The sequence below is a fragment of the Eucyclogobius newberryi genome, unplaced genomic scaffold (genome assembly GCF_026437365.1).
Source record: "Eucyclogobius newberryi isolate DKJ021-1_F unplaced genomic scaffold, fEucNew1.0.hap1 SCAF_15, whole genome shotgun sequence".
NCBI lineage: Eukaryota > Metazoa > Chordata > Actinopteri > Gobiiformes > Gobiidae > Eucyclogobius > Eucyclogobius newberryi.
In genome coordinates, this window is record NW_027315779.1 from 1,218,105 (window position 1) to 1,362,283 (window position 144,179).

Sequence of the window (144,179 nt, forward strand, 5' to 3'; positions counted from 1 at the left end):
CAGAGTAAACTTTAATGAGCTTTTAACCTTGTTACACCAGTGTTTCGTCATTTGATTAGTGACCACTCTGCAGTGCTGCTGCTGGGCCCCGAAAGAATTCTCCCATAGAGACTACGCATTCTCTGTGAAATCAAGCTGTTAGTGTTGGATGACATGTTGGATGTGGTGTGCAGTCAAGGCAATCAAGACAAGCAGTGACCAATAAGATAAAAAATGATCATGTCTCAACTTTATTTCAATTGTTCAGAAACATATAGAAAGTTTTCCCCTCAGTTCTGCTGCTGAAGCGTGGCTGGAAGTCACAGTGTATTTTAGTGGCCACTACAGGCCACTGTGCAGTACTGCAAGAATCTTGCTTCCTCAAATTCCGCCCATACGCTCTCTTACCTTGTTCAGAGGCCCGTTCATGTTCCACTCTCTAACATGTGCTTTTGTAACCGGGTTTGTGCAGGCGCTCTGAGTACCACGGCAGGCTAATACAGGGCAGAATCAAACCATGGAAAAACCACATGGAACCAAAGACATACGTGCAATAGGACAACATCAAACAACAATGCCAAACTTTCAGCAAGTGCCTTAGAAATACCTAGCTTTAAATGACAGGTTATTGTTTGTAGCTGAGGCTAGGGTCATAATAAATACAGGCAGCCATTTAAGCAAATAATGAGTTAATTGTGTGTAATGGAGTAGGATCCAGACAAAGACCATGTGGCGTTCGCAGAGGAGCGTCCGTCTGCGTCCGGAAGATTTCTGAAGCTACAACTTTTACTGACGAATGAGTGAATCTGTGGCTGTTTTGGACCAACTCCACTTCAGGAAAATACAGGACGTTCCTTCGGGAAACACATGGCTTTGGATCATCTGGGAGTTACAGGTGAGTTTCATCATGGCTGCTCTGAGGCTGTTTCTACTGTGACGTTTGTGGCACACGAAGCTTTATCATAAGTGCATCTGTTGTTGTCTCTCTTCATACGCGTGGTGTGCAGTTCGAGCATTACACACCCGTCGTGGAGCTGTCATAGGATGTGTCACTCAAATGGTTTCTGACACATAAATAATCAAATAAATGACAACAGTAGCCTTCTGAAAAACATTGTCGTCTCGTTGATGTCTGCTTGTGGTCTTGCTTTGATTTTTGCTCTTTGATGGTATTCTGTATTTTTCTAAGTTTCATGTTTGTCCTTTAAAAAAAAAAAAAGAATATGACAATAATTAGAGATTTTTTAAAGATATTTTTGAGAGAGAAAAAAAAGTTGCATATCAACATCAACTGCGATACCATGAGTCAAAATATCGCTATAGATATTGTTTAATTAATACCGTGATAATACAGTTTTAGCTTTGTTTTACTCATGGAAATCAGAGCAATGCTGAATAGTGACACACAACAAAATACAATCATTTGTAAGGCTTGGTTTATGGTTTATTCACAATTTCAGTTATTTTTGAAGTTTTTTATGACCAAACAGTATTTTCTTTCAAAGTAAGAACAACAACAACAATAACAACAAACAGCAGCAGAAAAACTCATAAATAACTCAAGTTTAACTAGACCCAATTCGATCAGTCAGGTCCCAGGTTCCATATGACTGTATGTGAAAATGTGTTCATGCAAAAATCATTACCGTATAGGCACCCCGCTCCGACTTGCCAGGAACTCTCCAGAGATTATACACACATAGATGGCGCTCATTTGGGATTCGACTGTGAAACGCCAACACAAGCTGAAATCTCTACCTGCTCCATCAATCTGAGCGTTTCTTTCCCGTGAAGGTCGCCGAGTTTTTGGGACGGAAATTTTGCCTTGTCTTGATAATCTGCCAGCGCCGCTCCAATCTCCGCCGAAAAAAAACAAAACGAAACGCGTTACGGGAGAATCAAAAGACACACACATATCATGCAGCGTTTAATTAAGTCCTGTTTTGTCGAATAATGAAGTAATTAACAAATCCCTACAACAGCGTTTTCCCTCTTCATCCAAACACTGCGGATCGCGATGTAGGACTTCTTATCTTATTCGTGGTAATTGTGTTTCCTAAATTGGCATAATTGAATTGCTGGACCGAACGAGCTGCATTGTTCAGAAAGACTGGAGAACAGCAAATAAGAGATCCATCGCTATCAGTCTTTTCAGCTCAGTGCAAGCAAGTCAGGATTTTAGAGCGATATTACATTTGGCAGAATTATCCAATGACCAGAGGATAGTTTGAATTGTGAACATGACAAGGACCTAATTTCAGACCTCTCACCTAAACAACCGTCCGGAGTAGCCACAGCGGATTTCCCATGGTTTTCATCCAATTAGTTTGGATAGTTGGCCCGGGCACAGATTTCCCCAGTCCGTTGTCGGTTGGGACCGGTTTTCGAGTCCGTTACACAAAGCTGCGCCGCAACGCAAAATGTTTACCTCCCAAGTACGTGAATAGGCCAAATACTGTACGTGAGGAAAGGGTAGAATATGAGTGATGATGCACGGAGGGGAAAAGGAAGAGAAGAAGAGACACTGATGCGATTCGCCCAATAAAAATCGGCACGTAATGTAACCCCGGTTCTATGAGTCGGGGTCGTGGTCGGGCCTCCAATCTAAAGCCTTTGCAGCTGGACAAATGCCCTTCTTTCAGCCCTTTATGCTCTTTATAATCTCTTTTCATAATGTGTATTGTAAAAGCAGAACATTGTGAAAAAAATCTGACCTAAACATGATCTTGTCTTATTATTAAACATTTTCAAACTTGTAAGAAAGAGTCATACGAGTCACTCTACGATGTTTTAGACACTTTGGGATGAGAGCTGATTGGCAGTTTAGGGATAATCACCCTGCTTCACTTTTGCGTTTGAAAAAGTTGTTCTAAAGCTGTGCCAAAAAAAACAATGCATGGTTTAAAATTCCCACTTCCTTATTTCAGTGTTTGAAAATGAGGTACCCCGGCTTTAAATAGCTGCTTTATATCACACCGCATTGAGTGAAGGGCTTTTTCTTTTCCTAAAATAGAAGAAAAGGAAGACATTAAAGTTAGGTTTCAGCACCTTTAAAGTGAAAATGAGGAAGTAAAGGATCAATGTACTTTTTGTACTGTACTGTACTGTACTGTAATTAGATGCTAGCACAGTCATATTAATTGCAGTTGGTAAGGTTAGCTCTAATCTAGCTTCATTTATTAACACTAAGCCAGTCAAAAGCACCTGTATAATGTTTAATGATATGAATTAGCATATAGCACCATAGCTTAAGTGAAGCAATTCAAGCAATCATGGTGTTGTCCTGAATGATGGATGGACTGTAGCGGATGGATTTTAATGGATGTAATTTAGTCACATAGTCAAAAAGTTATGTAAAATGCATAATGAATTCCTCAGGGGCATATTTTTGAGCCGTTTAGGTCATTAAGGCGCCGTACCGTCCTGACGTCTGCTCAGAGGGAGAACATGTGTTGATTTATTGGACACAAATGTATGCATGTTATTAAGCAACGCAAATGAACGCAACAAAATACAATAAAAATGATAAAAATGGTTTGAGACATATTACTCAAACTGATCAAATGAAAAGCCAAAATTCTAGGTATCAATTTCCCAGCAATTCATATTTGTGAGTGCTTGATGTGGTTTGCTTGCTTTTAATTTATATTTGTATGTGAAAGACAAGCTTTTTTTTCCATGTGGTTTTGCGTATTTACCAATTCTTGCACCAAGAGCTTTCTGCCAGTGCCTCAAGCCTCGAGAAAAAAACTTTTTACACCAGATCCTAAGAATTGTTGATATGGATAAAAAATGATTTACATGCAGCAAACTTGTTGCACCAGCTCGAAAGCTCAGCAGCGTATTTTAAGAATTACAGCACATATTATTCATGTTTAGTCTCTGCAGATTGTACTGATGGGCCTGAAACAAAGTTGACATATGAACTGTGCAATAGAATATCAGAAACTTATCAGAAAGAGATGTTTTGGCCTTTATTACTACTACTACTAGTAGTAGTAGTAGTAGTAGTAGTAGTAGTAGTAGTAGTAGTAGTAGTTTCAAGATATTTCAAATCATTATACCATTATAATAAAGTATCAAATACAGCTCATATATTTACTATTTATATTATTTTCATAAATCATTCTACAAAAAAATAATAATCAAACTAAAAGACAGAGAAGAGAAATGTGCCATGTTTTCGGTCTGTTCCTGTAGTATATTTCGAACTATCAACTGTATGGAGAACATTTTCTAAACCAACATTTTTATATTTTTTCATACTTTCTTTAAGTTAATTCTAAGTCAAGTTCAGAGTTACACAACATCAAGTCCTGGTCGAGTGCAAATTACATTTTCTTGTCATTAAAATATTGACTCAAGATTGACTCATGTCTAAGTCACGACACCTCTGGGCAAACAAAACAGAATTTAGATATATTCAACATGACTGGGGCGGGACGTCACCGCAGCATTTTGTTGACGGATTGATTTTATCTCATATTTTCCACTATAAATGGAATTTGTTATCACATATCACTGCGTTTATTCATGTATTCTCTATATGTTCCTCCCACTAATGACAAGGTGCAAATCCACGTCAAGATTAAAACACTTGTGCATTTGATTTCCCTCATTGCATACATTCGTTCAATACAATCCTCTATATATATATGGTATGTCATAAAAGCACAGATTAACCCCGTCCCTCTTTCTGCATAATACTTCCAGCTGCCTGCTATAGTCTGGATTAAGCCATGTGGTGCTTGTTGCCATGTGTACGCTGTGAGTGCAGGGACGCTTATCCCCATTGACTTGTATGGAGATAAGAGCTGTGCGTGCCAAGCTAAACCTGCTTGTAGGAGGAGTCTCTTACTGCGTCGAGTCTCATCAATGGTCCTGTGTGTAAATGAGGTCAACGGTCTTCCACAGGGAGCATAACGGCATCCACGTCCCTGTGTCCATGGCAGCGTCAATGTCAGACATGTACATTTGAATGGAAGGATATATAAAACCAGCTGTCAGCAACTGTTTACCTTGAAGCCCGCTCAAGTCCTGGTAGTACATTTCCCATTGATAAAAAAAAATATTTAATAGATATACAGGTAGATTTTGTGAAACTTAAAAAAAAAAAAAAATCTGAATCTAAAACTGTTTAACTCTATTCTCTTTGTTCCTATAGCCTCCCAAGCTTTCTCAGCAGATCATGGTCAGCTGTCTCAACAATAAGAGCTATTTTAATAAATGCCCTCGGTCTCCCCTTCCTCTTCAATCAATCAATCAATCAATCGACCACAGTGCTTCCTAGGGAAAAATCAAGGCAAAACAAAAGCATAAAACTATGCAAAACAAAGTGTACAAAATCAAGTGTCACTGCATTACTGAGCGTTAAAATCCAGTATGGACATGTCTGGGGGCACTCTGGGACCAGTATATGAGTCTGGCTCTGGCGCTGATTTGTCGACCCTAAAGCCCTGCTTGGGTTTCGAGCAGACAGAGGCTGGTCAGATAAGGAGGTAAAAGGCCATTGAGAGCTTTAAAAACAAAAAGCTCTCTTTAAACTCTTTTATTCAGGTGCTGTATGTGCTACAACCCTCATCAAATGCATTGTCAACGCAGTGGCTCCTCCATCCTCTCCATCCTCTTCATCCTCTCCATCCTCCCCTCTTCACCACCAGGCTTCTGTCTCATTTTCACCATTGGTCAGGAGATTTATTTCTAATACTTTTTTTTTTTTTCATTGCATTGCACATGTGTCAAGCACCATAAGAACCCAATGACAATATGCCCTGGATTAGGTCTGAATTATTGTGGCAGTTGGTGGAGTTTGGAATCCCATATAATGAATCATATGTGGTGGACCAGCCCCAAAGTCTGGAGTGAGTTGCTTGGGGGACATCTGGTGTAGGAATCTCCAACGCAAATGAAACACTGTGTTAATCGGGCATTTGATTCCGGCTCCGGACTGTATATTGAGTCTTTTATCGAGACACTTCTATCATTGCCTGTGAGTGAATGTAGCATGAGGCTGGTCGGAAAGGCCGTTTGTACAGTCAGTCAGCCCCGTGGCAGCTGTGGCCATCACTAAGTGGAAGGGAAAATTCATAAACGACCTTCTGCAGTGATTTAAGATGATCGAACTTGTAAACAAAGTACCGTATTTTCCGCACTATAAGACGCACTTAAAAGCCGCACTTTAAAGCCTTTAATTTCCTCCAAGAACGACAATGCGCCTTATAATCCAGTGTGATTTATATATGGATTCATTCTGGTTGTTTGAAGCGATTTTGTGTGGTACACGGTTTGTTTCGCTTAATGCGCCTTATAGTCCTCATATATGACAAATTATCAAAAATAGACCATTCATTGACAGTGCGCCTTATAATCCAGTGTGCCTTATAGTGCGGAAAATACGGTAGAAAAAGTTGCAAATGTCGTCATCTAGAAAGAGTTTTGGAAATCAAAGCGTTTTGACCGCCAGAAGTCCGGATGTAATTTTCACTCTGAAAGTACTGGTTTGAGAAGCTATAATTGTATCGTGCCCTGATCTACATTAGTCCTTCCCCAAAGGAAGAGTAATTGTCTGAAACTGCCATGTCTTTGTTACATGATGGCCCAGTTTTGAGTCGTTCGGTTGTGACTCCCCCTGAGTGCCGGCCAATCTAGCTCACGCCGGGCTCAGACAGCTAATTTGGGAGTTCCCGCTATAACTAACGATGTATCTAGTAAGTACTGGTAAACAAAGCCCTGTTTCCTCGAGGTTTTGGATTGTGTTCACTTCAGTTCTTTTCCTACTTGATTTGTCTTCAAACAATGGGTAAGCACAGAAGTATTATTTAAATGTACACCTTGCCGTCCATGGTCTTGACCGCCGGAGCATCAAAGAGCCGGAGCACAGGAGCGCCGGCGTCAGGGCCACAATTTCGTCTAATTTGCTCTCTGCCAAAAATAATGGCAATATTGGATGATGCAGGAACACGCCGTCCATTCTCAACAGGCAGAACCCAGCGCCGCGGCTCGTCTCAGCAGCGAATGGTCCTCGAGTTCCGCGGCTTTCGCATACATTTACGCTACTTCCTCTTGATTCTGTTACAACTGACTAATGCTGCCACTACTGCTACTCCCACGGTTCTTTCCTCTGTAAGTTGTGAGGAATATTAATGCAGTTTTCAGTGGACGTATTGAAATAACTGTCCTAAATCTCTCTGCACTCAAACCAAAGTTACGCTGGTCCGTTACTGCGTGTATGTCAACGAAGACCCCATGATGCTGAGAGCTACTGACTATAATGTATACTGGCTACTTAAATAATTTATGTTTGGAATGGAAAATACTTGCACCACAGTGTTCAACCTTCTATAACCCAACTCTGCACAACATGTTTAAAAGTAAAAAGAACAATGGTTTTGTTTTTGTTTTTTTAAAGGAAGGACAGTGTTAATTTCATTGATCAAGTTTGAAAAGTTGTGTTATTTTTAGAAATTATATTAATCAGTTCGTATGACTGGAATGTCCAAACTATGTCCATGTTTCATAGTACAGATGACATAGCTCTTTTAGTCATTTACAATCTAAACGTTAAATAAGATGAAAATATGCAAATGGCAGTGATTGACAGGCTGATTAATAAGATAAATATATCCATCCGAATCAAATGCATGTCAAAAATAGAACACAGAAGACTGAAAACATCAGGAACTTTTTGCAAAATCAATTGTAGTTTTCGCTGAATGTTGGTCATTTGATGGGAGATGAGACATGAAGGAAGGAGCCGATTGTAAAGCCTAATCATGGGTTTCAGAGTGAGGTAAAATTTCAATTAATTTGTGTATCAATTCACAATTCAAAACTAAATATTATACTTGAATAGTAAAAAAGTACTCAAAACGGTTCCTAAATGAACACACAAGATTTCAGTCTGCGTATAGGGTTTTTGTCACAATCCTAAAAAACTGTGAATTTTGCTTGATTTTCTTGATTTTTCCCCAGTCTTTCCATTTTTTTTTTAATTCCAAAACCTAGAGCACAGACTCTGGAACACAACATGCGTAAAAGCAAAACACACACACAAAAATCAAGCAACACAAAACATCCAAAGAGATGAAGAAAATAAATTAAAGCACATTTAGTCCAAAGTCTACTTTCAAATCAAGTCTAAATATAACATTTTTTTCTTTTCTGATTGTCATAATTTTGGTCCAGTCCTTGATTGTTGGTGCAGTTTGGCTCGTCCTTCTTTCTGCTGTAAGAAGTATATTTCTAACAGACTGTCCTCACATCAAAAACATTTGTTTGATCACAAAATATGTCAAATAAAGTTGTGTCTCTAAAAGGTCTAAAAAGCATTTATTATAAGTCAATGGAGAGGTCAAAAACAGGACTTACCACAGATTTCACGATCCAACAGCTTTTCTGAAGAGCCACTCGAGTTGTTAAATCCACACATAAAGAGCTAGTGTTAAACTTCTCAGGTTTGTTTATGTCCTGACAGGAAATGACATCACAGACCCAATTAATGAAATCTGTATTTGGTTTTGTCAGATGTTATTCATTTTTAAAAAAAATTAAATATCTATTATTTAATCATATGATCTTTCATTTGTCAAGGAGTGTTCCATCATAGAAAAGGATTCAGTTGTGGTCAACAAGTCTGAGGACATGATGGTCAAGGACTTTCAAAGTTTTTCCACTTTCTTCAGTAAGATCATATGTAATTCTATATTAATATAAATATACATATAAATTTAAATATATAATGTAAAGACCCAAATCACCATTTTTAGACAATTTATATATAACTCACACACAAGTAATGCCATTATGAAGAATGACATGATCATGTATTTATTGCCTGAGTAAACAGAATACAGGAGTCGAGTGATGTACTCGGCAGAGGGTGGGCCTCTTGGAATATACATGTTAAATGTAATTACAGTTTTCTATCATTTAAATCAGTGGATATTATATGTATGAAGCGGAGGGCCACAGAATACATGACAATGAAGGGAATGTGACTGAGCCGCCACAGCTTTAAGGCTTGGAACAATGATGTTATCACATCAGAATGCTTCTTATTTAAGCTCCAAATCCACAGTAAACAGAAGTTTTGGTCATTTGGCTCAATTTAGCAAGAAGAGGGCCCCTTTTGGCCCCTGGCCCATAGTTTGGACACCTCTGATTTAAATATGAATTATCCAATATAGCATGCTTAGCCTGCGAAACTCCTCCCTGGTTCTTCCCTGCACCTGTGCCTCCTCTTCCTCTGCTCTACATGCCTTCAGCCTCCTCTTCCTCTGCTCTACATGCCTTCAGCCTCCTCTTCCTCTGCTCTACATGCCTTCAGCCTCCTCTTCCTCTGCTCTACATGCCTTCAGCCTCCTCTTCCTCTGCTCTACATGCCTTCAGCCTCCTCTTCCTCTGCTCTACATGCCTTCAGCCTCCTCTTCCTCTGCTCTACATGCCTTCAGCCTCCTCTTCCTCTGCTCTACATGCCTTCAGCCTCCTCTTCCTCTGCTCTACATGCCTTCAGCCTCCTCTTCCTCTGCTCTACATACCTTCAGCCTCCTCTTCCTCTGCTCTACGTGCCTTCAGCCTCCTCTTCCTCTGCTCTACATGTCTTCAGCCTCCTCTTCCTCTGCTCTACATGCCTTCAACCTCCTCTTCCTCTGCTCTACATGTCTTCAGCCTCCTCTTCCTCTGCTCTACATGCCTTCAGCCTCCTCTTCCTCTGCTCTACATACCTTCAGCCTCCTCTTCCTCTGCTCTACGTGCCTTCAGCCTCCTCTTCCTCTGCTCTACGTGCTTTCAGCCTCCTCTTCCTCTGCTTTACGTGCCTTCAGCCTCCTCTTCCTCTGCTCTACATACCTTCAGCCTCCTCTTCCTCTGCTCTACATGCCTTCAGCCTCCTCTTCCTCTGCTCTACGTGTCTCTTCACTTGTTGCTCACCTCTCGTCCAGCTCCACACACATAACACACTTTTACTTGACACCAACATGTTTCTAGGAATAATTTGATCAGAGCCAATGCAACGTCACATTATACTATGTCTACAATCTGCTGATACACAATGAAAAGATGTTGCAGCAATATTTATTGCTGACAGGCAATAAATATTTATACTTCAGACAAGAGTCAGGACCAGAGACTCCCACATTAAGTGTTTCTGAATCCTTTTCACTTACAATTCTGATAGAAAAGTGCCTTTTCAGTTTGTAGCCCTGACCTGGTCAGGCAGGTGCTGTTGGGGCGGAGGTGTTATCCGCAAGTATTATTTACAGAATATAATATAATGGCCCTGGCTGTAAGCAGAAGGTGTTTGCCATGAACTACTCCCACTCTGGACAATAAAGAGGCAGAGGAGCTCATTCTCCACAGGCTTCATACAGGACGACCTGCACATTCTACCTCAACTCACACAATGTCAGATAACATCTGTGAAACATATTTCCATACTGGCTTGTAATATGGTATGATATGCTTTCAACTGGACTGGGACACAGCACAACAATACATCGACTAAGAGCCGGGTGCTGAGGCTCTATGTTATTGCATTAATCAAATTTACACCTGAATGAGCAGGTTGATACTTCAGGATGATGATTAGATGTCTGTGTGGATATGGATCATATCCAGTTATGTCCTATAGAATACACTAAAAGTCTTACACGCACAATGCAGCCCCAACATGTCCATCTGCTGTTCAAGTCCATCTCTGGACCGAATAAAAGCTTCTTCCAAAACCATTGGACTCCCTGTAAGAGCTCTGGCAAAAAGACCCTCCAGGACCTGATCACACAGAATTCATCTGACCCTCGTTTGCCATGTCTGTGATGTCCAGGACACCTTTGTCTCAAGGACTTTTACCCTTCTCAACAAAAAAACTGCCCTGAGGTGAAAGTGTCTGACCAGTTCTTCTGTTATCTTCAATTGTCTTATTAATGCAATATTCTTTATGCCTTTGAAAAGTGTCGCCTCCCAAGAATGAGATCATGGGTTATATTCCCGATCGACATCACCTGATCTCTGTGGGTGGAGTCAGCATGTCCCTCTCTCCTCCCATCTGATCTCTGTGGGTGGAGTCAGCATGTCCCTCTCTCCTCCCATCTGATCTCTGTGGGTGGAGTCTGCATGTCCCTCTCTCCTCCCATCTGATCTCTGTGGGTGGAGTCTGCATGTCCCTCTCTCCTCCCATCTGATCTCTGTGGGTGGAGTCTGCATGTCCCTCTCTCCTCCCATCTGATCTCTGTGGGTGGAGTCTGCATGTCCCTCTCTCCTCCCATCTGATCTCTGTGGGTGGAGTCTGCATGTCCCTCTCTCCTCCCATCTGATCTCTGTGGGTGGAGTCTGCATGTCCCTCTCTCCTCCCACCGTCACAACACGTGTTGGGTAAATCGGCAACTGTAAGTTGTCCCTGGAGAGTGAATGTCAGTGTGTCTAAAGTATGTCTCTGTGTTAACCCGTGACGAGCTGGCCCCCGTCCAGGGTGTGCCCCACCTAAAGCCCAAAGTCACTGGGATAGGCTCCAGTCACCCGTGACCCCTAACGAGTCAAAGCAGTTTGCTGTGCTTTGTTCGTCTCAGTCCAATATTTATGACCAATAACATATGATAATGGTGGGCCAGTTGGCCGCCACAGTTTCTCTCGCACCTAGTATTTTCCTATGATCAGTGGGCACTTTGACATGGTTTTATAAAATACCATTAAGCATTTTTCCAACAGAATTCTTTCCATGCATGTGCTTTTGTGGTCTTCCATTGAGATGTATATATATATTTTCCCATTCTTAATCCGACACAACAAAATAACTCTACCCCACTTATTTTCAATATACTTAGTCAATATGGGTAATTACATGAAGCACACTTGTAGCCTTTATTAATATGCTTTGTAATTTCCTATTAATTGTTCAGCCAACAACTTTCCTCATGCAAAACCCTTTCATTTTAAAGATTTATTGAGAGCAAAAAAATAAAACTATATTTCCTCGACCAATAAACGAAAGAGACACGCGAACTCCTGCCTCAGCCAAAAAATAAAAGCGTGATCCAGTGTTGTTTGCACTTGAATTGAATCATATTTGAAGAGCATCATTACATAACTGTGTTTTGAGCACAAAGGATTGCCTTGCATAATTCACTTTAAATGCTGTCTGAAGAATCTTCTATATCTATTTCCTCTCTCAGGATCAATAATTCATACAGTGACTATGATACCACTTGCAATGAAAAAGTAATACGGCCATGTAATAAAACATTCTGCTATCACTGATCATTGGAGACATAACATATTTCAACTGGAGCAGACAAAAAAATCATCATGACTTTTTGTCGAGGAGTCGAGTCTCGGAGTTCTCTCAGTTTTGAGCTGATCAACCACAACATTGTAAGTGCTCGCATGCAAAGTGAAAAGCACAGATTGTCTGCGTTGCGCTGTTAGATATGTTAATGCCGCACTATGTAACCTTTCTGGAGGAGGGTCCGCTCTCTATCTGACATTTATGCATTTACAGGGGGGGAAAAAATTACCTTTAAAACCATCGCTTCTTCACAGTTCTGACACATCGAGCTGGTGGCACCACTTGCTTGTCTCCATGGAAATAGATGAGTTGAATGCCATACTGTGGAACATTTCAGCCAAAGCAATAACATTATAACCTGTTTGCTGGTTTATAGTGCACCTTTCAAGACACTAAAAGCTCTTTCCGTCAAATTTCTCACTCACTTTTTGTCTGATCTTGATGTTTTATTTACTTTGATTTAAGAGCGCATATTAATCAATACCTCAGTAGCAGCTTCAACATGAATATGCCGGAGTCAGCACAGTAGCTAAAGTTCATCATCTTAAGTCAGGTAAAAACACTAACATTCCATTAGAGATTAAAGACATCTACATGAAATACTTTTAACATTAAACATAATAGATCACAGACACATGCGTCAACACGTCTGAGGCGACACAGAGAAAACTGAGATTATTAACAGTAAAAGGAACAATCAGAATGTGAACTTTTTATGTCCTTTGCTGCCGAACAAGAAGCAGCTGAAATGCAGCTTTTAGAATCAGAATCAGAAACGAGCTTGTTGCCATTGGGAGCGAACGATCTCAGAAATGTGAAGTGATGCAACAAAAAACCTGAATCGCTTCACAGAGACACATGCAATGGTAATGATAAAACCGTTTTTCTGATTTAGATCAAATGTTTAAATATGAATGTTTTATGTCTTATGCTTCTTTTTTTATGAATCCTTTCCCGCATAAAAATAAAATAAACAACAACTGCCGTAGCCGCCCAAGGGCTGACTATCAGAGACTCGGCTCCAACAACCAATCAAAAAGTCATAAAAACACAAGGTGCATATCAGAGATTCGAATACGTGTAGAATATGAATCAAATTAAGAGTAAAACAAATTGGAATATGTTTTTGTTCCAACGATCTAAGTTAAAGTAGTAATTGTATGCCAGTGCTGTATAGTATGCTGTTGTCTTTATAAATAGCAAAGGTCAAAAATGTTAGCAAAGAGAAAATTATTCCCACGCTTAGCAAGAGTGTGAGTTTAGCCAAGCCTTATGGCACAGTTGTCTTTATTGAATGTTTTTCATGCCTTAAACATTATTCTACTGCCTTTTATTTGTGTACATAGCTCAATGTTCCACCGCTGGGGGAGAAAGAAATTATGCAATTTTTAGTTTATGAAACAGGAGTCCAAGTCTTGTGAGATTTTCAACAAGTGAAATTGAATCTACTTAACAGCAGAGTCCGAGAGCTTTGTGTGGACGTTATTTCTGGCATCATTAATGTAATGGGTTGCCATTAGGCTTCTGACTTGCAATATCTATCGAATCAACAACAACATGGCTGCAGGGATAGCTCCAAAGCCCTGAAAGCTAACCTTGTGTTTTCTGATGGGCTTCATGGACCGAGCAAACATCAAATTCCCAAAATGTTAAATATTAAACTTTGGTTTCAGCATGTAATCATTTCAATAGTGCCAGTGCAATGTTTGGTTGAGTTCCAAACGCAGACTGTACAGATGCATGTCAAGAGGCAAGGGAATTAACATTAAGTATGCTGTATATGTTCATAAACCACCAGATAAAAGAAATAATAAAAAAAACATGGGAAGAAATACAACACGATAACTTGCATGTGTATGTATATAGAGCATGTTCTTATTGCCTCAGCGATTGTTCTGCCAGAGATGACCTTTTAAGATACAAACAAGACAAAGGAGTGTTTATCTTAACACGATTACACAAAGATAGAATCAAACATTCAGATTTTAAACGGTTAAGTGCTTTATCCGTCTTTGTACATGCTGTTGTTTTCAGTCAAATGTGTGCTTTAATCCTGGGTAAAAAAAAGGAATAGCCTTACTATTACAGTGTATTTAATTAGCACTTTCCCAACTTCAAAGCACACGGAGCGGTTCATAGGCAATGTGGGTGAAGTATCTTGCCAAAGGACACAACAACAATTCCTCTAGCGTCCCACGGTGGCACCTGGTGTTCCAGTGGTCTCCCATCCAAGGAGTAACCAGGTCCTGCCCTGCTGAGCTTCCGAGCGCTGACAAGATTGGACAATTAGCAAGCACGTATGGCCATTTTCAGTAAAATAAAAATAAAAAAAACCTCAAGATCTGGAGATGGGACTTTAGGCACTGCTGATGGCAAGTTGCCCCGTGCATCATTGAAGCATGGGTCAAATGCAGAAGACTCATAACTCGTCTACTTACTATACTGCGATTGGTTAATGTTTGGAAACTTTCTGAATTCGTATTGCATTGAACAGAACATGCGGATAATTCAGGCTCACGTGCGTAATTTAACCTCACGTAAATGTCCCTTATTGCCACTCTTGTAAACTGTGGTGATGGACACATAAATAGTACTTAATTAAAATAACTGCTAGCTGCCACTGAGCTGTTGTTATGGTGATCCCCCTTTGTTTTCCCTCCTTCCTCTGGCTCCTGCACGGATGGTGTTGTAAAGTGTAGTGAATGTATCCACCACCCACTTCATCACTACCACCACACCACGGCCATATGATTCATAGTTCACCATGCTTTTATCCCAGAGAAACCCTTTTCTTCTCTTTCCCATCCAATGGCCACATAGCTACAATGTGCAACAAAATAACTGCTGTAAAATTGCCGCACACAGCCACTGACACCACGTACAGTACAACACATTTTTCCCTTTGAGCTATTTCACACATGAGCAAAAATAGACGAAAAACGTGTTTGAATCGAATTTAGTCGTAAATGCCCAAAGTGCAGCGGTGGAAAAGACCCTCATCCCTCCTTTCCACTCTCTTCAAAAACTCTTTAGGTGTTTTTCTTGTTCTTTTTTTTATTTATTTTTTTACCCCCCCTCGCGATCCACAGACTCAGGCGCAACCGCACTGGAGAGAGGAGTCAAGACGTGCCGGACTGCGCGCTAAAGCCTCGCGCCGCGCACTCAACTGGAGAGGACAAGTGACGCCGCGCGCTCGGGCAAAGCTCTGGGAAAAACGCACAACAAACAAACCAACAAACGATGGAAGATGCTGATTTTAAAAGTTGACCAGGGATTCCTTGTTGTGGGCTGTCTGCGCGGCATGGCTTTCCTTCTAACTTGCCTGATCCTGTCTTGGTGAGTGACACGGAGACGCGCTTTTTACGCACGGGGCTTGCACTCGGCGCGCGTTCAATTAGCGGACGGTTTTTCAGGGGCAACTTTTGAGTGTTGGAAAACTGCTTTGCAATGTGTTCACAAGCGAGTGTTGAAATGCTGCGTTTCTTTGTGTGTGCTGAAGTTGCAGCGCGCGTGGCGTTTGGGGGAATCAGCAGCACGGCGATGCCAGTATCTATTTGGATAACATCACGCGCATATTGGACAGATTACTGGATGGATATGACAACAGGCTACGACCCGGATTTGGAGGTAAATTCGCTGGACTTTGAGTGCCTAAAATGCCTCACAAAGCTGTTGGAAATGCTGCTGTTTCCGTGCGTAAAACGGTTGAAAAGTTTCTCTCCAGTTGTTACGCGTTAATCTTAGACATTTCTGGTGATGTAATAGTTAAATCCAGAGTTGAAATAGATGACAAATGACTGTAAACCACGTGGGAGCCGTTTGCAGTAAACACTAGAATAATCTCTTGCCAGCAATATTTTGTCATAATTGCAATGTTGTATGCTTTGTTTAACGCTATATGGTGTGTTTATGTGTTTTGAATGCATATGTGTTTCATTCCCAATAACCGATGACTGCTTTTGCTATAGGTCCGGTTACAGAAGTCAAAACAGACATCTTCGTCACCAGCTTTGGACCTGTTTCTGATGTTGAGATGGTTTGTAGACTCTACATGGCCCTTTCAACCCTGCCCCTTGCTCTTTCCTGCATGTGCCATCGCTTATTATCACTTCACTATTGCTATAACTCATATTACACTAAGAAATTTAGTTTCCCCCCTGCACATTTACAGTGTGTAGACCCAAGTCATGCTTCTCCCAGCCTTCATTATTCCAGCATTTGGGCAGGATGTCATTAGTGCAGCTTAGGATTTTAATCTGTTCGTCAATCCGTGGTTACAGAGACAGAGCAGTAGATGCGCAGGATGCTGGATGTTGAGATGGGACAGGCGCTCCTGGGCTGGGATAGGCTGAACGGGCGGGCGTGTGGGGCTGGACAATGTTTAGGCTTTAGGCTTTAGAGTGTGTTGAGTGGAGTGTAAAGCCTCCTCCAAGGGTCACATGACTGGCTGCACGGTGCCTGGTTCATGGAGAGACGTGGAAAGAGCTCTTCGGGGCATGAGCATGTTACCAAGAGAAGTAAAGGGAGTCCCAGGGTAGTGTTCGAGATACTCAGAGTTGGGAGATACAGTATATCGAAAAATAGATAATATCGAAGTTGTTGTTGTTGTTGTTGTTGTGGAGATCTGCAAAACTAGAATGTCAATTGTATTGTCCATAATTAAAACGGACACGGAGTGAAAATACACAGAGCAGAAATGTCAAGTGCAATATTCAAATCAAGGGTATAAAGGTATTTTTCTTCATTTTATGGTCCATTATTGCTTTGTGCATTACTTGAAACTCAACCAAGACATTTACAGTCACATTTGACCACATTCTTGATGTAAATATCTGAATAATTATTGCGATACTAAAAAATATAATATTGAGTTTTGTATCTTTGTCCATATCACACGTTCTAAGTCGATACGTTTTGATAATTATGGATGGCATTAAAGGCTATATCTTATGATTATTTTACTTTTTTAGTTTTTTTATTTCTATTGCATATGGACATATTTTATACACATTTATAAACAAATAAAATATGAAATATATTGACTGAAGGCTTCTAGATAGAGCATATGTTGGAATAACGTGTATTACTGAAATATTCCATTCTATTTTCCCATTTTTATTTGACAATGAAACTGTTTTTGTGATAAAACACATTTTTGTTTTAGAATCTGTATTGTTCATGTTGATAATATTACAATTATTTAACACTTATTTAACATCCTAAAACATCCTAAAAATGACCACAAAATATGAAATATGAAAGTATGTTGTAGTAACCAAAAGCAAACTGGTGAATAATAAAATATGTTCTAACTTTTGAAATAACGTGTTACTCGAATGTCAAGGGGTCAAGGGACTTTGCAGGTCTAAGCTATATCAAATATCAAAAAGGTTTAAAGCTCTACAACCTGAAACGTGACAAATGCCAATAAGTTTGAAGTGGCAAAATATGATCTGTGCAACTGTCAATCTGAACGTTGTGTCTTCTTTTTTCAAACAAAAGAACATGTTGACTATGCCCAATGTTCTTTCCCAGAAATGCAAAAATAGTTTTCACTTAATATTGCACAGCTGTTGTTGAATTTAGCTGAAAACAGAGAAACAAATCCCACTGCCAGTGCGCTCTTCAGCAGGTTCCAAAGACACCACAGACCCATCTGCCACGCTCTCGGGGGGCAGAGCTTGAAAATGCATTAGCTGTAGTAGTAAGAGTAGTAGTAAAAAGTGTCAAAGTGCATAGTACCATCTTACGTTCAACATTTGTTAAAGAGTGTGATGAGTTAAAAACAGAGCGGTTTGGAATTGCGCTATGCCAGATGTCATTTATTTTTTGCATTTCTGGTTCACTGCATTGTTTGCTCTTTGGAACGTTCGTAAATGATTGTCAGTTTTGAATTAGATGCAATCGTTACGTGGGCACATTTTGCACCAATAATATATGAATTAGTTTGAAGTAACTGTACTCTAATAGATGTGTATTCAGAACAGTACGAAAACAATTACTTCTGCGAGGTTTGTTAAAGGTATCGAAAATCTCATTTGAGCAAGTATTTTACGCTTTCTGAACAGTTTTAGAATGATCTTGAGCTTTATCACAACTGGTATAAGACCACAAAGTTAAATAAAGAAAGAACTATTGTTTATTATTGTATTTTGTGTAAAACCTTGACTTTTTGGTGCCAAATCAAGTATATTCCTCTGTTATTCAAATTTGAAATGTTAGCATGGTGACAACACCGAACTTCTACTACTCTTACTACTACAGCCATTTATGCTGCATATCTCTTCTTCCTTTTACTACAAGTGTATTTCATTGTTTGAAGCAAAAGTACCCTCAAAGTATATATTAATACAAAAACTACCTTTAGCTTACTACTATTATTCAACCTATACTGTTACTGTTATTTGTCTACCTTTTGTTGGTAGTATGTACATTCATTTTGAGTCCTCTTGTAGTACAAAAACTACTGCAACTTCTACAGGGACAGCTCCTAATACGACTACGACAATTTGTGTATAATATCTACCTTTTAAAGATAATATATTTTTAATTAGTTTAAAGTAACAGCGCTCACAATAGGTACAGTACAACAACTACTACAAGAACAGTTAGGCCTGTCGGAATAACACTTAGAGAAGATAATGATTAACAATAATATCAAAACAATTTGCAAATCAACTGTAACACAGGATAAGTTCAGTAAACTTTTTCAAATAAAATTATAAAACAAGTACATTGCAGCTTGAAATATTGCAGTGGTTAGTAGTATTTATAATGAGCCACTGAGGTTACTTATTTGACTATTTAAATGTCCAAAAAATTACAAAAGTGTATAAATACTGAGCCCCAAAACATATTGGTACATGTCTCATTTATTGACCAAGAAGTAATTGTTGTCAAGGCCTAGTCACAGCACTAATATTTGTCTCAAAAATACCAAAACTACTACTACCCATACTACATTTATGACGTTTAATCAATGCCCCAATCGTCCCATTACAGGAATACACCATGGACGTCTTCTTTCGGCAAACATGGATTGACGAGCGGCTAAAATTTGAGGGTCCCATCGAAATCCTGCGCCTCAACAACCTGATGGTCAGCAAGATCTGGACCCCGGATACGTTTTTCCGAAATGGCAAGAGGTCGATCTCTCACAACATGACCACCCCCAACAAGCTGTTCCGAATCATGCAGAACGGAACCATCCTCTACACCATGAGGTAACCACAAACGGCACGCCTTTCCGTTTTACCCCCCCGAACATCCCGACTGCAGCCAAGATGAGAATAGCCCTGGACCGCCATTCAATGAAAACTCCCTCCAAAAACAAGACCATCTGAGGAGGGAAAGAGAACGCAGACTTGGAAAGGTTTTCAAACAAACACGCTGCTTTGTTTCCGAAGATCCTTGTCATCAAATAAGTCCCCAGAGTTACAAATGGCCCAGAATGAAGCTTTTCCAAATGAAGTCGATGAAGTTTACTTTGCAAATATGTAAAGGGTGAATTTGGGAGGATTTAGTGATTAGGATATATGAATTGGAAAAGTCAGCTGAGCGTGATTTAACATTCAGTTTACTTCACAGCACAATGATTTAATTGGTATTGCAGCGGCATTGGAGACAGGGCTGGGATATGTGCGGCTGTATGAAATATTTTCTCATTTCCAGCATGAAATTATTTGAGCACGAGTCCTAGTCTGGGAAAGTGCACATGCTCACGTTCATGAAAAAAAAAAAGTTATGATGACCCCACTTTACTCATTCAAAGTGAAAGCGAGCTGTGTGGAAGCAACGTGTTCATGGGATAACGGTGGACGCTGGTTAGAGTGGCAGATGGCGCAGATAGACCGCCTTGTTTCCATCCGTCTACCTCAGGGCAGCTCTGGCTACAGATTACAAGCACGAGAATAGAGCGAATTAATAATGCATTGTACATATTATCATACGACCTACTGTATTTTCCGGATTATAAGTCGCAAAAGCTAAAAATGCATAATACAGAAGAAAATTATATAATATATATATATATATATATATATATATATATATATATATATATATATATGAAGTCACATTATTGGGGGAAATGTATTTGATAAAATAGATAAAAACCCAAGAACAGACATTTCATCTTGAAATGCAATTTAAAACAATAACAGATGAGAGAACATGGTGAATAGCTGTACGTATGCTAACGCTAACACCTTCAGCTACATGACGTATGCTAACACCTTCAGCTACATGAGGCACAGACAGAACTGTGGTAAGTGTCTGGTATGTTAACGTAACATATGAACAGTTATTCAGATAACTATAGCATAAAGAACATGCTAACAAGTTTACCAAAGCATCAGTTTTACCCCAAATCACTAAATCCATTGAATTCTTCTTCCTCTGTGTCACTTCTAAACAACTCCACAAACTCCAGAGGAAGAGGAAGTGCAGATTCTTCTTCTGCGTCGCTTAGAGCCTAGAGCGCCCTCTTGAGGTTGCCAGTGTGAAAATAACGAATAATATCACATATAAGTCGCTCCGGAGTACAAGTCACACTCCGGCCAATCTATGAAAAAGGTGCGACTTATTGTCCAGAAAATACGGTAATATTCTTCTCTTTTAAGCTGAAAAAACAAAACACACTGTTCTATAGTAATAATGCAAAGACGACCAACACAAAGCATCACATTTAAGAGTTTAAAATGTCTGGTTTTGTTTGGTGGCTGTGACTACCCTCTTGTCCGATGCACAGACTAAACACTGTGTCCATCTCTCTCACTGGTGTTGTCAGGCTGACCATAAACGCCGAGTGCCCCATGCGGCTGATGAACTTCCCCATGGACGGCCACGCCTGTCCCCTCAAGTTTGGCAGCTGTGAGTTTCTCTTTGTTTCTGATGTGACAGATGTCTTCCACAAATGATTATTGTGTCACGGAGTAAACAGGAGTCTGACAGTGATTTGTAATGTCACAGATTGTATATGTTACGGGTGGAAGGTTTAATCTGATTGGCAGTGCTGAGATATGTTGGTTTAGGCTAGTTAGTTTAGTCTAGTCAGAGACATGACGCTCATAGAAAACAGAGATTATTATCAGATATTATTATTATCACTAGATTATTGCCAGATAGCTACTTTCCATCTGCAGTATGTACAATCCAGTTTTGCACTCAAAAGACAGTCAGAAGGTAGACAATTTAAGACAATTTAAATCCCTTTACAGAACACGATTAGTCTTGCAAAACGTGATTGCATTGGCAGAAAGTGTAGGCAAAAGTTATGTGTTAATTTTTTTATTTTTTTTTACGCTGTATCTGTGTTCACATCTTTCATTTCATTGTTTTACACATTTTCAAGACTAGATGAAAACAATGTTAATATATGTTAAGAAATGAATACAACATTAGAAAGCTACTATCTGATGAGTGCAGGCCAACTTGTCAAAATTTCCAATCATAAAAATTTCCAATAGTAAAAAATTCCAATAGTAAAAAATTTCAATAGTAAAAAATTCCAATAGTAAAAATTTCCAATAGTAAAAAATACGACCATAATTATGCCTATTCATGGTTTCAAGTCATACCAACTGTCTTCTGTCACAGGCATGATGTAAAACCCATGTACATTTTATTTGTCACATTTTTAATAGAAGTCAAAAGGAATTGTTGGCATTGTATTGTCCCTGTGCAGATGCCTATCCCATGAGTGAGATTGTGTACACATGGAAGAAGGGCCCTCTGTCTTCTGTGGAGGTCCCGCAGGAATCGTCCAGTCTGCTGCAGTACGACCTGATCGGGCAGACCGTCTCCAGCGAGAGACTCAAATCCAACACCGGTAAACAAAATGCTTGTTAACATTTTAAAATAATTCTAACACCTCGGGATGAATATAACTTCCTAATTTGCAGCTCTGATTTCCTTCTGTTAAGTGTTGCATTGTTTCACGCACTGAAGCATTCATGTGCGCAGGTGACAACAGGCACTTGTCAAAGGTGCTACATTATGCTTCAGGTTTTAACCATGTTGTAAAGTTATTCCCTCTTTGGAAACTTTCCCTGGAGTTGTGTTTCGTTAATACGGTATCTTAAGGTCTCAAAACACAGGTGGCTGTCCAGGAAGTGCTTAGCTGCTTTTTCCATACATATTCACCAGACATTTCAGAGCTCAAATTGCCTTTCTATGCAGCTAACCAACTCCAATGCTTGCAGCTAGTATTGTTAGCCTGATTTTTGCTGCCCCTTCAGATCAATATAGATTCAACTGAATGGTCACATGTGCAAGTACAGTCCAACAAAATGTAGTTTAGCAGCTAACCAGAAGTGCAGGAAAGTATTGACATGTGGCAGGAATATATACTTTTTGTAACTGTGGTGGGTCTCTGTGATAAAATGTGAATATATGAGTATATTTCTGTGATGTATTTTATCTGCATAATAGTGATATTTTATCTGCATCATTAGTCTAAGAGAAGAACGGGTGTGTGACAAACTGCATTTGTTTGTGAAGGTATCATAAAGATGGGCCAAAGAATGTTGCCCCAGGGGGGGAGTTGCACCCCCCCTTGCAGGCTTTATCTCTACGGAAAAATACCAAGTGCCTTGATGTGAGGCTGACCAATGAGAAATGTGACCCGCCTATTCCAGAATATCTAATAAAACCAACCAGCATGGGAAAAAACGGTGTGAGACGCGGGGGTGAGACGCAGGAGGGTCAGCCAGGCTCCTTACAACGGCCTGGCTGACACAGTCCCCGCGTTTTCTCCCATGCATGCCACACAAATGTCTGATGTTTCTGTGTCGTTTCATATTCGAGGTTGAATTGTGTTCTCGATGTGTTACGGAATAGCATCGGGTGTATGTCTAATTCCAGGACAGTCTCAAGTGGCAAGCTTCTTCTGGTGGGCCATCCATATCTATATTTAATCTATATCAAAGTTTGAGTTGAAATCAGAGACACGGGAGTTCTTCTAGTCAGTCGGCAGCCTATTTGCGCCGGTGGCCTCAAGAGTGACAGGCAGCCCCGACCGAATAAACTTGGCTCTGCTGCGGCTGTTTGAGGATCTGTCAGCGGCCGGTCATTCCCGCGCATCACTTCTTTCTGCTTTGTTTCATAACGAGCCGTATAGAACCGTCATGTCGTGTCTTTATTCACAATTAGCCTCAGAAAGGTTTGAGCAGCAGAAACAGCCTTATTGTGAAAAGGTTTGAATGTTATCGTACACTTACTCTGTGCAACTGACAAAAGACTCAACGATGGGTTCAGTTTATGTTATAGAAGTCAAATATGCATTGAATTTAAATATTTTACAATAACCCATAAAATGACATTAAACAAATAGACTACAGGTATATGGTTTGATGTATGGTTTTGAGGATAGGCCAAGCTGACAGATGAGGTCTCACAGATTTATTATAATAGGCTCATTATTAATGGGAAACAGAATGTAACTGAAATGCAGCAAAATATTCAATCATTCCCAATATAGGCAAAAAAAATCCTGGTAGAGCACCCCAGAACCACTACATGTCTGTTGACAATGTTACGGCATAAAAGAAATACTCTGATGCAAAGACCCATATGTCTTTTTTTTAAATGTCTTTCATGATACAACATGTGTGTTTTATGGGTTCTATCATGTGTTTGTGTTTGTTTTTTGCAGGTGAATATGTGATTATGACAGTGCACTTCCACCTCCAGAGAAAGATGGGATTTTTCCTCATTCAAACCTACATCCCCTGCATCATGACTGTCATACTGGCACAAGTCTCATTTTGGATTAACAAAGAGTCGGTGCCAGCCAGGACTGTCTTTGGTAAGTGAACCTCTGCTCTGCCCTTCAGGTGTTCAGCTTCAGGATGAAAATATGAACGACTTGAAAATGGCTCTGTAAAGTTATCTAGTGTGCAGACGAATAAGGTAAAAGAAGCTCAGAGACTCGTTAAATTAGAATAAAACAGTGTTGTGTTTGTGTTAATCCTAAACTACCTTGGAGAAGAGAGTCTGGATGATTGGTTTGGGAAGCTGAAGAGGCTGCGATATTTTTAGTTTTAGGTTGCGTTTTATTTGACAGAGATTTCATGTGAATGTAGTGGACTGTATAAGTTTTAGGTAAACAGAACATGTATAAATCGTCTGGTCTGGTATAAATCGTCTCGTTCATCTCCATTTATATAATTCACGTGGGTTTTGTTTGGATTATTTGAAGAAGATAAAGATACGATGAAAAAACCTTTATTTGTCCCTCAATGGGGAAATTCCAGTGTTGTCTCAATGAAGAAGATACATAAAAAAAAAGTGGGTGTTTTACCATATTTCAGAAGAGATGCATTTTTAAGAAAAAAACAAACAAAATTACAAACTTTTCAAATCTTTAAGGGGATTGGATTTTCAGATGGTATTTTCTTTTCATCATTGCAATTTTTGTGATAATTTATACAGTTTACAAAGGAGTTTATGCCAAGTTATTTTTTATTTGCTTCTAAAACTTTAATGGAGTGGGTTTCTTGACTCTCCACCCACCAGTTGACCCTGTGTTTCTGTCTTGTTGAGCAAACGTGAAGCATTAACACATGTTTTCCCCATTTCAATACTTGTTTTGAATCACAAAGAGTTCCTCCAAACACTAGCTATTTCTACATGCAAATAATTTCATGTAATCTTGCTTTCTCTATCATTATGAAATGGAATTAATCGCAAATTAATGTCCTTTTTGGAGACTTGCTGAGGAGTATGTTCAGTTGGATAGTGGTTGAGTTCTTGCAGGTTATGCTCGATCACATTACGCTACGCTACGCTACAGCCACTAGAGATTTAGCCTCGGGAGCAGAGAGGAAGAGGAAGGGACAGAGAGAGAGAGAGAGAGAGAGAGAGATTGAGGAGATTTTTACATGTCAAGTTGAGCATCGAATTTGGGTCGTTCAGTATGTGGTTTTCAGGGGATGAACATGGAAACGATACATACAATTCTAGTAAAATTACAATTATTTTCGATTCCCGCAGACTAACCTTCTGCAACGAAACAATTAAAACAAGATCGAGCACTTGAAAAATACGGACATAAGAAGTGTTTTAAAACAGATTTTAAATAATGAATTGCCCCATAGTTCTTTTGCCTTAATCGACTTGGTCTTTCTTCAAATAATATGTGAAATACATGAAGGTGAACCGAACAGGGCTTTAAAGCATTTCTTTTTAGTTTATTAGTAATATTGTAATGCATAACCAAAGATGTGTTCCAACTTTGCCCTTCCAAAATATTCACTGCATAAAAGATGTGTTATTGAACAGAGAAAACTATTGCTAATGCTATTCGTTGCTGTTGAACCTCTCGGCATCTCAAGTGCTCGATAAAAAAAAGCCTTCCATTTCTAAGATTCCCTTAGAATTGCGCCGTATCAAAGCAAAAATGTAGTTTCCCAGCATTCCACAGCCCGGGTTCTTTCTGTGGGATGTAACTGGAGAAATGTAGCTTAAGCAGAGGCTGCGTCGGTACATTAAGGCTGCCGGTCGTTCTTGTATGCTGCATTGTCAACAGCGACTCTAAAAGCTCACTGTCCCTGGAGCACGGCTCTCTCTCCGACTTAATTGAGTGTGGCCTAATTTGTACCTTGCGTTTTTTTGCTGTAAAAGGACATAAACGCCGCAAGCCCTTCTTCTTTTCAACATCAACATCTTCCTCCCTCCTTTCCCTCTTCCTCCTCTTGTGTGGGTCTTCCTTGGCCTTCTTTTATCCTGACCATGAAGCCCCTCCTCCTTATGCACCACATGTAAAACTCAAGCTTGGTTAAGAAACTGTACAGCCAGTTCTGGCTGAAATTTTAAATGCAACTGTAGCACATTGCTTAATTTTTGACATGGTTAGCTAGTCAACTAAGCCATAATCTAGTATTTTTCTTTTCTAATGATGAGTGGGTAGAACTAAGTTACATTTAGCAATAATCGGTACAGTTCTTTGAGATATGGTTTTCAAAACTTGAGTTTTGAATAAATTGTACTTCTCAGAGTAGACTTATGACACTGTGACTATACTATAATTTTACTTCCACTTGAGTAATATTTAGTTTCAAGTAAAGATTTTTGTAACGACACCTTGGATAAGTCAGAAAAACGTTACATAACTCAAGCATTTATGTTTCTTACACCTACAGAAATTACATCAAAAAGTATTCATGAAGTTACAAAAATGTAACTCACACAGTCTCACACTAAAATATTACAGGCTGAACATAGATGAACATTAGGTTCATTAGGAGTCCCCATGAACCAGTTGGGAAAGGAAAGCACCATCAGAGGAGCTTGTACCGGTTGCAGTCGCCTGCATTGTCTGACACCTAAACAACATAATAAACATGTTAAAAACAATACACAATTGACATTATGGTGGCATTCTGGGCAAATTTTCTTTTGTAGATTTTAAAACTACCATGCAAATGATCAGTCTAAACAGGCAGTTGTTGAGTGTTGACTTATTTTAGCGGGCTGATTGCTGTTTTTCCGAGGCGATGAGGTGGTTCAGATCTATCTTGTCGACTAGAGTCACTAAATCTATGAAAATCATACACTAAACGTTTTATAGACACTGCGCGGCATGTTCCATTCTCTATAAGCTTCTCGCTGCTAATGAAATTAGCATAATTACAGCCTACATTTGCTAAAACCAGTGTTCAATGGTCCCGTTTTCCCTGCTTGCTTTAGCTTGATGAAAGTGAATGAGATATCTAGTTTGTTAATGGGGCATTAAGAGCGATGTTCATTGTCAGCGGCTTTATTTGACTTAATAAGGTTGAGGAGCACATGCGCACTCGTTTTTGCTGAGTGATGCTGAGGTTCCACTGTTGAGAATCATTTTCAGATTTAATCTTGAGATAAAAAATAAAATGTGAAGAGAATTTCACCAGCCCAACAGAGAGCTCTGCTCAGTAACGCCACGATGTACTGTTAAATAAATGAACGTTCGAACAATATTTTTAGTCTCCATATGGACTGTATATTCATTTAAATATTTTTTTTGTAATTAATTTAGAGCCGTCAATTATTCCCATCTTCAACTCATTCATGATAAAAGCTACTTGTGTTTCATTCTAATATTTATGTTACAGCTCATGCATTTTAATGTTCATTATCGTGCTTAAAGATGATTGTGTCAGTGTCTAATAGTTCACATTTTAGTGTTTTATCGTGGTATTTTCAGTGACGATAATTCACATTTCAAAATGTGTTATTGTGACACCACCGCAGCTGCTGGAGGTCCCATGGTTGTGGTGCAGCTGTCGAGTCTTTGCAGAGGCAGTTCTAGACCTCTTTACCCCCTGGACTGTGCTTTATCACAAACTTGCCCCTGTTAAAAGCTACATTTAAGACTTAAGACCTATATATGGTGTTAAACAAATTATACATTAATACTTGGCTTGCATTTCCTTTCTTTTTTGCAGTGCAGCACTATAGTCATTTGGTTGGTTGACTGACAATTAGAGATAAATATTGTCTCTTTGTTAGTTTATCTTCTTGAATGCCCAGGTTTGCTCCTTGAATACAATGTAGTAAATGCGTGGCAGGGCTGTGGTTGACTAAATACATTTTTAGCTGACTAAAAGGGTGTGTGGCATTTTAGAACACTCTTAAAACTCATGTATTTGATTGCATTTAACACAAAGTGTACAACAAGACGAGAAAATTTGTAAATTGCATATTTGTATATAAAAGGCAGAATAAATTCACACTTCATCCCCAAATCTCCATCTGATTCAAGCCCTTAAGCCTTACTTTCATTGTATTGTATAGATGTACCATCACATGCAACCAAATGTCCCTTTGTTACAATAAAGATAAGTTAGTCGGCTAATATAAAATTTGGCCGACTATGGCGCTATTGATGATTAATTGACTAAATAACTAAAAGACTACACAGCCCTAATATGTGTTTTTAAAACTGGATGATAATTCTGTGTGCAAGCTCTTTGCCAGTCCAGTTGTCCATTCTTTATTCTTACAGATCATCTCTTTGACAGTGGAGTATTGGCCCGCATCCTTGGTATTTTCTTAGTCTCTAGTTGCAATCTTTGACATTTCATATTTTATGTCATCTTATTCTCGACCCAGAGTCACCCACAATATTTTGGCCTTATTCGTGAAACTAACAGGTATCCAAGTACAGTAGTCTTACCCTGCTGGTTCTCACTCATTGATTTAACTGCTTTACTCTGGCACAAACCATCTTTACCATTTGTCATGCGTATTAGATTCATTTAGAGTTAGAGTTCAAATTCATTTAGAGTTTAGTAGTTCCATTGATGTTGGAACTGTTAGATTTGCAGTGGAGAATCCGGAGTCTTCTTCCTCATGTTAGCATATTGTATTCTGAAGATAGAGGATGATGAGGGTTTGTCGTGATATTGGTGCCTCGTTTCACCAGAGCCCTCATAAATCGTCTGCAGTGGTTCATAATCTTACCTTCATTGCGCAGTCATGAATCTGTGTAAGTTCGTTTCGTATCCAAACAGTCAGAGAGCTGCCACGCCAAACCTGATGACGCTCTCGACCATGGCCCTGTAACACATCACCATGACCGCTTTGGCCACAACGAACAGTTTTAACCGTCTTTAAAAAATGCAATCCATGTACTTTTATATGAGTTACAGCTTTGTTCTTAAAAAGGATCGTGGTCGGTCATCTGCCTCAGGTCAATTACCATCTCCTGGGTCCTGCTTACATTTAGGATCAGGGAGTTTGTGTCACACCAATCAATGAAAGCATTTATCTCCTTATAATAAATAGATGGATCACTGTCTTTGTGCAGCAGACTGAAGATTACAGTGTCATCTGCATTTTTCAACACACGATTGGGTTGGTGTTTATTCTTACAATCATTTGTGTAGAGTGTAAATAGAACTGGAGACAACACGCTTCCCTGTGGAACTCCCGTGTGGTTAACCTTGACGTGAGAAGAAACATCACAAGTTAACGATTATTCACAATTACTGACACCATGACCAAAACAATAGTATAAATATTTAATCTTTCTCTAGTGACCAACTTTGTGAAAAAAAATGTTGAATGATGAATTGAAGTTAAAGTGACATAAAGAGCCAGATATACACACTTTTTACATTCAGCTTTACTTTGAAGTAAAGTGCAGTATACATTTAACTGCAATTTGATTACACATTTTTTATGATTATATTGTGTACTGAATAATCATGATAATCAATTAAATTTTTAACCATAAACCGTGATTGATGTGATGTTTTAAAATCTACATTTGAACATGTTCTGTCTTAAATCATTTTGTAGTCTGCGTAACGGTGATATTTAAATAGTTGTGATATGAATAAAGTGCGCTACATTCTGTAATTTTTTCACTTCCAATACTGTCCCTTATTACTCCTCTGTTGTACATGGTCAGAGCATAAATCCACGTGTAATCTTTGCCCTGCAGTAACCCTGACGAGAAGCTTCCTGTTTATCAAAACTCCATGAACCTTTATGTTGAATTCAACTATTTCACTTGACCAATCCTTTCCCTTAAATCCCTTATTTGCTTCTTCAGCTTGTTTTGAAAGATAAGAAAATATTAGCTTGTCCAGTTGGTCCCTGTGTTTTGTTCACGCCGGTGCCAGCGCGGGGCACGGGTTAGGCCGCTTAGTCTCAGATTAGCCAAGCCTGGAGTGACTTTTGGGCACAACTGCGAGCTCAAATGCCACATGTTCCTGCCACGGAGATGTGTGTCGTAAAAACAGAGGCGGCTTCTGCGTGTTAAGATTTACATATGGGCTTTTAGAAAATTACAATTCAGTAAACCAGAGATGGAAAATACTCTCGGTTGATAAACGTTGCAGTCGGTGCTTTTGATTGAGGTACATGCAGAGAATACATTGGGGTCAATTAAAATGCTGCGCAAAGAGTAAGTTGCAAGCCATACTCTTTTTTCATTTTTTATTTGTATGGCACGACGAGATGCTGTGAATAATTCAAACATCTTACATTTAGAGATACACCTTTGAAACTTCTCCTGTAGGATACTACTTCATAAAAGAACACAAGATTCTCAGCATGTAATGTTTTCATCTAAAAGGGCATTTCAAGTGTAAAAAAAAAAATCTAAAATTGCATGTTTAAATGTCTTGCTTCATTTTATTTTTTTCATTTTATATTTATTGAAATTTGGGAATGACTTTTTTTTAGTACTTGTGGAAAATAGATGCATTTTAAAATAGCTTGATATGGTTTGGTGTAGGTGGTACTTTAAGGGCTGGTCTGTGTGTCCCATATGTCAGGAAAAAAGCATTTTGAGAAAATTTCCTTTGAAGTTACAATGTCCCATATAAATCTATGGAAATATATATAAATTAAATAATAAAACCTCTTTAGGTGGAGATCAGACAATGTTTCTGGGTGAAGCTTATACAGTATGTTGAGAGGGCTTGTTGCGTCTCTCCTTTTACAACTATTTAAATCTTCGGTGTATAAAAATGTATTGGAAAACGGTTAAAGAGTAACATTTGAATTCATAAAACCCATTACATGATTCAGTCTCTCAATGTGCAGGTGTAATTTACTTCTTTTGACCCCTCGTCTGTGCAGGGATCACCACAGTGCTGACCATGACCACCTTGAGCATCAGCGCCCGCCACTCTCTGCCCAAAGTCTCCTACGCCACGGCCATGGACTGGTTCATCGCCGTCTGTTTCGCCTTCGTCTTCTCGGCGCTGATCGAGTTCGCGGCGGTGAACTACTTCTCCACGTTGCAGGCCAATAGGGAGCTGAGGAAGGCGGCGGCTCTGAAGGCAGCGGCCCAGGAGGCGGCCTCGACTGCTGGACCGTCCCCTTCGCCGGAGGAGGTGTCTGTGAGTCAAGTGCGCTCATCGTTCGTTTTTAGAGGACAGTGGAATTGATCTGTGTGTGTGTGTGTGTGTGTGTGTGTGTTAAATGGCACCGACTAAATGCTTTTCTGACTTATGATCATGAACAAAATTTGGAATTGATCTGTATGAGCCAGCTACAGTATATTGCTCCGCCTTAATTGTTGAAGAACTTTAGAAGTGCTTTGGTTGTTTCTTTTTATTTAGTTTACGGCACTTTTAGTCGTTATTGTATGTGTTTTGTGGTTGTAGTAGAGTAGTTATCCTCCTGTACTGACATTGCATACTGTTCTGTTATGAGATCCTTTAGCAAGTTACTGTGTTGGAGTGACTGGGGCACGATTACCGAATGGCAGTCAAATGTGTCATTCTGACCCAGGGCAGATGTGGCGATTTACTGGAGCGTGACTATGAAAGGACGAATGATTGACGGCCTTGTTTAAATGTGTTTTAAGAATGCAACATTATTATTTAAGTGAGACATATTATGCTGAGCTTTTTAACATTGTTTCTTCATCAAAACTAAATTGCTTTAAGCTTAGAGTCCAAGTCAGAAAATCTTCACCCTGCGAGCGTCAAAAACACCCCATTCTGAATTTTCATGTTTGGCTCTTTTGTACAGTTTTAAGTCTATAAATCATCACCAGACTCGTTCTGAGCATTTCTGCCGTCAAATCACGATCATTACAACTTCTTGGCAACATTGGCGTGTGGGATAAGCCCGGGACATTGGAGGTCATTTTGTCCAGAGATGTCCAACTAAAGGTAATCAATCGCATTAAAGTCCAACTTTAGGAAATCAACGACACCTATGGATTCTTATTTTATATTTCAATATTGATCTAAAGCCGCTCAATAAAAGAAAGTTTGCAGACTCCTGGGTTGAAAAATGCCATTCTGATTTCTGTCCCTTTATGGTGCGTCATCGTCTTGACAACAAAGTGCCCGCGCTAATGGACTAACTGTGTAGACCGACAGTTTCATGATAGCGAGCAAAGCATTTTCTTTTTTTCATTTGTTCCAAAATGGCTACACAATAGTTAACGGAGCATTGTCGTCTTGACTGAAGTAACATAATATATTACTCAAACATGTCTGCATAACTTTGAGTGGGTAAACGGAAAGAGAAAACAATTATAACATGAATAAAATGTCATATGGGTGTCAGAGATGTGTATACGATAATATTGCTAATACAAAGTACTTTGGGGGTCATTTTTCAATACTGATACCAATATCTGATACTGGTCTAAAGTTATTTTTCGAGGCATTTCAATAAATATATGAATTTAAAAACTGTTTCAAAGACGCTCTAAAGGACAAACAGATGGATCAGTCCAATCTGCTGCTGCAAAACAATGAAGAAATAGACCTCTAATGAATACCTTGATTTATTTTTTGCTCCAGAATATATGTCGCACCAGCCAAGAAATGCATAATAGAAAAAAAAAAAAAAAAAAAAGATATATAAGTCTCACTGGAGTACAAGTCGCAGACATTTTATCTTGAAATGCAATTTAAAATAACAAGTGCATCAGTTTTACCCGAAATCACTAAATCCACTGAATTCTTCTTCCTCTGTGTCACTTCTAAACAACTCCACAAACTCCAGAGGAAGAGGAAGTGCAGATTCTTCTTCTGCGGCACTTAGAGCCTAGAGCGCCCTCTTGTGGTTGCCAGTGTGAAAATAACGAATACCATCACATATTTGTCGCTCCGGAGTATAAGTCGCACCCCGGCCAAACTCTGAAAAAAGTTCATTAGTATCAATATTTGCATAGCAGTCAGTGTCAGTATCAAAATCAACATTTTTCGATATTGATACTCCCATCCCTAATCTATATTTATCTTTGTATCAAGTCAAATCATGGTTGCAGTCGGTCAAAAATAACTTGTTTTTAAGTAGTGCCTTGTTTACAACATTCAATCACATCTTTTTGTTTGACTCGGCGTCTGAAGGAGCCGATTTGACTCTGCATTCTGACAGTTTATTCTGATGAGTGATAACAGCAGTTGTTGTTTTCCCCGATGCAATTATTCATGTCCTCGGCAGACCGTCCGTGACACATCCCGGTTTGACATGTTTGACACAGAGAGGTTTTACTGGGTGTGGACACTGGACACTAATGGACAGATACTGAGCCGGAGCTGTGGCTGATACGCACGTCTTTGTCACACATCTCCACATCCAGGTCGGACTGGTTTAGTCTAACGAGGTAAAGAACGGTCTACAGTCGATGAGCTTCTGTGTACGGAACCGAGTCGACATTATTTGTTCAGCAGAAGACGCGATGTTTTTAAAAAAATATATAAATAAATCCAGAACACGTAACAGCATTATTCTATTTTTTGATATAACTGTTGGGCTGAGCTGCAACAAAGAATCAATTCATTGCGATTAGTCGACTCGGATTTCAGATTTTTAACAATAATACGCCTTAGTTGTCATTTTGATTGCAAAAAGAATACGTGAATGCTCAAACGTGCTTGGGGTTGGGTATGAGAAAGTTTATGGAGAAGCATGTTTCCAGTCGGCTGGCAGAGCACCTGTTTGAGTGACAAAATAATACGACTCAAGGGTGCGGAGAGGGAATCGCGTCTGCGTTTCCGAGCAGATTTTAAATTCCTTCAGGTCCTGTTGTTTTAGAAGTATCCGACAAAGCAAGTACTACTGACATGACTGTGAACATCAGACTGTTTCGTCAGTGTCATCAGTACACGCCGTTGATGTGAACTAGCTTTGGGGCCATTCGACGTTACAATTAGAGGAGCACGTCATTTTACCCTTGTGAGATTTCCCCTGCTGCAGTAAAAGAGCTTTGAGTTAGCGTATACGTGCAAGTGTATGTGTTGCAACTCGTCTCTATCCGTTTCACGTTGCATACATATTGCCAATTCTCGTGCTGCGTTTTTGATCCACAATATATAGCGCATATCCTTTATTATAGATCTCTTTCACTTGCGCAAACACTGCCTTTCAAAGTCTACACGACGCGCACAGTACGCAGTTCTCTTTGAAAGTACAGGCGTGCAATTGCAAACCGGTACTCAAGGCCTCACAGTAAATGTGTTTGTATTTCTTTTTATTGCTATGCTATATAAAATACGGCTTCCAATTAACATGTGCTGTGATGCTGTGGCTTCAGGGTTTGGTGGAGACGCTTTTGTTTTGGCGGGAGAGGGTGTGATTTCAGAGGTCATTTCCTGTTTCCTGGTGAATTTTGATCTACGTACAACAGGTCACTGCCCGCTCACTGCAGCGCTAGAGTGGTCACTCCCCTCTCTCTTCGACGTTGAGGCTTCATAAACATTTTTCCCCCTCAGGGCTCTTAACATACGTTTTACGGTTTTGGGGTCAATTGCAGTAACGAGTTTGACATCGTGGCGCGTTTCTTTGTGTAGCTTGACGCCAAAAGAACAGGACGGTGTTGTAAACTGTAGCCCCCATCTGTTTTATCTGAGCCCGCGCCAAACCTCAGTCAGCCCTGCTCGCTCCCTGCTCGCTCCCTGCTCGCTCCCTGCCCGCTCCCTGCCCGCTCCCTGCTCGCTCCCTGCTCTCTGCTCGCTCCCTGCTCTCTGCTCGCTCCCTGCTCGCTCCCTGCTCGCTCTCTGCTCGCTCTCTGCTCGCTCCCTGCCCGCTCCCTGCTCGCTGCCTGCTCGCTCCCTGCTCTCTGCTCGCTCCCTGCTCGCTCCCTGCCCGCTCCCTGCCCGCTCCCTGCCCGCTCCCTGCCCGCTCCCTGCTCGCTCCCTGCTCTCTGCTCGCTCCCTGCTCGCTCCCTGCTCGCTCTCTGCTCGCTCTCTGCTCGCTCCCTGCCCGCTCCCTGCTCGCTGCCTGCTCGCTCCCTGCTCTCTGCTCGCTCCCTGCTCGCTCCCTGCCCGCTCCCTGCCCGCTCCCTGCCCGCTCCCTGCCCGCTCCCTGCCCGCTCCCTGCTCGCTCCCTGCTCTCTGCTCGCTCCCTGCTCGCTCCCTGCTCGCTCTCTGCTCGCTCCCTGCTCGCTCTCTGCTCGCTCTCTGCTCGCTCCCTGCCCGCTCCCTGCTCGCTGCCTGCTCGCTCCCTGCTCTCTGCTCGCTCCCTGCTCGCTCCCTGCCCGCTCCCTGCCCGCTCCCTGCCCGCTCCCTGTTCGCTCCCTGCTCGCTCTCTGCTCACCCATGTGCCGGTCAGCTCAACGTCAGCGGTCACATGTCCACACCAGTCCTACAGAAAGTCAAGCCTATGGACTGACGCATGTTCACTAACCGATGATGTTATAGTGCCCTATTTACATAGTTTGTGTACATTACATCCCCTCAGAAGTATATAGGTTTATCTGGGTGTAGTAAGTTCAGACCGCTCAGAGGGATGCACTAGGGATGGTGCTTTTTGAGCTAAAACAAGCATCCGATATTTGTCTTGCTGTTGAGGCTGATAACCGATATTTACTGATACCGATACTACGATTTATAAATAACCACATTTCAACAAATCGGAACAACGTGTTTGTATATATATATATATATATATATATATATATTTGAGATAGCGTCACTCTTTTCACTGTCCCGGTTTCTTTGACCCGGACATTTCCCTGCTCACACCAGCCCCTCAGTCCCCCCCCTCCTTCCCCTCTGCCCTCGTAGCCTCCATCTCTGCCCCGGGACAGTGAGATGACCAGATATTGACTGAGAAGGACAGCCAGTGGCTCAGTCGGCCTCGCTCAGCCCTGCACATTATGTAACAGCTATAGATTAAAGGACTATGATGAGCAGGCAGTGCCACAACAGCTCAGAGTGGATGCAGTGTTCGGGTTTTTACTGTAAAAGAGCGTTTGTTTATTATAGTTGATTTATCATGTATATAGTTTATGACTATTGCCTAGGAAACACGCTTCCCTGATTTCTTAGCATCATATAGAGGACATTATAATGCGGTTGAAAACGTGGATGTATAATGTGTGTTTTGAATGCGTATAATGGTCGATGTGGTTGTTGCCACGGGCCCAAAGTAGTTGCACATAATTTTCTATGATGAACATGATCACTCTTAGGGTCAAAATTAGACCACAGAGGGCGGGCTGTCTAATTGCAGTCCGTCTAATTTTCCATGAAGAAGACGTGTACTGTTTGCATTCGAGCTGTTGTTTCTATGTTGCTTTGTAATGTAATTTAAATCTGCAATATTAGTCCTGAATCAAATCTTAATATCTAAATCTTAAAACGATATATTCCAAGAGAAGCAGCTACATTGTTTCCTGTAAGGCCAGCTGAGTGAAGCCACAGGGACGGGGGTCTGTGTAGTTTGTGTATTTTGTGTAGTTTGTGTGGTTTGTGTTACACTGCAGAGAGTAGGAGGCATGCATCAAATCACTGCTTTCACCAAATATGTAGGAGGCTCAGGCTTTATTACAGAAAACATCAAAAAACACAACAATGGAGCAGCAGCGGGAGCCGTCATCTGCTCGTCACGATTCACAACCGCACGACAACGCGCAGTGGATTTGATCAAAGCTTCAGCAGGTGTGGAAACCCAACAACCATTTGGACATGACAATTGCAATGTTTACTTGTCATTCAATAAATGAACTATATTTCTGAGACTCAATAGTTATCTATGTACTTTTAATTAGAAAGAGCAAAATGCATTTTATCGGGAAATTAATTGAATCATTATCCTTATGTTCATTTAAAAAAAAACATGTTAAAATATCAGGAATTATCACTCTCATCCCAAGTGCAATAAGACTTTTTCTCTCATTTAGTGTCATTGTTTTAAGCGCTTGTTTCATAGACAACTTATTTCAAGTTTTGTAAAAATCAATGAAATTCCAGATCAATACAACCTAACTAAAGCAGTTTGAACGTATGCTGTATAAAGTGTACATTTTGCAGAGTAGAATGCATGTGGACTGTTGGATCAAAAAATGTACTTAATTATCTAGGATTTATTATACATACTAAGTACAAAAGGTTTCATTGTGGCATTGATTAGTTGCAGCTCATGTTTTATTCACACCAGTTCATTTAGAAAAGGTTTTACTTGGATTACTGCAGATTTAGTCAGGTGTCAGTGGCATAAATCTTCATAATATTATTCTGTATTGATATAAATGAACCCTTCAGTATGTTTTAGATTATGATAGTCTGATCATATTATTTAAAGATGTGATAAAACATGTCTGTATTGTGCAAAACCTTTATTATGATTTTTGCCCCCCAGCTTTTGTCTTAATTATTGTTATAGCAAAACTTGATATTGTAATTTTGCAAGACAACAATCACAATATTATCCATATTCCGATACCGTCTGGCTCCAGTTGCCACATTTCGCGCTTCAACATGTGTTATTGTGACAGGTTTACGGGCAGTCATTGTCATGGTTTGTAAAAAAGTCCATTGTAAATACAGTAAAAGTAGTGTCAGTGCGTACAGTATATTACCGAGGCCGAGTGGGTGGAGTGTTGCAGTGAGTGAGGATTAACACAAAGTAAAAGTGTGTAGGAGGCACAGAGAAAGCAGAGAAACGCAGAGCTTTATTTTAGGCTCCTCCACAGGTGTCTGGCATCAGAAACTCTGCCAATTTCCAGTGTTTGTCCTGAAGACCTGGTAATTACACTCACCAGGGTTTTTATTTTCAGCACAGAATGATGCGCGTTCTGGAGAAGTAAATCGCCTTTTTTTTTGCGTAAGACCATTTGAGCCCCGCCCCCCCTCTGTATTATCAAGAGACGTTCATGTAAATACTCACAGCAGGCCAACTTTTGAATCAGGTTTAAAGAAATTTCAGATTTGTTCATTTATTTGTTTCTAAGGCGATGGATAAACTGAAAAAAAGAAACATATTTAGCCGTTGCAAGTATTTATCCATCTTACCATCCACTTTATTTATGGAGTACATTTTATAAACAAGACTGGAAAACAACAAATCGTATAAAAAGTATTACTTAGTTTAGAAATGCACTAAAAATAATAAATACAACCTATAACCATGAATAACAACAACATACATAGAACATTGAAATTAGATTGAAATGCAATACAAATATAATACAAGCAAATACGTAAATTTGACACAATTTCACTGCAAGATTAATCACAACTGAATTAAAATTTCCATTTCTTTTGTTACCAAATAGATAAACTGAATGTGCCATATATTTGTGGAAATGCTTGTGAAATTATTTTAGCAGTTCATCGGTCTAATTGTATAATCATCCTGGACATGTTTCAAATGTCTTTTGAAAAGTTTTCATCAAACGTTCATCCCTAAATTCACTCAGACACTTAAACCATTTTTTTTCTTAATGTCACAATAATAAACCAAGAATATTTCACTGAATATTATACATACTTAGTACCACTGATCGGCCAAAGACTACATGGTATACCATTTCCAAAGACATAAAGATTGATTCAATTGACAGGGATATGCTTGAAATATTCCAATATTATACATTTTCTCTCATTTCCCCCCCTTTCGCTTGATTCAAGACTCCCACACGTAAACATTTACATGTGGACACTTTAATATAGCAGAAAAAGCCTCTACGCCCACACACGGCCCACAGAGAACAGCCTGCTGCGGCGGCCATGTTGGTGCAGTCCTTTAACCTCATCTCCAACACTCCTACACGGTTAAACACATTAAACACAATAAAGCGCATATGAGTTTAGTCTCAGCACACAACCCCGACTGTCCGTGCACGAGCCGACCAGCAGTCACTTTAGAGCCTTACCCTCGCGCCGAATAATACAAATTTGACTCCTCACATGTAAGAATGTCAAGAGCATTTGTACAGTGTGATTATCCAGGACAAAATGATAGAATTGTGATCATTTAAGAGGCAAGATTAAGTCCAAGCCAGACATAAAGTAAACTTGAATGTAAAACAGTCACATTATCTTTACTTTATCATTCAGAACGTTTGATTTCACAAATGTCGCGACTGGGTCAGTAATCGAGTTCTTCTCACATTAATTGTAACTCTACTCAATGACTACAACTGAACCTTTTTCTACTCAATGTTGTGACTTTTCTACTTGCATGCCTATAGTCAGTATAAATGTTTAGATGTCTAATACATGGATTATGCTTTATATTTTATAGGCTTCTAGCAGTAGCTCGTCTAAGGCTCTTGACTCACTTTCTTGTTAAGCGTAGCTCTCTCCCTGGTTTATCTTCAGATACTAACCATTGTTGTAGCTCTTTGAAGGTAAAATACACAATAAAGTCCAATTAGGGCAATGAGGAATTGAGTGGCCTGAAAAAAAAATCATATTATTTGTCTGAAAAAAGTACGACAGTAGTAGTTTTTTTAGATCAGTGTTGTTGTTGTTGTTGTGTTACTTTTAATGGCGGTTGGCAGCCAACTGAAAAGGTGCATTTACCGCCACCTACTGTAGTTTTACGTCTTCTGTGGTTGTATATCTACTGTAGTTGTACATCTACTGTAGTTGTACATCTACTGTAGTTGTACGTCTTCTGTAGTTGTACGTCTTCTGTAGTTGTACGTCTTCTGTAGTTGTATGTCTACTATAGTTGTACATCTACTGTAGTTGTACATCTACTGTAGTTGTACATCTACTGTAGTTGTACGTCTTCTGTAGTTGTACGTCTTCTGTAGTTGTACGTCTTCTGTAGTTGTATGTCTACTATAGTTGTACATCTACTATAGTTGTACATCTACTGTAGTTGTACATCTACTGTAGTTGTATGTCTTCTGTAGTTGTACGTCTTCTGTAGTTGTACGTCTTCTGTAGTTGTATGTCTACTATAGTTGTACATCTACTGTAGTTGTACATCTACTGTAGTTGTATGTCTTCTGTAGTTGTACGTCTACTGTAGTTGTACATCTACTGTAGTTGTATGTCTTCTGTAGTTGTACATCTACTGTAGTTGTACGTCTTCTGTAGTTGTACATCCACTGTAGTTGTACGTCTTCTGTAGTTGTACGTCTTCTGTAGTTGTACGTCTACTGTAGTTGTACATGTACTGTAGTTTTACATCTACTATAGTTGTACATCTACTGTAGTTGTACATCTTCTGTATTTGCACATCTACTCTAGTTGTACATCTACTGTAGTTGTACGTCTTCTGTAGTTGTACGTCTTCTGTAGTTGTACATCTACTGTAGTTTTACGTCTTCTGTAGTTGTACGTCTTCTGTAGTTGTACGTCTTCTGTAGTTGTACGTCTTCTGTAGTTGTACATCTACTGTAGTTTTACGTCTTCTGTAGATGTACATCTTCTATAGTTGTATGAAAAAACAAACAAAAACCTATTAGATCAGTGTTTGTTTTACTACAGAAGACGTACAACTACAGTAGACAGACCTCTGTAGTACAACTTCTTCACAATAGTATTGCGGGTGTGGAACAGTAAAAAGGCCCCCCTCGTCCCGGTTTACAGTGACATGGGCAAGTTTCTGTATTTCATTTGCCTGTTGAATCCAGCAGCAGTGGATTAAGGAGTAAATCAAAGTAGGTGTGCAACATCATGTGACCAGGTATGAATGACAAACACATTCTACAGTGGGACATATATAGTAGAAATGCAGGCAGTAGCAGTAGTAATAATTGTAGTTGTTGAAGTAGAAGTAGACAAGACAACAAAGGAAAAAAAAGGAAATGCAGATGTAAAAAACATGTTATTCACACTTTAAATTAAATAATGGTTTTGTAGGCGTCGGTTCGTACTACAGACGCTACTATTTGCCCTTGTCAAATAAGGATTCCAAACCAATATGTGGCCCCAGATGCTTCATAGATCTAAAGAAAACATTCACAGACAAAGAAGTACTATATTTAATGCTTTTTTTTATGAAGGAAAGATCCCTATTTGCTTTGGTCCATCAAAGATCTTGTTAGGGTCAGTTAGTAAATGTGAAATACCACAGAACAACTCATTACTTGTTCTTTTCTTCTGTATCTATCTTATCTTATCTTATTACACAAAGCCATAAACTAAATCTTATAATACAAAGCCATTGGCATTAATTTTGTGAAATCTGAAGTGAGTGCTTTCTGACCCGTCATATTTAGAAGAACAGAGTTTTTCCTTCTTTCTAAAACAAAGAGCAAACAACAAACAAGTTTGACAAATAAAATATGATTGCAAATGAACAGAACTGGCATACCCTCATAAACAATGTTTTACATGTCCAAAACACATGTTTTTAAGTGTTTAATCAATCCTGCTTTTAAATCATTCAGACCTCCGCACTTCAAGTGTCAACAGTAGCCAGAGTCAATACAACTCACGTAGACGTCCACATTAAATCCTTTGTTCACGAATGTAGAGTGTAATTAGTGAGTGATTGATGTGAGTGGACGATGGCACAGATTGACAGCCTTGATTCTGTCACTCAGAAGAACACCACCCCGTGACACTTCACGCACCAGTGCCTCCTGTCTGTCTCCATGTACACTGGTATAAGGTACAATACACTGGTATAAGGTACAATACACTGGTATAAGGTACAATACACTGGTATAAGGTACAATACACTGGTATAAGGTACAATACACTGGTATAAGGTACAATGCACTGGTATAAGGTACAATGCACTGGTATAAGGTACAATGCACTGGTATAAGGTACAATACACTGGTATAAGGTACAATACACTGGTATAAGGTACAATACACTGGTATAAGGTACAATACACTGGTATAAGGTACAATGCACTGGTATAAGGTACAATGCACTGGTATAAGGTACAATGCACTGGTATAAGGTACAATCCAGTGTGTTTGAATTCAATTCAATTTATCTTTTACCCAAAATCACAGCAGCAGTTTCCTCGAGAGGCTACAGTGAAAAACAGATGAAACAATGTTCATAGGGACTTGGCAATGTCCCAGCGTCACGTGTCCTTAAACAAATGTCCCAGCATCCTGTATCCTTAGACAAATGTCCCAACATCCCGTGTCCTTAGACAGAACTCGACCAAGAAAAACTACAAAACCTTTTGGGAAAAAGTAAAAATCTGAAGGAGTTCCACAGTGAAGGAGAGACGGACAGGCATCATATATGTTCATAAACTTACACTGTCCCCCCCACGTAAACAAATCATGAGTCCACCCCAGGGCAGCCGTGGCAGCAGAAAGAGCTTTCCACTGACCGGGTCCATTTACAGTAAGAGTTAGATAACGGGAATACAAAATCACAAAAACGGATGAATTGCAAAAATATGAGCCATTTTCCGTAATTTGGTAGAATGACTAGAACAGACTTGAAACTCAAAAACTCAAAACTTGGACTCGACTCCAAAGACTGGAGACTCGGAGGACTCAGAAATCAGATAATGACAGAACACAGCCAGTGACAACGACGACAACAACAACAACAACAACAACACCAGCAGCAGCAACAAGAGTGTGGCGCTGTGGGGGACTTGTCAATCTTTTAAAGCACAATACAAATGTAGGGTAACATACTAGTACAAGTACTGTAAGGTTATGAATGTCCACCCACTTGTGAAGGGTGCGGGGCATTCAGGTTTGATATTGATTAAAGAATTGTTCAAGAATTCAAACATGACACACTGCCTAAGTGTGGGTAAGTTTGAATCGTATTTTTAAGAGAAGAATGGGGCACCAGCCGGATAATTTAACAACTCTAAAATCAGATATCTAGATTAATTAATTAATTAGAAATTAATTTGCTCGTTGATCTAAAGGTTTGAGAACGTAACCGTGACATTGACCCCTTTTCTGGAAATGAAGGAACACTTAACCAAATGTGGGTTATGAAGATTTAATGACCAAATAATTGAACAGATAAATATGAATGAGGAATATGCAAATGAGTCGAGAACAGATGGAAAACACTAGACATGATGGTTCTAGATCTATCTAGGTGTGTGTTAGAGTTAATTCTAAGATGAAATTCAGCCTGTGAAGTGCATTCATACGAACGGAACCAGAAGCTGTGATCCTGAGGAGACGGGCCTGCTTGGGGTCCAAGGGCCTGCTTGGGGTCCAAGGGCCTGCGTGGAGTCCAAGGGCCTGCTTGGGGTCCAAGGGCCTGCGTGGAGTCCAAGGGCCTGCTTAGGGTCCAAGGGCCTGCGTGGAGTCCAAGGGCCTGCTCTGGAGCTCGGCTCTGACGTTGTCTGGCCAAAGAAGGACTGGATCGGTTCTGCGATCTGCGTTCTCTTTGGCTCTGAGGCGTTCTCCTTGGCTCTGAGGCGTTCTCCTTGGCTCTGAGGCGTTCTCCTTGGCTCCGAGGCGTTCCCGAATGAAAAGGCCGTCGTGCTGCTCCACCGATGTGGCTGATCTAAAAGGCTGTGGACTTGAAAAAGTTGCAAAAGGTCCTTGCTTGATTTTGCGTGATGCAGCTACAATCACGTTTTTAAAAACGGGCACAGGTTTCTTAGTTCCGGGAGGGAACATTAGCTTCTCTTGGAAAAGTCTTTGTCCCGTAGCGTAGCATCGCTCACGCTAACTAGGCCCGAGGCCTGCTCCCAATGCCTCATGGACCTTGCTGGTGGGACCCTGGATGGAGGGTTGAGCTTCGAAAGAAACTCGGATGGAACTCGCTCTGGAGCTCGGATGGAACTGGTCTGTAACTCCCTGCTTATTCCTTTTGTTTTACCCCGCGGGGGTTTTGGCGCCGTGGCTTCAGCCAATCAGCATGCACGCTGGGGTCAGAGCTGATAAGGAGACGAGATCTGGCTTTAGGCCACAATAGTTACACAAAAGGTAAAATTGTCCACAAAACAAGTTATGAAATAGTTAAAATACATGTTAAACACGATATCACAATATGTGCATGTAAAGTCATCTGGTGGACACATTTTTGCAATCTGATGATTGTCTATTAAAACCACTAAAACCGCATAGTCTTTCAGCGTTTTAGCGTTTGTCTTGGAGAGATCGTTACTCTCTGTAATCCAAAAGGAGTCATTTGATGAAACGTTATTTTCAAAGTTCAGAGCGTCTCTGTTGTCACTATTACATCCTCTTCCTTCTGAGGGGTGTAAAACTCCACACGGGCAGTAGATAACACCTAGCCCGCATTCCTGTCACCATGGCAACAGGGGTAGGACATCTGCATATCCTACCCAAACAAATCAAGTGTCATTACTGAGCTACAGGGTTTATCATTGTACTTATTGAGCGCTTGAGCGAGTAAATATATGTTTAGCATCATATCATGGCCATAAAGTTCAAACTGAAAGTGCTGTTTGACTCTCTCTCCACCAGGATTCGTGTTGCGTCCTTCCAAGACACACGTTTGGACCAGTCTCTCCACTTTCACAGAAGCGTGTAATCCTGAAGCTGAAGCAAATCCAGACCAAATCTCTCCTCAAATCTGACTACAAGATTCTTGCATCTCAAAAGATATCCACTGTGAAATTATTCAAACCAAAAGAACTATATCGCCCAAGTGGTTTTTAAAATGCTGTTGACATAGTTCATGACTTTGAAACAGAACTTCCTCAAACACGTGCTGCAATTTTAATATTGTGTGTCAAAGATGAGAAGGGAATGGGTTTTTATCTGATTTGCACGATTATTCTCGCTGTTTGACCGATGACATGAGGAAATCTTCAATAAAGTATAGCCGGGAACGGAGGAGATCGAAATATGAACAGTAACCATAGCAACCTGGTCCGGCCTTTGCTGAGTTTTTCACTGTCGACCGAGTAAAGTTTAGTTTTTGAAGGTTTTGCCTGTCTTACTGCACATTTGACATTGTCGGTGGACTTGGGAAGATTATTTTTGAAAAAGTCTGTTTGGTGCAGTCAATTTCATGGAGCGGTCTTTGAGGGTTCGGTTCAAAATGTTGAGTCTTTCTGCCAAGACGTTGCTAAATCTCCACAGTGTTCTTCATGTGATGCCTGTGTTCTGCCATTATCTGTGTCATTTTGTGTCTCCTTTAATCACTGGCAAACAATATTCTCATTTTAATAGTTGATTTAAAAGTGGATATAAAAGATAGTCAATTTGCACAGACTCCCGCAGGATTTTGGCAAAAAATTGCTTCACGCGCTCTTATCTTTTGACTTAATACCGCTTTTTATATTTAATTTAATGCTATTTTGCGTTGCTGGTTTATAAAAAAAAAATTACAATAATTTATTTTATTTATATTGTAGAAATCAATCATCTAAGTGCGGCGGATCCGTAAACCAAGTAATAAAATAACCGCGTCATAACTAGCAGAAAACGATAGGCCTAAGAAAAGAGAAAACATAACTTTCTGTTTTTGCAATGGAACTATTGTTTTGTGTGTATTATGATGGTGGTTGCTTTTGGACATTATGGCAACATACTATACATTAAAAATCCTTTGACACACATAAAGCCGCTGTATCTTTCAACTTATTTGGACAGTTCATTTCTACTCAAAGAAAAGCTCCACAAGTGTTAAAATGTTCAAGCCGTCCAAATAAACCTTCACTGTTTTAATTCACTCACAGTTCCGGATGCTTTAATTCCATTTCCATATGGTCAGTTTGTATTCACATTCATATTTACTGTTATGCGCTCATTACGAAGGCACAAAATATCCCGATTTCATGACCAGCGCCGCAGCCGTTTCATTCTTTGTGTAACATACTCTAATATTCCCTTTACTGTCCTGTCCGATCACGCCACCTTATATTGTGGCTTGTGTTTCCCTCAAGGTGGACCCGAGCGGCGTGCTGAAGAAGAGGGTGAACTCCGCCCCCGTGTTCGACCGTCCCGCCAAAACCTTCCCCAACCCCCCGGTGAACGCCCAGGCCTTCCTGCAGCAGGGCTCCGCCGTCCCGGACAACAACGTCCTCACCGGGACCAGCATCATCGACAAGTACTCGCGAATCCTCTTCCCTCTGTCCTTCGGAGCGTTCAACCTGGTCTACTGGATTGTGTACTTGACCAAGGACACCATGGAGATGTCCAGGTAAAATGTGCGTTGTGCGGAGTGCTAAAGCTGATGGATTAGGGGGGAAGGATATCTATTTTTTTGTGACAAGAATTGTGAGAAGAGGGGCTTTTTATTTTGTAATTGAAGGTTTATGTTCAAAGTTGAGGGGCAATAACGTTTGAAAAGACTGGCACATGAACTGCTACACTAATATAAGAGTCCTAGGCATTTCAGAGTATGTTTGTTGAAGTCTAATTTACAGATTTACACCATTTTCTTTTGTTATTTTCATGAGAAATTGTGTTTTTTGATGGACACTTCCCGTACTGTAGTCGTGCGGGAACGAGACTACGGTTCATGTACTTTCTATATACAGATTGTTCTTAGTTTATATGTTTACAACCCCTAGAGCTTATACATAATTCAGCGGCGCCTGTAACTTCAGCCCTAATCACACAGCACACGTCTTCTCCAATTGGGCCAGTTCTTTTGAGAGCCCGAGTCCGTACGAGCGCGGTGGTGTAACGTGAGACCAGTCAGCATCCAGCTCCGGCACCATTTGTATTTGTCATGCAGTGTATTCCTATGGGCTCCGGCGCTGCGTCGTGCCAACGGGTTGTAGAGTCAGCCCGTAGGTGTCAGCAAATATAAAGATGTCGAAAACACACGAGAGAAAATGAAAAACAGAAAAGAATAAAAAAGCAGGTTTTTTTTAATGATCTGAGTCTTGAAAAAACAAAATAGGAGTCTTTGTTGTCTGGAGTTGGTGAAAGGAAGTATAGTATGCAATATCGACTTTTCAACCAAGTTAGAATTGTTTTCCCTTCTCATTTACCCTCTTGAAGTTGTAACGAGTGATCCATGCATGTTTGAATCATCTTTATTCTTCTACATTGACGACGACGCTTATTAGGGTTTATTTCAGAATGAAATGTTGAAAGTTCTACACAGACGTAAAACGGTTACATAAGACAGAAACAAACATCATGTGAGCAGCACCACTGTTTCAGAGTGCTGATGAACATTTAGAGGTCAGTCTGTACTTTTGGATCAGATTGAAGAGTGTAGAACCTTTTACAGAGAAGCTGAACTGTCCAAAAGAGGTTTTAAACGTTGTAACGACACAGTTCCCACTGACAGAGGCTCTGGTTCTAATATGTCTTTCCCATTATAACCCCTTAAATGGCGTCTTGTATTCTATATGTTTGCATGTTCTGCTTGGATAAAGTTAAAGTTGTCTCTCTGCTTTGGCCAATTTATGTTTACATGCATAATCCATCCACACAGCGGATTTACATGTTTATGGACGTGGGCTTGTGTTTTCCACGTATTTTCTCGGCGCCACTGCATTTGAATAGCTTTTTTGCCGATCAATTTGCACTTTCCCATTCAAACCTGAGACATAAAGCACTTTGAAATCACCGTCCAGACGCCACAATGCTTTTCCCTGCATGTTGTGGCGTGTTCCGGGACAAATGTGTGCAATGCATCGTCTGATTACGGCCTTGGAAGGACGTGTCATTTTGCAGTTCTTGTAATTATTGAGCCGCTTTGTGAAAGCTCGAGGCGTGTTTTTCTCCACTTCCACCACTATGGATCTTCTTTTAATAGCTGCCATTCAAATGCACATCTTTAGCTTGACAGAGCAGCATTTGTGGATTTATGAGACGGAACAGCACGCGCATAGGTCAGTGTAGCTCATTTTACAGAAAGTAGTGCCTCAGTGGTTATTTGCCCACCAAGCGGAAGGTCAGAGGATGTCGTTGTGTCTTTTGTCAAGACAGAGGCTGAAGCTGAAATAAAGGATTAAACCATGACCAATCAACAACAAAACATACAATTTTATTACTAACTGACTTCTTAAATAGGTGTGAAAATAGCATCATCATCATTAAAAGTAATAATAAAACACGGCATTTACGGGAAGGAATATTTGAACAAAAAGACAATATCTATCATGAGTGTAAAAATATAAATGATCAAATTTCAAAAGCTTTCAAAATCCAATGGTCCAATCCAAAAGTCAATTAATCTTGATCTTTCTTATTGTCACCTTTTTCCCTTGAATGAATCTAAAAATGTTTTATTAATACAAAAAAAAACTGTTGCAGCAAGTTGGATGACAGGGACAGAAGAATATAAATAATAAAAAAAATATGAAGAATAAAGACTGGACTGAAATAACTGGACTGGATATTTACAAAATAGAAAGTGAACCTTAAATGGACAAATCCACCAGACACTGGGACAAATGGAACAGGCACAAAAGGAAACATGTGCCAGACTGCCTCCTTGTTCTGTTTTTTTATGTTTAGAAGAAAAAAGAAAAGGAATATGACTTCCGGATGGCAGTCAAAATGTCTCATTTTGAAAAAGCGTACAGATGACGACCGTTGGAACATTTTGTAACATACATAATTACCGTATTTTCCGCATTGTAAGTTGCATCTTTTTTCATCATTTTGGCCGGGGTGCGACTTATACTCCGGAGCGACGTAAACATGTGACAGTATTCATTAATTTCACACTGGCAACCACAAGAGGGCACTCTAGGCTCTAAGCGACGCAGAAGAAGAATCTGCACTTCCTCTTCCTCTGGAGTTTGTGGAGTTGTTTAGAAGTGACACAGAGGAAGAAGAATTCAGTGGATTTAGTGATTTGGGGTAAAACTGATGCTTTGGTAAACTTGTTAGCGTGTTCTTTATGCTATAGTTATCTGAATAACTGTTCATATGTTACGCTAACATACCAGACACTTACCACAGTTCTGTCTGTGCCTCATGTAGCTGAAGGTGTTAGCGTTAGCATACGTCATGTAGCTGAAGGTGTTAGCATTAGCATACGTCATGTAGCTGAAGGTGTTAGCGTTAGCATACGTCATGTAGCTGAAGGTGTTAGCATTAGCATACGTCATGTAGCTGAAGGTGTTAGCGTTAGCATACGTCATGTAGCTGAAGGTGTTAGCGTTAGCATACGTCATGTAGCTGAAGGTGTTAGCGTTAGCATACGTCATGTAGCTGAAGGTGTTAGCGTTAGCATACGAACACCTATTCACCACTCCAGTGCGACTTATGTTTGTTTTTTCCTCTCTATTATTCATTTTTGTACTTATACTTCAGAAAATACAGTAAACGCATATTAAATTCACCTGACGTTTTGCCTCCAACACCATATTTGGATTGTGCCTGATGTCTCTTTCTTTTCAAACGTGTGGGTCCCTCTGAAAGGCCGTCTCCCTCGGGCTCGTTCTGATTGGCTCGGGTCAGATGACATGGCGGTGTTGGCGTTAGCGGCGGGCACAGGACTCTGAACCGCTCAGAGACACTGTCTGAACGGCTGCTGTTAATTGATGGCGACTGTAAGTGATCAGCCACATCCTGACACATGGGACAAGCAGAAAGCGCTGGCTCTTTCCTCTGCGGGTCGCTGCAGTAAAGCCCCGGCACGCTCAGAGAAACAGGAGCTTTAGGAGTAAGAATGTCATCTGTGGTGTGTTGGGACCACTGTGTCTTTCCCCCGTGCCATACGGGCCCGGGACACGCTTTTTGTCTCACTAAATCCTCCATAAGAACAGTGAAAGCCCAGTGAAGTGGGGTTGTCCTTCTCTATCCTTCTTCTTTTCTCCTTCTTCTTTTCTCCTTCTCCCCTTCTCTCCTTCTCCCTCTCTCCTTCTCTCTTTCTCCCCTGCTTTCTTCCCTTTTCCTTCTCTCCTTCTCCCCTTCTCTTTCGCTCCTTCTCTCCTTCTCCCTCGCTCCTTCTCCCATCCTCCTTTCTTGTTCTCCCCTTCTTTCTCCCCTTCTCCTTCTCCCCTTCTCTCCTTCTCCCTCTCTCCTTCTCTCTTTCTCCCCTGCTATCTTCCCTTTTCCTTCTCTCCTTCTCTCTCGCTCCTTCTCTCCTTCTCCTTCTCCCCTTCTCACTCTCTCCTTCTCCCTCTCTCCTTCTCCCGCTCTCCTTCTCCCCTTCTCATTTTCCATCTTCCCTGTTCCCTCTCTCCTTCTCCTTCTCTCCTTCTCCCCTTCTACTTTTCCATTTCCCCTTTTCCTTTCTCCTTCTTCTTTTCTCCTTCTCCCCTTCTCCTTCTCTCCTTCTCCCCTTCTCCCTCTCTCCTTCTCCTTTTCCTTCTCCCCTTCTCCTCCCTCCTTCTCCTTCTCTCCTTCTCCCTCTCTCCTTCTCCCCTTCTCCCTCTCTCCTTCTCCTCCCTCCTTCTCCCTCTCTCCTTCTCCCCTTCTCCCTCTCTCCTTCTCCTCCCTCCTTCTCCTTCTCCCCTTCTCCTTCTCTCCTTCTCCCCTTCTCCCTCTCTCCTTCTCCCTCTCTCCTTCTCTCCTTTACCATCTCCCCTTCTCCCTCTCTCCTTCACTCCTTCTCCCCTTCTCCTTTTCCTTCTCCCCTTCTCCTCCCTCCTTCTCCTTCTCTCCTTCTCCCTCTCTCCTTCTCCCCCTCTCCCTCTCTCCTTCTCCTCCCTCCTTCTCCTTCTCTCCTTCTCCCCTTCTCCCTCTCTCCTTCTCTCCTTCTCCCCTTCTCCCTCTCTCCTTCTCCTCCCTCCTTCTCCTTCTCTCCTTCTCCCTCTCTCCTTCTCCCCTTCTCCCTCTCTCCTTCTCCTCCCTCCTTCTCCCTCTCTCCTTCTCCCCTTCTCCCTCTCTCCTTCTCCTCCCTCCTTCTCCTTCTCCCCTTCTCCTTCTCTCCTTCTCCCCTTCTCCCTCTCTCCTTCTCCCTCTCTCCTTCTCTCCTTTACCATCTCCCCTTCTCCCTCTCTCCTTCACTCCTTCTCCCCTTCTCCTTTTCCTTCTCCCCTTCTCCTCCCTCCTTCTCCTTCTCTCCTTCTCCCTCTCTCCTTCTCCCCCTCTCCCTCTCTCCTTCTCCTCCCTCCTTCTCCTTCTCTCCTTCTCCCCTTCTCCCTCTCTCCTTCTCTCCTTCTCCCCTTCTCCCTCTCTCCTTCTCCTCCCTCCTTCTCCTTCTCTCCTTCTCCCTCTCTCCTTCTTTGTGCAGCGCGGTTTTCAAAGACCAGTTGTCATTTAAAAACGATTGCATCACCCCTCCTCGCTCGAGTCCATTCATCTTTAGTTGAAATTACTTTTAGAAGATGGCAATGAAAATACAATATACCACTTTTTAATAACAGAGCAATCCGAGGCAAATAAAGTGAGTGTCAGAGGTTCAAACATTGACTAGGAGTAAATAAGATAGTACTATCAATACATCAAGATAATATATAAATCCCTGCATCTGCTCTGCTGGTCTCAGTAGAAAATACATCATCACGTTTGCTCAATAATTGGACATTTGTATTACATGCTGTACAAATTAAAATTAAAAATAAATTCGCTATAACTCAGTGGGTACATTTACACGCCCAGATACAAATACCAGATAATATGAATAGTCAGATTACCTCATCTCATTTTTAATGTGCATTTACATAAACAAGATTAATTGGATAATGATCTCATTTCCGGGCATTAAAGATGATTTAAATGACATGCAAACTGCAAAATAAGACGATTTGATGTTTTTTACATGTCATTTTAATTATCGTTTACATGTACAGTATAACCGCAGCCACTTAATATATATTTTAGAGTAACTGTTGTTTTTGGATGACAAAGTACAATGGATTTTCAACTGAAACTTTCAATCTTCAAACGTTCTTTTACATTTGATTTTGCCAGATTGTTTTTTACATCAGATTACTCACATACATGCCATTTCCATGATCTAATAACACCTGAAACCTGATAACGAGCATATTTTTGATGCGCAAACTGCAATCGTAGCCAGTTCAAGCTGGATATAACGCATGCTTTTCGAATGGATCAATAACAAGAGAACGTCGCTGTAACGTTTGGAAAAGCCACGTCTGAACTCATAAATGTCCACTTTTATTATCCGCCATTCTTTGTCGCTCATTTGTCATCATCTTCGGGCGACACTGAACAGTATTTCTGCAAAGTGAACGCCGCGCAGGTTTCACAGTCAAATCAACACGTTTCAATTTGTTTGGCTCAAAGTGTACACGGGTTGTGTCAGATTTATGCTCTTTGAAATGTCGTGTAATGTGTAAATATGTGGTTGAAATGCGTCTGGATAATGGACCAATGAGGGGAAAACACACAAGGTCAGTGTATAAATCTGGCACAGTCGATGGGGACAGATGCTGGTGCAAAAAGAGCATTTCTCTGTCAAATAAACGTTCCGACATGTGGCGACTTTGGTGCAGAGATGGATTTATTTGCACTAGTGTCCGATTTTGCTCATGTCGAAGCCAAACGTGCTTTTAAAACTAAATGAAATAAAATAGGAAATGTAGATCTGGATGCGTAATGTTAGTTCAGAATATAATATTGGTTGGTTTAAGCCAGGTTTTGCTGTCTCGAGCCTGTTTTAGTCCAAGTTTAGTTCCGGGTTTCGTCTTGACTTGGTTTGTTTAAGTGCGAACACAGATTAATGGATAGATCTGTAGAAACACTAGCAAACTTGTAACTTAAAGCGTAGCACAAATGTACCTTTTTGAGTATTCTTAATTTTTTTATATATATATTTAAATGGTTTTATTTTTCAAATTTATAACAAAGCAAAACACAGAAGAAAAGAACATGACCAGAGAGTGGAGACATAAACCAGAATAAGCAGAAATCCAATAACAGCCATAAATGGAAAAAAAAAGGAGACAAATCAAGGCACACAGAACCCAAATTAAACGTCCCATTTAGTCCACAGTCCGTCCAACATGTCCATTTTCAAGTCCAAATTGTGTATTTTCCATTGTATGAATGTCCTTGGTTGTTGGTCTTTTTTGAGTATTCTTAAAGTTTAAAGTTAGCCACACAATTCTTACACGAACGCTAAGCTGTTTTTTTTCTGCTACAAAGAGTTTTAGTTTTCAGATATATATGTCAGATGCCCTTAACAATTCAACACTTCCCTTTAAGGGTCGGACAAAACCATTTCCTCAAGACAAGATGTGAGATTTAGACATAATCTAATACATAAATTGTGCGGTTCAGTTCACATTTTTACTTATTTTATAGTTTTCCTCCTCTGTAGCTGTTCACTGCTTTTTGAAACTCAAAATGCTGAACTCACCAGTAAGGATGTCACGATTATTAGATTAATCGATAATCGTGATTATTCAAATCACAATATAATTGTAAGAACCAAAAAACAATAATTGCGACAATTGTAGAAGCAAAATTACGTTGTCTTAGTCGAAAATCGAGCTAAATGCAAAGGTATTATATATGATCTGGCTATTTCTGTCAAATTTGACTTCTTTTTGTCACAAACTTGAGGAACAGTAACATGTTAGACAACGGAAATGAAAGAAAATTCAATATTTCACGGTTGTTGTTGTTGTTGTTGTCACAGTCACAATAATCGTGGCTAACTATTTAAATCATGATTATTTTTCTCACAATAATAGTGAACAATCGTTAAATCGTGATTATTTTTCTCACAATAATCGTAACACTGACATTTGCTATCGTGACATCCCTTCTCACCAGCGCTTAACCATTTAAATTTTTTTTTTTCAACACATCAGGGGGAAATAAAACTCCTCATGTTTCAACAAACTTACCGGCACGCCCTGTTCCTCTAGCCCTTTTTACCTACGCAGAAAGAAAACTTCAAATAAGTAAAAGCTAATTGAATTTCCATCAGTAATCTCCATAACAACCCCTGCCAGAAAATGCCACGCTTTGAAAGACCTTTTGTCCAGTTGATATAAAGATACACTCTATACATACGCAGTCCTGCATCGTGCTCTTGCTTTTCCCCTCCACAGAGATGAGCGCACAGTGAAAGTGACCTGGCCTCAAAGCAGATGGCAGCGCATGGCGGAGGCCTTTCTCCCCTTTGTGGCTTTGCTTTCATAAACTGAAAAAAGCAGCTCTTGTCGGGGGAATGGGCCGCCTCCTCTTGAGTGTGTGCGTGCGTGTGTGTGTGGGTGTGTGTGTGCAGGTGGATGTGAGCTTACAGCCGAGCGAGTGCAGCGCAAATGTGCCGTGGCAGCAGAGCCATAGCCACTGGAGGCCATTTTAATGAATAGCGGCATTCAGGGCGAGACATGAACGAGACAAATTTGAAAAAGGAAAAAGAAAGATCCTCCACTTCCTTCCATGAGGGGTCCCAGCTGGTTGGCAAACGGGTTACTGGTGCTACAAGCTGTATTTAGTGTCAGTCAGGCCACATGGAGACGACATGGCTCCGCTCCATCGGTCAACACATTGGAAAAGCAGTTATTTTGACTCCGTACTATGCCAAAGGTCTTTGAAATACTTCTGGTCATCTTGCCACATCGATCACGTTACTATTGGCTGACGAATAGATTAGCTTCAAATATCGACACTGCCGGTCCACTTGGATTGAACTAATCAAATACAGAAGGTACGAGCTTCCTGCTGGAGATCTGCTGCAGGTGGGAGGATCCTTCAGCTGCAATGTGCTGTTCAAATGCGTTTGAGAAGGGTCAAAACGCACCGAGAAGAAGCAGAGAAAAACATCTGAGCTAATGTACTACAGATCTGAACCCCAGTGAGAGTGTTTGGGACGAGCTGGAGAAGGTTTTGTGCTGTGGTCATGTTCTCACATCATCAATACAAGATCTGAGTGAGAAATAATGCAACACTGGATGGAAATAACAATTTTGATATTGCAGAAGCTCATTGAAACTATGCCGCTGTGTGCTGTGATCAAAGCTAAAGGAGTTCCTGCCAAATATTAGAATGTGTGCCCCGTTTTTTCTGTGGTGACTTTTTTGGACCAGCAGTGTATGTGATTTCTGGTAATTACAATGTTCCCCAAGTTCCTGTAGTAGACAAATTGTCTGTTATTGGCTAAAATGGTTGCTAACTGGCCAATTTAACGAAAGTAAGAGGGATGAGTAGTTCTCAAAATGTGGTGCAATTTTAGATTTGGTGTTTGCGTGATATTCAAGTGAGATACATTTCAGGTTTATGCATCTTTAGTCTTACTAAACTCTCAAAGACACTTCACTATTACGCGTTGTGAGTGATAAACTGAATCAACCAATTTTAGTCAAGGTAGAAAAGATGATACCTTCATGTCTTACCTATTGTCTGCTATAGAAGAAACAACAAAACTGTTCTACTTAAAATGAATTATCTTAATCTATTAACGTAATAAACAAGTTTTCAAAAGGAATCATCTGTTCACTGTTTCGATTGCCATTCAGAATCTTTATCAATAATAAATTTAACCTGTGATGCGCCTGAACCTCCTTCATTTTTAAGGTTAAACCTCCGGCGTAATCTAAAACAGCATGATTGGTCTAAACAGCGTGTCAATCCAATCCCCCATCCAAAAGTTTCATCATCAATCATTCCTTTTATGAGTTCACGTGTTAACTTGTGACAGCCATAATCTACACCTCACCTACCTAAAGCCACAGTTGCTTCGCTTTGTGACATATAACTTGCGATGTGACGTTTTGCACACCTTTTATCCGTCTACGTAGCATGAAATACTGAACGTGGACGTTTGTCTTTGCTGTGAGGCGGAGGATTGTGCCAAAAACACTAGCACATCCCAACACGAGCGCTCCAAAAAACAACCCCTCCATTGTCCCCCATAAATCAAAACCACTAAATGCCGTTTCAGGCTCAACTGCTATTTCTCTACTTCTGGGAGCGCACGGCCATAACTTTGGTGTAATGATCATTCAATTATAGACCACTCCGGAAGACCATTACGCGCTGCCACACTCTTATCCATCATCTTTGTGTGCGCGCCGCTTCATGGGAATTGCAACACTAGCGTTTGTCGATTGTTCTCAAGTTTTACCAGGTGCGAACGCCGGCCAAACGTGCGCCCCTCCACGCCCCTCTACGCCGTAAATATTCATCGCTGGAGACGGCGCCGTTTTATTCTTGTTTTCACCGATTCGCCCGCTGTCCTCCCTCCTTCCCGACTTCCACTGCAGTTTCACGTTTCTCACTCAATCTTAATTCCGGGATTTTTCAAAACACACTCTCTCAGCAAGCGACCTCCATCCGCCTCCTGCTGTGGTGTTATTGAAAAGGGACTTCCCAACAGAGCAAAGATAGTGTCCTGTTACCAGAGGTGGGTGGAGTATGGACAAATTATGCTCAAGTAAGTGTACGGTTACTTTAACCTGGTATCGCTCAAGTAGAAGTGCAAACATATTGGTGAAGCTGATGATTGTTACTCTCTGGACGTAATATTTGATTTGTAGTTTGAGGATGATGTGATTGGACGGGCAAAGCGTTACGTAATGCAGATTGATCAGTCAATGTGTGAAGAAACGAAGCAAGAAACACAAATTCCTTTGATACGGTCGAACGAGCTTTTGTCACGTTGAAACATTATTCTCAAGGAAAGTACTGTTACTTCAAAGACAAATCTATTTCTTAAGTAGGAGTAAAAGCATAGAGTCTACAAACTACTTTCAAGAAGTGCAATTTAAAAAAAATAAAAAATATATATATATATATATATATATATATATACATTTACTCAAGTTTAGTTAAGTGTTTGTGATAAAACACTGACAGAGACTAAAAGGAAATGTTAAAGAAAGAGAGCTCATGCCATGTAAATATATTATTTTATATGTTATATGTATTTATATTTATGTTTGTACTTTTTTTGTATTTTATTGTCCTTTACAAATGGTCTTGAGAACATTAGTTTTGGCATCTCATGTTTTAGAACGTAAATTAATTCAAAACCACACATTACTTCCTTATCAGTCAGGCGTTCCCTCATCAGGATTTATGTCGGCACTCCATCTATTGGCAGCAGAGGGAAATACTGTGGGGAAATAAAGAAAAATCATTTAAACATACAGTTGTAATGAAATGAGAGTCAGAACAAATCTGGCGAGGAGTCTTCCACCTGTGACGAAGAGCAGAAAAAGACCTCGTCAACAGGACAAACGAATAAAGTGTCCCAAGTTTAACTCCAGGTGTTTTTATTGAGGGAACAATGATATAAGATGATTAAAAGTTCAAAAAGTATGTGTAATGTTAAATCTGACTGTGGGGCGCCGGTGTCCCCGCATTTTCTCACAAATTCAAAGGCTTCGACCATTACCGTTGTGACCGCCCCTTTGCTCGTGATGGCGGCCGGCCGGTTGATGACGAGACTGTCGGTGAAAAGATGCTGCCATTTGTATAATACCTGTAGTTGTTCTGTTTCTGTAGCTGAATTAAAACTTCAGGCTCTCAATTCAGTCTCAACAGTAAAATACTTGGACATATAAAAGTGGATGTCCTGATCCTGGAGAACCTCAGCTCACTCACACCCACCACAGCGATCCAGACTTCTGCATGAGGCTGGAACTCTGCCTCAAGAGGGCTTTGAGCGCTGTCAGAAGTGTCGCCGGCGTTAGCACATGAGCGGAGGAGGAGAAGAAGAGCGAGGGCGGGAGAGAGGAAGCGCGAGGGGGGAGGAGGAAGGCCGAGGGCGGGAGAGAGGAAGAGCGAGGGGGGAGGAGGAAGGCCGAGGGCGGGAGAGAGGAAGAGCGAGGGGGGAGGAGGAAGGGCAAGGGCGGGAGAGAGGAAGAGCGAGGGCGGGAGAGAGGAAAGGCGAGGGGGAGAGAGGAAGAGCGAGGGGGGAGAGAGGAAAAGCGAGGGCAGGAAAGAGGAAGAGCGAGGGGGGAGGAGGTAGGGCGAGGGCGGGAGAGAGAAAGAGCGAGGGGGGAGAGAGGAAGAGCGAGGGGGAGAGAGGAAAGGCGAGAGGGAGAGAGGAAAGGCGAGGGGGAGAGATGACGAGCGAGGGGGGAGAGAGGAAGAGCGAGGGCGGGAGAGAGGAAGGGCGAGGGCGGGAGAGAGGAAGAGCGAGGGGGGAGAGAGGAAGAGCGAGGGGGGAGAGAGGAAGAGCGAGGGGGGAGAGAGGAAGAGCGAGGGCGGGAGAGAGGAAGAGCGAGGGCGGGAGAGAGGAAGAGCGAGGGAAGGTTGGTAGGTGTGAAGGACCTGTACAGGTTTCAGCCGTGTGTGTGTGTGTGTGTGTGTGTATGTGTGTGTGTGTGTGTGTGTATGTGTGTGTGTGTGTGTGTGTGTATGTGTGTGTGTGTGTGTGTGTATGTGTGTGTGTGTGTGTGTGTGTGTGTGTATGTGTGTGTGTGTGTGTGTGTGTGTGTATGTGTGTGTGTGTGTGTGTGTGTGTGTGTATGTGTGTGTGTGTGTGTGTGTATGTGTGTGTGTGTGTGTGTGTATGTGTGTGTGTGTGTGTGTGTATGTGTGTGTGTGTGTGTGTGTGTGTGTGTGTGTGTGTGTGTATGTGTGTGTGTGTGTATGTGTGTGTGTGTGTGTGTATGTGTGTGTGTGTGTGTATGTGTGTGTGTGTGTGTGTGTGTGTGTGTGTATGTGTGTGTGTGTGTGTGTGTATGTGTGTGTGTGTGTATGTGTGTGTGTGTGTGTATGTGTGTGTGTGTGTGTGTGTGTGTATGTGTGTGTGTGTGTGTGTGTGTGTGTGTGTGTGTGTGAAGAGCATTGGCAGCTCTGTCTGTGAGACTGAACTGTTAGAAAGCAGTGATGAAAACGCTCTGGTGTGTGGCACATGTGGAAGGCGAGCGACGGAGGCACTAACAAACACTGTTCAATGAACACATGCAATACTTAACCATGTGCAATACTTACTTGACCATGTGCAATACTGACTTAACCATGTGCAATACTGACTTAACCATGTGCAAACCATGCGCAATACTGACTTAACCATGTGCAATACTGACTTAACCATGTGCAATACTGACTTAACCATGCACAATACTGACTTAACCATGTGCAATACTGACTTAACCATGTGCAATACTGACTTAACCATGTGCAAACCATGCGCAATACTGACTTAACCATGTGCAATACTGACTTAACCATGTGCAATACTGACTTAACCATGCACAATACTGACTTAACCATGTGCAATACTGACTTAACCATGTGCAATAATGTCACATTCATGTGCATATAACTGATGTAAATAGAGTGTTTATTTGACCATTATTATTAGTATTATTTTGTCTTACGCTAGCTGTTTTTATTTTGTCTTTATTTTTCCCCTCCATTCCTTATTGAGAAATGGAAGGTTTTGTCTATAGGAGTTTTTATTTATAATAGTTTTGTTTATAAGAGTTTTCCTATTAAGTTTTTTTAAACTTCCTATGAGTTATCTGTCCTTTTCCTCTGTATCTACCTGCCCTGCGTTGCAACAATGAAATTTCCCCATGTGTGGACAAGGATTATCTCATCTTATCTTACATGCTGCATGATGGAGTGTCACTAATGTATCAATACCATTAAACATAAGGGTCATATCATATACATTGACTGATATGAGTTTTTGACCATGTTATAATGTTGTTTCCTCTGACTGAGCTGCATTTGGATGGATTGATTCATGTTTGTTTGATTAATCCTCTGTTTTCTGGCATTCGAGGTGAGAATGTTTCAAAGATAATTACATGTTTACACGTACCTCTTATCTCCGCCCACAGCCCTGTTTGCAACTACTACAAAACAATTGACTCTTGGTCCTTCATGTAGGGTTAAACAATAAAAGACATTTTCAGTTTTTTTAACAAACAGAAAATCAATGTTTCATGTTTCACTTTTTAAGCTGTTTAGATCAATATTGAGTTTTACAAAGAAAACAATATAAAAAAAAATAAAAAAATTAAGTAGTAAATGATATTGTCATGAATTCAAAAAGTAGATATGTCATTTGGAAAAAGTGGTATTTTTAGACGCTGCCCAGACTATTGGAAGACTGTCAATCTGCACCAATCACTCACATCAATCACACTCCACATTCACACGCGGGCAAGGTGGGTGGAGTGTCTTGCCAAAGGACGCGACACTAGGCACTTCTCAGCTAGGTACAACGTTGGCTATAGCGTGACTGCTCAAACCACGGAGCCACTTAAAAAACAGTCTGCGTAATCCCTCATTGATAGAAACGTTTTGAAGACAGTCATCTGGACACTGCTTTTTAAACCAAGACATTTCAACTTACTGCCTACTGAATGAAGATGAGCGTTTTACCGCTGGGCCACTGCACATCCAAATGAGCCTCGCACATGTAAAATGATCAAAGAACGTAACAAAGACTCAAACTGTATCTGCAAATGGATTCGTTCTATAGCCTGTCGGTCTGTGGGTAGAAGCATCGCTCTCTTTCTCTGTGGTTCTCCTCAAGGTTTCTCTTTTACCCACTGTTCTTTCCTCATAGAAAAGGAGGTTCTAAGGACAGTTTTCCTTTTTTTTTTTTTTTCCCGTGAATGTTCGTCAATCTGCTTGTCTTTATTGGCCAGTGACAGTTTGATTTGACCGTTTATGTTGGTTAAATTGGTCATGTTTGGCGACGGCTTTCACATTTAATCGTGTGGATAGAAACTCTTCTACACATTGACCGTGATTTTGCACAAAACACTCATGTAAGACTGCGTAATAACTGTGCAAACCTTAAATGCTCTAAGTGTTCTTTTTTTCCCTCTTCTTCCAGGGACACCGTCTAAACCCGCCGTCGTCTTCCTGAAAGCCACAGCGCTTTGTTTCCGAGCACAAATCTTGCACCAGACCTACAATTCCACAATAACTAGATGCTTAACACTTGCCAAGGACTCTCTTATGCAGCCTCAGTGCGTTTTAATTCTTTTTAAGTCGGCCCTTCGAAGGCTGCGAAAAGCGGATGCACCCGTTTGCGCACGATCGCCGACAACACAAGCTCACAAACCCGGCCGGAGCCTTGGGTTTGAAGACTCTAATATTTATTTCGCTTTTCAACGCGAAGACAAGCAAAACAACATGGAGGACATTTTTAGTCCACACTTGAGGGAAAGGATGTGACCAACCAACCCAAGAAAATCTCATCTCTTCCCTTTTTTTTTTTGTGTCCCCCTTTCAAAGCAAATTTTCAGGTTCATTGGTCAAACTTTCACTGATGGAGCACGGAGAAGGAAATCTTCCCATTTCGGTTCCTTGGTTCACGCAATTAGTGTCGTGTTTTCATTATTATTATCATAGATTAGCCAAGTGTGTACTGTAAAAGGTTGGACACTGCCAAAGTACTCATTAAGTATTCCCTAAACTGCATTGGTGCTTAGACGCCGCAGTAAATTAACAAAATGATCCAAATGGGCAAAAATACAAAGGCACAAACGTATTCTGAATGACTTGATGACAAAAAGAGGTTCTGTCCATGGTTTTGTTGAAATAATAATACATGATTGTCTGTTGTTCGAAGGTCTGGCGTGCAGCGTGCAACGTTTGTTCATGAATCGGTCAAATGAAAGTCCTTGCCAATCAAGAAACTTCTGGGAAATTGCATTATGATCAGTTGGATTCATTTTTTATTGGAAAAGTCAACTGGATAACTGAACGTTACAATCAAACACATCAAAACCACTCGAACATGACGAGTAGTTTAAGGCAGAAGAGGTTCTATTTTCCCCAAACGCCAGACTAAAATGAGCCCCATTATAAAGCAAAGTTGTTCTTGAACTCTTTGGAGGTCAAACCAACGGCTGGACTCTTTGTGAAGCTGAGACTCTGATTCTGAGTTACTCTAATTATAAGTGTGAACCAGCTCTGCACAGAGGAATATCAGATTTTAAACTCCACCTAGATTTTCTTTGGTAACTATACAGAGCGGTGCGGGAGGAGGCCTGCTGACCTCGACTGGGGATGTCGTCGGATGGTGGAAGGAATACTTTGAGGATCTCCTTAATCCCTCAGTCACGTCTTCCGAAGACAAAGTAGAGACCGGGGACTCGGAGGCTGGCTCATCCATCACCCAAGCTGAAGTCACTGAGGTTGTTCGCAAACTCCTCGGTGGCAGGGCTCCGGGGGTGGATGAGATCCGCCCTGAGTACCTAAAGTATCGGGATGTTGTAGGACTGTCTTGGTTGACACATCTCTGCAACATCGCGTGACGGTCGGGGACCGTGCCTCTGGACTGGCAGACCTGGGTGGTGGTCCCTCTGTTCAAGAAGGGGGACCGGAGGGTGTGTTCCAACTACAGAGGGATCACACTCCTCAGCCTCCCAGGTAAAGTCTATTCCAAGGTACTGGAGAGGAGAATCCGACCGATAGTCGAACCTCGGATTCAGGAGGAGCAGAGTGGTTTTCGTCCCGGTCGTGGAACACTGGACCAGCTCTATACCCTCCATCGGGTGCTCGAGGGTTCATGGGAGTTTGCCCAACCAGTCCACATGTGCTTTGTGGATCTGGAGAAGGCTTTCGACCGTGTCCCTCGGGGTGTCCTTTGGGGGGTGCTCCGGGAGTACGGGGTCCGGGGCCCTTTGCTCAGGGCTGTCCGGTCCCTGTATGACCGGAGCAGGAGCTGTGTTCGCATTGCCGGCAGTAAGTCAGGCCTGTTCCCAGTGTATGTTGGACTCCTCGGTTCTGTTCATAATTTTTATGGACAGAATTTCTAGGCGCAGTCGGGGGTCGGAGGGTGTCCGGTTTGGGGACCACAGGATTCCATCTCTGCTGTTTGCAGACGATGTTGTCCTGATGGCTCCATCAAACCGGGACCTGCAACATGCACTGGGACGGTTTGCAGCCGAGTGTGAAGCGGCTGGGATGAGAATCAGCACCTCCAAATCCGAGGCCATGGTTCTCGACCGGAAAAAGGTGGCTTGCCCTCTTCAGGTGGGTGGGGAGTCCTTGCCCCAAGTGGAGGAGTTCAAGTATCTCGAGGTCTTGTTCACGAGTGAGGGAAGGATGGAGCGTGAGATCGACAGGCGGATCGGTGCAGCGGCTGCAGTGATGCAGTCGCTGCATCGGACCGTTGTGGTAAAGAGGGAGCTGAGCCGAAAGGCAAAGCTCTCTATTTACCGGTCGGTCTACGTTCCTACCCTCACCTATGGTCATGAGCTTTGGGTAGTGACCGAAAGAACAAGATCGCGGATACAAGCGGTCGAAATGAGTTTCCTCCGGGGGAGGAGCTCAGAGTAGAGCCGCTGCTCCTCCACATCGAGAGGAGCCAGCTGAGGTGGCTGGGGCATCTGCTCCGGATGCCTCCTGGGCTCCTCCCTCGGGAGGTGTTTCAGGCATGTCCCACCGGGAAGAGGCTCCGGGGAAGACCCAGGACATACTGGAGAGACTATGTCTCTCGGCTGGCCTGGGAACGCCTCGGGATCCCCCCGGAGGAGTTGGAGGAAGTGTCTGGGGAGAAGGAAGTCTGGGAGTCCCTTCTCAGACTGCTGCCCCAGCGACCCGGCCCCGGATAAAGCGGCAGAAAATGGATGGATGGATGGAAATATACAGAGCAGTATAGAGGTGTCTGGAGGATGGGCTGATCAACAGTCTGTGAAAACTGCAACTGATTTGACTAAAAAGTCCCTCAAACCACTTTATTTGTCAAATTAGTATACATTTTCAAAGAGGAATTGTCAAAACCCAACGTAGAAAGTAACACATAAATATCCATATAAAAATCGTATTATTATTTATTTATTTGTCTTTATTTTTGTGGCTGTTTTGGAGACAAACTGAGCCTGACTCATCCCAGAATGTTTGATTTGACTGAAAATAAGTGGGTTACAGCTTTCTTTTCATATTCAACATGTCCAGGAGCTTAATATTTTCCTTTTGTCAGATGGTGGACAAAATAAAGAAAAAAGTCTGAGAGCCCACCTCATCATAACAGGTTATATATCTTTGTGCCTGCCCTTTTCAAAGCCAATGTCCAAAACAGAGAGTTAAAATCATATTACAATTAATAAATACATAAATAATTAAATACAAAACATGTCAACCAATATTCCAATCAACTCAATATTGTTAAACTCCATCACTTCTTCAAAATTCGAAGGGAATATGTTTTTTGGGGCAAGTTACATTTGAAATTTAGAATAAGTGATTATTAGAAGGTAAAAACGGATCACATAGTTTCTTAATATAGATTTTCATAAGGGCTGCAATAAATTAGTCAAAACTATATTAACAGTTTCTCTTGCAGTGTATTTCTTGATTTGTCCATTTAATAATACAGTAAACAATTTCACTAAAAGCTTGTCCTTGAGCTAACAGTTTAATTTATGGACACATTAGGGCATTGGAGCCTTGAGTGTATTTAATGACATGCACACTCAAAAACAAGCCATCAGTCCCTGGAGTATTGATCTACACCCCTCTAATTCCCCTTTTGTTTTTCCTATTTAGCTCCACAGTTTAAGTCCAAGTTAAAGATTCATATGACGCTGTTATTCATTAAACTGACAGGCCCCGCTTTTGTTTTCATGAAAAACAGTTCATAAATAGCAACCTAAACCCATCATCATCAATTATCCCAAACGCCACAGCACATTCATTAATAATCCTTGTGTGCGGATTTGCATGTTATTATGCTTTAGTCCCAATTAAGTCGACACGTGTGAACAGGAGAGGCCCGGAGTGGCTGCGCCGTCTGAGTTTATGTGTGTTTTTGTTGGTAAGATCCTCACAACATCCATCATCCAGAAGCTCTCCTCATTATAAGTGTCTGAAATGAACATGGTGAAATGCATTATGGTTTATTTATATGGAAGTGATTCAATTGAATGGAAATCCTGAAAGTAAATTAATGGAATTTGACAGTCTTGCATCCCTAATGTATGTATTAATAGTCATAGATGCAGTATGTACATATTGTATGGAATAAAGTAATTGTTGCATGAAATGTTATTAAAATAATAATAGCCAGTCCAATAAGAAATGGGAGTTAGCACAATAGTTGTGAATTACACATTGCTAAAAGTGTACATTTATAAAACTGTAAAAGTATAAAATGTGGGGCAACAAACAGTAGAGGAATGTGACTGCATGCACAATGAGTTATTACCTACAATGGAATAGAAATATAAGCAGTACATCATTAAACCAAGCCATTGTACAGATTCTGTTTACAGTATGTTATATCATAGTCAGATGAAACGTGATGTCATTTTAAATGTATGGAACTGAATAATATAGATTTTATCAATGGACCTACATTATTCATAACGAGTTCAAATGTTGTTTGTTCTTTAGGATTGACATCAACCCAGCTCCTATTATACTATTGTAATAAGATTATTTTATGGGTATTTTTTATGATTCTGATTCATCATTCAATACAGACATTGCCGATTCAGTTCATTGTATTACTTTATTTTCTTTGTAAAATATATTATGTATGTGACACATAGAGCCTTAAGTATTAGATGGAAACCGCTGTAGCAGTATCTGCCGACTATGCATTCAGTGTACAGCCATGTTTCTATAGTGTGCGTCTCATGAAAAGGGTTGAGCTGTTCATACAAGGGCAACACAAAAGCCAAACGATGATTTACTTACACTGCTGACCGTAACTTTGGATGTTTTTAAATGTAAGTTATACAACAAATATTGCTATTGCATTTCAAGATAAATATATTTTGGTTTCAAAGGGTAAATCTGTATTTATTTGCAGACCTAAAGCTTTAGCATTCGAACTTAACCCAACACCATCCGTCACTTCCTGTCTCTCTGGAGCACAGTCTTCTCTGATTGGTCATCTTCTGGATCGGATCAGGACTTGACTGTTGGCCCCGCCTCCAAAACATCCTCGGAGTATGACCGTTGACCTCTGGCGCGCCCCAGTGTTTTTTTTTGACCACACAAAAGTACTGAGCGGAGGTGAGGGGCAGCTAATGTACCGGCTTTCTTTTAGGAGCAGTGGATCGATTTGAACTTTAACCTCAGCCTCTCACGTGCCACTGGGGAAGCACTCTTGCATGACCTTTGAACTCTCCTGTGCTTGTTAGGGTTGCTTGAATGTGCGTTCGCGTGACATCGCCACGCACTAAAAAGGACCAAAAATGTATGTCTCATTGTTTATTGGTGAAACGTCTCATCCACATGGAACAAAAATGGCACAAAGTTTAAGATCTTCACAGCACAAAACTATAATTGCACCCTTTATTTAATAACCAATAACTACACCTTAATTAGGCTTAATAAAGCATCAACAAATCTTCATCATTACTATTTGTTCAATGTGAATGAAGTCTCTGTTCATGCTTTATTCATTCTGTTAAAAGTGTAGTTATTTTAAAGTGGAACCAGTATGTTTGATAAGTTGATAAGTTGTTTGATAAAGTAGTCTTCTTGAATCTGTTTTGAATTTAAGTGAATCGCCTCATTCAATAGGCTAAAATTAAAACCAGGACTAAACCTGAAACTAAACCTGGACTAGATCAGGACTAAACCTGGACTAGCTCAGGACTAAACCTGGACTAGATCAGGACTAAACCTGGACTAGATCAGGACTAAACCTGGACTAGATCAGGACTAAACCTGGACTAGATCAGGACTAAACCTGGACTAGAACAGGACTAAACCTGGACTAGATCAGGACTAAACCTGGACTAGAACAGGACTAAACCTGGACTAGCTCAGGACTAAACCTGGACTAGATCAGGACTAAACCTGGAATAGATCAGGACTAAACCTGGACTAGAACAGGACTAAACCTGGAATAGCTCAAGACCAAACCTGGACTAGATCAGGACTAAACCTGGACTAGAACAGGACTAAACCTGGACTAGAACAGGACAAAACCTGGACTAGCTCAGGACTAAACCTGGACTAGATCAGGACTAAACCTGGACTAGAACAGGACAAAACCTGGACTAGAACAGGACTAAACCTGGACTAGATCAGGACTAAATCTGGACTAGAACAGAACTAAACCTGGACTAGAATAGGACTAAACCTGGATTAGAACAGAACTAAACCTGGACTAGAACAGAACTAAACCTGGACTAGATCAGGACTAAACCTGGACTAGAACAGGACTAAACCTGGACTAGATCAGGACTAAACCTGGACTAGCTCAGGACTAAACCTGGACTAGCTCAGGACTAAACCTGGACTAGATCAGGACTAAACCTGGACTAGCTCAGGACTAAACCTGGACTAGCTCAGGACTAAACCTGGACTAGATCAGGACTAAACCTGGACTAGAACAGGACTAAACCTGGACTAGAACAGGACTAAACCTGGACTAGAACATGACTAAACCTGGACTAGCTCAGGACTAAACCTGGACTAGAACAGGACTAAACCTGGACTAGAACTGGACTAAACCTGGACTAGAATAGGACTAAACCTGGACTAGAACAGGACTAAACCTGGACTAGATCAGGACTAAACCTGGACTAGCTCAGGACTAAACCTGGACTAGAACAGGACAAAACCTGGACTAGATCAGGACTAAACCTGGACTAGAACAGGACTAAACCTGGACTAGCTCAGGACTAAACCTGGACTAGATCAGGACTAAACCTGGACTAGAACAGGACTAAACCTGGACTAGAACAGGACTAAACCTGGACTAGATCAGGACTAAACCTGGACTAGAACAGGACTAAACCTGGACTAGCTCAGGACTAAACCTGGACTAGAACAGGACTAAACCTGGACTAGAACTGGACTAAACCTGGACTAGAACAGAACTAAACCTGGACTAGATCAGGACAAAACCTGGACTAGCTCAGGACTAAACCTGGACTAGAACAGGACTAAACCTGGACTAGAACTGGACTAAACCTGGACTAGAATAGGACTAAACCTGGACTAGATCAGGACTAAACCTGGACTAGAATAGGACTAAACCTGGACTAGCTCAGGACTAAACCTGGACTAGAACAGGACTAAACCTGGACTAGAACAGGACTAAACCTGGACTAGAACAGGACTAAACCAAGTCCATATTAGGACTAAAGTAAGCTCAATGTAGGACTAAATAACGACAAACGACACCTTTAATCATGTCAGAGGAAACTACGGTCGGCTCTGAATAATGTAATTTTGCTTAAAGGTGCACTACTACTACTACTACTACTACTACTACTACTACTACTACTACTACTACTACTACTACTACTACTACTACTACTACTACTACTACTACTACGTTTGCCTGGAATGTTCCACAGTATGACATTAAACTTACCTCTTGCATCTTATATCTTATATAACTTATTACATGAACATGCAGACCTGTCCTCTATATTTACATTAATGCCATACTGAGGCACATTCTTGTACAAAACAAGCCGGCACCAACTCTCCACTAAAAGATACATAGTGCGCCTTTAAATATTGTTGATTTTTAAACATACAGAGCAGATTGACACAGACACAACATTTGCCAAATAATGACATAAATGTGGTGATTTATTTTCCAAACCATGATAATTGGAGCGTGTTGCATTCAAAGACCGCACGGCGACTTCAGCCCTTTTCATCTCCGCATGAATCGTTATTTTTGTGTTTCCGTTTTGCCAAAAAGTTGTGGGGACAATTTAGCGGACAGTGAATGCTAATTTTTATTGTGTATATTTTGTGAATATTATATGTATCAAGTATTAATTTAGCTGTTTTAACCTGCATTGCTCCACGTACCGCTTTGAATTACATTATTTTGTAGTGAGGCCGTTTCCTTCCACATTTTTGTCAAGTGGCTGTCAATTATTTTTCTATCGGCTTGTTTTATTGCAAATCTAATGTATTTTTGTGTCCTGTTGATAACTATGAACTCCCAGTCTTCGTCCTGCAGGATTGTAATTATGCAGAAATAAAGTAAGATGATGTACATAAAACGCTGTCTATTTATTGTTGTTGTCGTTGCAAATCTGTACAGTTTCACGTATTAAACATCATATTTATTACTAATCTAAGAGAGTATAATATGTACGATGACCACAATTGATTGCCAGAGATATGTAATGTAATATGTAATGTGCAAAACTAACATTTTAAACTCAATTTTGATGTCACGAATATTCTAGACACTAAACACCACAATGATTTTTTAATTCGATTTTTTAAAATGCACATAAATAATGAACTTATTTTCAACATTTTTAACATAAAATTTATGTTAAACATTTTGAAAATAAGTTCATTATTTATGTGCATTTAAAAAAAGTATGTTAACATTAGGTCTTATTCTCGTTCAGATGAAGCTCAATATCGTTCTAAACCTGATCCGGAAAGATCGCATTTTGGCTTGTAAATGTAATTTTTTTTGTTCGAATGAGAATCTAGTTTTGATATTAGTTTAGTATATTAACATCTGACAAATACAAATCTGTGTAACGTGTGTTCAACTCACTCAAACTTCTGTTTTGCTTTCATTTCATCAACTTCGAAGGACAAATGTTAAATACGGCCAATAATTGATTAAATGCAAATAAATGTCATGGATGGTGACATAAAAGCCTCTAGGTGCTTATCCAAAAGTGTAAATTCAAATAAAAATCCTCTTAACATAAGCTCTTTAGAAACATGACCGTCCTGTGTGATCCTTATCTTGGACCTGATGCTTTTACCAATCCACTGACACATTTTACCGTCTGTACTTCTGTTTCAAACTGTACACTATTAATGACTAGTGTATCTCTCTCCCAGTGATAATAACAATATGGGATCTGGCATGGCAACAGCATTGAGTCACACTTATGCAACGCAGCCTCTTTGTTGGTCTCCATGAATAGATTACATTACACACAAAGACGGTATTTATGCCACTTAGCAATGGAGAAGGACTACTGGCACTGGAAGTACTTGAAATCCTGCTTTTATTCATTTTTTTTTACATAATAATAAACATTGTACTGGTTAAAATGTGTTAAAAAATAAATACATTTCAAACTAAGAATTGCACAATACTTTATTTACAGTAGTACATAATTGAAGTGTTTGTACTCATCAATAGTTATATGTGTGTGCACTTTTGACATTTTTGAATGGTGGTTTGTGTCTAAAAGATGTACAGAGATTGTGTTTTTAAAAAAATTAAAAATTAAAATAAAAGAAAATTCCCTTCCTCTCACCAGAGCAACATCAAGGGGATATCTTCAATAAGTCCTATACTTCTGAGGATCCTTTGTGGAGAGAGAAGCCAAACAATACAGCGCGACATACTGTCTTGATCACCATGGATTATTCCTGCAGATTTCCAAAGGCAATCAAAGTGTGCAAAAGAGATTGAATACAATGAGCGAACACAATGCTCGGAGCTACACAGATGAACTTTGACCTTGTCGTCCACGTGGGTCGCACAGAAAGCGGGAAAAAGTCCAAAATGAGTGTTCCAACTCTGTAAGTAAGTCAATTTTATTTGTATAGCACCTTTCACAGACAGAAGTCACAAAGTGCTTCACAAAAGCACAGAATAAAACAATAAAAAACACATCAAACTTACAGTGAGCAATACATATACAACAATATACAGTCAAATCAGTCCCTAAAGATAAGATAAGATAATCCTTTATTGTCCACACATGGGGAAATTTCGGTGTTACAACGCAGTAGATACAGGAGGAAAGGACAAATAACTTAATAGAAGAATTCTTGTGAACAAAAACAAAAAAACTCTTATTAGCAAAACTCCTCTCATATCTTAATAGGGAATGGAGGAAAAATAAAATAAAAAAGATAAAGTAAATAATAAAATAAAGTAAATAATAATAGAATAAATAAAGTAAAAATAGCTAGCATAAGACTAAATAATACTAATACAAATGGTAAGTAAACACTCTTATTTACATCTGTTATATGCACATGAACATGGCCTTAATTGCTTGTGAGTGTGACAGTAATTGCACATGAATATGACGGTATAAAGCAAATGCAATTAAAAGACTTGACTAAATGAAAAGGTTCTGAGGTGACCCTTAAAAGCAACACCAGAGTCCAGTGACCGCAGGGAGAGAGCAGAAGACCATTCCAGAGTCTGGGGGCAACAGCCTGGAAGGACCGGTCTCAGTGCGTGTCGCGTGCAGGAAAGTGCGCTCCAACCGGCTCCACTCTGGGTCAGCGCAGCCATTCACTAAAGGGTAGAGTGCCCCCTATTGGTGAACAGTCCGCATCCTCTCTCCTCCCGCGATGCCCTCCTCTCTCCCCGCTCTCCCACACACTGACTCACCGTATGTCTTTGCGGGCAGCAGCAGAATACAGACGTGTGGGACGACGTATGCGTTTCTATGTAAATGTACAGGAGGAGGAGGACGGATACGCAGCGGAGGATGGTGGCAATTATGCACGGTGAATACGAGTCAGGAGTTATTCTTATTACATTATTTACAAATCGTTGTTTAATTAAGAGCAGCGGCACTATCAATGTTTCATCGAGTTAAAATAACAATGGCGTGATATGAATAAATTATGCAAAGTGGAAACTATTGTTGCACGATATTCAAAGTCTGCGTTTGTAATGAGTAACTGATGAGTGAGCTCGTTTGTGAGAAAAAATAGAATACGTGTAATACAATTTGAATACAATTGAAATATAAGTTAGTTTTCATGCCATTGGAGGATACGCAATCTGTACAATTACCACTCCAAAGTACTATCAGTTACACTCAGAGGTACTGTACTTACACAAACGTTTCAGCTATCTGTACTTTTACTTTATTCTAACAGTGAATACTTTTTACTTCGCTACACCTCTGAGCAGGTATCTGAACTGTCTACTCCACGACGCTGTTTGACAGAAAAGTAGAATGCAGTTTTCCTGGTTTGAGGAGTTCATGTTTCGCGGTGACGTCCTGTCACGGAGCTCTGAGCAACAAAAACCTTTTCAAAATGTATTTGACTTGCTACTGTTGACCAGAGATCAGCACAAACATGTACAAAGTATTTGTCCAAATCACAACATTTAGCGCAGTAACAGTTCTCAAAAATCTGTGGGAGATAATTTGACTTTTTTACTATTTATTACAGTATTTCATTGTTTTGTTGTTGTTTTATACCAGTACTTCAACATTTTTTGTGTCAAGTATATTTCTTCTTGCACTACTTTTACTTTTATACATGTATCTGCTCTATGTAGTAGATGTATACGACCAAAGCAAGTATATTTTTTCATGCGGTACTTTTACTTTTGTACATGTATCTGCTCTATGTAGTAGATGTAGACGACCGAAGTAACAACATTGAGTACTTCTTCCAGCACTGCTCACAATATTATGACAATTTACAGCTATTTAAATACAATATATACAGCTCAAATTCATTCAAATCATTTCAGTTTGTGCAGGTTTGATTGTTGTACAGTATTTCAGTCTGATAGCCTTTTTAATTCAAGTTTTAATTCACTCATTCTACCGTCTGAGGAAACGCTTCACATTTTTGTGTCGCAAAAATACAACGTTTTTAGCAAATACTTTAGTCCTGATCCATAAAGGCCTAGTTCAGTTGTTTTGGTGACTACAGTAGACACATTGGACTCGTTATGTAACATCTTGGTGATTCTTTAGTTGTACTTTCTCGACACCTTAAGACCCGACCTGCCACTCCAGATCTCAGAACGCCTAATGAGTTCAAGTGTCAGAAGGCGACGTTTTAAAGATCCGAGTGTCGACTACAACCACCCCAGCATCTCGCGGCGCCGTCCCGATGGAGCGTCCGCGGAGTGAGGCTTAATAACGGCTGCGGGCGCTCGTTTGTCAGCCGCTGCTCCTGTCTCGTCTTCTTCTTGTCACTCTTGTGGCGTCTCCCGCTGCACTCGTAGTTGACAGTGCGGAAAACCCTTGAACCGACGTGACGGACGGACTTTGAGTGAATGTGATGTGTTTAATATGGCCGCTCTGACAGGCACAGAAACACTTCAGTGCGGGGGGAGGCGCCTGACCTTTGACCTCTGGCTTGTGAAGGGACACGTCAAGCTCTTGTTTGCGGTGTCAACAAGTATTTACTTATTTCATTGTAATTTAGTACGCACAAAAGTAAATATTTGATAAAGTTATAATGTGCAAAGCATATAAGGTATATAAAGGTAGACAGTGTAGCTTTTCTTTCACCACCTGTCGCCATGGAGATGTGCGTCATTGCTTTGTATAGTGTATAATGTTCCACAGTTTGTGCAGGCATTTTTATTACATTAAAAACACATTTTTAATGTGAGCAGGATCGCCTCTGCATAGACCTGACCTGTAATTTGGCCTGGTGGTGTCATGCTCTTGTCTCCATGGAGATGTGCGTCATTACTTTGTATAGAATATTCCACGGTACAGAATTTATTCAATTACAGGCATTTTTATTACATTAAAAACACATTCTTACTGTGAGCAGGATCGCCTCTTCATAGACCTGACTTGTAATTTGGCCTGGTGGTGTCATGCGCTTGTCTCCATGGAGATTTCTGTGAATTTTACAGTTTTTTGGTAGAATTTGCTGTCACATTGCATATGTTTTGACTCATCAGATTCCTCTTTATTGCCAGTTTTTTAGTACAATTCACCACATAAAACGAATTATTTTAAATTTTTAAATTGTTAATATTGCACTTACATTTTTTTTCGAAGTAGGAAATGGTTGTAAAAGTAGAAAATCAGAAGATCCGAGCTCTGAGGATGACTTGAACGCATCATTATTCAGCTGCAAAGAACAAAATTAAAGGACTTTAAACCGTAAAATTCATATTGTAATTTTGTGAAGCTAAACCCCAACAAATAACGATAAAGATGATAAGATTCAACAATTTATAAGTCACACATTGGGATATTTCTTCCAAAAAAGTGTAAATCCCCCTGAAGTTACCACAGCGCCCCTGCCCTCCATCACTATCATCACCTTCTAGAACAGATTATGATTTGCTCTTGAATTTTTGGTGCGACATAACAATATATTCTTGTAATCTTTTGCATATGTCAGAAAATAAATAATCCTTCCGCAGATTCCTCCAGCGCCTCCGTGTGATGGAGTGAGCGGCATTTAAAGGTGACAGTCTAATACATGCACGGCGCTGACACGTCTGAGGAGCCAATAACCTGTAACACAGATAAGACAACAGTCACCCACTCCCCATGTGACAGCTCCATGGCGACGCCAACAGCGGTGCGCGCCGTTCAAGTGCCCTCTGAATCCCATTTACCCATAATCCATCTCTCTGTGAAGGATGTAACGCGGCGGCACAAGCACCCATCTCCAGTCTCATTTGCTGCGCGCTGACAGGACTGTACATACTATAACAAGAGGGAGACGCACAGTGGAGCGGAGCCTGGACATATCAATGAGACCAGGGCAGAGAGGGGGTTATTCAAACTGCATCGCTATCAAAGGCAGAAGGGAAAACGGAAATGTCTGTGTCACAATCTCCGTTACTTCCTTTTCAAATGGAATATATCAAATCAAAACTCAAATCTGCAAGTGCACGAGGTTGGACTTCACTAAAACGCAGTGAACATTAAGATTTGACTCACAATGTTGCTTATTATTCTCCAGTGTGACAATTTTGAGTCAAGTGACAAGATGGTGGTCCATTCAAGTCAATGGCAGCTGCTCATTAGCGCAGTTAGCCTTTAGCTCTAGTACACAGTCGGCCTAGGAAGTTATGTAGGCTCACGTACCATGTGATCGTGCTGACCAATCAGAGCGAGACTTACTAGAGCTGCGCAGAGGCCAGTGCGGGCTAAACTGAAATATTAAAACTGTTTTTAAGAAAACTGAAGGATTTTGAACCGGAAAATAGTGAATAACCCTGTAAAAGGTGTTATTTTAGCAGCTGTTACTTACATCCTGGACATGTTAGAACCATATGAACCACCTCTGCCTCCTGCTGGTGCCCAGAGTCAGGACTAAACATGGACCGGCCTCCAGCTGGTGCCAGAGTCAGGACTAAACATAGACAGGCCTCCTGCTGGTGCCAGAGTCAGGACTAAACATGGACCGGCCTCCTGCTGGTGCCAGAGTCAGGACTAAACATGGATCGGCCTTTGTGATTTGAATGCATTTTTTCTTGTTGTGTGAAGCACTTTGAATTGCCTTGAATTGCCTACTGTGAGCTGGGTTAGAGCGGCGCGCTAGAGCCGGAGCTAAAACTGCTTAAAATGCCTTTTAAAGACAACTGAAGAATTTTAAAGGAACCGACCCGAAAATATGTAAAAATTGCTGCTGTATCTGATATTTCTTTAGCCGATCACGAGCAGTTATTTGTTGCATTGCACTCTAAGGAAAAAAAGCTTCCTGGGCCGCGCAATTGTTTTTTTTGCTACAGTACTAATGGTACTAATTAAATATACGAATGTCTTAATATAGAAACATCAAAGAAAGAAGAAAGGAAGATGTCTTGTCTTCCTGTTCATTGCAGATGGCTCTCTGGGTTATTGGCCATTATGAAGTTTCTAATAAGCTTAACCTCTTCTGATACTACACCATTAGTGAAGGAACTGAGCTGTAATCTGCATTTAGCGCCTTAACCCCCCTGTGTAATTGACATTAGTGTGACACATCATGGCTGCACTCATGGAGAGACCCGCGCTCATTGAGAGCAAATATATTTGATGGTTAATTTGATGAGGAACATCCTGTTCTGATTAGACTCACTGGGGCTGATAAAAATAGAAAGATTCAGTGACACACGACCTCCTTTGATTCACTTCAGCAGCGCAGCTCATGGCCATAAAGGCTTTTAATGTTCTTTACAAAAGTCATCATAAAGTATTGACATATTGGCATTCACTTCTAATGACTTTGGACCTATTAGAGAACTGTTGATTTGGAAAATGAGTTTACACACAATGAACAATACATGGAACATTATTGTTTCGTGTTCTATGTTTAATACTTTTTGACACCTTCACGTTATGCATCTATGAAAAAAAAAGTAAAATCTCTATGCATACAAAAGGCCAGCAGAGGGCGCAATGAGACTGAAATGACTGAGATTATGTTTTTCCAGGGATCTGCAGTAGCCACAGTTGGGTGGGGGTCACTGTCCCGAGTTCTCCGATGACCTTGGGCATCACCTTCACCTTCCACGTCGTCTCCAGCTCCTCTCTGAGGCCTTGGTATTCCTCCTGTTTCTTATGTTCCTTTTTCCTGATGTTGCCATCCCTTGGTTTTGCCACCTCAACCACAACATGCAGTTTATCCACCACCAAAATGTCTGGAGGGTTCACCATTTCCATTCGGTCTGTCTGTATCTGAAGGCCCCAGAGGATCTTGGCTCGGTCATTCTCCACAACCTTTGGAAGTGTTTCCCACTTTGACCTTGGGGTCTCCAGTCCACACTCCGCACAGATGTTTCTTTACACTATGCCAGCCACTTGGTTATGGCTCTCCATGTATGCTGTCCCTGCCAGCATCTTACACCCTGCAGTTATGTGCTGGATGGTCTCAGGGCCCCCTTTACACAGCCCACACCTTGGGTCTTGTCTCAGGGCCCCCCCTTTGCAAAGCCCACACCTTGGGTCTTGTCTCAGGGCCCCCTTTGCACAGCCCGCACCTTGGGTCTTGTCTCAGAGCCCCCTTTGGACAGCCCACACCTTGGGTCTTGTCTCAGAGCCCCCTTTGCACAGCCCACACCTTGAGTCTTGTCTCAGAGCCCCCTTTGCACAGCCCACACCTTGGGTCTTGTCTCAGAGCCCCCTTTGCACAGCCCACACCTTGAGTCTTGTCTCAGAGCCCCCTTTGCACAGCCCACACCTTGGGTCTTGTCTCAGAGCCCCCTTTGCACAGCCCACACCTTGGGTCTTGTCTCAGAGCCCCCTTTGCACAGCCCACACCTTGGGTCTTGTCTCAGGGCACCTTGAGTCTTGTCTCAGGGCCCCTTTTGCACAGCCCACACCTTGGGTCTTGTCCCAGGGCCCTCTTTGCACAGCCCACACCTTGGGTCTTGTCTCAAGGCCCCCTTTGCACTGCCCACACCTTGGGTCTTGTCTCAGGGCACCTTGGGTAATGTCTCAGGGCCCCTTTTGCACAGCCCACACCTTGGGTCTTGTCTCAGGGCCCCCTTTGCACAGCCCACACCTTGGGTCTTGTCTCAGGGCCCCCTTTGCACAGCCCACACCTTGGGTCTTGTCTCAGGGCCCCCTTTGCACAGCCCACACCTTGGGTCTTGTCTCAGGGCCCCCTTTGCACAGCCCACACCTTGGGTCTTGTCTCAGGGCCACCTTTGCACAGCCCACACCTTGGGTCTTGTGTCAGGGCCACCTTTGCACAGCCCACACCTTGGGTCTTGTCTCAGGGCCCCCTTTGCACAGCCCACACCTTGGGTCTTGTCTCAGGGCCCCCTTTGCACAGCCCACACCTTGGGTCTTGTCTGGTGTGGTAGATCTGGGCCTCTATTGCTCTGGTGCTCAGGGCCTGCTCCTGCAGCACTTCTATATTGCTGTTTGTGGGCTCTTGTAGCCATATTTATTTCAAAACTATAACGCTCAAACAGAAGTGTGGACAGTTCCCCCTACAGAGCGTAATTCATTGTAATTAAATGTTTGTCATGAATCATTCATTCCTTAAGCACAAACTGAATTAGAAACACAACTGTTCAACTTCACTTAATGTCATATTCCGGCTTAACAGTGCAATGTGCAATATCCACCTAAAGCAAAATGAGCTGCCACCTGGTTTGCAGCACAAAACAAATTATTTTTCTAATCAGTCTTGGCAGATAAAGCTAGCCACTGTAGGGACAAAGGCACATTGGTTTAGTCTTAGGCCAGGACACAGCTGGAGCTCATCCAACATGAAGCAACAATTGCAAAGAAAAACAAGATTGTGTCGATCAAAAGGCGTTGGCAATGGTGACTTAGCCTGAGTTTGTGAAATCAAACACAAAAGAAAGGGCAGAAAGATTGATGCTGGCGCTAGACACAGAATAACTGATGTGTTTTGGATTTTTTGGGAAATTGCTCGTGCTTCAGATGTGAACAATTTTACTTTGTGAGACAATGTGGGAAAACAATAGGAATTTAATATCAAACTGTACTGTATTACTTTAAGTAGTGAGTGAGGTCTTAAATGGTCCGAGAAAAAATCCTTCCATCATTTATTAGAAACAATTAAATGATTAAACATGTTTTTAATACTTTTCTTGCTAATGCTACTTCACTTGTTTAATTGTCTCCATGGAGATGTTATTCATTTGCTAAAAATATCTTGCAAAACGTGCATTCTTGGTGTGAGTGGGTCACCATGATCTGACCTGTGACTTGACCATGCTCCACATTATGGCATTAAACACTCCAGGCAAAACACTAACGGGAAACAAGATATTAAAAGGTTATTCAATTTACCGTTAACATCTTAATATGTTTACAGATTTAGTAATTATTTTAAGAAAGAACAAATAAATCCACCATTGCTGATGCCATCCTTCAGATTGTACAAAAAGAGAATGTAGTAAGTCAAAAAGCACCAGCAGTCCCAATGCAGAGCCGATAGCTCACTGCAACATCTTACGCATATGATTAAAATCTGACATGAAACCATAGCAACCAAGTTCCTCTCTTTTTTCCTATGGTAAGTGGTCAGTGAGTTTTTTTGGACCAAATAAGTGAGACATCGCCGATGAGGAAAGTGAGCGGGGGCGTTGGGGATTCTCCTCTCCAATGTTCGCTCACACAGAAACAAGATGGATGAACTGGCACTGCTGATGAGACGAAACAGAGACTTTTCTTCAACTCCTGTTTTGTGCTTCGCAAAGACGTGCCTCAGCCAGTTGATCTGTGAGGATTTCAGCTCCTCCACGCCGACAGACAATGGGGACCTCTGCGGTGGAAAAAACATAAGGCAGAGGCCTTAAGGCATCAGGCATAAGGCATCAACAACGCCTGGTGTTCTGATGGGACGTGATCTCCAAATAATGCTCTCCTGCTCTGGAATATCTCTTCATTCACTGCAAACCATTCTTCTCTCCACGTGAGTTTGCCTCAGTCATTCTGACCACTGTTTACATCACACCGAGCGCGAACATGCAGGAGCCACCTGAGCCTACAGGTCTGTAGACGATGCTATCAACCTGGCACAAGGGACCACATCCTCACTACCACCATCACTCAGGACCTCAAGGTGCAGCCCACCATCAGCTCTTCATCAAGAAGGCTGCAGACTTCCATCTCTGCAGGACCTGCACGTCTCCAGGGCTCTGGGACGTGCATTGACGCCGAAGTTTCTGAATTCGCTGACAATGGCAATAAAGCTCTTTCTGATTCTGATTCTGAGCAGAAGATGGCACCGGCAGCTGCTCCTCCCACTCGCAGGTCACAGGGTCGGCGCTGACAAATCACTCATATGCTCACTCACTCCAGGTCTTTGATTTGCCAAAATAACTATGGCCACCCACGAAACCCACTGCAAAATATATTTCATCTTTTGTAGTGGATTTCTTATTACACGTCCTCAGAAAGTTTGCATTTTTTCCTGAAATTGACCCAGAGGAAGCAGTTTGAGGACCCTGGTGGAGTACATTATGGAATGAAAATAAGGTTTTCATCAAATACACACATTTTACAAATATTTCGGGCAATTGCAGCACAATTTGAGTCATAAAACGTATTTTCTCAGCTCATGGCATGTTCTGGATCCTATGTATGAACCGATTATTCAATTACTAAATTAGTCGACAATTATCTATATAATCAATTCATTGCAATTAATCCATTAAGTTGTTGCAGCCTTAATATATAATCTAGACTTTAGGGCGTTGTCTAAAAGTCTAAAGCGCATTACTGCATATTTAAGATTTTTTATGTTAAAATAATAATAATATTTAAAAAATAAATAACTCTCGCTATAAAACATAATTTCCAATTCTGTTTGATAAACCCAGTAACATTGTTATTCTGCCTTGTCCTCAAAGGATGTGTCGGGAAGAGCATCTTTAGTTAAACCGACTTTTCACAACTTATCCATCAACTTAATTTACTGTGCAATAAATTCAATCCAATGAAATGAACACAATGGTTCCACGATCTTACGCAGTCCGGCACGTTCATCCACAGTCTAATAAACAGGCTACAGTTTAAAGAGAGGCGCTCATAATTGTCTGGATTCTAATCAAACATAACCACTTAGAAGTCCCACAATTACACATGAACATTTATAAGTCCAGCTCTCTTTGTGATCAACAATACAATCGTGAACACGGGTCGGAGCAGCGTTTCACAGTGTAGTCTGGCACTCCTTAAACTTAAACATGTAAATAAAGATCCTCACCTCAATAAGCCATTTCAGTTTCAGCTTTTTGAGATTCTTGTACATGGACACAATAACAAGGACCACAATCTTAAAAATACGTTGCAAATATGACTTTATTATGCAAGAAGATAATGATTATGGTGGACAAAGTAATATTCAAAGGGAATTCCGTTGTGGCTTTGTGTCCCTAAAAGGAAAAAAGGAATGATGAGGAGAAAAGCTGGGAGGGCGGGAGAGGAAAGTCAACACGAAGATGGAGAGGAAGGGAGCGGCTGTATGAATGGGTTAGGGACAAGAAGAAGAGGCAAGCATGAGGCGTGGCCCTGCGCACAGGCCTAAGATAACTAAACTTCTCTTCATATTGTAAAAACACCACTTTTGTGACAAATCCAGACCACTGTGTGCTGTCTGCAGCTAATAACAAAGTAGTCTGTCCATCACAAATGTAATTTCATTGATGTGTTTCAATGGACAATGGACAGTTACACAGTGTTCGAGGGCAAACATTCTTTTACCAGATAGAATTAAATATGTTCTTCTTTCACTGTTTTAAAATGGGGTGAAAATGTATAATAAAAACTGACTTTACATAACTCCTTTTCACAGCTCTATTACTATTATTATTTTATTCATTGCCACAAAAAACAGAGTAACATAGAACGATGGAATCTACCCAGACGACTGATTGATATGAATTGATTGATTGATTTACTTATTTTGATACATTTCCCTGGCAGTAAAATATGCCAGAATACGTCACACTATTGCAATATAAGTAAGCAGTATATAGAAGTATATCCAAGCTCTGCATGTTTAGAGAATGCTGGCAAATGCAAGTAGTCAGCAATAAAGAAAGTGTAAAGGATTTATTGAATATTCCTGTAACACTTTTTTGTCAGAAATGGCTTCGTTTTGGTTTAGCAGTAAATCAGTTTTTTGCTCTTGCTGGAAACACCAGCTTTCACATTTCACATCACCAATAGAAAACAGCTGTAAAATCATGCATAGCGACAAGTCACACAGAAAATATACAACTCGAACCTATTTGTTGCAGTCCGAAGGTGATGTTATGTTCCGTGCAGCTGTATCGACGCTACATATTTATCCTAAAGCTTGAATTATTTATACCTATTGCAGCTCCTGTGCACAATGTTTATCCCAGCAGCGCAGCGGGACGCCCCCGTACGCCGCCGCTCCCATCCGGTTAGCCCTTCCCCGGGTCCCTGTAGTCACACTTATAAGCCATTCATTCCAGCCACTGTCCTGACACTGCAATTTAAGCGCGAGACATTCATTGTGGGGATTATTGTAGAGGGAGGAGAGCGAGCGTGCAGCGGGAGTCGAGCGGGAGGAAAGAGACAGATAGGACGCCAGAGTGAGTGATGGGAAAAGCCTGTCTGTACTTATCGCTGCTATTAGGCATCTGGGCGTGTCCCGGGCATTATATAGTCATTGGCTGCACGTCAGCTCTTAAATAATAGTGAGAGATGGAAAAGGTTTGTTGCGTGGGTTTTATTATGTGTAACCAGCAGGTACAGGACCCTTCAAAACAAAGGAAAAAAATGTGCATATTCCATTTACATCTGTTTTAAATGCAGTGTTAGTAAGTAATTCAATATATGTATGGAAAATACATGCTATATTCAGAATACTAATTTGACTATCTGTATTCCAGGGCTTCAACTGCACCGCATTAGTGAGAAAAATAGAAAATACAGCTTTTTGTGGTGAGTGCGTGTTCCATTTTTTCTTCTCTATTTCCGAACGTGAAATAACATTTGTTGTATTGTATGTCTGTTAGTTGAAAAATGGCCTTGTTAAAATCTGCTTTGAAGTCGATTTTTAAAAGTAGGTTCATGTCTCCACAGCGAAAACAAATTTAGGGGATGAATTAATAAGACGTTGGAGCTTAAAAAGGCACGCAAAGGTGTCAGAGTGTTTTGTATCATTGGACAGAACTCTCAACCAAAATGACGGGCAGTCAGAGGTATGTACAAAAGTAATAACGCCAAATTCACACATGTTTCAGAAGCAGAACATGTGAATGAACGTTTCAGCATATGACTTTCTCTCCACGCGTGACTGAGCTGCTCTCACTGTGAGTAAACAGCCTCATAAGCAGTTTACAGTGTGCACCAGTCACACACTATCACAAGTCACTGTGCGATGCATCCAGGAGTCCAGGCTGTAGCTTCTCACAAATCGGATGGGAAATCTAAAGCATATGTTTGTGGTTGTCTTTTTAATATTTTGCAGTTAATGGCTATACTTATTCGTGTTTCAATGTGATTATTGTTGAATGAGTTTATGGAAAACCACATTTCCAGAGTTTTTTTTTGAAGAGCAATAATTTTTACGACTTGTTTAGATGTATAACTTTTATCTCCCTCCACTGGGCACTTTACACTGAGAAGTCATTCACCGTGTGGGTTAAGTGTCTTGCCCAAGGATACAACAGAATGCACTGGTGGGACTGGACAAAATCTGGATCAAATTCAGAGGACAAATTTTACGAGGACAATAAAAGTGTCAATTACCTTAAGCCCCCCCTTGCCAGGCCCCTCCGCGACCGTGTGAGTGTTTCGGGCAAATCGAGCGACTAAAAGCGGGAACAACGTGTGTGAACAATGGATGAGGTGTTTAGCGAGGCGGAAGCTCCGAGCAATCAATGTGAACACAGTATTCTACATGCAACTGGCCGAAATAAGATGTGTTTCATGATCTAAGGGCCAAAACTCCATTTTAAGTCTAAGATTGTCGCTGAAACCCGGAGCTGTAAAATATCACTAATGTGCAATGATAGAAAATGTCTCCATGAAAGTTGAATAATCTCTCTGTTTGGCCTCTTCACTCGATTATCACAATAATCGTATAAGATAAGATAAGATATTCCTTTATTGTCCCACATGGGGAAATTTCATTGGTGCAACGCAGGTAGATACAGAGGTAGATACAGAAGAACAGATCACTTATAGGACGTCTGAAAAACACTTTCAGTAGAAGATCTCCTATAAATAAATAAAAACTCCCATAGACAAATAAATAAATAAATACCATTGCATGTGATCACGACAGTAATTGCACATGAATATGTGTCACGACAGCACATAGATTGCACATGAATTTCACAGTAATTGCACATGAATTGCACATGAATTCCAACAGCAATTGCACATATGACAGAATTGCACATCAGTATTAGGTTAGGTCAGTTTTGCGAGTGTTCAGTACTAACAGTTTTTGTTATAAAGTCTGACAGCAGCAGGAAGGAAAGACCTACGGAACCTTTCCTTCACACATCGAGGGTGGATCAGTCTCTCACTGAAGCTGCTCTCCAGAGCGGACAGAGTGTCCTGCAGGGGGCGACACTCATGGTCCAGCATAGATGTGAATCTAGCCAGGACCCTCCTGTCCCCCACCTCCTGCACCGAGTCCAGAGCACAGCCCAGGACGGAGCTGGACTTCTTGATGACTTTGTCCAGCCTCTTCCTCTCCCTCTCTGTGATGCTGCTGCTCCAGCAGACCACACCTACAGGAGCTGATGCCACCACAGAGTCGTAGAAGGTCTTCAGGAGTGGCCCTGTCACTCCAAAAGACCTGAGTCTCCTCAGGAGGTAGAGCCGACTCTGGCTCTTCCTGTACAGTGCGTCTGTGTTATGAGTCCAGTCCAGTTTGTGGTTCAGATGAACACCCAGGTACTTGTATGAGTCACTCTCTCAATGTCCCGTCCCTGGATGTTCACTGGTGAGGGGGCAGTGGGGTGGTGTCTGCGGAAATCCACCACCATCTCCTTGGTCTTCCCCGCGTTGATGAGGAGGTGGTTCCACTGACACCAGTATTATTTGCCCAAATTGAATGATTAATTGAGCATTTTAAGAAAGCCCAGGCCCACTATTTCTTCATGGTTTTAGACAGTAAATATTTTGAAAATAACATTTACACTTAATGCACACATTAAATTCATATAGCATAATTAAAAAAAACATAAAACATGTTACCTTTTTAGAGCCAGTAGAGAGGAAACATCATTGTATATCCACAAAAGAGCCTGGATTTAATCCTCCTCTCATCTGCGTGTCCAATAAAGAATTCACCAAACTTTTCACAAAATTCCATCAGTTTCAAAAAAGTTCAGATTCTTCTCCAGGATATAATCTATATAAGAAGCCTTTTTATCCATAGAGCAGAGCTTGTCCTACATTTAGGCTGTTTTATACCTTTGGATGAGGTTTTGAACTCAGGACTTCTTGATTACAAGCCAAGTGCCTTTGCCCTCCACACATCAGACTTTAGTAAGAAGCAGGAGAATCAAGTCCACAAACCTCAGTGTAAATCTGAATACACCTTAAAACTGCAGCCTTCACATATAATCACATGATAAAAGTGACTAACAATTGTTTATCTCAGTTAAATTAAAAGCCGTTATGTGGTTTATTTTCCACACTCAATTTCCCAAAATTTGATTGGGACTTTTACTATTTAATTTACACAAACGTTTACTTTGATGACCTGACCCTTTACCCAGACAAAGCTCTGGGCCCCCTGCAGTCTCTGGCACCTCCTGGGTCCTGGGTTCAGATATTACAAAGTAGTAAAAGGTGCTCTTTTAAAGGCGCACTATGTAACTTTTCTAGAAAGTCCACCCACTGTTTGCCTCTTTGGAGGTTTAATGATGATCGACCGTTTCATCCTCCAGACGCTTCCCAGCGTCACACCGTGTTTGGACTGTGGCTTGGAGAAGAGTTTAGGTGTTTAATCCCACTTTAAATGTACATCCCAGGAAGTATAAGATAATTGTTTATGGTGATAATTGAACAGTTCTCATTTTTAGATCTGATTTTCCCCCATTAGAAGTGGTGGTATTAACCCACGATGCCACATTCAAGGAGCGACAGAAATACCGCAGATAATTGTGGAACCATAAAATTGCTGCTAAAAACCAAACGTCAGGAACCAAAATGAAAGAGGTTTTGTTCTGAAGACAATTTCTCTGGTGCTTTAACATTTGCATATCACAAGTGGAAGATTGATGATAAGCTGGGAGCCGTGGACGGGCCCTAGGCTAATGGGGAACACAGGAGACGTCCCAGGGGCCTTGCAGCAGTTACATCTGAACGGGCTGAGCGCTGCTGAAGTGGAGTCCACATTAGTGGGTTTCAGCAACAGTCAGTGTCAAGGTTAATGTAAATATGTGTGAGAAGTCAAATCTGAACGGTGGCATTGAAATATTGTATCATGTATAATAATGTATAAGTAATATGTAAATGTACTGTAACATACTCTAGTTGAAAGTCATCTGCTTGTCTCAGTGGAGATGTTGTCACTTTGCCTGGAATATTCCTAATACTGTGAGTTTGTCTTGTTCTTTTGATTGTCATTTATATTTCAGTTTTAGTCCAGATTTAGTAAACTTCATATGTTTAGTTTTAGTCAACAAAAGCTGTATCTCACCAACGTTGTGCTGATGCTCAACACGGGGCAGGTTTGAGACGGACGTGAGTGAGTTTCAACAGAATGACCACAATGTACTGCAATGTGTATTTGACCAGATCCAAGACTCTGGGAACCAGTCTGGGGAATACACTTCTTGCAGATTATTTCCACAGACCCGCAGAACCCCCGAACCCCTCAAGCCTGAACCCCTCAACCCCTGAACCCCTCAACCCCCGAACCCCTCAACCCTGAACCCCCGAACCCCTCAACCCCTGAACTCCTCAACCCCCAAAACCCTGAACCCCTCAACCCCCTCAACCCTGAACCCCCGAACCCCTCAACCCTGAACCCCCTCAACCCTGAACCCCCGAACCCCTCAACCCTGAACCCCTCAACCCCGAACCCCTGAACCCCCGAACCCCTCAACCCCGAACCCCTCAACCCCGAACCCCTGAAACCCCGAATCCCTCAACCCCCGAACCCCCAAACCCCTCAACCCTGAACCCCCGAACCCCTCAACCCTGAACCCCTCAACCCTGAACCCCCGAACCCCTCAACCCCTGAACCCCCGAACTCCTCAACCCCAAAACCCTGAACCCCTCAACCCCCTCAACCCTGAACCCCCGAACCCCTCAACCCTGAACCCCCTCAACCCTGAACCCCCGAACCCCTCAACCCTGAACCCCTCAACCCCGAACCCCTGAACCCCCGAACCCCTCAACCCCGAACCTCTCAACCCCGAACCCCTGAAACCCCGAATCCCTCAACCCCCGAACCCCCAAACCCCTCAACCCTGAACCCCCGAACCCCTCAACCCTGAACCCCCAAAACCCTGAACCCCTCCTTCCCCTCAACCCCCGAAACCCTCAACCCCCAAAACCCTGAACCCCTCAACCCCCAAAACCCTGAACCCCCAAACCCCCGCGCCTGCAGTTCTCTGAGGTCAGTGAGACAGGACATAATAACTTGACCTGCACAAGTCTCAAAACACATTTGTTTTTGGGGTTCTGAGATTGAAGAGGTGGATCTAGTCTCCACTCGTTCCCTCCATTTGTTTAGATTTACATTAGTTAGTTTTTAGTCAAAAACATGAGATTAAAAATACACCGGTCATTTTAGAGAAATGAAGCCTGCGTAAATTCAGCCTGGAAGACCTAACTCCACCCATCTACGTCAAGGCCACCATGGAAGGACCCCTCTCCCCAGCGCCATCATCGCACTCAAGCGGGCGTCCGCCTGTCCGTCTGTGAGAGTCAGATCCCTCACTTCACCATGGACTCTCCCAGGTTTCTGCGCTTATCCCAAAGAGGTTATGCAGTTTTTCCTGGCCAAAGAAGGAGGGTGAAAGGTCAGGGGGCGTCTGCACCATGGCCCTCGCACCTGCTCCTCATCCCCAATCAACGCTCTCAAGTGACTCCTCCCCGCTCCAATCAGCACCAGGCGGTCACATTTAAGCCCTCAGGCTGATGGCTCGGCCGCTCAAACCGTACTGCGACTGATATGTCAGATTTCAAATCAGATGACCCTCCGTGTTCCTCTCACGGGGGCTCCGGCTCCTCCCGCGGTCCTCCGGCTTCGGAAGAGCGCACCCACCTGACCCGGAAGAGCTGAGCGGCTTGCCGCGTTCTCTCATTACGAGAACTCCTCACTTTCGGTCGAAACGCTTCAATCCACCAGCCGCGCGCCCCGCAGCAGGAACCAGGAAATCATCAGTCGCTCCGCGCACGCCGCGGTGCCGCGGCGCCTCTCCTCCACATCGAGCGTCGGGACGTCTCCTTCACGCGGCTCCTCCCGCGCCACAGCGTCTCTCCACCGGATCACACTGACACCCGGGTCCAGCTTCATCGCGCAGCAGCTCCAGAACACGCTCTTCTCCACGTCAGGCTCCAACACGTGGCAGCGCTCTGTCCTCGACTCCAGGGGGCCTGTCCCAGGCCCGCCGCTGGCCATACGGGGCCCCTAGGCCGAACGCCCAGCGATGTCCCCAGTCGAAATTAAGTATTTTTACATTGTCTTCATCTCGTGAATATTACTTGAATCACAATCTTTAGCAAGATTTCAAGGTTCTCAACTACGGTGTCTCCAACAATCTAACTTACCTTTCGTTTTTCATTCCTAACATCCTTGCCCCGCCCTCACCTCACGCAGGCTGCTCCCTGTGGAGCAGATCGAGGCAGCTCTATGCATTGTACATATCGTGCCATTCATTCCTTTTAGGGCTCTTATTCAGCTCTGTCCTATCTCATTCATTGGAAAAGGTATCTGCTCCTCAGCTTTCTCAAACACTCTGTGGGTTCATTAATAAATAGATAATATAAATAAACAATAAAATTAAATAAAATGCGCAGCACGTCTCACTCATATTCACGAGAAATGGGTCCATGTGCCCAGTCCGCAGGCGCACCACAATCCCCCGGTCCAAAAGACAACCGTTACGTCGCATCATGTACTATATATTCACGTTTAAAATATCCCACGTTACACCGTGGGCACATGACGGCGCGGCCAGCTATGTACAATCTTCCCAAATTTCAGGGCAGCTTCCATTCTGGAGCACCTATCTATAGCCTGAAAGTACGGTAATTCTAGTCACGCTACACTCACTGTTATATTGCTAAGCGACCAGCGCAAGCGCCGCACAAAAAAAAAAAAAAAAGCCACGCCATTCAATTCAAACTGCCTGTCAAATCGGCTTACTCGCGCATGCGCGTATCAGGAGTTGCAGCACCGTACCAGTCTGTCCAGCCCCACAGACTGTTCCTTGACTGTCCCTCTCCCTGGAATCTGCCCGCTCCGGGCCCCTCTGGTTGTTTTCATGGGCCAAATCTGTTCCTCCAAGGCCATCTTGCTTCAGAGTTCATTCCACACTGCGTGACCTGGCTAGCTTCGCCCCCTCCCCTCTCGACTCATCTGTTTGGCGACTGCGTCGGCCCCACCTCACTTCCGGTTCCACCTCCTCCACGAGTGGAATGGTATTTAATTTTTCCATGACAAATCATTCCGTCTCTGACTCCCGGCGCTTTTACACGGACGCTCCGCCTCCTCTGGTTGGGGGGGTATTAAAACTCTTTTATAATCTAAGGCCTGCCGGCACATGCCGTCTACCGGCACTCTCAGCCCACGTTCTGCCGTCTACCGGCACTCTCAGCCCACGTTCTGCCGTCTACCGGCACTCTCAGCCCACGTTCTGCCGTCTACCGGCACTCTCAGCCCACGTTCTGCCGTCTACCGGCACTCTCAGCCCACGTTCTGCCGTCTACCGGCACTCTCAACCCACGTTCTGCCGTCTACCGGCTCTCTCAGCCCACGTTCTGCCGTCTACCGGCTCTCTCAGCCCACGTTCTGCCGTCTACCGGCTCTCTCAGCCCACGTTCTGCCGGCGCTTCCAGGTCTACGCGCTGCCGCCTGCTGGCGCTCTCCTGTCCACACTCTGCCGCCTGCCGGCGCGCTCCTGTCCACGTTCTGCCGCCTGCCGGCGCGCTCCTGTCCACGCTCTGCCGCCTGCCGGCGTGCTCCTGTCCACGGTCTGCCGCCTGCCGGCACGCTCCTGTCCACGCTCTGCCGCCTGCCGGCGCTTCCAGGTCTACGCTCTGCCGCCTGCCGGCGCTCTCTCGTCCACGCTCTGCCGCCTGCTGGCGCTCTCCTGTCCACGCTCTGCCGCCTGCCGGCGCTCTCCTTAAACAAATGGCATAAGCATTGCTCGATTAACAATTAACACTGATAAAACAGTGCAAACATGTTATTCCCAGAGAATGAACAGAACGAGAAGTGAAGGTCCAAACCTCGCTATAGTGAAGAGACTGTGTTTCTGCAACTTTGCCACTTTTGTATAAAATATATATAGTATTATTCTATAACAGACACAATCATAATGTGTCTGGTTATTTTTCACTATCAATTTATTATAATTTATAACAAATAGTCTAATGATGCTTTTTAAATAAATTGAAATGTTTTATTGCTCTATCAAAAGTGAATTACAATATAAATGTTTGTTCTGATCAGAACATCACACACTGGACTCCTCTGTGTGAAACAATGCTGCGATGTGATTGGCTGATGGACCTCACGTGCATAAACCTTTACGTTCCTCTCATTGCACTTTAAGAAGTCAAAGTAAAACAGACATCACGAGTCACGATTGATCTCACACATGGTGATGTGAGAGAGAGGGACGCAAACTCAAACCGCTCATCTCTAACTGAGGCTGCACAGGGGCCCGGGACAGGGGCCCGGGACAGGGACAGGGGACAGGGGCCCGGGACAGGGGCCCGGGACAGGGGCCGCACACTGTTCACTCCAAAGTCTCACGTCAGAGGTTTTGGACGAGACGGTGCTCGTCCGGACCGGATCTCCGCCTCTTAGTGACCGGGGCATAGACGCCCCTCCCCGGCCTCACCTGCAGCTGACACTACGGGGCTGGTGTAAATGTGAAGCTTATTATCTTTCATTCAGACATATTATTGTGCGCGGGGCAGAGCTCTCGTCGCCTCCAGCCTGAGCGAACTAATGTGACAGAATCGTGTTGTTTCAAACAGCAGCATTAACCGTCTCTTTGTAAGAGAAGTTCAATACCTGGAGAGTGTTGTTGAGTTTGCAGTTTCTTTACATCGTCAAGAAGTTTCTTCTTTCGTGTTTCGGCATCGGGGGGATATATTCCTCTGGACATGAGGACCACGCAGGGACCACATTCTGTTGTGTTTATGTTTTGCTCTCGAGCTCCTCGCGCACAATGAAGTTGCCCAATCAGCGCAGGTTTGGTGTCTCGGTTGCCAGATTGTCATTACAAATAAATGCGGTTTGTGCGTTATATGTTACCGCTGTGTGCGCTGCCGCGCTAGCAGCGCTACGACACTAGTGGCGCACGCTGCGCTTGCACTTCGCATACGACGGGTTGCCAGATTAGGGGCCCTATTAACGCCTCGGGGCCCTACGCGGCTGCTTAGTTCGCTTATAGGCTGGGCCGGCCCTGGCTCCGCCGTCTGCCAACACCTCCACTTTCTGTCGTCTGCCGCTTCCTTTGTTTTTGGGGGGTATTAGAAGTCTATCATGTAACTTTCAAATCCCTAAAGGCCAAACCCCTGCATCTCATAACCGCACACGTGGCTCATTCTGCCTCTTAGAGCTTCGGCTAAACTCGCAATCGGGTCAAACTACGGCGGACCTCATCCCCGGTGCTCCTGACTCCAGGAGGCCAGCCCATGACTGCAGCACCCTGGTTTCGGAAATATCCAAGGGTAACATCGATCCCATGCAATCTGCCCTCTCGTCTTCACACCGGGCACTGGTTTAGAATAGGAGCCGCTACATCCGCGGCCACTCAGGGCATATCCTCCACAGCCCTCTAACAACTCGGGCCCTTCTGCTCGTATGTTCGTTCCTACCTGCCTCCGATCTTGGTGGCTCAACGCCCCTCGCATCTCTAGTAAGTCTCGTCTCGCTACAAATACTGGTGGTGGTTCATATCCCTCATTACCTGTTCCTTAGCGGCATCCTCTAGCTCTCCCCGTGTCTACGTCATTTCTTATCTACTCCCAGGTGCTTCATATTCCTGTCCCTGGTCCTTCACCACATGTCCGTGAATAGAGGCCTCCATTTCAGACGCTTCAGGTTTTCAGGGCATCGCCCCCTACTCTCCCCGTCACTACGCATCCGCCCCTCTCGGGCCACCACGTGATCAATGGCGACCTCGTGGCCTGACCAGTCTACTCTATATTAAGTATCTGCTGTTACGTTCTTTCTGAGTATCAGTAATAACCTTGGCACACAGCTGCTCAGACCCCAGGTTTTTGGGGGGAGACATCTAATACAAATAGATCATGGAGCGCCCATGATTGCAACGTCTTCCGCCGGGGTCTGAGCGCCAAATAACTCGAATAAAGCTTGCTAAACAGTCCATTCTCGTGGTCTCTTTGTCTCTCCAGGGTGAAATACCATACTGTAGAACACAGTAATAACGTCTCCATGGAGACAATCAGGAACCCCTCCCGAATACTGTATAGTTGTACAATATTGGATATTACACAGATTTTCTACTTAAAAAGGCGTAGATGTTATATTTGTATAAATCTATCTGACCTTATAAATAAATGAGCAATATCACATTGACCTTTAAAATGCTCGTTCTTGAAGTGATAAATACCCCTTACATATACATATACATATATATACATACGGCATGTAGGATTATACTCATATACAGTGTAGTATTATACTCACTGTCATTAGAACCATTAGTTTGTACCATTTATATTTAAAACGTCTGAAAAGGATTCAAGCAAACTTCTTTTGCGTTGCCATTTTGAGGCAAATAATTAATTAAATCCTTTTTGAACCTGTGACATAACAAAATGTGGAAAAGGTGAATTATAGCAGTAAGAAAATATCATTTTCAATCCAAAATAAGGTCAGTTCCATGTCTCCATGGAAACAGCGAGAAGAGACCAGCTGGTGTGTGTGCTCAGGACTAACTTTGGACCTGGTGTTCCTGCTCCTCCTACAGCTACTGTGGTTATCCTGAGAGCAGATCTGCTCCAGGTCATACCAGTCTGCTCCAGGTCATATACAAGTCTGCTCCAGGTCATATACAAGTCTGCTCCAGGTCATATATCAGTCTGCTCCAGGTTATATACAAGTCTAATCCAGGTCATATACCAGTCTGCTCCAGGTCATATACCAGTCTGCTCCAGGTCATATACAAGTCTAATCCAGGTCATATACCAGTCTGCTCCAGGTCATATACCAGTCTGCTCCAGGTCATATACAAGTCTGCTCCAGGTCATATACAAGTCTAATCCAGGTCATATACCAGTCTGCTCCAGGTCATATACCAGTCTGCTCCAGGTTATATATAAGTCTGCTCCAGGTCATATACAAGTCTGCTCCAGGTCATATACAAGTCTGCTTCAGGTCATGTACAAGTCTGCTCCAGGTCATATACAAGTCTGCTCCAGGTCATATACCAGTCTGCTCCAGGTCATATACAAGTCTGCTCCAGGTCATACACCAGTCTGCTCCAGGTCATATATCAGTCTGCACCAGGTCATACACCAGTCTGCTCCAGGTCATATATCAGTCTGCTCCAGGTCATATACCAGTCTGATCCAGGTCATATACAAGTCTGCTCCAGGTCATATACAAGTCTGCTCCAGGTCTTATAAAAGTCTGCTCCAGGTCATATACCAGTCTGCTCCAGGTCATATACAAGTCTGCTCCAGGCCATATACAAGTCTGCTCCAGGTCATATACCAGTCTGCTCCAGGTCATATACCAGTCTGCTCCAGGTCATATACAAGTTTGCTCCAGGTCATACACAAGTCTGCTCCAGGTCATATACAAGTCTGCTCCAGGTCATATACCAGTCTGCTCCAGGTCATATACAAGTCTGCTCCAGGTCATATTCAAGTCTGCTCTTCCAGGTCATATACCAGTCTGCTCCCGGTCATATAAAAGTCTGCTCCAGGTCATAGACAAGTCTGCTCCAGGTCATATACCAGTCTACTCCAGGTAATATACAAGTATGCTTCAAGTCATATACAAGTCTGCTCCAGGTCATATACAAGTCTGCTCCAGGTCTTATACCAGTCTGCTCAAGGTCATATACAAGTCTGCTCCGGGTCTTATATCAGTCTGCTCCAGGTCATATACAAGTCTGCTCCAGGTCATATATCAGTCTGCTCCAGGTCATAAACCAGTCTGCTCCAGGTCATATATCAGTCTGCTCCAGGTCATATACCAGTCTGCTCCAGGTCCTATATCAGTCTGCTCCAGGTCATATAGCAGTCTGCTCCAGGTCATATACCAGTCTTCTCCAGGTCATATACAAGTGTGCTCCAGGACATATATCAGTCTGCTCCATGTTATATACAAGTCTAATCCAGGTCATATACCAGTCTGCTCCAGGTCATATACAAGTCTGCTCCAGGTCATATACCAGTCTGCTCCAGGTCATATACAAGTCTGCTCCAGGTCATACACCAGTCCGCTCCAGGTCATATATCAGTCTGCACCAGGTCATACACCAGTCTGCTCCAGGTCATATATCAGTCTGCTCCAGGTCATATACCAGTCTGATCCAGGTCATATACAAGTCTGCTCCAGGTCATATACAAGTCTGCTCCAGGTCTTATAAAAGTCTGCTCCAGGTCATATACCAGTCTGCTCCAGGTCATATACAAGTCTGCTCCAGGTCATATACAAGTCTGCTCCAGGTCATATACCAGTCTGCTACAGGTCATATACCAGTCTGCTCCAGGTCATATACAAGTTTGCTCCAGGTCATACACAAGTCTGCTCCAGGTCATATACAAGTCTGCTCCAGGTCATATACCAGTCTGCTCCAGGTCATATACAAGTCTGCTCCAGGTCATATTCAAGTCTGCTCTTCCAGGTCATATACCAGTCTGCTCCCGGTCATATAAAAGTCTGCTCCAGGTCATAGACAAGTCTGCTCCAGGTCATATACCAGTCTACTCCAGGTAATATACAAGTATGCTCCAAGTCATATACAAGTCTGCTCCAGGTCATATACAAGTCTGCTCCAGGTCTTATACCAGTCTGCTCAAGGTCATATACAAGTCTGCTCCAGGTCTTATATCAGTCTGCTCCAGGTCATATACAAGTCTGCTCCAGGTCATATATCAGTCTGCTCCAGGTCATAAACCAGTCTGCTCCAGGTCATATATCAGTCTGCTCCAGGTCATATACCAGTCTGCTCCAGGTCCTATATCAGTCTGCTCCAGGTCATATACCAGTCTGCTCCAGGTCATATACAAGTCTGCTCCAGGTCATATACAAGTCTGCTCCAGGTCATATACCAGTCTGCTCCAGGTCATATACCAGTCTGCTCCAGGTCATATACAAGTTTGCTCCAGGTCATACACAAGTCTGCTCCAGGTCATATACAAGTCTGCTCCAGGTCATATACCAGTCTGTTCTTCCAGGTCATATACCAGTCTGCTCCCGGTCATATAAAAGTCTGCTCCAGGTCATAGACAAGTCTGCTCCAGGTCATATACCAGTCTACTCCAGGTAATATACAAGTATGCTCCAAGTCATATACAAGTCTGCTCCAGGTCATATACAAGTCTGCTCCAGGTCTTATACCAGTCTGCTCAAGGTCATATACAAGTCTGCTCCAGGTCTTATATCAGTCTGCTCCAGGTCATATACAAGTCTGCTCCAGGTCATATATCAGTCTGCTCCAGGTCATAAACCATTCTGCTCCAGGTCATATATCAGTCTGCTCCAGGTCATATACCAGTCTGCTCCAGGTCCTATATCAGTCTGCTCCAGGTCATATAGCAGTCTGCTCCAGGTCATATACCAGTCTTCTCCAGGTCATATACAAGTGTGCTCCAGGACATATACAAGTCTGCTCCAGGTCATATACCAGTCTGCTCCAGGTCATATACAAGTCTGTTCCTCCAGGTCATATACCAGTCTGCTCCAGGTCATATACAAGTCTGCTCCGGGTCATATACAAGTCTGCTCCAGGTCATATACAAGTCTGCTCCAGGTCATATACCAGTCTGCTCCAGGTCATATACAAGTCTGCTCCAGGTCATATACAAGTCTGCTCCTCCAGGTCATATACCAGTCTGCTCCAGGTCATATAACAGTCAGCTCCAGGTCATATACAAGTCTGCTCCTCCAGGTCATATACAAGTCTTCTCCTCCAGGTCATATGCCAGTCTGCTCCTCCAGGTCATATACAAGTTTGCTCCTCCAGGTCATATACGGGTTTGTTCCTCCAGGTCATACAAGTCTGCTCCTCCAGGTCATATACAAGTCTGCTCCAGGTCATATACAAGTCTGCTCCTCCAGTTCATATACAAGTCTGCTCCTCCAGGTCAGATATAAGTCTGCTCCAGGTCATATACAAGCCTGCTCCTCCAGTTAATATACAAGTCTGTTCCTCCAGGTCATATACAAGTCTGCTACTGCAGGTCATATACAAGTCTGCTCCAGGTTATATACAAGTCTGCTCCAGGTCATTTACAAGTCTGCTCCTCCAGGTCATATACAAGTCTGCTCCAGGTCATATACAAGTCTGCTCCTCCAGGTCATATACAAGTCTGCTCCTCCAGGTCATATACAAGTCTGCTCCAGGTCATTTACAGGTCTGCTCCTCCAGGTCATATACAAGTCTGATCCAGGTCATATACAAGTCTGCTCCTCCAGGGCATTTACAAGTCTGCTCATCCAGGTCATATACAAGTCTGCTCCTGCAGGTCATATACAAGTCTGCTCCTCCAGGTCATATACAAGTCTGCTCCTCCAGGTCATATACAAGTCTGCTCCTCCAGGTCATATACAAGTCTGCTCCAGGTCATTTACAAGTCTGCTCCTCCAGGTCATATACAAGTCTGCTCCAGGTCATATACAAGTCTGCTCCTCCAGGTCATATACCAGTCTTCTCCAGGTCATATACAAGTCTGCTCCGGGTCATATACAAGTCTGCTCCAGGTCATATACAAGTCTGCTCCAGGTCATATACCAGTCTGCTCCAGGTCATATACAAGTCTTCTCCAGGTCATATACAAGTCTGCTCCTCCAGGTCATATAACAGTCTGCTCCAGGTCATATACAAGTCTGCTCCTCCAGGTCAGATATAAGTCTGCTCCAGGTCATATACAAGTCTGCTCCTCCAGGTCAGATATAAGTCTGCTCCAGGTCATATACAAGTCTGCTCCTCCAGGTAATATACAAGTCTGTTCCTCCAGGTCATATACAAGTCTGCTACTGCAGGTCATATACAAGTCTGCTCCAGGTTATATACAAGTCTGCTCCAGGTCATTTACAATTCTGCTCCTCCAGGTCAAATACAAGTCTGCTCCAGGTCATATACAAGTCTGCTCCAGGTCATATACAAGTCTGCTCCAGGTCATATACAAGTCTGCTCCTCCAGGTCATATACAAGTCTGCTCCTCCAGGTCATATACAAGTCTGCTCCAGGTCATATACAAGTCTGCTCCAGGTCATATACAAGTCTGCTCCAGGTCATATACAAGTCTGCTCCTCCAGGTCATATACAAGTCTGCTCCTCCAGGTCATATACAAGTCTGCTCCTCTAGGTCATTTACAAGTCTGCTCCTCCAGGTCATACACAAGTCTGCTCCTCCAGGTCATATACAAGTCTGCTCCTCCAGGTCATATACAAGTCTGCTCCTCCAGGTCATATACAAGTCTGCTCCTCCAGGTCATATACAAGTCTGCTCCTCTAGGTCATTTACAAGTCTGCTCCTCCAGGTCATATACAAGTCTGCTCCTCTAGGTCATTTACAAGTCTGCTCCTCCAGGTCATATACAAGTCTGCTCCTCCAGGTCATATACAAGTCTGCTCCTCCAGGTCATATACAAGTCTGCTCCTCCAGGTCATATACAAGTCTGCTCCTCCAGGTCATATACAAGTCTGCTCCAGGTCATATACCAGTCTGCTCCTCCAGGTCATATACAAGTCTGCTCCTCCAGGTCATATTAAGTCTGCTCCTCCAGGTCATATACAAGTCTGCTCCTCCAGGTCCTATACAGGTTTATTCCTCCAGGTCATATACAAGTTCGCTCCTCCAGGTCCTATACAGGTTTATTCCTCCAGGTCATATACAAGTCTGCTCCACGTCATATACAAGTCTGCTCCTCCAGGTCATATACAAGTCTGCTCCTCCAGGTCATATACAAGTCTGCTCCTCCAGGTCATATACAAGTCTGCTCCTCCAGGTCATATACCAGTCTCCTATATAGCTATATGTATGTAAAAGTCTTCCCCAGCAGATCATACACAAGTCTCCACCAGGTCATAAACAAGTCTTCTCAATAACATATTCAATGCTTTATTACTGTGTGAAAATGTCCAGTGTTGGTCAAATATGCAACGCAGCTTTCTGTGATTACTGTGACAGGCAGTCTGCGTGTAACCCGCTCAAAATAACTGCCAGTATTAAATGTAAATCTCATGTTATACAGTCGGGATGAAATGTGTTCATTTAGATTCTGACTTCAATAAAACATGGGTTCTATATTTTGTCTCTAATTTTTATGTCATATTTTAAGGGCAAAAGGGAAGTTTCCCTCCTTTTAAGTGATGCTTAATGCATTCGCAAATCTTATTCCTCAAATTCAAGTTGGAACGAGTCTGCTGCTTGTGCGTGAGGGAGAGGAAGGGGCAGGTCTTGGTTCTGTGTGTTTTGGCATTTAATGTTTTTATTTCTTTATTCTTGATATCACAACCTTAGAACCTTAAACCTTAAAAAAAACAAAACAAAAAACATTTAGTGTACATTAAAATAAGTTTGAGTCTGATATAGCACACTCAAAGCTGGTTTACAATTTTAAAGCATTATTCAGTAATTTCCAATTTTCTGTAGAGGAAAATAACTTCTATAGCAGGGGTGGGCAATTATCCTCCGAGAGCCATTTTCGAATCCAGGCAAGTAGCGGAGGGCCGGCCCGCGATCATTGGTGTGAAATATATATATATATATATATATATATAATATCAAATAAAATATCACTTTTCTGTCAAATAGAGGCTATTGAATCCATTATTTAATTCATTTCATGTCATCTTTATTAAGGATACAAGTGCAGACAGATGTTACGGACAATTAAAAAAAAGAAACTTTAAAATATAGAAATCTTTCTAGGGGCCGGATTAAAACATGCCGTGGACCACATCTTGCCCTCTGGGGCCATAAATGCCCAGTTCTGGCCTAAGAGCAAGAATAAAAAAAATATAAAAAAAAAAATATATATATATTTTTTTAAATATTACTTGGTATGTTTGGCGGGCCGGATTATAAAGACAATCGGGCCATATGTGGCCCGCGGGCCGTAGTTTGCCCAGGTCTGTTCTATAGAACGGTCCTGAGGTTGACTTAACATAAGCCTGTCCTACCACCACCATTCAGCACTTCCTTGTGTACTTCTGTGTGAAGTACACAGTGTACACAAAGACCAAGTCAATGAAAGGTCAAGACCCTGTCTAGGGCCACACCAATGTGTATGAGAATAAAAGCTGGGGGCCAAACAGCCCAACAAGCCAACAGTCACACAAAATACAACAAGTTTTTTTAAAAGATCAAAATTAGTCTAAGATAAAACCAGATAATTAAGACAAAAATGCATCTGAATTACTAAATAAAAGGTTCCATCAAGTGAAAAGAAACACACAATTGGATTTTAAATTATTTTCATTTTATTGTTTCATCGATTGAACTATAGACGATGAAACTTGGGGAATAAATTGGGGCTTTAATCTGCCTTTATTACATAGAAATACCTCATTTACTAGTACTTTTTGATACATTTCCCCCCATGATTTCCTGTGAGTTTGCAGTCCTGTAAGATCAAAGAAATACTTTATAGTTTTGAGAACTCTAACTAAAGAATCGATGTACAGGGCATGTCTTTGGTCAAGCAAGTGTTTCTTTAGTCGACTGCAGCCCATACAGACGATGCGACTGGTGGTCAATACAGTGAATCAATAAAATGGTCATTTAGCTGTTAGACGGAATCACACAACCTTTATTCTGGCTTTTAACATCTATCATAATATTGAGTTTATTCAGGTGAATTTTGAGTTCAGAATAGTTGCCTGAGCCTACTTTAGATAGAATGCAAGTTGGTGAGCTCATTTTTATTTGGTGATACGTTTGGGGCAGTAGGCATTAGGCTCTTTGCTTGTTGATGGGGCCAATGGTGCAGATCGGTTGCCATGCCTCCGTCAATCTACCCCAAGGTTAGAGTATTGGCCTACAACTCCACCTTAATAATACAAAGAGTTGTAAAGCGGGGACTGGGAAAGTGCTATTAAACTTTCTTATTGTATTAACTGTCACAAATGACCTTGCTCAAAGCCATTTTTACCTCAATTTAAGTCCCAGTCAATATTTGAAATCATATGACAAATCTTCTATCTTTTCCAATCTAACTCAATTTAACTACATCCATTCCCAGCGATTCTCTTTTGTCCTGCGTTTTAAAAGTCACTGCGCTGTCACTTCTTTCCTAAATGCATCTCCACAAATGACTGCAAGCTCAATGAAGTCCCATTTTAATTGTGCTTTTAATTAGGCGGTTAGCTCTGCTCTCCTGCCACTGAGAGACACGGGGGCCACAGTGTCACAATGCTGGAGCCTGGCCCGGACTCACTGTTTCCGGTCTGTGAGACAAATGGATATTTTTCTGGGTAATTTTGCGTCATAGTGGAGGCTGCCATTGTGCTGTGGATATGTGTGTGTTTTTTTTTTTGAAGAGTGGATTAACGAAATAAAACTCATAAAACACTTATTCATAGACGTTTGCAGGGAAACTAACAGACACAAAATTAATTAATCAAGTATTTTTTGGTGTAGTTCAGCTCTTGTCCAGGTTTAGTTACAGGCTTAGTCCTAGTTTAGCCCCATTTTTGATGCAGTGTGAACACCCCGACGTCAAAGTGAAGTAAATTCAGAAAGTAAATTGCTTAGTTTTATAATCTACAAATAACTCCTTACCAATATTTCATCCATGTTTCTTGATGTATTTTTGGTTTATACATGTTTGGACTTGCATCAACATGTTTTCATCTGCAATTCCATTTTGAACGTTTTTTAAAGGACACATTCTTTAGTTTAATGTGTTCCCTCTCTCCATGTTAATATACTGGGAGACACTGCAGTATATCTTACCGCCTCCACTATATAATAATTCTGTCATGTTCGGTTGTTCTGCCTTAGCTTTTGTGATTTTTGAACTTGCCTTGATGTTGGGATCTTTCGTACTTACCTGTTGCTCCTCGTCTGTCCAGGTCGTTTATGCGTCTCCAGCAACATTGCCTGTTTTAAAATAAACTGTTAAACATGCCTCGGTCTCTTGACTCGGCTTTTTGGGGTTCAACCTGTAAACCATTACACACACGAGGTTGTTTTCTCTATTCCTTCGCCGAGCCTCACGAAAACACACTGACATTTCCCAGATTGGTCCGTAAACGATTACCAGACTCGTTCTGAGAGTTTCCGCCGTCAAATTGAGCTTTTTTCTTCTATACATGCATTATTTTAACTCCTAAAACATGAGATGCCAAAGTAAAGGCACTCAAGGTGACGTTTAAAGGTCAAGAACAATACAAATCCTGCACATGTGTCGTTTAAACTGACGCGCATGACAGGCTGAGAGTGGGAAAGTCTCTTGAAACCTTAAATGTGAACTTAAATTGTTGTGACGTAATTTGAAACCCACAGTTTAATTAATATGAGTTGGGGTTTTACAGTGTTATGAAATACTTGCATAAATAGTCTTCTGCCAAAGGTTGTCTCAGTCAGGATGTGGGCTCACTGGAGCAGGCTGTTCATTTGAGGGAACAGAGCAAGTGGAGTGCATCGAGCGAGGGCAAAGTGGGAGAGCGATGCAGATTCGGGGAGAGGAACGGCATATGGCTCTGCTGCTGTGAGATGAATGAATTGTGGATAATAGGCAAAAGGATTGGAGAAAGTTTTCATTGCAATACTTTAGGCACGGCTAAAACAACTTTGACAGGGATAAATAATTTAGACTCTTGCAGTGTGTAGCAAATAAAAACAGAACACGATATAAAAAAGCAAATATGATATAAATAAATTCTTAAACCCGACGTGCAGAATACGTTTGAGTGAATGCGGAACAGAACAGCTGTATCATGGGTCAAGGATGAATGCGTCTTTGGCTTTGTTTAAGACAATTCTTCAACATATTTGTACTAGTAAGCATTAAGGTGCACAGTGAATGTAACAAAAGGAGGACAGTAGTTAAGGGGCAAGGACTCCCCATCTACCTGGAGAGGACCATGACCTGGGATTTGGAGGTGCTGATTTTCATCCCAGCTGCTTCACACACAGCTACAAACCGTCCCAGTGCAAGCTTTGGTGTGGTGGAGCATCGTCTGCAAACACCAGAAATGAGAGACACCCTCCGACCCCTGATTGCGCCCAGAGATTCTGTCCATAAAAACAATGACCAGAACCGGTGAATAAGGGCAGCACTGGCGGAGTCCAACAACACGCACTGGGAACAGGTTTGATTTACTGCCGGCGATGTGAACACAGCTCCTGCTCCTGAAAAACCCAAACAGGGATGGGAGTTGAAAATGAGTGCTGGTTATAAACTTTGTATGCATCGCATCGGCTACAGGCTTTGTTTTGTAACTATGTATGATATTGTCCCTGTCAAATAAATACAAATAAAACAGGATAGCCCTGCTTATTAGAGAGTTATTGCTTCGTCTAAAATTTTCTACAACATGGCATTAAGCAGGTCTATCTCCATTTTAATTATCTATTTTATTTTACAATATTTTAATAAATGCAAGATAGATAATTAGAATGTCACATTGTGGAACATGGAGTAAAACAGGTGATGGGCTCCCTCAGTAAAAAAGTGACATAGCACGTAAGGCTTGGGTCAAAAAAGATGGTGAACTTTAATTGAAATAAATGCATTGGCTTTATATAGCATTGTCTGACACACAAAAGTGCTACTAATTGCATTATTCATTCATTAAACATGGTTCTAAGCTCTCATTGTAGTCACAGCTGCCTTGGAGCAGACTGATGGAAGCGAGGCTGCCAATCTGTGCCATCGGCCCCTGCGATCACCACCGATCACTTACTCCCTCACCACAGGACCACCTGTATCAGACCAGATGTGCCTAACTCTGGGCCACAACGAGAATCAGTCATGCATGCGTTCAATGAGAAAGACATGATTAGACACTGGCTCTTAAAGTCTAAGTAAGTGGTCAGAGAAAATCACCGCCTCGTTCTTGTTTATCCAATTGAAGTTTTTCTTGTGAACATTTCCGTCCAATCAATATTGCTGTAGTTTCCTGGGTTGTGGCCGCAGGCTATGTATGTCGATCTTATGTAATGCGCTGCTTTTCTTTATGGTGGGCGGTTTTGCATGGCCGTGCTCAAAGTAAGCCTAAATGATCCCTGTTGAGGTTGCAGTATACACAACATAGATTTTTGCTGTTTTTTTTTTGCTTTTTGCACTATAATTAAACGTTTTCTTTTCCCCCTTGGCAATAGACTGCCATAATCAACACAAAAACAGACTGCATTCAATTTGCGTGGAAACATTTATTATTTTTTCTTACCAATAAACATGCTTTGCTAAAATTAACCTTTTAAATTGCTAATTTAGCAGTAATTCCAAATGTAGGTTAGCAAAAAAACATATTACCTAAACCCTTTATATAACCAGGATTTTGTATGAAAATCCTTTTCATGTATAGATTTTCTCTGCATAATATTCCTGCTATAATTACAGGCAATGAAACCATCAAATATGTGGCTGGTGGGACAAAGCAATTGAGTGCACACTAGGGGGCATGTATGTGACAAAAGGAACAGGCATCAGAGAGCTGTATCCAAAACTACCCGAAGGAAATGCAAGGATTGCTGCTTAGGGTAGAAAATAGTGAGTAAAAAAAAAGAAGATTTATGCTCTTTGAGGCCCTAAGCAGCACTGAGCTAAAGCCATAGACTGTATGTTATAACTGTATGTTATTCCCCACACTCTTAATGTTCACACTCAGCAGAGCTTTGTAGAATGAAGAAAGGAAAATAATACACCCATGTTCTGAACCTATATATACACTTTAACCATAATTTAATCATTCACTGCACTGTTTACATGTTGCACTATATCTGTAAATTCAACTGTAAATATTGTGTACATAGTTAGCCTATTTTTTATTTTTATCCTATAGCAGATTGAAATAGTTTTTCTTTTTGACGTTTATATGTTGTTTTATCATTGTTCATTATATATATATATATATATATATATATATATATATATATATATATATATATATATATATATATATATATATATATATATATATATATAAGACATTTCTTTATTATCCCACATGGGGAAATTTCATTGTTGCAATGCAGGTAGATACAGAGGTAGATACAGAAGAAAAGAACATATCACTTATAGGAAGTTTGAAAAACACTCTCAGTAGAAGATCTCCTATAAACAAAAACTCCCACTATATGTATATATGTATATATACATATATATATATATATATATATATATATATATATATATATATATATATATATATACATATATATATATATATATATATATATATATATGTATATATACACATATATATATATACATATATATGTATATATATATATATATATATATATATATATATATATATATATATATATATATATATATATATATATATATATATATATATATATATATATATATATATATATATATATATATATATATATATATATATAGGTGAAGGTAAAAGTGGTGCCCGTGGTCATCAGAGCACTCTGGGCAGTGACCCTTAAACCGGAGGAGTTGCTACAGAAGATCCCTGGAAAAACATCAGACATCTCAGTCCAGAAAAGTGTAGTGCCCATAACCCTCGAGCTCCCTGACCTCTCAATAGCAGACATTAAGAAGGGTTACAAGTACCTTTGAATACCAAAGGCAAATGGCAACCTCACCAAGGAAAGCGGCAACAGCCAAATATCTATGGCAAGTAAGGCAAGTCCTAAGAAGCCGGCTTAATGGCCAGAACAAGTCCCGGGCAATAAACAGCTGCCAGTGATCAGATGCCCTGCAGGAATAATAAGGTGGCCAACGTGGAAGAGTCCCTATCAGGATGAAACATCCAAGATACACAAATACATCAAGGACAAGGCCCCATCACATGACATGCTCGGTGAATGTCTCAGGCAATGGGGAACAGAGGATGAGGTGCTGGAGGAGGGACCATCATGGGAGGACAAGCCCCTACATGGGAAGTACCACCGGAACATAACTCAAGTCACTTCAGTGAAGTGGCTGATATCAAGAAATCCTACCAATGGCTAGAGCGGGCCGGACTGAAGGACAGCACAGAGGCCCTGATCATGGCAGCACAGGAACAGGCCCTGAGCTCCAGAGGCCCATATCTACCACACCAGACAAGTCCCGAGGTGTAGGCTGTGCAAAGAGGCTCCTCAGACAATCCAGCACATAACTGCAGAGTGTAAGACAGCATATGGAGCACGATAACCAAGTGGCTGGCATAGTGTGCAGGAACATCCGTGCAGAGTACGGGCTGGAAACCCCAAGGTCAAAGTAGAAATCACCTCCAAAGATCCTGTGGGGCTTCCAGATACATAACCAACCAGACATTGTGGTGGTGGATCAACAGCAGAGGAAAGTCATTGTCGTTGACGTGACAATACCAAATGAGGGCAACATCAGGAAAAGGAACATGACATACAGGAGAAATACCAAAGGCTCAGAGAAGAACTGGAGAAGGCTCGGAAATTGAAGGCCAAAGTGGTGCCCGTTGTCATTGGAGCACTTGGGGCAGTGACCCCCAAACTGGAGGAGTGGGCACAGCAGATCCCCGGAAAAAACATCAGACATTTCAGTCCAGAAAAGTGCAGTGTATATTCTACTTTTGTCAACGTAACATGTGCATTTGAAGATTTAACGGTCGAAAGAAGCATCCACAGCACTCAAATAATACATCTTTCCTGGAAAGAAGAAATCCGAATAAATGAAGACCATCGTTAAGCTCTGAACAAAAGAATGAACGACCAAAGGTGGTACAGACTGAAAAATGATGTGGGGCGGAAACAAATAATCTCGCAAAGGCAATTTAAAAATGGCTCAGTGCTCTGTGAATTGAAGGAAGATAAATTAGCACTAGCCAAGATGGAGTAATGGTAGTACAGGTGAACCTTGGTTAAGATATGAAGGGCCGTGTAATAGACACTGCAGGGAGAAGATAAGGCAATGCTCTGGATGGACGGGCGGCTGTGTGGGGCCAAATAAATGGATCGGCTCAGATGATGGTTAGATGCTGGTTGGGTGCATGGGGGTTGTGTGAAGGCGGTAAATAAGAAAAGACTGAGGGATGCCAGAGGATTTAGAAGAAGCAACATGGGGTGGTGGGAAATAGTATAGAGTAAAGAAGAAAACAAAAGGTGCTGAAAATGATGTATTAGCGATATTACAAACAAGTGGTAAACTCCTGAATCTCAAATGTATTGTTTTGTCACCATGATGGGGTTTAATGGAGGGTTTTTATGGGGTCTTTATCTGTTTGTTTTTTTGTAAATTATTTTTGTATTTATGTATGTAGTGTATTCAGGGCCGGCCCAAGCCTTCAGGGGGCCCTAAGCGAAAATATTTTTGGGGGCCCCTCACCACGTCATCAGAATCAGTTTTATTGCCATTGTCAGTATTACAGTATTAGTAACAATTCACATATGGGAACTTTCTTCAACGCAAACCAAACGCACCAAAACTCCAGGGCATCCGTTTGACAGTTAGTTTATTCTCAGCACCTCACAAGCTCAAATAGATAACTTAAATCCCACAATGCAACTTGGTATTCCGCTGACATCACCTCTACTCCCTGTACAAATAACACACATCCCAGATATGTTTTTGGGTGTATTTGTGGGCGTTAAGGGTCGACAGCCACATTAGCACATTAGTTTAAATTAATGAACAGGGGGGGTCTGGGGGCCCTCCCCCAGAAATTTTCAGACCTTTTTTGGGTCTTCTGGTGCATTTTAATGTGGTCCAGCCGGCTAAAGTAAGAGTAAAATGTTGAGGTTGTATTGCTATAAAATGATGATGTAATGAAACTGTGCCAGGAGAAAATGATTAAAGCCAGTTATTAATACATTAGTGTACTTAATTACTCAATACAATATTGGCTATGAAAAATAATTATGGTCAAATTGATTCATTTTAACTGAAAATGTAAAAGTAATAGTTATCCTTACTAATTTATCTTTTACTGCTCCCAAGTGTTCCTTCTTGCCAAAGTGACAAAACAAGTTATATTAAATTAAACAAATGGCATAAGCATTGCTTGATTAACAATTAACACTGATAAAACAAACATGTTATTCCCAGAGAATGAACAGAACGAGAAGTGAAGGTCCAAACCTCGCTATAGTGAAGAGACTGTGTTTCTGCAACTTTGCCACTTTTGTATAAAAATATATAGTATTATTCTATAACAGACGTAATCATAATATGTCTGGTTATTTTTCACCATCAATTTATTATAATTTATAACAAATAGCTTTTTAAATAAATTGAAATGTTTTATTGCTCTATCAAAAGTGAATTACAATATAAATGTTTGTTCTGATCAGAACATCACACACTGGACTCCTCTGTGTGAAACAATGCTGCGATGTGATTGGCTGATGGACCTCACGTGCATAAACCTTTACGTTCCTCTCATTCCACTTTAAGAAGTCAAAGTAAAACAGACATCACGAGTCACGATTGATCTCACACATGGTGATGTGAGAGAGAGGGACGCAAACTCAAACCGCTCATCTCTAACTGAGGCTGCACAGGGGCCCGGGACAGGGGCCCGGGACAGGGACAGGGGACAGGGGCCCGGGACAGGGGCCCGGGACAGGGGCCGCACACTGTTCACTCCAAAGTTTCACGTCAGAGGTTCTGGACGAGACGGTGCTCGTCCGGACCGGATCTCCGCCTCTTAGTGACCCGGGGCATAGACGCCCCTCACCGGCCTCACCTGCAGCTGACACTACGGGGCTGGTGTAAATGTGAATCTTATTATCTTTCATTCAGACACATATTGTGCTCGGGGCAGAGCTCTCGTCGCCTCCAGCCTGAGCGAACTAACGTGACAGAATCGTGTTGTTTCAAACAGCAGCATTAACCGTCTCTTTGTAAGAGAAGTTCAATACCTGGAGAGTGTTGTTGAGTTTGCAGTTTCTTTACATCGTCAAGAAGTTTCTTCTTTCGTTTTTCGGCACCAGGAGATATATTCTTCTGGACATGAGGACCACGTTCTGTTGTGTTTATGTTTTGCTCTCGTTCTGCTCGCGCACAATGAAGTTGCCCAATCAGCGCGGGTTTGGTGTCTCGGTTGCCAGATTGTCATTACAAATAAATGCGGTTTGTGCGTTATATGTTACCGCTGTGTGCGCTGCCGCACTATCAGCGCTACTACACTAGTGGCGCACGCTGCGCCTGCACTTCGCATAAGACGGGTTGCCAGATTGGGGGCCCTATTAACGCCTCGGGGCCCTACGCGGCTGCTTAGTTCGCTTATAGGCTGGGCCGGCCCTGAGTGTATTTGATTTATTTATAAATTGGCTACTTCGTTCTAAGTAAATGTAAGTGTTTTTTTCTAAATCCATGCTTTGTTTTGAGGTCCTTTTTCTTTAATATGTTGTAGTTATGTGTTAGAATGGCGTTGGCGTTTCCTGACATCTCTGTTTTTCTTCCTTGTTTTTGGCCTGTAAGCTTGATGTGAATTGGGGATGAGACTGAGGAAGGACAGGCAAACTGTCAGAGCTGAATTCAAATTCACAATGCTCACAGTATGCCACTCTCTGCAATGTTTCAGCGTAACAGAGGCTAGTGCTACATGCTAGTAGGGTTTTTGCAGTTAGTAATGAAAACAAAATGTGGAACTACAGTATAGTCCAGGTCCCCTGCTGTTGGCCACTTGCTTGACAGAGATTGATCATAGACTTACATGAAGATATTTGGTTTTACAATGGTTCTAAGTTCAAGCCTAGTCACTGACCCACTCTCAGACCTACAACACACTGTTTCCCCCATAATTCGTCATCTTTCATCGCAGACAACCAAACTTGTGCAGTTGACACCCGATGTACTGTATTGTGTAAAGCAGGTATGATTTTAGCTTACGTATGTTAGTTAATTCCATATAGTATGTAGGAAGGAATACATTTCTGCAGGAGCATGGAACGGGCTTTAAGAAATGACAAAAACTGAAAAGATGATGGAATGATTTTGGCACAACCATTTGGAGTTGTTGATTTGGTCTTTTCTGTGTGAATATCAGTTAAAAGCATGCTTATTTTGAAAGAGTTCATGAGTTCAAGAGTTCACCGGGTGCTTTGGACGGTTAATATGTAACTACACTGCCTCTCAGAAAGAAAAGTCGCCACTTGGATTCAACTAAGCAAATACAGTAGGTAAGAGCTTCATTCTGGATAATGCATGATGCGTGATACATGGGTCTGATCATTGACATCGAGCAGAGAAAACATCTAAAGGAGAAGCGGAAACTCACTACTACGGACGTGAACCCTAGTGAGAGTGTTTGGGACGAGCTGGAGAAGTGCAGTGGTCACTCTCTTTGTGCAGTGGTCACTCTCTTTGTGCAGTGGTCACTCTCTTTGTGCAGTGGTAACTCTCTTTGTGCAGTGGTCACTCTCTTTGTGCAGTGGTCACTCTCTTTGTGCAGTGGTCACTCTCTTTGTGCAGTGGTCACTCTCTTTGTGCAGTGGTAACTCTCTTTGTGCAGTGGTAACTCTCTTTGTGCAGTGGTCACTCTCTTTGTGCAGTGGTCACTCTCTTTGTGCAGTGGTAACTCTCTTAGTGCAGTGGTCACTCTCTTTGTGCAGTGATAACTCTCTTTGTGCAGTGGTCACTCTCTTTGTGCAGTGGTAACTCTCTTTGTGCAGTGGTCACTCTCTTTGTGCAGTGGTCACTCTCTTTGTGCAGTGGTCACTCTCTTTGTGCAGTGGTCACTCTCTTTGTGCAGTGGTAACTCTCTTTGTGCAGTGGTAACTCTCTTTGTGCAGTGGTCACTCTCTTTGTGCAGTGGTAACTCTCTTAGTGCAGTGGTCACTCTCTTTGTGCAGTGGTCACTCTCTTTGTGCAGTGGTAACTCTCTTTGTGCAGTGGTCACTCTCTTTGTGCAGTGGTCACTCTCTTTGTGCAGTGGTAACTCTCTTAGTGCAGTGGTCACTCTCTTTGTGCAGTGGTAACTCTCTTTGTGCAGTGGTCACTCTCTTTGTGCAGTGGTCACTCTCTTTGTGCAGTGGTCACTCTCTTTGTGCAGTGGTAACTCTCTTAGTGCAGTGGTCACTCTCTTTGTGCAGTGGTCACTCTCTTTGTGCAGTGGTAACTCTCTTTGTGCAGTGGTCACTCTCTTTGTGCAGTGGTCACTCTCTTTGTGCAGTGGTAACTCTCTTAGTGCAGTGGTCACTCTCTTTGTGCAGTGGTAACTCTCTTTGTGCAGTGGTCACTCTCTTTGTGCAGTGGTCACTCTCTTTGTGCAGTGGTCACTCTCTTTGTGCAGTGGTAACTCTCTTTGTGCAGTGGTCACTCTCTTTGTGCAGTGGTAACTCTCTTTGTGCAGTGGTCACTCTCTTTGTGCAGTGGTAACTCTCTTTGTGCAGTGGTAACTCTCTTTGTGCAGTGGTCACTCTCTTTGTGCAGTGGTAACTCTCTTTGTGCAGTGGTAACTCTCTTTGTGCAGTGGTAACTCTCTTTGTGCAGTGGTCACTCTCTTTGTGCAGTGGTAACTCTCTTTGTGCAGTGGTAACTCTCTTTGTGCAGTGGTCACTCTCTTTGTGCAGTGGTCACTCTCTTTGTGCAGTGGTAACTCTCTTTGTGCAGTGGTCACTCTCTTTGTGCAGTGGTAACTCTCTTTGTGCAGTGGTCACTCGCTCACATCATCAATACAAGACCACGAGGCAAAACTTAATGCAACACTGGATGGAAATACAGTTTTTTAATATTGCGTAAGCTTATTGAAACTATGCCACAGTAAAAGTGATGATAAAAGTGTAATCAAAGCAAGGCAGTCCTGTGAAATATCAGCTCGTGTGCGCTTTTTCTTCTGCGGCGACTTTTTTTTTGTATTTGCATGGTTCAATTCAAAGGTTGGTGCTTCAAGGTTAACCGAGTTACCAATGCAGAGTGATTACAAGTGGAGGGTGTATATTCCCAGGTCATCTTGTAATAAATTGGTTACAGGTAAGAAGGTAAGAGACACGAGTGGAAAGAAAGTGACCTTGGAATGAACGACACAACACACCTCTGTTTACAACCCTCTTTCTAAAAGTGTCAAATGTTACAGTAATAATAACCCGAATTGTTCTATTATATCTGAACATCTGATGGTTATTTTCTGACACATAACATCTGATGGCAATTTTCTAACATAATAACCCACACTGACATGACAAAGCTTCTTGGATGAAAGGCAAAGTGCCCAATTTGCTCTATGTGTTCTAAATCATGTTGTTTATCACGACTCTTCACAAGTTCTTGGCTGTAAGAGATTTTCAGGTTTATAGACGTCGCCGTATCAACCGTGAAATGACACCGGTTTGTACGTTGATTAATCTCAAATCATGTGTATTTCTGGAGCCATTTCAGACTCAAAGCTGTATACTGTACCGCTCGATAAGAACCAGTTACTGAAGAGTCGATCATGCCTTTAAATAATATTCTCAGGGGCCATGTCGCAGTGACGCATAGTGTACAAACACAAACACAAACACTGGCCATCATTGCAGGAGCTGTGTTGCCCCGTGGTCGAGTGGTTAAGGCGGCAGCAAACACGCCACGCTCTTTCTGATTCTGAACCTTTTCGGATTCTGATATGCAGCCATGAGTTCAGATCTCAGTTCTGATAATTTACTGTGTGTCCTCCCTTTTCTCTCATCCCCATTTCATGCTCGGCTGCCCTGTCTAATAAAGCCGATGGGCCAACAAATTCAAAAAGCTTGAGCACAAAGTGGTTTTCCTTTTAGTGATTACCTTTTGGAGTGGTCCCAATAAATGCTCTATTTTCAAAATTGCAGCTCTTTGCATATTACCCTTTGGTAAAGCTCAGACTTAATCCTGTTAGATCTGAGTGCTGCGTTTGACACTGTCCATCATGAGATCCTTTTAACAGAGACTAAAGGACTGGTTGGACATCACTGTCACTGCCATAAACTGTTCAAAGTCCTTATACCTTGTTGAACGTTATAACTGTGTCTCAAAATACATGGTCTTGACCAGTGAGGTGCCTCAAGGGTCAAACCGGGAACCTCTTCTTCACTCTTTACCTGCTGCCGTTAGATCATTTAATATGCCGTTATATCAACTATGTAGACGACACTCAGCTCTATGTCTCACTAACAGCAGATGAATATGGACCAGGGGATTCACTCTGTCGCTCTGCATTCACCAAATCAGTGTGTTCTGCAAAGCAACTTCCTCCAGTTAATGTCAGACAAGACTGAAATCATCATCACTGGCCCACAGAAACAAAGCAAAAGTGTCAGCAGTCATGAGATGTCTCGTGCTGGTGTCCAGAGTCAGGACTAAACATGGGGGATCAGTTATATGCAGCCAATATTTGGAAATGTCTTCCCCAAAATGTGACAGAGGCCTCAATTTTGACCATGTTCAGATAAAAAAATGTTCAAATCGTTCTGTTTAGCTGTGCATATGACTGAAAGCATTGTATCTGCACTCTTATCTTTGAAAGTAAAGCTGTTTTTGTTATTATTTTCATGCCTCTGGCAGAGTGGAAATGACAATTTTGGTTTACATTCAATGTCTGTCCACGTCAAACTTCTTCAGTTGGTACATTAAAGTATTTTCTACATCGTAATAAGAAATACATCCTCGGCTTAATTGCTTTGACTGGCGCTCGGGTTCTGAACAATTTAACGTTCCGGGGCACGTTACAGCCTCCGTAGACCTTCCCTTTTGAAAATACAGCCATCACCAAGGAGCAGACAGGAAATTTTTGTGCCGAAGATAAAGGTCTACAACACAATTATATTCCAGCTCCACTTATTTGATGTCTTGGCACCAAGGGTCAGGGGAAAAAAATGAATATAAATGGTCATGGATGAAGAGGAAATCTCACACATATGATCGGAATAGAGGAGACAAAGCGAAGGGGATTATACTGTAGACCTGGGGGTGTCGCGGATGTGGCTGCACGTGGAGCAAATCCCGGTTGTCAATGTATTTCCAACACTAGCCAGTAATCTTTTAGTATCAACATTTTTTCTATTCTCAACACACAATGGGCTCACTGAAATTCCTCTGCCATTGTCCATTATCAAGGCTTAGAAGGCCAGAATGTTAGACGTCAGTGTAGGATGACGGGTACTAAAGAATTCTGATAAGGAAGGCTGGGATTAAGGAGGGTTATAGACCTAGCATATTCGTTTGATGGGATTTGGTTGGTTGAGTTTTCACGCCCCCAAAAAATCTTGTATTGAAATAAAATGTCTCAGTAACTACCTTTGAATCTTTTTTTACCATGTCCTTTGGTGAAGTCCTTTACAGTATTCATTAATAAGGGGTTTCTTAACAGACCCTCTGATCATCTCACATATTTGTAAGCTTTAATACCGACACTCGCAGGTACAAGATCTCGTGACTTCTAAAAACTGATCGCATTAGAACTGAAACGAGGACAAAAGAAATAGAACCCCTTTCAAAAACACGCTCGGTGCTGCGTTTGCATTTTGATAAAGCGCCGATAGACGTTTATAGTCACCATTTTTTTAATGTTGAACGCTGTTATTACATGTTGTTAATGCTCGTTTTCGTCCGTGTTGTGTCAGGGCCCTCGTGAAAAACAGAGTCCGCTGTCATAGGGTCTTCTTTGTATAAATAAAGACATATCTAAAAAAAATATATCATAAATTCATCTTTGTAAGTTGCAAAATCTTCAGCGTGTCTGCTCTAGCCTCACCTTTCGCTGTGTGATCTGAAAAAATATCTATATTAATGAAGAAAACAAGCAAAAAAATATATACAATAATAATAATGATGAACCTATACTTCTACGTCCTATTTTCTAACCATTTAATTGCACCACCCATCGTTGAATTCCAGCTGCCAGTGTGGCTCAGAGCCTTTTAGCCCCGTAGCTGCTTCATCTTAAGGTGGATTGATGTGTGGACCGATGCGATGGAACACTCCCTGCATGTGGCGCTAACACATCCAGTGATGCCATCATAACTTATTACCTCTGTGTGCGCTGCCGGTCACTTCTCCCTCACCAAAGTGGCCCACTGCCTTTCATCAATCATGGTCAACCAGCTCTATACGCTGAACGGGCTTTGTGGGGGTAGAGAGCAACAGGGGAGCAACTCGTGTAAGCCAAACAGAGCAGCATTTATACAAGCCCTGTTTACAAATCAATTTGAATTCTATTACCCGATCATGTGGAAATGCAAGGCCTAAATCAGTTAGTTTCAATGATGTTTTTCACAATCCAATGAAGGCACAAGCTCTCCATCAGGTTATTTTTATTATTAATAACCATAACAATGCAGTAGTGAAATAATATGGTACTGTTTACTGTATTAAAATAAAAAATAACATTACAACATTTTTATGCTACCATCCTTGTATTCAAAAATAGAGCCATTATGCTGCAATCATTAAATGGAACAATCATGACCTGTCAATCATGAAAATAAAATGTATGATATTCATCTTAATCGCTATCTGGACTATACAGACTCTAAAACACATGCAAAACGATATTTTATCACTAAAATGCAGGCAATATTGAATCAAAACATAAAAAAAAATCAATAATACACTTATATTTCCACCGTATTTCAATCTTTATTTCAACGTACAATAGAAATAATAGGTTGACTAATCACAGTAATAATAATAATCGCTGCCTAGTCAACTCTTTTATGACATCACGTTAAAATAAAGCACAACTGGTACACAACCACTTCGGATCGTGGTTGGATAGTGTTTTTTCTTATTTCCATATTTCCACACAAGCACATGCCAACACGCTCAATGCTCCATCTTCAGAGCTGTCAATTTATCTGAACATCACGGCTGCATCAATCTTGATTAAGTGATTGACCTTGAATGGGGCGATCCGAGCACGCCTGATATCACCTCTACTATTCTCCGCTCCCGGGGCCTCTGTGCTCTGGTTATGTGTAATTTGTGTGAAGAGGTTTGGGGACAATCAAGTGGCTGGGGGTTAGAGGCGCCTGTGGATGGCCTATTTTATACTGCAGAGAGCTGTTGAGAAGGCATTTTCTTTTCAAACGACGGGAAGGCATTTCTGATATTGTTCCGCGATAATAAAATAGAAAAAAATAGGAATGAAAATATGAGAAAATATATGAAAAGAGTCCACCACCTGTCTTTGCAGCACTTGTTGGGTGCATGTTATACCGTATTTTCCGGACTATAAGTCGCACCGGAGTATAAGTCGCACCAGCCAAAAAATGCATAATAGAAAAGAAAATAACATAATGAGCTGCACTGGAGTATGAAATCAATTTACAAGTGTGAAAATAACAAATAATATCACATATAAGTCGCTCCGGAGTATAAGTATATAAGTATAAATATAAGTATAAGTTCGGCCAAAACTATGAAAAAAAGGTGCGACCTATAGTCCGGAAAATACGGTATTAGAAATATGCAGGCTCAAGGAAAAAGCTGACATTATTTTTAACCTGCATGTAGACGGGGACAAGCGTGGGCAAAGACGAATTGACTCCTATTGTTTAGGGGAGTTCTGTGTACATTAAACCTTAGTGACTGAAAATGACCTCCTGTGGCATTTCAGCGATCTCCCACCCAAACATTAACCAGGCCCACCCCTGCTTCGCTCCTGAGATCTGACGAGAACAAATAGACTGATCCGCTGAAGAGTTTGTATCAGATCATAAAATTAGGTCTGACTCCGCCTCTGGGATTTCTAAACGTCCCCTGCCCCACCCCTCAGCGCTACAGTTTCAAAGATACTTTAATATATTTGCTAAGAACTTGTTTCTTTCTGTGTTTTTGTCATCCAGCCAACCAGACATCTTGGATAAAACCCACTCTCTCAGGAGGGAGTCACATGAAATTCTTCACGATGCTAATTAGCAAGTGGAAGTGGTCCAAGTAAAACCGGAAAAAAGCATTTTATTATCATCCCATTATCACTACACCACAACAGTTTTCCTGGATTAGCACTGGTTAGCGGTGATTAATCGAAGCCAGATGTTGCTGTATTAATCAAATGTGTGCCAGGCGTTATAAGGTTAATGACTCAGGCTAATGATTCGTTTGTGATGAATAGGTTTTAAACTGTATTATGAAACAAAAGGTAACAGTGGTTCAGATGAATATGGATCAGCAGTTTTGCAAAGAAAGCTATGCTAATGACGACTTATCCAAACAGAAAAATATGTACTTTTTCCCACTTTTATACGTTTTTTCCCCACTTTGTTATATTTGACTCCAGGCGATTGTTACGTCTTTTTAATCTTCAACGAAAGGCAATGACAGTTTTCTCTATTTATAACAGAGGCCAACTCAAAATGTGCAAATGTTGAACCCAATCATTTTCAATCATTGACTTTTGACTCAAGGAGTTTTCCAAATAATACATTCAAATGAAACTATTGTCCATTGTATTTCCCCGAACTAGCATCGCAAAGGAACACCAAACTAGTGCATCCTATTACGAGCAGGAATGAGGGTAATTGGAGCAAGTGGATTCAAAAGCGTCCATTGAGGAAAAAAATGATGCCCAGTCGGTCCGTGTACAAAGTGTATTTCATTTTATTAGGTCTTAGAAAAATGAGTAAAATTCCCGCATTTAATTCTTCAACTTGGTGAAACAGTCAATTTGAAAGAAAGTCTTATTGAAAAAGAATTCTATCACACGGTGGAATTGAGTGTAGCCAATATTGGGACAGGAAATCTTCCGAGAGCTCCTCAAACCAGCAAAATGCCTCACCAGCAGAAATGTATAATACAATGCAAGGCAAGCCGGGTTTATTTATATCCCACTGTTCATATTTAAGGAACACTGTCACAATTTTACAGAACTCGACGGTTTTATTTATATTTCAAGTTGAATACTCTATGTATGATTAAGTAACTGTAAATGAAAAGGAGACAAAGACCTCTATCATAAAATCTACATTTCTTTGTTCTATAAATCTGTTTGAGTCAATAGACGTGGAAGTGCAAGAGAAATAAGAGCAGAGTGGGCAGTAGTTTGGGGAACTTTTGGTGTTACCGAGCAAGAAAAGTATGAACTAAAGTTTCAAAAGCTCCACAAGAAAACTGCGAGAAGGAATGACTCACAATTTGAACTTTTTAATTTGTTGTCTGGATCTGGTGGAATGGCCATATAAGCTCACCATAGCCATCTACCGGGTGACTATAATTCATGAATAAATATATAGTAATAGTAATAGTTTATCAGGGATTGATAATGTGCAACCAAACATTTTACTATTACAATCTATGCCTTTATAAAAAGACACTTTAAGCTGCTTGTACAGATTAGAATAGTGTTATAAATATCAGAAAACAGTTGTAATGACAAAAAATCAAGGTAAGGTCATGTTTATGAACACAATAGCAACTGATTGTCCAACTTTTTCACACCAAAAACTCCATGTGCGAGTAAAACAATGACACATAAATGGCTATCCACTTGTAGCTTGACAGTCTTACAAAACCTCTCTGGCCATTATCTATAATAAAACACAAGTTCCACAAATACTTCTTTCTTCCTCCGTGTGATGGAGCGAACTTTTGGTGTCTGACGTTCGGAATAGCACCTCCGTCAGATTTCTTTTTTTCCCCCACAGCGTCTGAATTGAGAGAATTTAATGAGCTCGCAGACGTGTGAAGAAGCTTGAAATTTTTTTCTCTCTCAGTCACGCAAAAATAAAGCAGCGCATGACTCCCACACCTCCCGAAATAGTCGCTGTTGAGAATGTCACTGTTTTATTGCCTAGAAAAACTTTTATTTTCCATCTAAATGGTGTCGGTTATTTAAGATTGAGAGGGAGATGTCAAGGTAATGGTATCATTTGATATAATTGCCATAGCAGGGAAATACTTGCTCAAATGCGTTTGTAATTTGAAAAAATAAATAAAATAAGCATTAGATTGAAATGTATAAGTAGTTACAGTGTAGTATTTTAGTAGTAGTTTACGACCTTAAAAACACATAAAGTTGTTTGGGGGAAAAACAATGGAGCCGAACAAATGATAAATGGTGGTAAATTGTGGTAAGAAACACTAACTCTTTCAAGGTTTGTTTTATTCAGGAGCAAGTATGACTGACATTCATCCTGCATCATCCTGCCAGGTCGCAGAGGCCGCAGTCTGAGCCGGGTTAGCCCAGACTTCCCTCAACCCTTCCTCCTGCTCTTCCTCTGGGACCTGAGGCGACCCAGGACACACTGGAGGGACTATGTCCCTCCAGTGTGTCCTGGGTCCTTCCTGTGGCCTCCTCCCAGTAGGACATGCCCAGAACACCTCCCCAGGGAGGCATCCAGGAACAGATGCCTCAGCCTCCTCAGTCGGAGGAGCAGCAGCTCTACTCTGAGTTTCTCCCATGTGACTGAGTTCACAACTGCCATTCTCTTCAAGACACAAGGCCAAAGATGACACAGAAGGCACAGAATTCAGTTACAGAACACTGCTCTTGTTAAGACTGGCCCGTCTTGTCTCTGTCTGCATTATTTGCCTCAAAATTCTACCACATAATGAGAACTTGAAAGAAAGTTGTAATACACATGTACATAAGTATTCACGGTGTTTGCCATGACAATACAAAATGAGCTCAGGTTCATCCTTTTTCCACTGATGATCCTTGAGATGCTTCTACACCTGTGGTAAATTCACTTAGACATGATTTGTAAAAGCACAAAGCCGTCTATAAAAGGTCCCACAGTTAACAGTGAGGTCAGAGCCATGAAGTCCATGGAATTGTCTGTAGACCCCCAGATCTGGGGAAGGAAAACGTTTAGAACCATCACCAAGACTCTTCCTAAAGCTGGGCTCGGCGAAACTGAGGCCTTAGTCAGGAAGGTGACCAAGAAGTCGATGGTCACTCTGACAGATCTCCAGCGTATCTCCGTGGAGAGAGGAGAACCTTCCAGAATAATAACCATCTCTGCAGCACTCCACTAATCAGGCCGGTATGGTAGAGTGGCAAGACGGACGCCACTCCTCAGTAAATGCCACATAACAGCCGCTTGGAGGATGCAAAAAAGCACCTGAAGGACTCTCAGAATATGAGAAACAAAAATCTCTGGTCTGATGAAACAAAGATTGAACTCTTTGGCTTGAATAGCAAGTGTCATGTCCGGAGGAAACTATCATCACTGACCACTACAACACTACAGTGAGGCATGGCAGGGAAATGATACATTTACCGGTAATCAATTTTGAAATGAGGCTGTAACATAACAAAATGTGGAAAAAGGGAATACCGGATAGTCTGAATGTATATTTTAATATATTTTCCACACAATTAAAAGTTTCTTGGCAACAATGGAGAAATATCAAAAATGCTGCATGCATGTGACTCGGACGAAATATATTTGAGTTTTTCCTTCTACATCTGAGACGGCTGCGATATTTTACAATCATTCTTCAATGCCAAGAAAAGCGTTCATGGCAAAGGGCAAAGTAATAACTTGTCAAAATTAATTCAAAAATATTTACAGGCGGAAAGAGCACACTGATGCATGAAGCCGGACTTCAATGTTCCCATAGTTTTTTAGAGAAGCCATCTACATGATTAAATATGGATGTATAATTCTAATAAATGAAATAAAGTAAAAACCCTGTGACGAGCTGGCCCAAACGTCTCTGGGAAAGGCTCCTGGAACAAATGGTAGAAAATGGAGGAAGTAACATTGATTCTACGACATCTGGGCGCGGTGGCTGAGTGGCTGGCTCTGTGAGTTTGACTTCTGGGCGGCGTGGAGCCTTCGGCGTTCCGGTTGGTTTCGGTTTCTCTCATCAACCCAAAACATGCAGAATAAATAATCCTCCAGCTTAAGACGTCCTGACCAAGCCAAGTCCTGATCAAAGCTACACTTAATAAGAACAATCACGCATTTTTTTCCTTGCTCATAAATCAACTTTTAGGGGATTTGTCTATTTACGAAACGTCTCACTTTTTTTTCCCTCCAACATTTCAGCAAAACATTAGAAAAGTATAGCCCACCAATGAATTCAAAGCATTTTGCCTTCTCTGAAATCATTTGTAAGATGATGCCACGATCACAAACGTATATTATGCCTCCAGTTATCCAATGAGCTCATGAACGGCAGCCCCAATGTCCAGGAAAAGTATCAGAATGGAAAAGCATGTAAGTGTCGGAACAGATGGTGGCTGTGGTTTAATGCCCCGGCCAAACTAAAGGCTCGTGCGTCGGCCGGATAAATCTCTGTCATAATCGGTGTTATGTAAACTGAGTGAGAGAAATTCCACCACCGTCGCTGTCCGTGGTGCTGCTGCTGCTGCTGCTGCTGCCTACATACACCACAGCCTCCTCATTGTGGGCCTCAGACAAGACGGGAAGACTGAAGAATTCAAATGTGCGCTAAGACAAATGTGCTTAACCTCTATGTGGAGGCGGATGGGTAGAATGTAAGGCTTTTGTTTGAAATAAATGACACACTGTGGTTTGCAGTTCGCTTGGTGGCCACTAGAGGCTGTCTTTTATAATGAGTGTACACAAGCTTTCGTTTCACCATGCAAATATTATAACAGTATTGGTGATGATGATAGTCGTCCTCAAACAGAGGGACGGGGGTGCAAAAGGTGGCAATCTTGCAATGTTCATGTTTGTGTGAAGGCTAAAAAGAGCTCAAAAGAATAAAATGAGGTTGCAGATTTCAGCACGAGCAATACAGGTCAAAGCAAAGGTTGATTACAATTATTCATTGATATGGGGCTGTAAAATTATGAAATTAATTAATGTGATATTCCCCAATATGTCTAAAAGAAAGACAAAGGATTAAAACAAATGGCAACACCCTATGAAAAAATGACAAGTATTTGAATAATATTTAAACTGTGATTTTGTATTTGATTTGCTTTATTTAATTTTCTAATTTGTCAATTTTGTTTAGTATTGTGTTTTTCACAATGCCAGCAGGCGGTAACAATCTAAATGTGGTAAACGTTCAGTGAATCAGACTTGGTTGGAATGTAATTTTGACAGATTAATTTAAATGAGTTTCTACAATGTTACATATTTTTACCCAGTATATTTTGTCAAGTAACACAACGGCGTAATGACTTAATGAGACTTCCCCTCTGTTTTATCATAATTACGTAATGACTTATTAAGACTTTTTCCCCACTGTTTTATCATAATCACTTTTAGACTTTTAGAAGAGCTTATTCAGACAGAGCTTATACCAAAACGTAACATAACAGCGCAGTAGACGCTATCACATGGGTTTAGTCATCAATTATGTGCAGCTCTGTTCCGATATTTGCCTCTTATTAGTTATTAGATATTGCTAACTTTATGTTTTTCCTATGTTGCTCTTTTCTTTCTGTACTCTTGTCAGCTGCACTGATGGTTCTCACACTCGCCTCTCACTCTTCTTTTGATAGTCCTTCCTATTTCCCCAATATATATTTTATATGAGGTTTTTTTGGCACATATTAATATTCAAAACAAAAAGAACAATATGAATATTAAATACGACTAGTAAATACCAAATATTTGATACATTGTGGAACACGGTATGCTTTTCTCATCTTCGTTGGCGCCCGTACTGTGACCTTTGCCGTAAGGTGAGCTTCACACTGGACAAACTACAGTTAATTGCTGAGCTGACCTTTAGTCCCTCCGACAAATCACCAATCACTATTTTAAGCCTTCACAGAGTCACCTTTTTACCTATGCATTAGTACATTATGAGCAAAGTATATTACTATTGGTGGTGCTTCTTCTGTAGCCTCAGCAGCTCTTGATTGATAGAAATGGAATCACTGCAGCCAATGAATGAACGTTATGGGCCTAAAATGTAGTTAAATGCTCTAACCACTGAGCCACAGATGCCCTGGAAAAAAACGAAATACATTTAAATATATAAAGCATATTTTTTGTGAGAGAAACAAAAACTAGCAGTGGGTTAACTCGCTATTTGGATACAACATGGAGATAATGTGCCATAGGTATAAAAGCAAAGCTTGAAGAGCGCATTTGCCCTCGTTTGACTTTGGTTATTTGTTCTTCAGTACAAAAAAAAAACAGTATCATTATAGAACTAAGTCTTTGTTGTAGCTTTGTCTATGCTCCATGCTCTTCAGTTACGTTATTTTGTATTTGATTCCAGAAGTGGACTCCTGCCCACTGCTTCCCTCTGGACTTGTCATTTAAAAGACCTTGACCTAAATGCATTTACAACTGAGTAGAAAGCCCCATTCTGTTTGGGGACTGATGTTCATCTCACGGTGCCAATGACTTTATAGAAAACACTGTAATTCGATCTGAAGTGAACTCTTAACTTTTTCATTTTTTTTTATGACAAAATATCAAGTGTTGCTTGTGGTTGAGGGCCCTTCATAAAATGGAAGGATGATTGGTCACAGAGTGATATTGAAATGGCAGGTGCGCTCTACATGTCCTGATCCTCTCTAAAGGTTTGTGTGGTTTTGAGGACTTCAAGTGGTCATTCTACATGTGTACAAAACACAACTAAAAAAAAAAAGATCTATATATATCAGGATTCACAATAATACGCACCACAATAAATGCTGAGAAATGAAGTCATGTCTGCTTCCTGCTGGTCAGGCAGCTCTCAGTGCCAGTGCGCACAGTCACGTAACAACATAAAGTCTAAGTGTTAAGAGAAGGGTTAGACTTTCAACTTTCAACTTCATGGTACGAAAGGGTTCAAAGGTATCGTGAAGCTTTTCAAGAAATCAAGACGTTTAAACTTAAATCCGAAAGTCACTTTCAATCTGACGTAGATGGTTTGAGCAGCATTTGTTCTGAGCTCAATATGGTTGACAATGAGTTATACCTGGGACTTGTCTCAACCTTTGAGAACATTTACATGTTTTCAGCCTCATCAGGCCTCGGTGACTTACACCCTAATTGTGTTGCTAATGTATTCCAACACCTTCTGTGTCCCGTTAACTGAAACCAGCAGCAGCCATGGGCTCTCAAAGAAAGTATTAAGTGTTTTTCCCCATCCAACTGAACAGAAAAATAATACACTTTTTGTATTATAATTTAAAAATGTTCCACTCGATATGGCCTCATAGAGGGATAATGTGCATCCCTGACTCCTCAGCACGGTGAGCGGGGCGGGGGAGTTGAAGAAAATAGTTGCAGCAGGTGTTGGAGGGGGACACAAAGTGGGGGGACGGGAGGTGTCCGCGGTCCCGGTAACATCCCCGCTTTTTGATATTCCACTGCTCAGTTCACGGTACGAGCGATTATTTCCCCATAAGCTGCACATCTCTCACCTAAATTACCGTCATCCATCTCCTTCCCTTCGGGTCCTCGGCCGGCGCGGGGACGCACAGGGCTCACTCCGCGTCTGCCTGTAATTGACAGTTCCTATTTGGCACGGCACGGGGAGTGAAGGTTATTAAAACACGTAAAAGGGGCGCGCAACACTTTATTCCCCTCTCCTTCACGCTCTCTCTCTCTCTCTCTCTCTCTCTCTCTCTCTCCGCACACACGCACACGCGGGCACGTGTTCGTTATGCATGTCGGCACGTGCACGCGCGCCAGCACCGGGCACATCCACATCATCATCATCATCATCACCACCGCCGCCGCCGCCGCCGAGTCACATGCAGCGGGTGCGTCTGAGAAGGATGGGGGGGGGGGGGGGGGGGCTGTGTAAACTGTGGTGTCGGTGGTCAAATAATGTGGATTGTTATTAAAATTCATGCGCACCTGCTGCATCCCTTATGAGTTTGTGAGGTGAGCGGAGTGCCAACGCGTGAAAGTGGAACGTCGTATAACAAAAAAAATCATTCTCGAGATATATATAGGGACGTGTGATTTCATATACATTATCTATGCGTTGTTCAAAAACACAAGCCCGTGTTTTGTCAAGAATCTGTGAGACAAATGTTAAGCCAAAAACACACAAAAAACTGCATTTCCCATTCGATGCGCTGATATTCCCATAGATTTTACGCATTGATGTCCGTTCCACATTTGCACATTTTTACGCATGGAAGCGGCACAGACCCGTCTCTCATAACTAATAGACTCGGTGACAGAGCAAACGTAGCACTGCAGACCGGACTGACGTGACTACACCGCCGGCTCAGTGCGTGTCACAGTCAAAACTCGGAGGAGCAGAGCTATAGAAAACGTCTCACACACACAACAACACAAAAAAGGCGAGGACACATCAACAGCTGGGCACCAAACGCGCATCGGAAATATGTTTTTATTTGTATTTGTTTTGCTGATGCTTTGTTGCAGTCTTCCGTCGCGCTGATCGGCAACAAAAACGTCATCTAAATCGGGACTTGAACTTGCTCAAATAATCTATCCACTGCTTTCCCTGCCTTGCCCGCTTTCCCTTCCCCTTTTGCTCCTTGCAGATGCACGCGTCTCCTCCGCGCATCTCTCGCGTCCGTGTGCGTCTCTCTCTCGAGCGCGCCGTTATTCCCTCAGTGCGTGCGCGCTGTAATAAGCAGCAGCAGCAGCAGCGCACATACGATTTTTCGGGGGGGTGCTGTAAACAGAGGCACACACACGGCTCGCGGCGGCTCGTCTCCATGCGAAACGCGGGGGGCTCTCCATAGGAACGACGAGGAGCGAGAGGAGATTTATTTTATTCTTTTTTTTTTTTTTTGTTTCTACGAGGACTCCTGCTGCAGCCGGTGAGGATAAACTGAAACATTTTTTATTTTTTCTCCCCCCTTTGCGTTGTCTCTGTGCTCGGGACGCCTGTTTCTTTTTTCCCATTGCCTGCGTGCGCGCGTGTGTTGCTTCGTGTCCGTAACTTGCATGGTATAGATGCTTTAACGCGGCATAGATTCAAGAGGGGGGAAACGAGAGCGGGAGACGAGGGATTCCAGCCGCAAATGTAAGAGGATTTTTTTCTTTTTTTCATTTAGCAGCCACTGTAGAGGAGATTAGGGGCGACAGCGGCAGTGGAAGTTGAATAGTGCTGCATATACATGGGCGGGCTGGGCTTTACATCACCGCCGCTCAGTCCGTCGCGGCGCTGCGTTTTGGATGCGGCGCGCTCGCGACCTTTACCAAACGCGATGTCTGTGGTGTCGCGGTGCGTGTTGGTCATAGTTAGGGGACATTTGTGTTCCCGACAGACAGAGTTGAACTACAGCAGCAGCAGTGGAGGCAGCGCGGGCGCCAATGAGCAGTGAGAGAGACCTGCGCATGTCGTCAGCAGCCGCTTCTCGAGCCCCAAGCGAAAATTCGTCAGATCTGAGATCAAACAGGAGGATTGTGCCTCATTCAAACCGGGTTAGGATTCACTTGGAAAAGTTCAAAATAGGAGGACAACGTAAACCTTTTGGCGTCTGGCGTAAGTGTGCTTTGAATTCCCTATTTTCTGCACGCGTAAAAGCGGAGAGGATTATGTGTCTTTCACTTGCTTGAGTTTTTACTGCGAGGGCAAACGGGGGGAGTTGCCGTCGAAATGAAGGTGCATTTTAAAGGCTCGGGCTGTGTGATGTTTGTGTTACAAGCTCAAAGGATGTCTCATTAGAAATACCAGTGTCAAGGCATGTTTGGCGAAACGGAGCGAAACGGTTCCATCTTTACTGAAGACGCATCGATGCCAGTTGCATTCTAAAATCGTGCAGCCCTCTGCCTCAAAGCAATCACCCGGCGGTGTTTCCTCTGAATAACTTGCGGGGGGGGGGGGGAAAAAGTGGAGATTTACTGCTAATCTGCATCATTCTCGCGTCATCAAATCCCTGTCAAACATCGGGATTTATATTTTCATTTATCACTGCATTCCAAACGTTGCCACTGCGCGTCTTGGAGCATCACACCCGAGTATAGAGTCTCCTCTGTAGAATCACTAAGTAAGTCCACTCGTGTCGCCAGTGTATGAGCTGCTGCTGCTGCTGCTGCTGCTGCTGCTGCTGCTGCTGATGCTGATGCTGATGCTGATGCTGATGCTGATGCTGATGCTGCTTGCCAACCTGGACCGCGGCATCAACGCGAGCCATGCCCACTTCTTGCACCGGGCTGACATCGCCGTAGCTCCGTGATTGAGTGGGAATCTTAAACCGTTATTTTCGGTATGAGATTTTTTTTTTTCTTTCTTTTTTTTTCTGATATTGCGGTTGCGACGCGTTTCACATTGCAGGGTATTAGAGGAGGAGAAGGAGGAGGAGGTGGTGGTGGTGGTGGAGGCTGTGTACAGGTGCTACAACGCTCACACACGCGCTCGCCTTGGTGCCCGCGATGGAGACGCGTATGCTTTTAATTATGACACACGACATGGATACGCGATGTGACGTGACGCGTGCTGCTGCCGCTGCTGCTGCTGCTGCGACTGCCTTTTTGACGGTTTATAAATAACGCCGTGCCGTGCCGATGTGTGTAGTTCTGGGCCGGTCAACGTGCCATCTAAGTCAAAATGATGATGTCAAATGTTTAAGAGGAGGGCGCATACGTGAAGTGCGCCTGCTGCTGGCTTGTTTGATTTCATGTATGCACGCTTGGTCAATTATGACAGCATGACTTAGGGTTTGCCATTTCTTTCCAGCATCACTAGTTTGTACTGTGTGTTGATTGTGTTATTTTGTGTTTGTTTGTTTGTTTGTCTGTTTGTTTGACCTCTAGCACTGAAAAGTCCTCATTTCGCCGAGATGTGTGGACGGAGCAGCAGCACGGCCCAGTTGTGTCTCTGGGCTTTCTTGCTTGGCATCAACGCTGCACTGGGCGGGAAAAGGTAAGAAGATACAAGAATATGTCATGGCATAAATGAGATACACTGTTGACTGTAAAGTTGTCTTGTATTATGAAATCAAATTAGGATTTGCTGTGGAGGATGGAGCTTTCTGGCTTTCCTATTTCCATTTGGTTAAATGTAATTATTGATGGTTCTGCAACAATTAATCTTAAAAAAAAAAAAAAAAAAAAAAACTAATTGTAACTAGTCGACTATAGAAAATAGTTGCTTTTCTTTGATCGTAATTGTTACCTGGACTACAAATGATAAAACACATGAAAAAGACGTTTCTATAACAAAGACTGATGTAATATTAGGTATAAAATTTAAAAAAAAAACACTAACTATTTAAGATTTTGCTCAATAATACACTGAACAATCTCTATCCAGGAGCATTCAGTCACCCTTTTTCAACCTGTATTTGGTTGAAAATATATTAAACATTTACAATAGAAATAATTGTTTTACTAGTCGATTAATAAAAAAAAAAAGAATATAAGACTTCTCAAATAATTGTTAATTGCAGCCCTAATGTCTATGAAAACGAACAAAAGAAATGTGTCTCAACAAGATTTGTCAACTTGAAAACCAAGATATCGACTCAAACTTCCAAAACATCACTTAACCTCTTATATGCAGCATTATGACAATTCCATTGACTCAAGCCCTTCCAATGTGCCTATAGTTCCAAAACACTTTATATTGAGATCCACGTGCGACCGGCCGAGTGTCGTCACATGCTGTTTGGGCGTGAACGATGACCTTTTCGTGCTGGGATACGGCTCATTTCTTATCAGCCAACTTGTCCAACAGCCCAGTAAATATGTCACCAAGTCATCCAGTCAGGGGGGCGGCCAAGGAGGACACGCTTTTGTCCACCCGGTCACCGATTTCATTTGTCTTTGAGCTTCTTTATGTAACGCCGCCCCACATAGATGTTTTTGCACCTATGGCATCCCTGAATAGACGTCTGCTTTACATTTTTTAACTTGCACTATGGTTGCTACTGCTAATTATCTTCCTCCCTACTGTGCAGTGATTTGCATATTGATATTGCGTGTGTTTTTTGCTTGGTTTCCAATCTTCTTTACATCTTCTTCAAGTTTGAACTGGCATAAAAGCGAATTGGCTAAAGTGGGCTTGCTTTATATTTATAGGATTATGAGGTAATATCTTTGACCATTTGTGTTTTAATGTTATGTTGTAATGTAGAACAAAACTGAGCTATTTGGGGGTTTCAGTCCCATTACTTTAACATTTTTGGGCACTATTGACCTTCCTAAAGATATAACAATTTGATTTGCGATGTTAATTTCAATGACAACCGTCGTATTCTTTTTATTGCTTGATATCGCTTCATGTAATGGAAAATTCTAATCCAAATTCAGTCCGTAAATGAGTTGTGCCTGGAAGTACATTCAAACCTCTGTGAACTAGAAGTCAGATTTGGGCATTTGCAGTTCAGCCTTGCTCGGACAGAGAGTGGCATTGCACTGTCTTTCAATTGGCTACAGCTGTGGTTTTGACAACGGCTGCAGGCTTGGACAAGGCTAATGTAAAGACACACTTCTCAATGTCAACAGTGAAGTGTCAGATGTCGCCTAACAAGCAGCAGACGAGTGCCCACTGGAGACGATCCCGAGTGGATGAATGCGAGCTGACAGGTGGAAGTCACGTGATGGCACATGCACTGATTCCGAGGCCAGGCATGTGCGGCGTTCGCGTGTTTAGTTTCGCACGCTTAGAATCGCGAGCTACGACTCTTAATAGGATCAATTCCGACGTTCAGCCAGAGAAAGCTCAACAATTAACAATTGGAATGTGGTCATTTACAGCGGACGCAGGATTTAGCTGCTTTGCTGAATAATTTAGCACTCGCGTCATTAGTGGTTGGATGAGTTGACTTGAATGGTGATGAATGAGGACGAGTTAGACCTGGCTATTTTTCTCCCTGATACAATATGAGCAACAAAACATGCATTTGCTGAAAGCCTTTCAAGTGCCGTGAATAGACCACAGACATCAATGGGTTTTCGTCTTTGTACAATCTATGGTAATGAGTAACATTTGATCCCGTTTGATCGATCGAGATTAAATGAACGGACTGGCAAATGCAAAGCGTGATGTTGCAAATTGTGCGGTGGCGAACATCGACGGCGTTGGAGAAAGAATTGGAAGAGAAGTGATAAATTCTGATGAGGGACTGTCACCGCAAACGGCAGAGCAATTATCGCCTGGAGATTTACTGTATAATCGAAGCTGCTTTTTGAAGTGGGATTTGCAAAAGCACATGCATAGCACACCTTTAGGGATTTCAAGCAGACACGGTAATCAGGGAGCCCTCGCGCTTCTCTACACGGTATGTTGCCAACAGAAAGAAATTGCCTTATAATTAGATATCCACCAATGACGAAAGAGGCGAAATGGTGCTGTCAGAGGGATAGGAAGAGATGAGACCAAGGCGGAACCAGGACTGAGTCAGAAAGGAAAAGAAAACTGGTCTGAATTAGGTCTAATGTTGGCTTAAACCCGGACTTGATCATGGTTAGATGGGCACGGTCTAAATCAGGACAAAGGTTGGATTAAACTTGGACTAAACCAGGATTATTGTAATAAATCTGGCCTATACTAAGTTAACAAAAATAAAATAAAAGTAAGAATAAGAATAATGTCACTAAAACACAGAGTACATTTACATTTGCAAGCTATTGGAATAATCAGGATGTAAAACTGAACTAGACCAGAACCAGAACAGGTCCAAACGAGTTTACATCAGGACTAAACCTAGTTCAAACCAAGGTCAAACCAGGGCAAGAGTGTGAATGTTCTTTAAATCATGTATAAACAGGGACTAATAGTTACTAATCTAAACTAGATGCAAGACTTAACCAGGCAGGACCAGTCCAAAGTGATGAACAAATATGGAACTCTACATGGATTAAACCAATAGGAAATAACGTAATATTGTCATAAAAAAATCAATACTCAGCGACAAATCAATACTAAAACTTTAATATTGATACTAAAACTGTACAAAAAATTGAATAGAACAGAACTGCACCTCTCCTAAAAAGCTTTAGTTTAATCTTGATTTATTTCACAGCCAGTAACCATGGAAAGATTAAAGAAACTAATATAAATTTGTCGTGACAATGAATGTTTGTATATACAGTAGTTAAAAATGTGAACGTGACCTCACCAGAGGGAAATATGGAATACTAGGCTTAAACCAGGACCAAAGCAAGCCGTCCTCAGTGCTGCCAAATGATGAAAATAGCCTTTTAATAGCTATCTTTGCACGGTGAGGCTGGCAAAGGGACCAAGAGTAGAGACGGGGGGGGGGGGGGGGGTGTGAACAATGTTGCTGTGAAAATGACCTGTAGATGGGGTTGGTGCGCAATGTTTTACGGAGACGAAATAGCCTCTACCTTATCAACATGTGCAGACTTCTCCCTTGCTCTTGCTCCTTGCTCTTGTTTTCTTTCCAGTTTTTCCTTGACACGTAACCTCTGTCCCGCACCTTCTGCATGAACCGCGAGCCGCAGTCGAGGGGGGGAGCTCACGTGCTACAATAAGAAATATAGCGCAATGTGGCCGTGCGCTGCATCACTTATGACATATGGCTAGCGTTGCATGCGCACGTGTGATTAACGTAGGTTTCTACTTCCATAACCTTGCATTTTATACATCGGCGTCGGTGCATGCTTATCGGACTGAAGGAGATGGATAGACAACAGAGACATGACCCAATTGCACGAGATTTTGTAAATGTCGGACGTGTGAGTGAAATGTAGACACGGTGCGTGGCTTTGTTGAGTGGCAGACGTTTGAGAGGCAGTACAGTTCACTCAATGTATTGTTTGAAGAGGTATAAACTATAGGTGCCACGAGACTTATCAGTAAAAAGACAGGTTATTTTGGTTAAGCAGAGGACATTCTATTATTGAAATAAATCCAGCCTTTGCTTGTACTAATTGTGTCGATTGCACAACAAAAATCCTCAATCTTCAAATTTAAATCTATATATAGTGAGCATGATCTGGAGAAGGGTCCGATTGCCCCAGCGACATTGAGCGATTGGTCAAATGCAGAACAGTGTTGGTCACGTCATGCGCAGCTTTGAAATGCAGTTTTTGTACTTTTTGTGACTGTCCGAAAGCCTGGATAAATCAAACTTGTTTTGTCTCTCAGTCCGACCGTTTTCTATGTTTTCCAATGCTACGTCGAAATCAAACTGCCACGTGAGATTGTAAAAGGAAACATTTGGCGTAATTAAAACAGCCCGACAGACTAAAACACTATTATGTAACGTTGACACTTTAAGAGCTGTTTATTCCTGAACCTGCCTGAACGCTTGAATCAGCTCATCATTAAATCGTCATGCGGTGTGAGCGGCCTAAAGCGGCGAGGGCTGTGAACCGTAAATATTCAGCCAAGCAACCTGTTTACGCATGTTCCGAAGCGCCTGAGAAATTAACGTAAAACAGCACACGTAATGCAATGACTGAACGATAAGCAACATGACTTAAACGTCATATGAAGCGATCGTAGGGCTGTAGTTGACCAAAGAAGTTCTTGGTCAGCTAAAGACACGCTCTGTGCACGGATTAGTCGACTGAAAGGTGACAGGGTGTGGCGCTGGCAAGGTACTAATATTATGTACACAGAAAACCACTTGTACTTACCGTATTTTGCCCAAGCGCACTGGATTATAAAGCGCACTGTCAATGAATGGTCTATTTTCGATCATTTTTCATATATAAGGTGGTCATTATAAGGCACTCTGAAGTTTTTGGACAAAATGAAAGGCTTTTAAGTGCGCCTTATAGTGCGGAAAATACGGTATCTGCGAAAAGACTCCCAAATCTCAAGATGTCTCATTCCATTTATCCTTCCTGCTGTTGTGAATTTAAAACGTTTCAAATCCTCAGAACGTTTGGTCGACCAACTAATTAATCTCCAGCTAAAGGTCTGAATAGCCCTAAGATATTTCAAAGATTTGTGTAAGGATCAGTTGCACTATTAAATATATACACTAACCACTCTGCCATCATGTGCAGCTTTTACTGTCCACAGGGAAATATGTCTTCTGCCTTTGATCCCGTCCCTAATACTGCAGTACCACATGTCAGTTGTAGTGGGCGCATAGGGACGCTTCTTAGACTTTCTGTTTGGATTAGTCTTTTTCCCATGTTTTACAGTTCAACAGGTTTGAAAAAAAAGATTTAATTGCAATTTTTCTGTCAAACATTGTGATTATAGGATTTGTGATTTTTGTCTGGAATTTTTTGGGGTTTATTTTCATAGCTGCTTAACTTAATTTAATAAGCTCATGCTCATGTTTCAGAACAAAACATAGAGGGTTCGAATTTTTTCAGACAATGAGACAGGACTTAAATATATTACTTAAATAATTTACTTCAATAAATGAAGCCTTTGTCATTTGCCAATTGTACCCATTTAAACGGTGATTTTTATTCAATAATGCCATAACTCTTGCAGCTCAATTTTACAGCAAATGAGGAACACTTGTTGGTAAACTTGTGGAAACACAGAAAGACCCCTCCTAATTTGGAAGTTGAACCAGAGACTTTCTTGTTAATACGGTGGGTGATTCGACTCTTGATTTGTCTTGTTAAATCTGACGGCGAGAACGTTTTTGAAAAGTGACATTTTGTCCAAGTAAAGTCCGTTCAAATTCATCTGATCCGCTTTTCACTGGCTTTAAATGTCAATACTTCAATACTCCGCGCCCATGTGCTCTATCCTCATCTTTTTTTTGTTCGGTTTTCTGTGCACTCGTTATCTCTTATACTGCTCTTCCAAACCGCCATGACCTCTTTTTCTCCTTGGGAGTCGCTGTTTCCAAACGCTGCATATTTAGCGAGCGTTTACACCGCCGGGGCCTCAAACTACAACAGACAGAGACAGGGTTGAGTAGCATGCGAAGCGCAGTTTGGGGCGTTTATCAGATTATTGTCAACACTTATGCATGGATGCGCGCTCAGGCTTAAATGTGCGCACATCCAACGCCTCAGGAATAAATTAAGACGTTGTTTTTCTTCCCACATGCGCCATAGCCTCTCAGGACATATTAGGTGTAATCGTATGTGCGAAAACAAGAACAAATCAACACCAATGCATGAAATAAAATACAACTAGTGAGCAAATAATTAACTTTATTATGTTTAGGACTAAAGAGTCAGATCTAAACCAGGTCTAAAACAATGCACTTATCTAACATTACACTTACTCAGAGTCACTTTACGTGGCATTTTACTTTCCTATGAATAAGATACATACATACCACAGCTGCCCTGGGGTTTGCCAATGGAAAAATGGCTGCCAAACACTCAATCACACACCACATTGATACTTAGGCCTGCTGCGTGAAGGGTCTTGCTCATGGACACAGCAGCAGAATGCGCTTGGATCGAATTGCCAACCTTCTGCTCCATCTATACTGCAGGGGACGACCAAGCGCTGTCATTCGGGATCAACTAAGATACTCTATGACACTTTTGCTGTTGTTGTTTCCTGTTAAGCGGGAAGTTTGTTCATTTTAATGGAGAATTAGAGAGAACTCGCGGCTAAAATATGATGTAAAGTGTAAAGTGTGATCCCTCATTCGTCCAGGAGTAGGGCGGGCTTTCGTCAGGGCGGGCCTTCGTCAGCTCAGAGAAGTATCAAGTATAACGTTTCTAAGACCAGCCCCGCAGATTGAACAGATTGTCCGGATGATTACGTTTGAAACCTTTCATAAGATAATTTGATAAGTGTAAAATGTTCACCAACAACACGTCGACAATGCCCACGCTTTGTAGTTTGTAGTTTGTACAGTGTATACCTCACTGCAAAATCATACTGCCCAAAAAACAAACAGTTAATGGCGCTGTGGCAACTTCCGGAATAAGGTGAATCTGACTAAACAAGGCCTAAACCAGGTCTAATCGGGGTCTAAGGACACACTTTTGTTTGGTCCTGGTTTGAGCTCAGTTTAGTCCTGGTGATGACCTGGTTTGGCTCTGTTTTAGCCTTGGTTTAGCCTTGGTCTATTCTAGGTGTATTCCAAGTTAAGCCCCAATTTTAAAGGTGCTCTATGTAACTGCCTGCCATGTGCGTTTCTCTGTGCACATGGTGGTTGCTGGAATGTGCCGCAGTATTGCATTAAACTTACCTTTCATCACAAACAAGCAAGTAACGCCACAAGTTACAGTTAAGTCGGATTTGTGGAGCTTTAGGTATTTTTTCAGCCGTAAAAACGCCAGTAAATTAGTAAATGCAAGACTGATATTGCCATACTGTGGGACTTGCAGGCAAACACCTCCATGGAGACAATCAAGGGGCGTAATCTTCACCAAACAAAAGTTACTCACTGCCCCTTTAAACTAATCAAAATCAGACCTTGGCAAACACTGTCTAAACATTCTCGTGCGCAAATTCAGCGTAATTAGTGTCACTATTCCTGATGATGAGTTTCCGTTATGTGACTGAAATATTCATGCACCAAACTCGCGACCCGAATGCACAATTATCCCGCGTTTTTTTCTCGTTGATCAAAGGCCACACTCGGGCGAAGCCTTTGTGCTCCATTAAAGGGCATATTAATGTATAAATAATGCATTCCGAGCCCCGTTTTCTCCGGCGCGGCGCGAGATCGCGGCTGTTTGTGGGCGGCTGCTGTGTGCGGAGCGGTTTGCTGCTAAAACACTCGCAGCTGCGCGGCGCTCCATGAATCCACAACTGTAAATGAGTCAATGTCACGCCAGCAGACGGTGAGATCTATGTTCTTTTCCCGCGCGAGATTAAAAGTGCACTTGTCGAGGTCTCGGGTGCAAAATTACAATGACAAATAGGGTGCGCAACAACAGTGTACAAACTGCTGAATGGACAGGTTCGAATAGCATGCGAAATACTGCCTTGTTTTATATAGGCTACGGGTATTATAGAAGTTATCAAGACAGAATTTAGGACATTGTTACAGAGAAATTAGTGGACAAAATACGGCATGCCCTGTGCAGCGATTATTCAGCTATAAGTGGGCGTGGCGCTGGTTAAATCTCCTAAAACTATGACCAAAATGGGAAATTACTGTGTGTATTTAATCCATTTATTTAGTTAAACAAGATACAGACACAGCAAGCAAATACATAGTCCTTGGCGGTATCCTGCTAATTCTTTCTGCAACAATAACTTAAACTGGAACTTTAGCACGGCACATTTAGTGTTAAGCCCAAGTCACCAGTTGATATTTTCAACTGAAATCTTCTTGTAAGTGAAACTGTGATGCAACAACTCCAGTGTTGCTTTGCAGAACAATGAATGTGATTCACTTGTGGAAATTGTCACATATACTTTGTACTTCAAATCAGATTCAATTATTAATATCTCATTTGTGGGCACGTATGTTAGATGTACCCAGTATAGAGCCATTTAATTGGAGTATTTGGATGCTCAATATGTTTTATTCAAAGCTTTTTCATGTGGACATTTTACCAGTTTGGAGAGATTTTGATATGGATTTTACATAGTTATAAGGTACAGGCTGCATCTAAATACTGTTATTAGTTTTTGAGAACAAGGAACTAGTTAGTTCTTCATCCTTTCACGGCTTGCACATCAGGTATCCCAGGTTTAAAGAAAACGTCTATGCGTACAACCTCTTAAAGTACATTATTTGAAGTTTTCCATGCCGTCTTTTCAATTCTCTTTGGGAAGACGTTCCCAAGTGAGGAGGAAAAAAATCTATCCACGTCTCATTTTGACCTTTACGTTTTTACATTATTGAGTGGTTCTATGCAGTCGGCCTCCAAAAGTGCACTTTCTGTCCCTTCATATGATTCCCCGTTTGATAGATTCTTCCCCCTGTGTCGTAACGTCATCTCAACCCCCTGAACCTCCCCTCAAACTGCGTTTGCTTTGGGACGCTCTCTCTTTCTCTTTCTTTCTAATCCCGTCTCCCCGACTTTAAAATGTGACTCTTTGCTTTTGCAGCCCGGGGCAGAATGGCATGACAGATGAACAGAAAGATGACACTAAGGTCTTCACCAAGATCTTAGACAGCCTTCTGGACGGCTACGACAACCGACTCCGGCCCGGACTCGGAGGTCAGTGAGAGCCACATTTTTTTGTCGTCCAACTTGGACTATGCAAATGTATCTTCAGTGACCAGTGCAGACTGCAGAGCGAGGCAAACAGAAGGAGCACGAGGGAGGACAGCGCCGAGGAGCGATGGTGTTAAATACCACCTAAAAGTTACATCACCACAAGTTACGCAGTAGTGGAAAGTAGATATATAGTGGTGTGGTATACTTCTACGACAATATACTCTGAGTTAAAACCACACATTGTAGAGTATTTTTGTGAATACACTTTGAAGGACAACTTTGCATTTTACTCAAGTACATACATAAGGAATAGTGGAATAGGTGTTAGATTATTAACCTTTATTTAACCAGGTAAGAACCCACTGAGATTGACACCTGGGGGAAAAAATGACAGCACGCAAATCATAAAACATTTACACAATTAAGAGAGATTTGAGAACACATAAAAAACAGAGTTACATTTAAAAGCACAGACATTAAATACTATGTAAAAGTGATGACACCAACTAAAACTGAGGTACGCAGAGGTGGTACTTTTACCAATATTAGTAATGTATTATAAAGCATTTGGGGGTAAAACCACACAGTATATTCATGTTTTTAAACTGAACTGAAATGTAGTTTTAAGGATTATAGAATGCAGCTAAAGTGTATCAATAGTAGTAGTAATAAAAGTAGTTGTAGTTTTAGTCGTAGGAAATACCATTCTTGCCAAAATCCACTTACATCATGGTTAAAATATTCCTACAAAGATTGTAGAAGGAGAATTGCTGATAAGGTTAAGGTAAATGTACATAGTATAGTGTATATAGTGTTTAGTCCTACACTGTATTGAAATTGATATGAATGTATATATATATATATATATATATATATATATATATATATATATATATATATATACATATATATGAATTGATATGCAATACTGATGTTAAGTACTATATATGATATCAATATTATTTAATATTCATTTTTTACACAATCATTTCAGTTTTATTTAAACAACACATCCATGCCTTAATGTGTGAGTCAGACTCCGTCTAACTTAAGACAAAGACAGAGACAGCCGTACATTTTTACATGTCAATAAATGTTTTGTTTGGCTAGAATTACTTTGAAGCAACAGTTCTTCTTTCCATCTTCCACTTCTCCTCGACTTTTTATACCCTTGTCTGGCTAAACAAAATGGCAGGATATATAGCTCGGAGGTAAAGAGAAAAAGATAATGTGTGAATTGGGATGTGAAGGGCATTGCAGCAGAAATCCAGCCAACCAGACACTAAAGGCTGGGCTAGCGGGACGTTTAGCACCAAACTGGGAGGAATTATGGGCCGAGATAGATATCATTCATAAATCACCTTTTCATTTCACAGTTGTAAAGTAGAAAAGGCTTTGCCCAAACACCAACAACTACAGCAACGCACACGTCAAGCCAACTGTAGTCTATAAAATGGTAGTTTATTTTACATGCAATATATAAAAAAATTGAACCTCTGTCAAGAAAATAACACTAACATTTACAGTGTGTGTTTAAATATTGTCAGATTAACTTCCAACAGAATGAAAGGCTGACATACGATACCAGTTAAATACTTTATTGAGCAAACTAAGCCAGGATTTTAACTAGTTCACTTAAAAAAAACACCTGCAATACTATTATGATGCAGAATGTTCCTTATCAACACACATATAGTTTTGTATTGCCTTATACAGCTCTAAATAGGGTTGAATAGGTTATTACAAATCAATTAATGGGTAATATTAATAGGCACAGTGCATTTGTATAAAAAGTCAATATAAACCAGTCCAGAACCGACATTGAAACTACTTGGGACCAAATTAAAGCTTAATACATAATTAACTCTTCTAAATGTCTCTTAATTTTAGCCATGTTTTTGGTGTTGCTTAATATGTACGACGTCTCTGTTTTAACCATTAAATAAAGATCAATTATGTCATTGTTCCCAAATTCTAAAACAATTATTTGGAAAGATTGTATAGTATCTGTCCCAATCCCAACGGCAAGACTTCTAACGTCGGACCGTTGCAAGTCTAAATGTAAATCTTCCGTGCTTCTTTATACAATGTGACGGTTTAAAACTATGCTGAATAGGTTAAACGGCTGAGAAGGTGCCAGCAGGTTGGCATGTATTAGCAGGTAGTTAATGCCTAATGAATGGCACAGATAGTCACTGACTCTGCCAATTTCCTGCTTCAACAGAGCGCGTAACCGAAGTCAAGACTGACATTTTCGTGACCAGCATTGGGCCCGTCTCGGACCACGACATGGTAAGACTCCCTTTTTTGCCTCCGTAAATGTCACCAGTTTTACCCCCGCTGTGCGCATGTCTCTCCCGCTCGCCGCACTCGCACACGACCCGTTTGGACACGCCGGTCTTTAAGCGTTAAAGGGGAAATCTTGATGTGGTGATAAAGCTGTTGTGGGTGACGCTTTAAACGGTGCCTTTAAATGGCTTTAAACCGCCCTGATCACCGTAACCAGGGGAAACGTTACTGTACACTTTAATTGAGTGAGTGCATGTTAAAGGCTTGTTCATTAACCCTGTGTTCAATATTCTCAGCAACTTTTATTTTTGGTTTAATCATACCGGTGTTCCGGTGGCCAGAACTGAATTTGTTTGTTTGTTTGCATCCTGATTAGCCAAACCACATTATATTTAACAATACATTTTCGGTAATTAATAGATGAAAATAATAAAATGTGTGTGCTCATACAAGAAGTGCTTGATGTATAGTGTGTGTAACGTTCATAGGTTTATTCACTTTTACTAACTTTGTCTTTATTGCATTACTGCCGTGGACCAAGAGGCTCAGGAATAAGATACATTGTTGGACGTTTAAGAGTGCGGATCTGCTTTTAAGATTGATTTTCTCAGGAATAATTTGGTTTTCAAATAAAGTCCATTAAAACTAATTTACTTGGCCCACATTCTCTGCACACTGGATCGTGATGTCAATACTATGGCAGGTGCAAACGAGATTATACTATTGAGTATGATCAAGAACTGAAAATCACCTCCACATGTAATGGACGTAATGCAATTGTTTGGGTAAACAAAGTAACCTTTATACCATAAACAAGTTACAGTTTATGTGGAATCTTGTATCAGAACGTGACGCGATGCTTCTGCTTAATGTATAGATCCTGAATATCTATACAAACCGTCCTCATCATGAACAAAAAGAGCCTTAATAGCTACTGTATCTAAAAAGCACATCCATACATTAGATTCTCATTGTAAAGTATATCATATTCATGCACAGGTGAAGTACGGTATCTGTTTTTGTTCTTCAAAAAATACAACTGTTATTTTTCCCCTTTAGAATAAGCTGCAAAAACAGTCAAAATCAGACCACTGCACGCTGCCTGCATCTGAAATAATTAATATTTTAGCGATCGCAAACCCGGAAGAAGTCGCCCCAAAGGGTTGCTAGGATTAGCTTAGCGTTGCCTCCCGTCTCCACACGAAACAAAAAGCTGTCCAAAAAATGATCCAAGTGAATTCTATAGCAACGTGCTGAGGGGTTTGTGAGCGCTAAGAACAAACGAGTTCACATGACATACCTACTTCCTCCTTTTACCGTTTGAAAATAGCAGCTTAAACTCCTACTGTTGTCTGAGGAGTCTGCGCTAAAAATAGAAAATATAACACATTCATATCAATAAACACATGATAATTCTAGCGTGCGCTCTGAAATAGGACAGATATTTTCTTATAAAGCTTTGGGCACTTTTAACCATCTGATAAACGCCATCCTCTCCAAGAACAAACGACTCTCCTCTTTTAACGCGACAAAACGACTGCTCTCGTTACATAAAGTTGGAAGATTTGAACTCCATTTGACATAATGTGAGTTAATTGTGCCGTCCGACATACGGGCCCAGTCTATTCCACTAGACTGCGGCCATACGGAGACGCTCCAGAACATTTCCCCATCTCCAGTCTGCTCTCTATTCTCCGCGCTATTCTGTGCTATTACCTCCAAGCACTGTTTAAACCCGCACTAATTATCCAACGTGGTCCGAGCGAAAGGGAGAGGGGCCGACGTGGACACACACACACACAAAAATATAACAAGCTGCTGTGTAATTTTCATACGGACTTCTTCCAGTCGTCTCGGGCAGTCATGTGGAATCATTAAAATTTGCTTAAAGCTATGTCATTAGCCTAGCTTTGAAATGAAATGGCCTTAATACTGTGGCCGCAGCTTCTCCCCGTGTTATGGTTTCATCCCTGGTGTGATTTAGATGATAACAAAAGCAGTTCTTTCCCAAGTAGAAGGGAAAACGCGAGTGGTGATTTCTGCCGTTCTTAGCTGTCGCGTTTTAAGGCTGAACAGTGATTATGTAAATTAATTTTGGGCAAAAAAGAAAAGACGCCTTAAATAAGCCTCTCGCAGTCTGACGACATGTCAAGCTAGTGTGGAATGTGTTTAATAAATCGATAAATCAATCGACTCGTAAACACTGTTATAAAAAAAAAGCTGAAAATCTGCGTTTGTGGATGAAAATTAGACTGATTATCTTCTTTTTTTGACAGTTTGCTTTAATAATGCTGCTGTCTTTGTTGTAAAATATATTATATATCAATAACAATGATCAAAATACAAAAAAATATTATTATCTTTTCTAGTCATGAGTTGCATGATCGTACAGGAAACTCCTCCAGACTTACTGACGTGTCCCGCCACCGTTAATGGGATTAAAATGGGTAAAAAACAAAAAAAAGTCTAACTCTTGCATCATAAAAACATAAACCCAGACAATCATCTCGCATCAGCCCGAGCGTCGTGTTATTTTACGTCACGTCGCGGCGGGATCCTTCCGCGATACCTGGCAGGAAACTCCTCCCGACCGCCCTCGCCGCTAATGTGAAGCGACAGTCAGCAGCAGAAAGTAGGCCGAGGCTTCTGTGGGGAAAGTCAAAGTGACGCGAGATGCAGTGAGAGCATGAGGAGGTGAAGCGCCCAAACAAACACAGGGCCTTAGTCAGCGCCTCGTCCCAGGTACAAGTCGTTACCGCGGCGTCAGGTAGATTGGGGCGACGGCTTGTTTGTGCAAAGTCAAAGTGTACAGTGGAGTTAGTACTTTTCAGGAGGACTTGTCAGAGTGCACCTACAACGACGAGTGCGCTGCCGTGTGTCTGTATGAAGAGGTTATTGTTGTGTTACTCCGCAGTGTGGCATTAAATCTATCTCGCTTTTATGTAGATATTTTTATTTCCACACAACACCTTGAAATACATGCATTTATACTGCGAGTGCACGGGCTCGCCTCTGTACGGATCTGACTTGTAACTGTTGCCGTCACCTCCTGTCAAGGACATATACAATACGTTTAATGTCATGCTGCGGAACATTCCACGTAACGCATACTGACAAGCGATATTGACAAAAACAAATATAGTTGTATTTATTTTGAGTGTTACGATAACGATATTCTTACAATATTATGTCAATCAAACAGAAATGTAGCATTAGTTGAATGACGAATGTGAAATGTGTGTGAAATGAATCAGAAAAGTGCAGAAACTTTAGACCTTTATTTGAAAGTTTGGGGAGAACTGTAAGTGAAGACTAGATTTTGTATGGGTCAGATTTCACTGCGTATTCAGACTTTCTATATTAATACAATACTGTAGGTAAATATTTCAGCTCATCAGAGTAATGCAACTTTTCCCAACAAAAATAATGTTTTTTAAGTATTTAATCAATGTTAAAATGCGCATTGGTGGCTGGGGGCTAAAATTTACAGGGAAAACCAGAAGCCAAGGCACTTTTTTATGTATTTATTTTTTAAGGATGGTTTGAATGCAGAGGAAACATTCCATTAAATATTGCATTACATCCTATGGACATTAAATAAATTGTTACTAGATGTGGGGGATATATTTAAAAATGTATCATATTGTAATTGTTGTTTTGGAGATTTTCAATCATATCATAACCATTAAAAATGTGCTCAAATAGAGTCAGAAACGCCAAGTGTAATCTCCCAAACAAGAGTATATAGTTATATTTTTGCACTTATGTTCACAGAGCAGTTGGAATGTGCTTAAAATGTTAAAGGTATTGCACAAAATGTCTGGATAACGAGAGAATGCAAAAATATATTGAGATATTCATGTTTGTCCATATGGCCCACCAAAAACCATCATTAACACCATTTTATTTTTGGGTATTTTAAGAAACTTTGACATATTGTGGTATTGAAACATACACTGTTGGTGAAGAATCCAGATCAAGATTGACTTAAACAATTGCGCCCTTAAAATACACTATGTACGGCAGAACATGAAATGAGAAATCAACCGCGCCACCTCGGCCGCGTCTAAGGAACAATAAAACCCTGTCCTCAAAGCTCTGCATTGCCTCTCTCTTGTTTGATATTGATTTCGTTCCAGGCAAGACATTGTTCCAACATTTTTCCTCAACCCCAGTTAGCTTGTTGCGCCACCGCTCTGACCCGCCATTACTCATCTTTTGCAAAAGATACAAACAAATGGATCTAAATGTTTTGCTTGTATTGATCCATTCTTTTAATTTGTTTTTTCTCATTAAAAGCTAATTATTGTGGATTCTAATCATAATTAAGTGCCATTTAACAAAATACCGTATTTTCCGGACTATATGTCGCTCTGGAGTATAAGTCGCACCAGCCAAAAAAAGCATAATAGAGAAGAAAAAAACATATACAAGTCGCACTGGAGTATAAGATGCATTTTTTTGTGAAATGTATTTGATCAAATCCAAGAACAGACATTTCATCTTGAAATGCATGCTAACGTATGCTAACGCTAACACCTTCAGCTACATGACGTATGCTAACGCTAACACCTTCAGCTACATGACGTATGCTAACGCTAACACCTTCAGCTACATGACGTATGCTAACGCTAACACCTTCAGCTACATGAGGCACAGACAGAACTGTGGTAAGTGTCTGGTATGTTAACGTAACATATGAACAGTTATTCAGATAACAATAGCATAAAGAACATGCTAACAAGTTTACCAAAGCATTAGTTTTACCCCAAATCACTAAATCCACTGAATTCTTCTTCCTCTGTGTCACTTCTAAACAACTCCACAAACTCCAGAGGAAGAGGAAGTGCAGATTCTTCTTCTGCGTCGCTTAGAGCCTAGAACGCCCTCTTGTTGGTTGCCAGTGTGAAAATAATCAACATGTGAAATGCGGTTGCAACATGTGAAAATAACAATAATATCACATATAAGTTGCTTTGGAGTATAAGTCGCACCCCGGCCAAAACTATGAAAAAAGGTGCGACTTTTAGTCCGGAAAATACGGTAAATCAAATGAAATGAAACTCAATCACTAAGAAAAATAATATTCCACCATTAAACCATTCAATCTTGAACCGCTATGACTCGTTGTCCATAATTGCTGACGTTTTCTTTCTGCTTGCGCCCCCTGCAGGAGTACACCATAGACGTGTTCTTCAGACAGAGCTGGAAGGACGAGCGGCTAAAGTTCAAAGGGCCCATGGCTGTGCTCCGTCTCAATAACCTGATGGCGAGCAAGATCTGGACCCCGGACACGTTCTTCCACAACGGCAAGAAGTCGGTGGCGCACAACATGACCATGCCCAACAAGCTGCTGCGCATCACGGAGGAGGGCACGCTGCTCTACACCATGAGGTCAGGCTAATGCCACCGCCAACCACATCAGAACTGTGCAAAGTGTGACTAAAGGGATTCATGCAGTGTTGGGAAGTAACTGAATACATGTGCCAACAAATATGTCGTTGTGATGCTACATTTAAGATAAGATATGCCTTTATTTGTCCACACATGGGGACGTTTCAGTGTTGCAACGCAAGTAGATACAGAAGAAAAGAACAGAAAACACTCTTAATAGAAAAAAAACTTATAAAACAAAACTCCTATGTACAGAACCTCTCATATTGTTACTAGGGAATAGAGAAAAAAATAAACATGAAAAATAAAAAGATAAATCAAACAAAACATAACACATTTTTAGATGAATTTGGCGATAATTCTAATCTAAAAGGGCTTTGGACATGCGTCAAACTGCATGGGATTAGTGATTAGTATCAGTTTTATGAATATAATGTCATGTTTTTCACAGTATAATATAACGCAATAATACATTTTAATACAGTTGTTTTGTAACTTAATACCTTTCAAAGTATTCTTCTTCCCAACACTGTTCACAAAGCACACTGTACAAGCTATTTCCAAGCTTTGTCCCCATTTCCAAGCACCTGTTTACTTGTGAGGCAAATAGAATATCTGTTTACGAATGTTTTTGTGTGACTCAAAATCGCACGACCAACGCAATCAAAAAATAATCAAGTATTTTTTTTTGTTTATTATCTGAATGAATAAAAACCATTGTCGCCTCGAGGGAAACTCATCTTGCACGCGAGAGCACATAAAGTCACTGCACAAAGAGGACATGGAGGCTGCGCGACGATGAAGTGTGTCAGAGCGTAGTAGAAGTAGTAGTAGTAGTAGCAGTGGTAGTAGTTCACTGCTGAATATCTGTGTACTCCAACGCTCCTCGTACTTCTGGTTGGGAAACGCTGAACTCCAGCAACACTGGAGTTGTTGCATCTGTTTATACTATTGTTGCCACAGAACTAATACAACAATCTTAAAAAAAAACTTTAATTAATTGTTTGGAAAAGAAAAATTGGTGGCTGGAAGTATTCTATATTAAGATAAGATAAGATAACCTTTATTTGTCCCACAATGCGGAAATACCAATGTTGCAATACAGATTAGGCACCGAAACAGTCAAAGTATAACTAAAAAAACAATAACTTCATCAAAGTGAAGGCATAACATATTAAATTGTATCATTTTAACTACAATACAGTGTGATCATTTCTACATATAACAAAAGGCTAGATATCATTCATAAATCACCTTTTCATTGACGCTTCTGGTTGGGCAAAAGCTTCTGGTTGGGCAAAAGTTACGAAAACAATGTATCGTCGTCATGGGCGCACCATTTTCACCAAAGTATTCAAAGCCTAAAACGCTTGACACCAATGACAAAGAACAGTTTTTATGGGCTATCCAGGAGTTTGCGCCCCCGTTTCCTTCTGTAAAAGTACTCGTTTACATCATGGTCGGGGGTTTAAACTGCTTCACGACACGTACTTGTATTGGATTTTCACATCGAAGCGAGAGTACGATTGTTTAACACAGCCATGATGTATCGTTGCGGGGATCGGACTTGACAGCGCTGAACCTGGAGACGAGGTACGAGCGGGAATTT

The 144,179-nt window shown here is 41.6% G+C and overlaps 2 protein-coding genes across 4 annotated transcripts in view; both read left to right on the plus strand.

Annotated features, from left to right (window-relative positions):
* The first annotated feature begins 15,494 nt into the window (after positions 1 to 15,494).
* On the plus strand, positions 15,495 to 60,861 carry gabra6b (gamma-aminobutyric acid type A receptor subunit alpha6b). The gene is made up of 10 exons (XM_072445690.1): positions 15,495 to 15,592; positions 15,756 to 15,883; positions 16,225 to 16,292; positions 19,259 to 19,479; positions 21,045 to 21,127; positions 21,942 to 22,085; positions 23,910 to 24,062; positions 30,830 to 31,092; positions 45,713 to 45,969; positions 60,415 to 60,861. The coding sequence occupies exons 1-10, from the start codon at positions 15,504 to 15,506 to the stop codon at positions 60,425 to 60,427; spliced, it is 1,419 nt and encodes a 472-aa protein (XP_072301791.1). The 5' UTR covers positions 15,495 to 15,503; the 3' UTR covers positions 60,428 to 60,861.
* A 62,714-nt stretch (positions 60,862 to 123,575) lies between these two features.
* Positions 123,576 to 144,179, plus strand: part of gabra1 (gamma-aminobutyric acid type A receptor subunit alpha1) — a 52,718-nt gene continuing 32,114 nt past the window's right edge. Inside the window, exons 1-5 of one of the 3 annotated variants that reach the window (XM_072445693.1) lie at positions 123,576 to 123,732; positions 125,672 to 125,780; positions 134,775 to 134,887; positions 137,112 to 137,179; positions 142,350 to 142,570. In XM_072445693.1, the coding sequence (XP_072301794.1) occupies positions 125,698 to 125,780; positions 134,775 to 134,887; positions 137,112 to 137,179; positions 142,350 to 142,570 (485 nt within the window). In that variant the 5' untranslated portion in view covers positions 123,576 to 123,732; positions 125,672 to 125,697. Of the gene's footprint in view, positions 123,733 to 125,105; positions 125,125 to 125,240; positions 125,250 to 125,671; positions 125,781 to 134,774; positions 134,888 to 137,111; positions 137,180 to 142,349; positions 142,571 to 144,179 lie in introns of those variants that run through there. The other 2 variants (XM_072445694.1, XM_072445695.1) reach the window with 2 other exon arrangements.

Coding starts and splice junctions, on each gene's coding strand:
- gabra6b (XM_072445690.1), top strand. CDS start 15,504: ATGCTGATTTTAAAAGTTGACCAGGGATTCCTTGTTGTGGGCTGTCTG. Junction 15,884..16,224: donor GCTACGACCCGGATTTGGAG/GTAAATTCGCTG, acceptor CTTTTGCTATAG/GTCCGGTTACAGAAGTCAAA. Junction 16,293..19,258: donor CTGTTTCTGATGTTGAGATG/GTTTGTAGACTC, acceptor GTCCCATTACAG/GAATACACCATGGACGTCTT.